The sequence below is a fragment of the Papio anubis genome, chromosome 5 (assembly GCF_008728515.1).
Source record: "Papio anubis isolate 15944 chromosome 5, Panubis1.0, whole genome shotgun sequence".
NCBI classification, from domain to species: Eukaryota; Metazoa; Chordata; class Mammalia; order Primates; family Cercopithecidae; genus Papio; species Papio anubis.
The window spans coordinates 108,035,062-108,179,240 of record NC_044980.1 but is presented as its reverse complement, the minus strand read 5'-3'; the positions used below and the strand labels follow the sequence as shown (position 1 = coordinate 108,179,240).

The following is a 144,179-nucleotide window of genomic DNA, read 5'->3' as shown; positions in this document are numbered from 1 at the left end:
TTAAAATCTAATTTTCTTTTAAGTTCCAGTATTCATGTACAGGACATGCAGGTTTGTTACATAGGTAAATGTGTGCCATGGTGGTTTGCTGCACCTATCAAGCCATTACCTAGGCATTAAGACTCACATGCATTAGCTATTTATCATGAAGGCATCACTCCTTTTTAAAGAGCATGATTTAACTAAGCTTTCTCAGTATATAATCCTACAGGAACACTACAGGAGGAAGGGCCTCTCCTGCTGCCTCTGGCTGCTCCATGGCAGGTCAGCGGTATTAAGGTGAGGACATTTGGTAGAGCTCTGCCCCAGCTATGTGCCCAGAATGCCTGGTCCCCTGGTGACCTTGCAGCCTCAGCTTGACCTGGGGATAACCTGAGCCACCAGGTTGTTCACCTGTGGCCTGGAAGGTTTCCTCTTTCTTTTTTATTTCCTTGTAGGAAAAGTTTTAATGAACAATTGACTGTTATAGATTTTAAGCCTTGGTATTTATTTTTTCCTGTGTAAAATCAGATAATTAAAACAGCCTATCTCAAGTGTGCTAGAAGACCATAGTATGAAAAAGAATAATAGTCACGTTTCCTCCTACTAGAGGGTTCTTTCAAGGCCCCACTCCTTCTGCATATCCACACATCCAGTTGCTGATCCCCTGCCCTGCCCTGAATTCCAAAGTGTTGCTCCCTGTTTTATCCAATGAAATCTGGATTCCTTCCTAGTTTGTCCTTTCTTGGATATTCTCTAAGCCCTAGGGTACTTTACAGAGTTTCTGCATGTTTTATAGTCATTCTTAACAGAGCATAAAAGTCTTTATTATGTCCATTCACTTTATTAAACTTCCACTGCTTAACCTTACACTGATTGAACTCAGACTAATACAAAGGATTATGTCAAAGTGACGAAATATCATTCCACCAGGGAGATAGAACAATCCTAAATTTGTATTCTGGTAATAACATAACTTCAAATTATACCAAGCAAAAATTTCACTAAAAAAAGAAATGAACTAATCTATAATTATAGTGGGAAATTTAACATAGCTCTCAATAATTGATAGAATGAAGAAGAAAGTTATATCAATAAGGATATAGAACATCTAAACAACATAATTAACATACTTGACCTAATTGGCATACATAAATAGTACACATAAAGACAACAGAGTGTGCATTATTTTCAGGGAAACATGGAACATTTATTTAAATTGATAATATGTTAGACCATAAAAGACACTTCAATAAATTTTTTAAATTTTAAAGGATTGAAGTCACTTACAGTATGCTTTCTGACCATAGTAGAAATAAACTAGAAATCAATCACAAAAAGATAATTAACAAATAAAGATAATGAGAAAATAATATTTTGAAAATCAGCAATGCTCTTCCAAATTAGGGTTGACCTTGTGAGGGTTGGAGCTTATTCTAAATAATGCTGCTTTTGTTTAGTGTAGTTCAAAAACATTTGCATTGAAACTATCTTTGGATGTATTGGTGGACTCACCCATACTAAAAACACAGACTGATTACTCATAACTTGTTACTTTTTTGCAATGTCAAGTATTATTCAACTAGATCTATGCCCCACCCCTGGCCCTTAATCACAATATTTAACACTGAGTGACTTGTGCATATTTCTGAAAATGAAATACAACTGAAAGTATGACCGTTTGATAACGTTAAGGATATTGTTTAAATGCTCTGCTTTCTCCATCTGGCCTCTCTATACCTCAGTGTTATCGTATACAAAATAAGAGGGTTTGAATTGGAAGTTGCTAAGAGCTTTCTAACCCTTAAAATTGTATGAGTGGATGAACTCTGACTGTGTGCAAATATTCTATTTTAATAAGTACAGTTGACCCCTGAACAACACAAGTTTGAACAGCATGGGAAATACATGCAGATTTGCTATCCCTGAGACAGCAAGACCAACTCCTCCACTTCCTCCTCCTCCTCAGCCTACTTAACATGAAGATGATGAGGATGAAGACCTTTATGATAATCCACTTTTACTTAATGAATAGGGAACATATTTTCTCTTACTTATGATTTTCTTAATAATGTTTTCTTTTACTATAGCTTATTTTATTGTAAGAATACAATATACAATACAGGTAACATATAAAATATGTGTTACTAAACTGTTTAGGTTATTGGTAAGCCTTCTAGTCCACAGTAGGTTAATAATAGCTAAGTTTTGGGGAAATCATAAGCTATATGTAGATTTTTGACTGGGGTATTGCCACCCCTAATCCCTGTGTTGTTCAAGGGGCAACTCTGTATTATAATAGGTTGCCTGTCAAAACCATCAGTTTAACTAGAGGCGAATGTAAAATCTTCATTTACATTGATCCTTGGTTGAGAAAAAAAATGAAGAGTCTATGTCATTTTTTTTTTCTGAAGCAGTGACAAATGCTTGGACTTTGAGGTGAATGAGGGATGAAAAAGTAAATTCTCCCTGTACAGGCATCTAGAAGGTACTGTGATCATGTGAAAATGCTGATGACGATGTTCAAAATATTCCTGGGATGAACTCAGAACTGGGTCATGTATGCTCTCGAGATGGTGTAAATGTGAGAGGCTTTTCCTGGAACAGATTTCTGGTCACCTAATCTGACTTCAGCAGTCATATGTACCACCAGTCATCTCAGTAAATAATTTGAACACTATATATATTCCATTATATTTTCCTTTCCCTATGTCAAGATTATTCTTCAGCTAGATGAGTATGTTTTTAGTAGGAGTAGGGAGAACTCTCAACGCATACAATAAAGAAACACCAGTCTCTTTGGATTTTTTCTTGGCATTTTTAGTCTTATTTATTATTTCTGATAAAAATGACCCAAAATTTGAATGCAGCCCTTTACAGTGTGCAAATAACTCTTCTCATATTTATTCGGTACTTGGGAACACTATGATGCACCAGAAAAAATCAAGATGTTTAAGCCAGGGAGACTTGACTTTCAATTCTACCATGGCTATGTACTTGCTCTGAGTTCTTGGACTAGTTACTTAATGCTTCAGTGAATGTTTTTGACTGTAAGTAGCTGAAATCCAGTCCCAAACCAGCTTAAATGAAAAGGGAATTTGTTGTCTATTAATTGAAAAAGCCCAGAGAGAGAGGACTGCTGTCTGGTCATCTCAATCTAAAGGCTGTCTCCATCTTTCTGTGACTGCCTTGATTCTGCCCTCTTATGTGTGTAAGCTTCTTCCTCTGATGGGGAATGAGATGGATATAGCAGTTTCAGGCATCACATCTGCACACTGAGTATAACAGTACTAGTTACTAGTGTATTAAAATACTTTGATACTCGTTGATAATTACCCATTGCCCTGAACCTGATGAGGGTTCCCAATATCCACCCACTGTAGCATCCCCGCAGGACTTCCCCACAATCTAGTATATAAAGGGGCAATATATGAAATTCAGGAATTCAGGTAATATATGGAAGCAGGAATTTCAGACCCTGCTTCAGTATTATGTTCAGCACTTATTCTGGTAAGTATGTATCAAACATTATTGCTATCACCCTGCTGACACACATCAACATTCAGATGGAACAAGAGAGCCTATCTTTCCTTATGGTCCTATGAAACAGTAAGAAAACTTTCCCCAATGTCTCTAGTACACTGTCTCCCAATTTCCTTTGCCCAAACTAGATAATGTTTCATTTCCTGAACAAGTCCTATGGCAAGAAGAATGTCATTGCCTTAGGCTCACCCCTTAATCTAGAAGATGGGACAACTTCTTTGCTAAGTGAGAGCCTATACTTCTCTATGGCTCTATGAAACAGCAAGAAAACTTTCCCCAAAGTCTCTAGTACACTGTCTTTCAATTTCCTTTGCCCAAACTGGATAATGTTTCATTTCCTGACCAAGTCCTATGGCCAGAAGAATGTCATTCCCTTAGGCTCACTCTTAAAGCTAAAGGAAGGAACAACTTCTTTGCTGGATGAGAGTAGATGAGACAGAATACAACTGAACAAAGGGAAATGGATACTAGGAAGGCAACCAACAATGTCCATTTTTTGAATCTCAGTATTATCATCTATAAGATGATCATAATGTTGTCTAATTCACAACACTGTGATAAAAATTAAATGAGATAATATATTACATTACTTAGAACAGAGTTTGGTTCATTGATTTTATAATAGTTGCTCAATAATTTTTGGTTAACAACAACAAGCACAATAATAGTAATATTGCTATTGTGAAGAACTGTAAAGGAAGTGTCTGAGATTTTATACCTTTCACTACCTTAACAAGTCAGCCTGCCATGGTTTAACAGATCCTAGAAAAAGACACAACGTACTTGGGTTAGAGATAAAGAACTTTATTACTCATACATAGCACTAGCAATAGCCAGAGTATCAGCATATTTTTCTCACCAGTTCCCTGAGCCCCATTTTCCACAGGGTGATTTACAGACTGTCAGGTGACATCTTCATATGCAGTGAGCTGTATTACAGAAGAAGAACCCTGCAATAGACTGAGTTTATGTCCCTTCAAAATTTGTTTGTTGGAATCCTACCCCATCAGGAGGTGGAACCTTTGGAGGTGATTCTTCAAAAGCTGATTAAAATGGAATTAGTACCCTTGTAAAAGTGATCCCAGAGAAATCTCTTACCTTTTCTGCCATATGAGGCTACGATGAAAAGACAATGAAGAAGTGAGGCCTCCAAACACTGAGTCTGCTGGTGTCTTGATCTTGAAATTCCCAGCCTCCAGAACTGTGAGAAATAAATTTCTATTGTTTATAAGTCACCCAGTTTATGGCATTTTGTTATAGCAGCCAGAACAGACTAAGATGGGAGGCAAGTTTAAATCTTCTTACTTGTAGCATTTGACTAATCCTCTCTTAATGTAAAATGTACAGGGTGTATGATGTGTTGGTGGAGGACCAAATGTTCCTGGACCCACATCCACATAAGCAACGTCTTAATAGATGATGTGAAACTTATTATGTATAGTCGTTTTCCAGGTCCCACTCACAGTTAATGTATTCACCAATAATTGGCACAGCTCTGTCTGGAATGTCTGAAGAACGTTAGTCTGTTTAGGCTGCTGAAGGTTAGCATCAGTTCTATCATATGCATGTAAAACCCAAGACAGCTCTCAACTGAAACAAGATAATGTGTCCTCACTTTAAATTAAATGGACACTTAAGGCTTGAAGGAGTAAGAGGAAGGGAGGATTGGGGATATCCAGGAAGAGAGAAGGAGACTGTACAACAGATAGGGCCACAGTTACTGAATCCTATTTACTTAATAATAAACAAAGAGATATAAAGTTTTCTGTAAATTTATGACAGGAATGGATCTCTACTCAAGTATCATGGCATGAGTTGAATTTTGTGCCATCAGTTCCTGTGTATGGGACTCCAATGAACGTTAGAACCAAACAGATATTTCAGCCTCTGCTGCTTACAGGCTATGAGTGTAAGCAAATTTCACAATATTTTTGTTACTTAACTTAGAAAATACGGATAATAATAGCACCTACTGCATAGGGTCATTATGAAGAGTAAATTCTGAAAAATGCATACCATACAGTCTAGCACACATCGCCAGTAAATGGTAGCTGACACACTTGTTTAAAAAACTTTAGTAATGATTGACTTAATGATATATTGGGGAAAAATATGCCCTGTCCTCCCATCTATATTTCTTACCAGACACATGTAGGACAAAGGGTCACTCCATAAACCATCTGTGAGCTTTCAACTTGATCATCAGAATGATGAAGCATCCCTGGGACCAAGTGCCACCTCTGGGTCAACTAAGGTCTCCCTGGGTAATGCATCAATCCATTTCCCAGACTTTGTACAGCCGTAGAGACGGTTCCCAGCTCCAGAAGATAGGTGTAGGGTGCGATAATCAAATTACAGAAAGTTGGATATTCATTCTGGAACCACCTCTTATGAGGCTGACTTTACATTTCATCAATACCTCAACAAAGAGGTGTTGTAATATTTAAGGAAAGCATGTCTATAAATTTCCTACTTACACAGTTTCTTGCACGTTATACATTTGATAATTATTTATTCCTTACTTTCCATCCCTATTGTATTAAGGTGGAATAGATGTTATCTCCAAGTTATTATGAAGCTGTCACTTTTGAGGGGCTAGGGAAGAGCAACAACTTCAGCAAACTTTAAACATTTTGAACTTCAGTGGGCATAGGGATCACTCAGGGAGCTTGTTAAAAATGCAAGATTGGCGCCACCCATAAACATTTTGACTAAATAAATCTGGGGTAGTGCCCAGTAATCTGTATTTTTAACAAGCTCTCTAGGGGAGTCTTCTGATGTAGGTGATGTTGTAATCACATATTGAGAAATGCTGTCTGTCTCCAGTGCTGTTTTAGGCTCAGCTATTTACCTCATATTACTTATTTCTATTTTCTTTTTACCAAATTACACAATAAAAAATTGCTTTTAAAAATAAGATATAGAAAAATGGCAGAGAGGGTCATGGCCAGGGGAGTGGAGGGTAACTCCTCTCTTTTCACTTCAGAATCCTTACTTAGTTATCAGCTGACATGTAAATAAAAGATGAATTTTCCAATGATTAGGAGACTCTGTCTTGGTTTTAGAGAAGATGAATGGAGGAATTTTCTGACTTTAAGGACACAGAAATACATGAAAGAAGAGACTTGTGAAAGAATAATTAAAAGGATTTTTACTAAATAAAAAGAACACGGTTCATTAATGTGGTCAGTGAGGACTCAAGTAATTATACAAGTAAATTCAAAAGTGTTTTTATATGCTTTCAGGAACGAAAATTGACTCCAAGGTTCTAATTATGTTAAACCACAACACCAATATTTCCTAGATTTGGGAAGAGAAAAATCATGTGCAGATAAAACTAATAATGCCTTACCCTCTTCCATGATGTAATTAATGCACATGGAAGTACCTGATAGGGGATGATTGTCAGTTCTTTTCTACAGTGTAGGTTTGGGAACAACTTTGGCATTGTTGCAAATGCCCAGCTGGCTATTTCTAAGAAATGAAGTATTTGTATGACAGAGACTCTGTGTTCTGAAAGGAAGTTCCCTATTCATTATTCAGATCCATGCACATCCCTGGAACAGGTTCAGCAACAGAAGTTTCCATGCTTTAAGATGGTGAGATATAAATAGTTTTGTAAGGTTGAACACCAAGATCATCTCATAATATTGAGAGTGTTGCAATAGAGCTGTGAACCAGGTTTCAAGTTGTTGTACCATTTATTGAAAATAAAGAGTACACTTCTTTAATTCATCCCTCAAAGGTCTAATGAATTTAATTGCTCCTATTTTGAGCCTGGCTTCAAACAGCACACCCAATTAACCTGGCTATATTTAAAGGAGGTGGGGGGATCATTAAATCACATAAGAAGAAAATAAGCAGAAACACAAAACTGAAAACAATGTTATTCTTTCTGGAGTCATCTTTCAAGAGAAGTGACCTGGAGGCCTGACATCTCCAGGCCATCTTACATTCGAAGATGAACATGAAAACAGTAAAATAGAACGAATGACTTCTGGAACCAGGAGGAGGGAAGCTGATCTGCAGCCCAGAGAGGGAACAAGAGCCTCTCCACTCTGTCTCCAAAATAGACAATATCACACTTCCCATGCCTTCCTCCACAACCTTCCCAAATGCCATCACAGAGGACAGTTTGTGCATGATGAAATTCAGAAAGTTTCCTACAATATTTTAAATGAAGAAATCTTTTTGCCAATTGTTTTCAATCTATAAAATAACGAATTTCCATGCATACCTCTTCTTTGCCTTCACATAGATATGCTGTCCAGCCATCTGTCCATGTTTTGCCTCCCACCCTCAGACTTCTTTGAACAAGAAGAGGTTACACTTTCAACCCTTTCCACTGTGGTCACTTACATATCTAACTTCCTACTCCCTCTGTTCAAAAATTATCAAAGGAGAGTGATGAAACTCAGAAAGCTGTAATACATCTTCAAGATGCACCACAATTACTCTATGCACTCATGAAAAGCACTGGATTTGAAAAGACTGGAAGAATAAGCAGCTGGTACTTCAGGAGTGCTTATCATATGCCTAGCCTTGTTCTAACTTATTTAATCCCCACATCAGACCTATGTTTATTATCCTGATTTTACAGAGAAGTAAATACAGGAGAAAGAAGGATAAGTAACTTTTCCAAGGTCGCAATTGCAAGGCTTGGAGCTAGGATTGGAACCCAGAAGTATGGTTATAGAGTTTGTGCTTCTAGGCACTATTTAAACAAGAAGATTAACCAAAGAGTTAAGACCTTAAATTGGCTATGACGAATAAAAGTGGGGAAGCATAGAGCACTGCTGTGTTACTCAGGAGACCCAGCTTCGCCACCTGAGAACCCTCCGAAGTAGCTGACAAAATGTTAGGTGAGTCTCATCAGACTTGGGCTCTGGAAAATAGGCTTCATTCCTTCCTGAAACCACGGGGCTCTAAAAAAGCAATTGTCACCATGCTGAGCAGAAACGCTTCTAAGAGGAGTGCTTCATTTCCTTCTGAGGTGTGAAGACCCCCACCATGTATGTTGGGGTGGGGGAGGGGGTCACTATCTTCTGTCCTGGCTCCATGGTCTTGAGCCTTCAGTCCCTAAAGCAGAGGTGCCAAAGCTCTACCTCCACCATCCCTCTGGTTGGGCAGAAGTCTTTCTGAACTATGAGGGCTTGATGCAGATGGAGAGATTTTTCTCCTGTGCACAAACAGGACCCTGAACACCCTAGGTGTGGCAATGAGAGGTGCTTACCAGAGAGTAAGAAGACACACTTCTGTTGGGACATGGCCCGGATGGCTCTTGGGTACTCACCAAGTGACATAATCGTCTTTCCTGCAGTCCATTCTCTGGGCACCTCCTGGACCACAGGTTCCCCTTTTTAAATATATCCTAGGATCAGATTCCAAGTGTAGAAAAGTGTGATAGGCAGCCGGGTGCAGTGGCTTACGCCTATATTCTCAGCACTTTGGGAAGCTGAGGCGGGCAGATCATGAGGTCAGGAGATCGAGACCATCCTGGCTAAAACTGTGAAACCCCATCTCTACTAAAAATATAAAAAATTAACCGGGCATGGTGGCGGGTGCCTGTAGTCCCAGCTACTCAGGAGGCTGAGGCAGAAGAATGGCGTGAACCTGGGAGGCAGAGCTTGCAGTGAGCTGAGATCACGCCACTGCACTCCAGCCTGGGTGACAGAGCAAGACTCCGTCTCAAAAAAAAAAAAAAAAAATGTGATAGGCTATAAGTTAAACTGTTTTAATCGTACATATATGATCAAAACTGTGTGTGTATATATATGTATTGTGTACATTTATATATATACACACACATATATATACTCAGAAAAAAACGTATTGTTGATGCTTTTTTTCTCCTTTTCCTTTCCCATCTCTGTCTTTCTCCCACATAATGAAGACTCAGGGTAAATTCTGCTATTTGAAATAGCAATTTATTTTGCTTGTCTCTCCTCCAGTGTTTTAATAATAGTTCTTCTGATAATTTTTAAACTTAAATACAATGCAAATTTTGCTTATGTTGGACAAATAGAAAATCATTTTTGCAGAAATAAAATCAAACAAAAAGTGCATATTTATATTTATGTATGTTCATATTAATATAACAAAGAAAGATGATAAGTATATACCCCCAGTCATGACCATTTGTTAGAAAGGAGCATGAGAGCGGAGGGGTAGCAATGGTAGTACTTTTATTATTTAGGTTTTATTTATGTATCTTTTTATTATTTCACTTGTTAAAGTAAACATGCATTGTTTTCTAAATTAAATCAAAATAGAGAACATTTTAAGAGGAAAAGGTAGACTTCCCTTTCCAGGAAGCTGAAGTAGACACATTTTTCCCTATTCCTCTCGTTAAGTATAACTAAAAACTTTGGACATTATGTATAAAAGGAAAATAAAAAGACTCTGAAATGTAGAGAGAAAAGGCAGATTATCTGGGAACAACAGAAACACAAGAAGAAATTTACTGTCGAACTCCTTGGATTTTCCTTTTGTTTCCCAGACTTGGAACTGAAGAAGCCAGTCACCCAGAAAAGTCAATGTGTATAGACAAAAAAAGGCCCAACAAAAGCCTGTTCTCTCTACCAAAGGACCAGGAAAAGGACAACATAGCAAGGCAAAAAACTGCTCCCCTCCAACCTAACTGCACAGAAAAAACTGTGGCTCCCTCACCCATACCAGCAAATATTGAGTGGGGTGCCCAGACTTCCACCTTCCCCAGGCTATAGTGAGGTTGTGTCGAAAAAGGCCAAGAAGGAAGCTGAGACTTTCATCCCTGCCAGAATATAACAAGCCTCTCCCACCGTGGTGTCAGTTGAGGCCATGTGGGAAGCCTGTAATTCTACACTCAGTGAACAGTAACAAGACTTCCTCCTCCTCCCCACTGGGCTAGTGTCAGAAGAGGCCTAGTGGAAAGTCAGCACTTTTAACACCACCCAGTGGTTTTGAGGCTAACCCTTTATACCTCCTTAAGTGGCACAGTATCAAGGGGACTTCTACCCCTCACAGCCACAGAGGCATCAATAGAGGCCTCATGGGAGTCAGAACTTCCACCCCTATGTAGCAGTAATGAGGAGTACAAATTATAAGGTGTCAACAAAGCCTAAGAGAAGAACCTGAATTACCCCACCCAGCAGTAATAAGGTAACAACCCCCTTTCACTTCTGGAGTAGTGTCTGAGAAATCCAGATAAAACAGAAGGCTTAAATAAGATCCAGAGCCTTGTAACAAAATACCTCAAATGTCCAGATTTCAATTGTACCAAAAAGTTGAAATTGAATGAAAAAAAAAAAACCAACACTAAGACGACAGAGATGTTAGAATTAGCTGAATACATTTTAAAGCAGCCACCATAAAAAATGTTTCAGCAAATAATTACAAACATGCTTGAAACAAATAGAAACTTAGAAAGTGAAGCAAAGAAGTCCTGGTGCGGTGGTTTATGCCTGTAATCCCATCACTTTGGGAGGCCGAGGTGGGCGGATCACCTGAGGTCGGGAGTTTGAGATCAGCCTGACCAACATGGAGAAAACCCGTCTCTACTAAAAATGCAAAAATTGCCAGACATGGCGGCAGGCACCTGTAATCTCAACTACTAGGGAGGCTGAGGCAGGAGAATTGCTTGAACCTGGAGGCAGAGGTTGCAGTGTGTGGGGAAAAGAAAGAGAGATCAGACTGTTACTGTGTCTATATAGAAAGAAGTAGACATAAGAGACTCCATTTTGTTCTGTATTTGAGATGCTGTTAATCTGTAACCCTACCCCCAACGCTGTCCTTGCAAGAGACATGTGCTGTGGTGACTCAAGATTTAGTGGATTTGGGGCTGCGCAGGGTGTGCTTTGTTAAACGAGGGCCTGAAGGCAGTATGCTTGTGAAAAGTCATCACCATTCTCTTAATCTCAAGTACCCAGGGACACATACGCTGCTGAAGGTCATAGGGACCTCTCTGCCTAGGAAAGCTAGGTATTGTCCAAGGTTTCTCCCCATGTGATAGTCTGAAATATAGCCTCGTGGGAAGGGAAAGACCTAATCGTCCCCCAGCCTGACACCCATGAAGGGTCTGTGCTGAGGAGGACTAGTATAAGAGGAAAGAAGGCCTCTTGGCAGTTGAGATAGAGAAAAGCATCTGTCTCCTGCCTGTCCTTGGGCAATGGAACATCTCAGTGTAAAACCCAATTGTATGTTCTATTTACTGAGAAAGGAGAAAATCGCCTTAGGGCTGAAGGTGGGACATGCTAGCGGCAATGCTGCTCTTTATGCACTAAAAAGGTTTATGGAGATGTTTGCGTATGCATATCAAGGCACAGCACTTTTCCTTAAACTTATTCATGTCACAGAGATCTTTATTCATGTCTTTCTGCTGACCTTCTCCCTACTATGATCCTATTATCCTGCCACTTCCCCTTTACCGAGATGGTAAAGATAATGATCAATAAATACTGAGGGAACTCAGAGACTGGTGCCGGCGCGGGTCCTCTGTATGCTGAGCGCCAGTCCCCTGGGCCCACTTTCTCTTTCTCTATACTTTGTCTCTGTGTCTCATTTCTTTTCTCAAGTCTCTCCTTCCACCTAATGAGAAACACCCACAGGTGTGGAGGGGCAGGCCACCCCTTCAGCGGTGAGCTGAGATTGCGCCCTTGCACTCCAGCCTGGGCAATAAGAGCAAAACTCCGTCTCGAAAAAAGAAAAAAAAAAAAAAAAACCTCAGTGAATCAGCTCAACAGCAGAATAGAGGAAAAAGAAAAAAGAATTGGTCAACTGGAAAATAGAACAATAGAAATTAGCTAATGTGAATAACAGAGAAAATAGACTTTAAACTGATATTTGAGTAGATGAATATCCCAATTATCCTAATCTGATCATTACATTTTGTGTACTTATATCAAAACACCTCATGTATCCCAGAAATCTATACAATAATTTTATATCAATTTGAAAAAGAAAAAAAATGAGCAAAGCCTTCTCTTTAGTTTTCTAAATTATGTTTGAGGATTGAGGCAAAAATTATAATATTGTCTGGTATGATTCTAAATGTGTAAAAAGGAATACTTAAAACAATTATAAATGTGGAAGGATAAAGTCATGTAAGGTTTCTACATTTCACTCAATCTAGTAAAATGACAGTTCCAATAGACTGTGATAAGTTATATAAGTAATGTTTCTACTTATAGCAACTACCAAAAAAGCTACATACAGAGGCTTAAAACACTAAAAAACATTACAAATATCAAAATGGAATTCTAAGAATTTTTCAAGTAATCCATAGGTATATAGGAAAAGGAAAATGGAAACAAACCAAACAAAAGAAGAGAACAAAGAGGAAACAAAATATAAAATGGCAGACTTAGGTCTTAAGATACCAATAATTACATTTAATGTAAATAGTCTAAATATGTCATTTAAAAGACTGGCAGAATGGATTTAAAAACATGACTCAACTATATACTGTCTACAAGAAGTTTACTTCAATTAACAATATAGCAGATTGAAAGTTAAAAAAAATGTATCACCGAAAAAGATACATCATTTGAACATTAGTCAAAAGGAAGCAGAAGTGACTATATTAACATCAAATAAAGTAGACTTCAGAGCAAATAATATTATTATCAGAAACAAAGGACATGTAGAGTAATCCACCAAGAAGACATATCAATCCTAAATGTGTATGTACCCAAAAAAGAGCTGCAACAGAATCTAATCAACATTTATAGAACATGCCAACTAGCAATAAAAAAATACCTATTCTTTTCATGTGCCAACAGAATGTATACTAAGCTGGAGCACAGTGAACAAGTCCCGTCAACATGCCTAGGCCCATCCTGAGTCAAACAACAGACCTCAACATATTTAAAAGGATTGAAATAATACAGAGTGTATTCTCTGTCCACAATGTTATCAAACTAGTGACCAATACAAGAAGATAAGGGGAAAATCTCTAAACATTTGGAAACCTAGCAACATATTTCTAGATAATCTATGGGTCAAGGAAGAAGTTTTAATGGTAATTTTAAAATTACATTGACCTGAATGAAAGTGAAAACACAACATAAAAAATTTGTAGGACACAGCTAAAGCGGTGCTGAAAGGGAAATTTGCAGCACTAAATGCCTACCTTAGAAAAGAAGAAAAATCTCAAAAACCTAGAAGGAGAGTAAACAAACCCAAAGGAAACAGAAGGAAAGAAATAATAAAGCTATACAATGACTAAGCTGGCAAAAAATAAAAAATAAAAAATTGCTTAGTTTTTGGATAAGGAGAAAAACACTATTTTTGGAAAATGAAATTAAACTACAACACTGAAATATTGGAATGAACTTAAGCTAAATTCTGAGGATTTGAGCCTGGCTTCTAAATTTGCATATACATTTCTAATCTCTATAAAAGCTCCAGCATGAAACCACATTGGTCAAGGAAATCAGCAAGTGCCAGGCAAAAAACTAAGAGTTATGCTCATTTTTTTTCACTCTTATTTATTTATCTCAACTTTTATTTTAGATTTAGGGGATACGTGTGCAGGTTTTTACATGGGTTTATTGCATGAGGGTTGGGTATGAATGATCCTGTCACCCAGGTAGTGAGCACAGCACTCAATAGGTAGTCGTTTGGCCCCTGTTCCCCTATTTCCCCACCTCCGGTAGTCCCCAGTGTCCATTATTTCTATCTTTATGTCCATGTGTACCCACTGTTTAGCTACCACTTGTAAGTAAGAACATGCAATATTGGGTTTTCTGATCCTGCATTTATTTACTAAAGATAATGGCCTCCAGCTGCATCCATGTTGCTGCAAAGAACATGATTTCATTCTTTTCATGGCTGTGTAATATTCCATGTGTATATGTACCACAATTCCTTCATCCAATCCACATTGATGAGCACCTAGGTTGATTCCATGTCTTTGCTATTGTGAATAGTGCTGCAATGAATGTACAGGTGCATGTGTGTTTTTTGTAGAATTATTTATTTTCGTTTGTGTATATATCCAGTAATGGGATCACTGGGTCAAATGGTAGTTCTGCTTTAAGTTCTTTGAGAAATCTCCAAACTGCTTTCCACAATGGCTGAAGTAATTTACATTCCCACCAACAGTGTATAAGCATTCCCTTTTCTCTGCAGTCTTGCCAGCATCTGCTATTTTTTGATTTTTAAATAATAGCCATTCTGACTGATGTTTTTGCTCTTGTTCATGAGATTCATCACATGGTTATCTACCTTACTGAGACCTTGCTGAAGTGATACCTCCTCAATTCTAGGCCAATGTGTTCTAAATGATACTTAAAGTAACTGCTATCACACATAGGGGTGTGTGTGTGTGTGTGTGTGTGTGTGTGTGTGGTTTTAAGGAGCACAGAGTTTAAAAGGCAAGAAAGAAATGGGAAGAAAGAAAGAGCTCCATTGTACAGAGACAGAGGGAGGGGGGTTCCAAAGCTGAGGGACAGAATTTCACACTTAGGTAATATCAGTGAGCTATATTCGATAGCTGGAGGAGGCTGTGTCTGATTTGCATAGGGCTCAGGGGATTGGTTTGACTAAGCATGTCATTCACATAACCAGGTGAAAAAACTGGCCCTCCTACCTGAGCCTTTTAATATGCAAATGCAGGGCACCATGATGTTCCACACACGTGGAGATACGTGGCGGTGGCCATGCTGACAGGCACATGTGGGGGCAAAGGCAAGAGGACAACGGTGGGAATTGCCACGTTGAATGGACCCAGTTCCTAATGACTTGCATTTGCATATTAAGGTTGCCAGCCCAGTCATGTTGGGTGGACCCAGTTTCTAATGGCTTTCATTTGCATATCAAATGTTGCTGGCCTGGGTCTAAGAGCCAGGGCTTTCTTGCTAGAGAAGATCTGTAAAATATTTTCCAAGGACCCCTTTTTCCTCTCTATCTGCCTAAAATAATTTCTTAACTCCTACCTCATTTCCCCCTGTGGATATATCACCCTCACGGCTGTTAGGGGGTTTTGGGTGATGACTCTGTCTGGCTGCTTCCTGCTGAAAAGGGGCATTGAATGGGGAACAGCATCTAAGACTTCTCCTGGGGTTCATCTAAAGGTCCCTGGAAGAACGACGCGTCCATGCCTCAGTTTGCAGCACCATTTGGAGTTTGATTGGTTCTAGGTGAGAAGAAACAATTCGAGTTACAGTATTGAGTATACAGGATCCAAATATTAATACAAGATATATAAGCAAGAGAGGGCTTAATAAAGGGGTCAACCAATTCCATAAAGAAGACTGGGATTCTTTAAATAACGATTGTAGCCACCTGGGGCTGAAGCCGGCATTTTCCCTGAGCCTGTCAATAATTTTGATTTCATCTTTTAAGTACCCATAGATATTCCTCTTCTAGAGGTGTTAATCTAGAATCAACATGTTTCATTCGAAAGTGCACAGGTACCTCCTACTTCAGCCATAAGGACATTGAAGGCCTGTCTATTTTGTGTTATTATTGAGGCTAAAGAGTCTAGAGATTGCTGTCATGCCTCTATGGCCCCTACAGTTGCCTTCCATCCTCGTTGCATCGTAACAGAGATATTAAGTATTGATCTTCCAAGGAGAGGTATGTCTGCAGACCAGAATAGACCTCTGGCTATAGAATTTCCCATCCATGGATTTTTCTAAGAAGGGATTGTCATGTGCATGCCCTCCCCAGTCTGCCCTTTCAGTTAAATCTCCATATGAGGGCATAGAAATGATAGATCTTTTTGTCTGGCATATTAGAGATAGTGCAGTTTCTAGAAAAGAGCCTAAGTTAGGGATGTCCCCAGATGATGCTGCCATCTCAGTAGAATTAAAAAATAAAAGTCATGAACTACTGTGTCTATAGTACAAATTCCCTTCCACATTCTTGGGAGGATTAAATGTATCCAGGAGCCACACAGAAAATATAGCCCTATTCCTTGCAGAGATGGTTCTAAGTTGTGGCTTGTGAAAGACACTGGCAGATTTTTCTCACATCTCAGAAGTTTTCTTTCTTTACATATAATAAGGACATCCTTGGAATAAGGATAACCATATTTAGGATAGTCACTTACAATGCCATTTGGAATTTGACATGCCAAATGAAAAGGGTCCACCTGACAAATGGAGTTTTGAAAAATTAGAGACATAATATGCCCTGGCCAATATCTCAGATGATCCTTGTGACAAGGGCTGTTGGTCCAGATATCTCCAGTTCTCCCACAGATTTGTAAGCCACTGCTATTAGCAAATATCACACAAGGGTTTGGAGTTCTATGATGGGGCATGTTTGGAAAGGCCCATGTGTTATTCTTTACATTACAGTCAAAGTGGTTATTTAGAGCATGCCATTGCCATTGAGACTTCCAACCAATGGGAGAAGCTAGATTCTGAAAGCCCCCTACTAGGACTTCTGATAACTGTAGATTATGCTTGTTGCATTCTCTTCCCCAAATCTTTGAATTTTTAGCATTACAAGTGTGATGTTACAATACTTGAGATCTCCCAAGTATAGTCCTTCCCTGTTACTTCGAAAGCAGAGGGAGGCATTTGCTATTATTACTTGGTCCACCTTTCCCAGCCTGAGGGTATCACACATATTTTTTAAACTATGATACATAATGAGACTAGAAATAAGCACAGGAAGGAATAATGTATTTACCTGAACTCTATTAATTAGAACTTTATTAAGTCTAGCACTTTGGTTATTTGCAATAGTTGGTTTCCTCTATGTTCTTAAAACTTTTAATATTTTTTTTTAAATCACACAATACATAAGTATATTCTATTTTTTCAAATTCAATCTATATAGAAGCATGTTAAAAAAGAATGTAATCATGGCTAACAGTTTGATATATATATATCCTTCCAGATGATTTTATATATATTTACAAAATATGTACATATATTTATAGATTTACATATAGAAAATTAACCACTGGAATTTTTTAATCTAAGCAGAATTAGGCTTTGGGGTTAATTCTACTACTTTTTAGAAGCTTTTTTAAAGCTTAGCACAATACCATAGAGATCTGTACATGCTAGTACAAGATTTTAAATGCCAGTAGTTTTTTATTTCCCACTGTTGTAAACATATCACATGATTGTATCATAATCCAGTCAATCTTATAATGAATAACTTACTCATACTCTTTGTGCATGTACACATGTATTTTTCTAGGGAAAATATACAGAAATTGAATTTTTCATACCTTGTCTCCAGTAAGTCATAAACTCCCAATAGCGTGTAAGTCTCATTTCTTCACATCTGGAGTCCAGCATCTCTGAGCTTGGACGTACCAGAACAGCTCCCACCTCTGCAGCAGTCCTCCCCAGCAGTGGTCTGGGCTGCTACGATTTCCTTTCTCAACCCAATCCTAAGTTCTTTCTGTTTTTCAGGTAATTTTCAAAATTCCTAGTACATTAATGGCAGTCATTTTTCTTTTCCAGCATTATGTGCATTTATTTATTTATAAAATATGTATTCTGTTAATTGAAAGGATTTGGAGAGGTAGGCACATGTGCTCAGTCTATCTTGTTCTAATCTCTTTTCACTCTACAAAAAGGAAAGATGAGTGGTTCAGAATAGTCAAAAGAGAGAGACTTGCTAAGAATCTTTACATAGAAACTCTCTATGAAATTTTCCTCTTTTTGGAACCTCTGACCCTGAAAGCTGCCAGTGGGCTCTGTGGAACATCATCTGTAATGTTAGTTTTTCTGTTGAACACCTCCAGCTGTGGGTCATGGGGCAGAGGACATAGATTTTTATATCGTCCCAATGGATTAATGGCTCAAAATCAAATCCTGGCAGAGTATCAAAGACTCACATCAGAAACGCAAGGGTGAAAGTTCCCTCTCTTGAACATGCATAACTTTGGGTTTGTTTTTTAAATGTTTAATATATTTATCATATTCTTTTAATCTAAGAAGCCAAAAGAAAACCACATGGTATAAAAGAAAGCAAGCCTCCAAAGAATACCAAATGATTTTGGAAGCAATAAAATCGACTTTAAAAGATTTGCCTGTTTTAAAAAGCAGCTGGATGACCTCATGTTCCATATGAAATTCTCAAATCTGGACATAGCCATTGTGTTTTCTATTTAAAGCCCAGTATAAAAGCCAAGCAAATGCTTTGTCCAGCTTGTTTGTGCCTTGAACTGCCTCTGCTCTGATATGGTTTCACCTACTTGAATCAGGCAGGAAGGTTTCTGGCCATAATATCACATTGAAGGCTGGATCTCAAAAATGTTATGAAGCTGAGGGATTTTTTTTTTTTAGCCTGGTTTCCCAGTTTGGGCAATCTTTTGCTTCTTTCTCCCAGCTATTAAAAACTTTCAAATTTTTAATTGAGATGTAGGTGCAAATGACAGACTGACTATAGCTTAAATTTTACTCCTTTAAAAACACCTGCATTTTAACATCAATGCTCTAATTGTGGAATCCCGGTGTTAGCGAGCAGATGAGGGGGACCCTTTGGGCACCTGGGCCTTCCAAGTACTCAAGTAGATGAGGTGTAACCTCCTTCACCCTGTTCACCTGGGTACCACTTCCATTTTCTCAACAGGACGCTCATTCCATTACAGCCAAAAGGATAATGGTTTTGCGCCTCCTAGGTTCAGAGAAAAAACAAGAGTCAACAGGGCTTGGTGCAGGACCTTCTTAAATATGAGCCTTTCAGGTGCCTCCATGGGAGGGAAGTGGTGAGAACAGGTGGGACTGACTCCTTCCCTACTTTATTCTTCAAAGAAATTCCTCGCTTTTCCTTTTTTTTTTCAGTGTAAAATGTTTGACAAGGGGTTTTAGTCAAAAGAAAGGTGGAAAACAATGATGGAGGAGCTAAAGCTCTCCGGAGTGGAAAGGATCTGAGTTGTAATCCGTGCTTCCTGGAACTCAGGTAAGTTCAATATGCAGTGGCTAGAGTAAGCCTCGGTGCTACATTTGGCCAGAGAAGATTGTATCCTATAGCTGCCCCCCAGCTCAGCCTACACATTTGTGAGAGAGGGAATGTGTCCATTCCATCTTCAAGACAGGAAAGATAACATAGATGAGAAAGACTATTTCAGTGAACATGGAAAATGACTGTTGTAAATAACATGCTATATTTTAACTAACTCCTCAGTCCTCAGTTTCCTCATCTGTAAAATGGTAATGCTAACAGTGACCTCAGAGAGTTATTGTGAGGATTGAGTAACACCTGCAAAACTCTCTGCCCAGTGTTTGGCCCACAATCAAGGTGCGTAAGTGTCAGCCATTGTCATTAAGTAGATGCCTTTCTATATTACTCTCCAGTCTCTTCATGCATGATCCACTGCCTCCCAGCTAGACAGGAACAGCTTGGGTGGCATTATATTTCTTATCCTAAATCTTTAAACTCCCACCTCCCCATAGCCCCTATATTGCAGTGTCTGTCATATAGTGGGTTCTCAACAAATATTTGTCAGTTGATCATGAACTCTTTTCTTCTGCAGTCCATGAAATTGTGTCACCCGTTGTCCTAGTTTCTGTTTGCTCCTTATATATAGAATCATACCTTTATTTCTAAGCACTTTCTGACTTTTTTTAAAGTTCCTGCAATTTGATCTTTTGATCTACCTACATACAATATAAAGGAAGAGAAGAGACAAAAATCAGGTTCTGTGGTTTTTAAATTTTACTTTGAGCCAACCCAACAAGAGCTTACATTTTCTCCTCTTAAACTATAGGATATTGGAAGAATCTTTTGGTTTCACTTTATTTATATTCTCTATTTATGAAAAGAGGAGAAAAACATATTCTGTATACCCTTGGAGAGCTACAGCTTTTTTATAAGATTAAAGAGGTAAATGTCAATAAAGATCACCTACATAAAGTATATTCAATAGCAGAAGAACACTACAAGGATTACATTCTATTCCTCTGTTAGGTTGGTTTTAAGTTAAAAATAAATCTCTAAGACTAATTTTGTAATTTACCAAGTGGCAAAATAAACAATTTGATTAAATTTTAAAATACACACAATAAATATTGTAGTTAATATTAAATAACAAAACCGTTTTCTTATTTAACGTATACTTTAGAAAATAAATAGAAATAAAATGGTACAGTCACTCTGGAATACAATTCGGCAGTTTCTTTAAAACTAAACATGCACATACCATATGCTGTGGTTTGAACGTATCCACCAAATTCCATGTATTGGAAACTTAATCCCCAACTTTATGTGATGATTAGAAGTGGGGCTTGGGGAGGTGATTAGGACTAGATAAGGTCATCAGGATGGGGCTCCCAAGATGGGACTGGTGGATTTATAAGAACAGGAAGAGAAACCTGGGCTACTATACACACATGCTCTTGCCCTCTTGCTATGTAATGCTTTCCACCATGTTGTGACACAGCAAGCAGGCTCTCACTAGATGCCAGTGCCATGATCTTGGACTTCGCAGCTTCCAGAACTATAGGAAACAAATTTCTTTTCTTTATAAATTACACAGTCTTAGGTATTCTGTTATAGCAACAGAAAACAAACTAACACACCATACAGTTCAGCAGTTACACTTTTGGACATTTATCTCAGAGAAATGAAAACTCATGTTCACACAAGAACCTGTACATGAATATTCATAGCAGCTTTACTCATAACATCCAAAACCTGTAAACAACACAAACATCCTTCAGTGGATGAATGGTTAAACAAACTGTGGTACATCCATACCATGGAATACTACTCAGTAATAGGACAAAATATTGATATATGCAATAAGATAGACATAGGCATGGATCTAACTGGAATTATGCTGAGTGAAAAATGCCAATCTCAAAAGGCTACATAAAGTATGATACCATTAATTGTAACATTCTTAAAATAACAAAATTATAGAAATGGAGAACAGATCAACAGTTGCCAGATTAGTGTTTAGGGAGGGGGGCTTAACTATTAAAGGATAGCATGAGGGACCCTTATGTGGATGAAACAGTTTTGTATCTCGATTATGGTCATAGTTATACTAATCTACACATGTGATAAAATTGCATAGGACTGTGTACACACACACACACACACACACGCACATGCACACATGCACACTTAAGGACATATAAAACTGGTAAAATCTGAATAAGCTCTGTGTGTTTTACCATTGTCCCTTTCTTGGTTTTGATGTTGAGCTACAGTTATGCAAGATTAATACAAATGGAGGAAGCTGGGTAAAGGGTACTCAGGACATCCCTGTCTACACATTTTTTATAATTTCTCATGAATCTATAATTCTTCACAATAGTTATAATAATTATAATTATTTCAAAGCAAAACAAAAATAATAAATACAAGTTCTGCACAAAATATATTTCCATTGCACACAATAGTGTTTTTTCAAGAGGTATATATAAAAAGGGAGCCCTATGGAAGTACAAATGATGTATAGAGAGTGAGCATTGAGGGACCTTCAGATTCAAAAAAGTAATCCAAAGGACTTCCTCTTTGACTTAGCTTCTTAGCACAGATGAAGTGGATTTTATCATAAAAAGTATGCTCTCTAAACTTCAACTCCAAATATTGTTATTAATCTTTTAAAAATCAAAGAGTTCCTGGCATGGCTGTTAAATTACACATACTTATACATATTTGTAGAGAACGAAGGTGAAGCATAAATGTTCTCACTACATGCATATAACAGAAATTCTTAATTCTCCACAATTCTCTGTATTTCTTTCTCTTTTATTTGGTTCTCAAAATAATTGCCTGAAGTATATAGAGGAAAAAACATAAGCAGAAAAACCTCAGGCTGATATTACTACCATTCTTTTAGGAACTGCTAAGGCCAACACACATACTCTGTCACAGGTATTCACTGTAGCCCAGAGACTTCAGGTATTTCATCAAATATTATACCAAAAGGACCCACAAATGCGGAGTGACTTGACAACTCTTTCAAAGCACGGTGCTGATACAAGAATTGTGCTGTCAGTTAATTTCATTCCCCAATATTTTATTCTCCAACAATCCTATGAGGTAGGCATCTTACAGATAAAGGGACGAGATAACATAACCGTGTCAATTAAGTCTATGGGTGACTAAGCATGGACTAGCCCTGGCCTAGCCACATTCACAGTGAGTCAATGCTTGGCTTCTGGAACCACACTGTGTGAGTGTGAACCTCAGCTCTACAATGTCTGAGCTACACTGTCTGGGGCCAGTTACATGACCTCTCTCAGCCACAGGTTCCTCACCTGTAAATTAAAAATAATAATAACAATCAGGGTATTCTGAGGATCAAATAAGTTCATATATGTCCGTCAAATAGGTCAGGGGTCATCAAACTACGTCCTGTGAGCCAAATCCCACAAATCCTACCATCTGTTTTGGGAAATAAAGTTTTATTGGAGCACAGGCACATTCATCCCTTACATAATATCTGTGGCTGCTTTCTCATTACAACAGAGTTGAGTACTTGGACAGAGATCATATGGCCCACAACACTGAATATACTTACTATCTGGTCCTTTACAGAAGTTTGCTGACGCCTGACTTAAATGACGGCTTGGCGAAACCTAAATGCTCAGTAAGTGTTTACTGTTGTTCTTACTATTATCATGAATGTTCACCCTGATGTCCTACAGAACAAACCTGTCCCATATATTAAGAGCCTATTATAGTCATATTCCAAATAGTTTATCTTTCCATCATAATTTTGAAGCCTCTCTCTTAGAAAATCCATACATGTTTTAGGCCTGTATCATGAGGGCAGTAGGTTGGTAGAATAAGGCTTCTACTTTCAGGGAAAACTACAGAGTCACTTTAATTAATCATGTATAGCTGACTATCAAAAGGTTTTGTTTTTAGCACACTTGTAGCATGGCTTTTCCAGGTCAGACAAACAAGTATGTTTGCTAGGAATGCATGAAGCAATGGACTGATTTTTTCCCCTATTCTAGGTCATTCTGGGCATGTTCTCTGAGGATACGAAAGGTTATTACCTAAAAAAGCCCTGCTATTTCTGGAAGTCAAGTGTAAAGATAAGAAAGAATAATGGGAGAGATCATAAACTAATCTGGATTCATAATAAAATAAAAATAATAATTCTTTTACTGACCCAGGTAGAACTACTGGTTTAATTGGTGTCAGTGCAAAGTACAACACTAAAATGGATCTGTTCTCCATATAGTATGCAGAGTAATCTTTGAAAACACTAATCAGATTGAAAACACAAATCAGATTAGGTACCTCCCTTGACTAAAATCTTCCAGCAGCTTCTTATTTTAGCATAAAGTCCAAATTCTGTGATCCAGCTCTGTCTCCTTCTCTGACCTTAATCTGCCACCCTTCTCCCCTCACTCCCTTGGGCCAAGCTCATAAGCCTTCTTTCATTCCTAGCACATGCCAAGCACGCTCTGCCTTCAGATGTTTGCACCCGCTTTCATCTCTTCTCTCTGCCTGGAAGAGTGTGTCCCTATATCTTCACAGGCCTGACTCCTGCTCACATGCTGGGTCTTGGCTCAAATGGCACTTCCCCAAAGAACCTTCTCTCAAAACCACCTACTTGCATTCTCCATCACATCTTCCCATTCTGTTTCACTCATAGCCCTCATCACTAACTGAAATTATCTTGTTTCTTCATTTGGTTCCTTAATCTTTGTCCATCTCCCTCCATTAGTACATAAGTTCTATGAGAAACTGAAATATCTTCTTTTACATAATAGGTAGTTAATAAATAGTTATTCAATGAATGAATGAATGAACCAGCAGGATTTTTACCCTACAACTATAAAAAATGTCTGAAGTAGAAAATGAGAAACTTTTAGGGAAAATTAATTTAGATCAAAGAGCAGTATGCAGTCAGAATGCAAAAAATAAGTGTCAAGTAGTAGTAGAAATATTCAGAATGTGCTTTTGAAATGCGTTCTTCTACATGGGTCCTATCTCCTGCCATTTAGGCAACATACTTGGAAAGTCTATGGGAGGTATATTTTAACTAGTAATTACATTGTTTCTTATCAATCTTCATCTACCTGCCTTTAAGGCCAACAACAACAACAACAACAAAATGAAATTCCCAAGTGCTGAGCTCACTTAAATACCTGGAGGTAATTTTTCCCTTTAGTGTCTCTGGGATCATGGTTAAAAAGTCAAGTCCCTCTTTCAGAAGATAACAAAAAGCACTTATAAACACTCTTTGAACATTTTGTTTATAGTTCTCTTTGTAGTTTAAAAAAAAACACATGAGAAGCTATTAACATACAAAGCCTAGTAGGGAAAATAGCCTTGCACCTAAAACTAATTCTCCAATATTTTCACAAAAAATAAAAATAGACTTGTCACATGGAAGAAATGATGTCATTTGTCCTTGGAAAGACGTCTAACAGACATTCATCTGTACTGTTACTAAACTTAGACAAACACTCAACAACAGAATGACAGATCTAAACAGCCCCTTAAGTTACCTACACACAGATGAACTAAGGCTGCTGTTCAGCAGGCATCATATTCTTCAGGATCCGCACCTACGACAAAACATATCTCATGCATTAGGCAATAGCACATGGATATTATCATTAAGAATGCACTCATATGTACATATAATGTAAATGTACACAGTTCATACATGTAAAAGGTTCTACATTTAACTTTAGAGATGAAAAAGGGGGAAAGTTAAAATAATTTATTGAATTTAGAGAAAAAATTTTATTATATTCAAATGAAAGACACTTAGCCTGAATGCCAACCTTATTTTCTAGCTCAGAAATTATTTTTATAGTTGAGTAGTGAAAATATTTTCATTCATTTATTAAACAATGTCTCATTAAGTACCTATTATGTATTAAGTGAAATTCCAAGATTGCACAGAGCTTATGTACTAGCGGAGGCAAACAGACAATTACAAAGTAAGCAAATAAATTTAATCCAGATTTAAATCTGGTGGTTCTAAATGTCAACCAAGATCTCTGAAATAAGAGTCCTGATCAATCTTTAATATTCTTCATGTAGATTATTTTCTACCTATCTGGACAGATCTAGGAAACATTAACTCTAGCAAGAATTCAGAATCTCATTAAGATACAGATTCCAGTGAGATATGGGGGGCAGATGAGAAGTATGTCTTCCAGTAGGATTATATTTTTATTGAACTGAAAGAGGATCGCACCCAGATTTTACTGAAACAAATTAAATACTAGGCATTTGTTCTAATCATATAACAAAATGCATTTTCTAAATGGAGTTTATAAAATAAAAGAGCTTTTACCTATTTGGTGGATTAGAAAGATTACTGTTCACAGAGCAACACATTTTGTTGTTCGCATGGAGAGCATGCCCGGAGACCCGCTCTGAAGAACACACACATACATAGGAAGACTCTGGGCTCTACCTTTCGACTACACAGCCTCTGCCCAGTACCGGGAAGCATCACTTCATTTAAACCTTGCCAACAACCTGACCAGGCAGGTAAGAAAACAGACAGAAACTCAGAGAGTTAAATAATGTGCTGAAGATTCACATAGCTAGTAGGTTAGTGGGAGAGCCTAGATTTTAATTTAAGTGTCACTTTAGAGTCCATAAACATTCAACCACTTCACTGGGGTCTCTCAGTTGAGAAATGTCATTTAAATATAAATCTGAATCTAGATGGTATTATGGTCCACTTGGCTGTTTTCCTAAAGTGAAGTGCCTAGATCTACTGGACAAACTCCAGAGCATTTGAAGAACTCATTTTGACAATGCCCCGCAAAGATATTTGATTTTAGTGCTTTGGTTTTTCACTATGAGCCTTAATGCAAAAGAAGTATTGCCATTGAAGCATGATTTCTGTATCACAGGAGGGCTCCTGGAGAGTTAGGAGGCATTTACACTAAAGAGGCTTCTAATTTAAATTTTTAATTAGGAAATATTTCAAACAAACAGAAAAGTAAAGAAAAATAATGTAACAGATGCCTATGTAACCACCTCCAAGATTAAGGAGATGCTAACTGTTGCGGTGGGGATGGGGTGCATTTTAATGCACTCTAAGGTTTGGGAGCAGGAACTACTCATATCTCTTGCTGTTTTCTTCCTTTTGAGAGCATGCTTGCCCACAGGGTACATATATTCTTAATTGCTTTCTGCTATGTGACAAGCTACATTTCAAAGGCCCCTGTGTGGGAGGGCTAGCCCTGTTGGTGACTCGATGAGCACTCTTGTCTATTTCTATGGGTCCAATATTTTGAACTCCAGATCTGAACCACATTTGCATCATCTATTTAGCTGGCAATAAATGTGGCATTTTGTTGTCCCCCTGTCTGACTTTGACTGCCTTCTATTTGGCCCAGAACTTAGGTGTGAAGAAGGGTGCTATTTTGAGGGACTCCTCAAATTGCAGTCTTAAAATTTGACCATACCCAGAGCCCTCCTTTTAAAAATGAATAAAAGTTAACATTATAGCTAAAGTTTTCCTCCATCCCACACCTCATTTTCTCCTCCTCCTTCTCCTCCTCCTCCTCCTCCTTCTCCTCTTCCTCCTCCTCCTTCTTCTTCTTTTCTTCTTCTTGGACTCCTCAAATTCCAGTCTTACAATTTGACCATACCCAGAGCCCTCCTTTTAAAAATGAATAAAAGTTAACATTATAGCTAAAGCTTTCCTCCATCCCATACTTCATTTTCTTCCTCCTCCTCTTCTTCTTCTTCTTCTCCTTCTTCTTCCTCCTCCTCCTCCTCCTCCCTCCTCCCTCCTCCTCCTCTTCCTCCTCCTCCTCCCCCTCCTCCTCCTCCTCCTCTTCTTCTTCTTCTTCTTCTTCTTCTTCTTCTTCTTCTTCTTCTTCTTCTTCTTCTTCTTCTTCTTCTTCTTCTTCTTCTTCTTCTTCTTCTTCTCCTTCTCCTTCTTCTTCTCCTCCTCCTCCTCCTTCTCCTTCTCCTTCTCCTTCTCCTTCTCCTTCCTCCCCTAGGGCTACCCACTAACCAGAATGTATCCTTCCTATACATGTTTTGGTAATTTTGCTGTATAGTTATATGTCCGTAAACAATCTTATATTGTTTTACGTGTTTTAAAATTTTGTAAAATGGCATCATCCTGCACACATCGTTTTGAAACCCACTTTTTCACTCCATGTTATTGTTCAGATTTTTCCATGTTGATATATATGTAGATCTAGTCATTTTGAATATTATATAGTATTTAATTGTATAAATAACCCACAGTTGTTCTTTCCCATTTTATCCTCATAGTGAACAATACTACAATTAATTTTATTGTATGTTTCCTTGTATCAGAATTTTTCAGTGGTAGATATCTAGATGAGTTAACAAAGGCTAGCTGATGTGGTAAATAAACTTTGAAATGTCAGTGGCTTAACATAATGAAAACTTATTTCTCACTTATGTAAAGCCCAAGTCGATGTGGGGAACAGGGAGAGACAACTGTTTCACAGAGCCATCCACAGATCCAGCCTGAAGGATGATGTTCTGCCCCTTTTCAAGATCAGCCTGTTTGTCAACATCCAGCCAGAAGGTGGAGAAAGAAAAAGTGAAAATACACCAGCTTTTTAATCTCTCTGACTCAGAAATTTCACACATTACTTCCACTTACCTTCTATTGATGAGAAACAGTACTACACTTAAATGCTATCCAGCTAAGCAGTAATGACCCTGATTGAGCAGCCTCATTCCCAAGACTACCCTACCTGTGGAATGGGGAACATACATTTTTACAGGATAGCTGACCATGTCTGCCACAACACCTAAAAGTGGTATTGCTGATTATTTCAAAGAAGAGTTCTTCACTATAAAGTTTTTATTCTCTGGCCTTTTCCTTGTACTAAAGGGTGTTGCTAAAGGCTTGTGAGTTTCTTTGGCAGCAGAAATAGGTGGAATCACTACTAGCTTCTCTTTGTTCTCATCAAATCTGCTGGTACGAGGAAAGAGAGCCATTGTTGGTTGTTAATTGTTGGTGGTGGGGTAAGGGACAGGTAACACAGCAGACTCCTCTCCCTGTCACTTTCCCAGACTTTGAATGAGACTTTGACAGAGCCTTCAATTACTGCAATGCTCGTGATCTCATTAGAAAAATCTTATTAAATCTAAAGGAATAGACCAGAAGAATATCAGATTGGTTTTGCCAAAACATTACGCCAACAAAAGTTCCAAGAGCAGATTTTCTGAGGCCAAGAAAGCTAAAGAACTTCTTGGGCTAGGTCAGAGATGTAGCTTGGATTCTGCCCCTATCCTTCCAAAACTCTGATCTGCCTTTAGACCCTTGTGTACTCTCTGGTCATCTAACTGAGTGAAAACAGGAAACACAATCCTATTAAAAAGACCTAGGGATAACATAAAACTAATCCTACACATATTTAGATGAAGTAAGAATTGGTGCCAAGAGGAGGGAAGGTATTTGGGAAAAATGGAGTTTTAAGTCTTTCTTTTGAAAAGAGGCTTTAAAAATATGGGGAAAACTAACAAATATCTCACTTTTAGCAAAGTACCTTCCAATCACCTATAGAAAGTCATTTTCTATAGAAAATCCCTCTTCCCACCTAAGTTCTGGACCAAATAAAAGGAAGTCAGAGTCAGATAGATGGACAACAAAATGCTTTTCTACAAGTGATTACTATTTGACTAATTGCAAATGCTGCCACGATCTCTAATTATGGGTTGACATAATTAGAGTTGACAATTACACGAGACTAAGGAAAAAGTAATCATAATTACAGTTAAACTAAGAGATTGTCAGGCTCTCTCTTACAAATATTTTGCAGTCATCAAAAAAGAATAATCATGTGTGCTGATACAGAATTATCTCTAAGATATTTGTTAAATTTAAAAAGCATGTGTAAATATTTGTGTAAAAAGAAGATAAATGTATATATAAATGCATACACATGTATTTGCTTATGTAGGAAACAATATCTCTAAAATTATATAAAGAAAAGAAACCTGTAACAATAGTTACTTCTAGAGAGGGGAATGGATGTCAAGGCAGGGAGGTCAACTAACTCATCACCATACACTCTTTTATGTTTGAATGTGCTATATAAATGTGTGCATGTGTGTGTGAATGTGTTTGTGTATTTGTGTTGAAGCATGGAGAGGTACAATAGTCAATTCCATACCCTACTGAGAATAGAGTTTCAAATTAAGGATTCAAATCTAGTGAAAGTAGACATAGTTATCATTTGAAATTAAAGGGGAAGGAAAGCCAAATGTTATAAGACCTATCCTCAAAATTTTTTAAGTTAATGCTCCCCAATCTAGTTTTGGCCCCAAACACATTGAAGGATCCACATTGTTCAAGAACAGCCACTCTTCTTAAAGGTGAGTCTCAGTTTAGTACCACATACTTCATAGGTCTGGGACATGTAGCCTTAAACTTGTTCCAGGGGCCATTGGCAGAGAGGGATGGGAGGAGTAGAGCATTCCCAAAAATGTAATCACAGAATGGTTTGCTTTAAAGGAACATATCCTTATAAAACTATTAAACATGCTTTTGAACCATTATTATTCTGTGTTCCCCTATTATAACTAAGATAATTTTTACATATTTTTCCCACCCCCATATATATACATGTTCTGCTTAGTGCCCTCTTGCCATTTTAACGCATTTTGCATTAAAATGCTTCCGATCAGCCTCACCTAAACCCAGCACAGGATCCTGTTTCTTTCCCATCCTAATCTAAAGGGTAGCATACGAAAACCTTGGGGAAGGAGAGGGGTGATACTATCCTTTGGTTATTCTGATACCAAGTCCAATTTAACATATATACTTACTCATTCAGGCAGCCATTCTTGGTGAATAAATTGTTCAGAATCAAATATCAAACTGGTGGCACATTGAGTCATTATAGCCACCTACTTGAGGGGGAAATTAAACTGAATCAAAGGAAAGTTTCACCAGATTCTTCTCAATGTGCTAAAAGGAACAAAAACTACCATAACAATTCTAAGAATTTGTGATCCTAGTATAATACAACATGAGTGAACACTTTATAGAGTGACACTTTCCAAAGATTCCTGTGAGCTTTTACTTAAATTTTTGTTTTTTTCTATAAATTTACTAATCACCATTATCAAAAGGAAATTCATGACATAGCTCAATGCTAAGAGTCCAGGGAACAAAGTAAGGGCTGGAAATAGTGACCTGGTTTCACTAGAAATTGCAGGAAAGTACTGGTTTATAGGTCACTGTTTTTTTGTGTGCCAGAAATGTCTGACTAAATTAGGTTACATCCTGCAGGCCCTTCACCTGTCTCTCACGTAAATAACATTTCCCAAGGCTGTCCTTTCAGCCCTACTCATGACTGGCACAAAGACGTTTCAGCCCACATAAATTACCTGTTTTCTGGTTTTGTGAGACACTTGGTTCCCTCAAATGGTTGTGATACGAAAATTCGCTCAAAGCCAAAAGTGAATGATAAAATAAAATGGGTTCTAAAAGGATACTTCTACATCTAAAATTCAAGAATTCTACGATTCTAGGATATAGTATAAAAATTAATGGAATCTGTTTCACATAAGCAAGCAGATTTAGGATTAGAAGCATGTCATAACTTGAAGGCAACCCCAAATTTATTTTTAGGCTACATGAATCTTTCAGAGTTCTTGATTTCAAACAATGAAACTCCCTCTAGCTAGTTTAGGCAGAAAAAGGAATTGTATTAAAGATTTTAAGCAGTTCTCAGAATCTCAGTGAGGGCTAGAGAATAAACCATGGCTGCTCTGAGGCTGGGAGCCATATGAAAGTTACACAGCAAGGTGGTTCCAGGGGGCACTCTATTGCTGCTGTGCCTGGGCACAGACAAGCCAGCTTTTGCCCTGAGTGGTGAATACTGGAAGCTCCGGCTAGAACCTCTGGCAACATCTCTGGAAGGTGGAGCCTCTCCCTCTATCTGCCATGATGGATTCTGTGAGGTGCCTCACTCACTTCAGCATGGAGGTCTCAGTCAGATGGGTCTAATTGGCAGAACCTGGATCCTAGATCCTCAAATCGAAGATGTCAAGAGAGTTTCTGACTTCCATCTTTGAAGGACAAACTCTCAGAAATCAGGAAACTCTCCAAATATAAAATGGGCTCAAAGGTAATGGGTGGCATTGCCCACTTCAAGTAGTATAACTTTAGCTTCCCCTGGATACCTGGAAAGCCCAGGTCACATCTTCCCGGGGAGTTAATGCCCATGGGCAGACTCTTGATCAGAGGCATATGTAGAATGAAATGGACTGGCAGATAAATTGTTTTCCCTTCCTCTCCCCTGATGGGCTGCCTTGAGATGTAGAGTTCATTTGACCTTACTGAACACATCCCATGAAATGGAACACGAGCTATACTTGTTGCCAACAAGAGGCTGACTCAAATTTCCCTCATGTTTGCCCCTTTTTCCCTCACTTCTGTTTCCCTGGGAATGTACCTCCTAAAAAAGATGGCAGCACATAAGCCTTTCCTTTAGGCTCTGGTTTCTAAGGGTGCAAAAGCATCTTACTGCAGATGCAAAGTATTCTTATTAGAGCCTTTGCCTGGTCTCTATGATAAGCTTCAATTATATTTCCTAGAAAACTAGTAATAGAAGCTCATGCCAATTTGTAAGCCTGCATTTGCCGTAACTGTCATTTATACTAAAAGCCTCTTTTCTACTATCCCTAGTTTTGTCTTATGTGCAAAAAAAGAATTATTCATTGGGGGTTCAGGTTGTGAGAGTGAGGGGTAGATGAATGAACTGGTAAGCTCTCTCAAATTCACTGAGAGTCTCCTAGCTGCTACATCAAATGGCATCATGCTTTGTTATAGTCATGTTGAATTTCTTCTAGTTCCCTAAACAAACTATTGTGCATCTTTTCTCCATGCTCTCCCTCAGATTTTCTCTCCTAAAAAGTTGTCTTCCTTTCCACCATTACTGCAGCTAACTGCGTCTGGTCCTTGAAAACTAAGCTTGGGTGTCAACTTCTTTAAGGAAGCTCTCCTGAAGCCCCCTCCCACAACTCTTAATTTATAATAAACTGCATATTCCTATAATACCCTGTACATTGTATTTATGTGGGCCAAACTGGACTTCAGCTATTGGTCTATTGACCTGTCTTCCCTAACAAGATAGCTGCTTGAGAGCAAGGACCATGCCCCATTTGGCTCTGTAGCCCTAGCAGCTAGCACTGTAACTGGCACATAATGATCATCTAATTAAAAGCTGTTTGGATGAATAAACAATGTTTATGGAATAACTGAACTACACCAGTCAGGGTCCCTGTGCCATGTTGTGGCAGTGGCTAAAAAAAAAAATCTATCTGGCTGGGCGCAGTGGCTTATGCCTGTAATCCCAGCACTTTGGGAGGCCGAGGGGTGGATCATGAGGTCAGGAGATCAAGACCATCCTGACTAAGATGGTGAAACCTGTCTGTACTAAAAAAAATACAAAAAATTAGCCAGGTGTGGTGGTGGGCGCCTATGGTCCCAGCTACTGGGGAGGCTGAGGCAGGAGAATGGCGGAGCTTGCAGTGAGCCGAGATCATGCCGCTGCACTCCAGCCTGGGCAACAGAGCAAGACTCCATCTCAAAATAAATAAAATAAAATAAAATAATAAAATGAAAATAAAATAAAAAATCCATCCAAGCCCTTCCCTGGATTGAAGAGCTGTTTCATCCTTCCACCCACCTATGAGATACAGTCAGTAACTACATTGAGCCATCCCAGTTGAAAAATCCTGTAATTTCCCTAGGAAAGAAGAACACCCCATGAAAGGGCTCAATGTCATGTTTTTGGTTGATTCCTGAGTGAGGATGATTTTTTAAAAATTACTATTGAAAAAAAAATAAGTGAAATGTATATACCTAGGACTTGCCTTATAGACGAACAGTGTTTTTGTCATCTCCATCTCACTTCACCAATGGAACAAAAACAGTTATTAAGAAATGACATTTAACTGTTCCCATATTTAGAAGTTCTCTGTCACATATATCTGAAGCTGATCCTTATTTCAAATACTTGTCCAAATATGTCCTAATTTTTAGTTTATAAAATATATACTCATTTATTTATTCACGGATCCATCTAACAAATTCAAATTGGTGCCTAAGATGGGCTGTCTCAGGCATAGATATACAATAGTAAATGGAACAAACATCATCTCTTGTGGAGTTTGCATTCGAATGGGGGAGGACTGTAAACATTATAATCTGTATTCAGGAAGTCTTTCCTTCAACAAATATTTATTAAGTGCTCCTATGGACTCCGTGCTGAATAGCAGAGATACGGGGTGCCCCATGGAGGTTGTTCTCTAGGAGGGAAAGGATATTAATCAAATCATCGCACAAATAGATAAATGAATTATGACAACTGTTATACAGGAAAAAAATCAGATTAAATGGGATCCAAATCTAGATGTGGGTGGAGGTGGCCAAAAAACGCTTCCCTAGGAACTGACATTCGAATTGTGTCAGGAAGGATTGTGACTAATAAGATAAAGGGAGGGTTAGAGGCTCCCTCCAGACATAACCACTAATACAGGCTAAGGGATGCTGGCACGTTATAAGAGCTAAAAAAGCCCAGGGTAGCTACAGAACCAGGAAAGATGGAGATAGAAGCAGGAAAAGTGGTCAGGGACCATATCATGCAGGCTTTTACAGGTCATTTAAGAAGTCTGTTCAAACATATTGGGGAATAACTAATTGCGGAAGGCTGAATGAGATTGCAGGTAAAAATTAGTTCATGAATTTCAAAGTTGCTAGTATCTACTGTTTTGATTTATATTCTGGTATAAGTAATTGAGGTGTTTTTAAAAAAAACTATTTGTATCACATAGAAATTGGTAGTATTAAAAACCATTCTAACCATTTTTGCTAAAAAATAATTATTAGATTTAGTATAAAATTTTGGGAACAATCCATTTAAGAAACTAAATGTCAGTTGACTATATTTGTGAGTCTTAACATGAAAGTAAATGTTTTTATTTATCTGCCAGGATTTCAAGTGGTTTGCTCTTACTTCTATTACTGATATATTACAGCAAGAACATTCTAATTTTCATGCATAAAAGACGAAAATATTTTTTTCTTTTGGAAAGAATCAAATATGAACTGTATGTTTTCTACTGTTGCTCAGATGACATCTGGTGGATAAAAACTGAAATGCAATTTTATACAGTTTAAGAAAGGTGAGATTCTTAAATTCCATTGGTAGGAAGTCATTAAAGAAGTCAAGCCTTATTGATTGATGATTAATTTTGCTTATATTTTTGACATCCTATTATTCTCAGCAAGTAGAAATTGTGATATGAGGTTTGATGGAAAGAACACTTCAGTGCTCTAGTAGATTTGGTAGACTTTGGGTCCTGATCAAACCTCTGGCAATAAGTAGCTAAATGGCCTGATTTAATTTTGTTTAGGACATTTTAAAGTGAGTAAACAGATTAGCTACAGATGGGACAAGAATCAGATTAATATCTGACTTCTCAGTGACAATAGTAAATGGAAAAAAAACAAGAGAACAATATCTTAAATATTCCGAAGGGAATTTTTACTCTGTCTAAAGTTCTCAGCTGAGCCAAACTCTCCAACAGATGTAAAAATAAAGGCATTTTCAGACATGCGTGGGTATGCAAGTTAACCTTGCATGAATTCTCTTTGAAAGGATTACTATTTAAAATGCTATCTTTATCATTTACTCAATTGTCAAATGTTTCTACTTAGGGAAAGTATGTGTGTTCCATTAAGTATTTATCAGAACATGTCCCTCACTGTTACTGATTTTTCCTGAAACTTTCTGGGTTTTTTGTTTGTGTGTTTGTTTCTGTTTTTTACTTTTTATTACAAGTTATAGACCAGCTTGTCTACCTAAAATATTTGGTTTTTTTGTATTCTTTCACATACTCAAAAACCATAACAATGAGCAGGCAGGCAAAGTCCTTTCCAGAATGGAGCTTACATTTCAGGTTTTGGTTTTTTTTTTTTTTTAACTATGTCAAATTGGGTCTTTATTTCTATTATGTTTTCTAACTGCTTTTTTGTACAGATGAAGATGATTCATTTTTGCACACTAATTTTGTACCCATCAGTTCCACAAGTTCTCATATTGTTCACAACACATGTATAACTGAGTATCTTGGGATTTCCAGGTATACAATGATCTGTAAATAGTGATATTGTACCACTCTTCCAATGTTTATAACTCTTATGTCTTTGTCTTGTCTAATTGCATTGGTTAAGCCTCCAGAACTACACCAAATAATAGTGATGACTGTAGATAAAATTGTCTTGCTGTTTATTTTAATGGCAATGCTTTTAGTGTTTCCTCATTGAGCAGACTGCTGGCTTTTGGGAAATATCCATCTTTCCTCTTTTATTGGGATTTTTTAAAAAATCAAGAATGGATGTTGAGATCTATTGGATGCCTTTTCAGCATATTTGGAGAAAATCATGCATAATTTTTTTCTTTTTTAATCACTTTTATCAGGGAAAATTCAGTTGCAAACAACAGAAAGGGGTTTAATACAGGGAATTGGCTGCATGTAAATCAGTAGAAAGCTGGAAGAGCAGGCTGTCTAGTAGTAGCTCCCGGAACCGTACTGCAAAACTGGCCCCACCCAGGGATCTGCCCCCTCTGTCATAGTCAGGAAGTCATGCTCCCATCCCACAGTTCGTGAGCATGTCATCTTAAGGTGATCTGGGAATGAGAGTCTGCCACCACAATTCTTAGCTCCAGGAACACACCTTCTTATCTTTCACCTCTGGATCAGAAAACCGATAAAAGGACTACCAGTCCAGAGTCTCACTGTGTCTGCTACAAGCTACCCCAGCAAAATGGCTGCCTCAGGTGCCACCAATTGTATTCTGAAAACAAGTTTCACACAAATGCATCTATCTGATTCTCAAACGTAATTCACATGGAAGACCCTGGCTGCAAGGGAGCCTGGGAAATGAAGATTCTGAACTTTCCAGCCTTTATGGTATAGGATGGCATACAAAAGAGAGATTGGGGTAGATACTGAATGAACCAGGTTACTGTACCCAACCACTTATTAAAATAGTGAATAATGTTAAATCATTCTTGAGACCATAGGGAAAAAATTCTTTTTCCCTTAATTATTTTAAGGTACTGCTGGATTCTGTTTGCTAAAACTTTGGTGAACATTTTAAAATCAGTATTCATAAGTGATTTTTGTGCTGTCAGTTTCTGGTAACAAGCATATGCTACTTTTGTTAATAGAATTTGGAAGCTTTCCTCTTATGCCTCTGCTCTGGAACAATTTAAAAAGCATTAGATGCCAGTCACAGTGGCTCACGCCTATAATCCCAGCACTTTTGGAGGCTGAGGCAGGTGGATTGCTTGAGGCCAGGAGTTTGAGACCATCCTGGACAATGTAAGGAGACCCCATCTTTACAAAAAAAAAAATTAAGAAATAGCTAGACATAGTGGGGCAGTGCTTATAGTCCTAGCTACTCAGGAGGCTGAGGTGGGAGGATCGCTTAAGCCTAGGAGTTCAAGGCTCCAGTGAGCTGTGATCATGCCCTTGCGCTCTAGCCTGGGTGACACAGCAAGAACCTGTCTCAGAAACAAACAGACAAAAAATAGCATTAGAGCCTATTTATTTCTTCCATAAAGATTTTGTAAGATTAGCCTGTGAAGCCCTCTGAGGCAGATGCTCTTTGGAAGCCTACCTCCTTGACAACTGTTTTCTTTTTTTCTTGTACATTTAATATTTAATGTTTAGATTTTTAATTCACTAATTTCAATAAATTGTGTTTTCTTAGAAAAAATGATTAATTTTACCTAAACGTTCAAATTTATTTGCAGGCAGTTGAGGGAAATAGGCTCCTATGATTATTTTATTTTCTTTTGTATCTTTTTATTATGTATTTTTGTGCTTTCTTAATTTTATTCTTGACCAGGTTAGCTAGTAATTTATCCATCTTAATTTGTTAAATTTATTCATTGGGATTACCATTTTTCTTAGTTTGATTTTATTATTTTCTTTTCTAATTCATTTTTCCTTATCTCCTTTTTGGTAGCTGTTTTTTTCCTCTATATTTTTTTAGCTGGGTAGTTAATTCATTTACTCTTATTCTTTTGTATTTTATTTATTTATTTATTTATTTATTTATTTATTTATTTATGACAGAGTCTCGCTCTTCTTTGCCCAGGCTGGAATGCAGTGGCGCGATCTTGGCTCACTGCAAGCACTGCCTCCTGGGTTCACGCCATTCTCCTGCCTCAGCCTCCTGAGTAGCTGGGACTACAGGCACCCCCCACCATACCAGGCTAATTTTTTTCTTTGTATTTTTTAGTAGAGATGGGGTTTCACCATGTTAACCAGGATAGTCTTGATCTCCTGACCTCATGATCCACCCGCCTCGGCCTCCCAAAGTGCTGGGATTACAGGCGTGAGCCACCGTGCCCGGCCTCTTTTTTATTTACTAATGCAATTATTGAAAACCACTGTTTCTTCTGAGGGTTGCTTTAATTGTATTCCATGGACACTAGTATGTAGTGTTATGTTTTCTAATTTAGCTGCAATTTTAGTTTTGATACCATCTTTGACTCTAGAGTTTTAAGAGAGTTTTAAAATTCCAGGTAATAGGGTCTTTTTGTCTTCTCAGTTGATTTGCTTTGTGATCAATGAAATATATCTGCATTATTTCTGCTTTTTGGCATTTACTGAGGATTTGGGGCCTACATTTTTGTGAAAGTATTAAAAAAGAAGGTATAATCCTTGTTTTCAGTGCACAGAGTCAATATGTGTCAATTAGACTTACCTTATAAAACATATCATTTAGTCTACTCTATATTGAAACCCCATTCTTTATACCCTTCTTCAGGTAGTCTCCCCACAGCCGCCTTAAAGAAGAAGATCAGCGATTCTGTGACAGGTGTCTAACAGCTAGAGCTCCAACCTCTGCCAAGGGAGTGAATACTCCTGCCTGCAATATTAAGAACCAAACCTTGCAGATATATTGATAGGAAGAGAAAAAAATCAACAAGTCATTACCTTTCATTCATTTACACTGACTGGCAGCCAGGTCAAGCACCTGCTTGGATTTGCATATTTATACAAAAACAAACCTCCCCAACTACATGCACTTTTTTGCTTTCTCTTTTGATTCCAGCAAGGTTTCCACTAGGCATTTTCCTCAGACTGACCTGTAATACCCTAAGAAGTCTCTCAACATGGCCTGCATCCATGCCCAAATCAGGGTGGGACATCCACTTCTTTGTTGTAGGCAAACTGGTTTGGTATCTGCAGTCTTAATGCTTAGTAACAGCCTAATGTTAGTTGATTTTCCTTCCAACATGAACAAGCTATAAGATGTTTCTGTGCTCCAGGTCACACCCATCACTAGACATTTCCTTTTCATTATATTTTATAGGTACCAGGTAATGTTAAACTAACAGTATCAGTTGGGATTATTATATCTCAGACTATGTATAACAAAAATCCAAAAGCAGTGGTTGAAAAAATAGTTAATTGCTTTTCTCACATAAAAAGCAGATTAGAGGTAGTCAGTACAGCTGTTAAAATTAGTACATGATAATTGTGAAAAATTCCCAACATTACCTAAGTCCCAACCATCCACTGATGTTTTATCATTTCTTAAACTACATTTCTTACCTTCTATATTCTTGAAGTACATTTCTTACCTTCTATATTTATTTACACCAAAAGGAGATAATAAGTGTTAATAAGAATGTTTGACACATAACAGGCAATCAAAAGTAGAAATTATTATTTTTTAAATAAATATTTAGACTTTTTCCTTTTATTATACCTGCCCTCAAACTATCTTATCTTAACAGCTACACTTGAAGATTCACTGTAGTTGCTGCAGCTGTTACAGTTGCTAAAGAATCCATTTTTTAGGCCCATCCTCGGGGAACTATAGTGTATTAGAGAGCGTCTGCTTAGGGAACTCTAACATTACCAAGGAATTGTAAAATAGAAGCCAAATGACTGGGAATTCTTTAAATAACTTTCTCTTTTTCATATCCAGAAATATAGTTTAAACAATAGAATATTCTATATGGAAATAGTGAAAAGTTGATAGAAGATGTTCAACTGTTTTTACCTGAGAGAGAATTGTGGAGGGAGCTATCACCCTATATGTAACATTGCTTAGCTTGCATTGTGATTTCACTAGTCAGTGAAAAACAATTTATTCCTGCCCTGCCCATTTATACTGGTGAATTCTAGAGGGCACTGTAAAATCATCCATTTGTTGGTGTATTTGAAAGATTAATACAAATATTTTGTTATAATTAAGCCTTATTTAAAAATCCAGTCCCCAGGCATACGAAGACATTTGATTTTGTGTAACTCTCTGGAACAATTCCACCCATTTTCAGCATATTATTCTGCGAACTTAGAATGAATCAAAACTGTCTCACCATCTGTTCAATTTGCAATAGTGATCCTTATGTAAAACATTTGAAAATCACTAGTTGCAACACTGGGCAACAAGTTCATTAATTGGGTTGAACTCGTTTGGTTATAATTGGAAAGTAGCCTCTTTTATCCTCTTACTGATCGCCTTTTAAACTTAATCTGATAGATATCTCTTCCCTCTCTCAGACAGTATCTTAGGTGGAGCCCATATATTTTCTGATGACTTTGACTACTACTCATTTTCAGGTATTGAAACGTCAGCGTTGCCTAAATCACAACCATCATATCATATCCAACGTAAAGCTTTTCCTTATTCCTGACCCAGAATCAGTAACAAGCAGAGGAGAAGAGAGGTAGAGTCTCTCCTTTCACTATCCTTGACCTACCCGCTTTCTGCATTCAACACACTGCTACTGAATACTTCAGGGTCAAGGGAGGTTGCTAATGAAAAGTCAGGAATTGGTGACAGTAAATATAGAGTATTTTTTTTTTCCAAAAAGCTGACAATGAAATGGAATAGAAAAAATAGAAGGCTGTGACTTGACTCACATATTGGTCATGAAACAATATTGAGTTATATGGTGCAGATGAGAGCCAGGCCTAAATAAAGTGATTCTAAAATGTTGAAACTACAAGACTGGGCAAAGGCATACCAGAATAAATGTAAACAAAAAGGAATCACCAGACAGTGATTTTAAATATAAGATTGAATTCATGGCAAAAATAATTAAACAGGAAGTATACTTTACAATAACAACAGGTGTAATCCACAATGAAAATCTAAGTTATATATTCTATACCCTAAATAACACAGCATCAATATTCATTAGAAGGACTACAGGAGATACAAGAAGAAAAAAATAGAAACATAAGTATCAGGAGACTAAGACAGGTTAAGAATTCAAAAAATTAAGTGAAGATTGGGAGGGAATACAATGATGTGCAGTAAAACTGACTATAAAATATTTTCAAATAGTATTTTAATAATAAGTAGACTTAGAGGAAAAATAGGCTTGCACCCAAGCCTATATTCATGAACCTTATGAACCAAGAAACAAGAAAAAGACAGGTTGGTATGGCAGGCAATGCTAGCAACTAACCCACTCATCCTCATAATAACCCCAATAAAGTATATTTTCAGGATGCTTCATAGCTAGGGTTGGCTGTGTGATTCAGTTATAGTTAATGATACCTAAGTGGAAGGCACTGGGTAGGAAGGACTTGTAGGAAAGCTTTTTTAAATGTGACAGGTCCACTGTCATCCTCCTTTTGCTCTTTGCCTTTATAGCAACAAACTGTAGATGTCCTGCCTCTGAGTTCACCCATCCACACTGACAGCCTCCACCTGTGTCCACGCTGCTCCACTTCTTGACCTAACAGCTTTCTCTAGAAGCTTGTTTAGTCATTGTATGGCAGCCTATAATGCTGGTGTTTAATGTTCTCACAGCAACGCTCAACCAGTGAGGTTTGGGATTTGGTAGATAGATAACTCAGCTTTCCCACCCCTTAGTAGGGAAACTCTAAGGAATGTCCTATAAGATTCCTCAGAGGTCCCCAGCTGGAGTGAGGCCCAGTTGCCCACAGTAGTAACCACTAAAACACTCTCTGTTGGCTTTTATCCCTTTCCTATTTCACTTTGTTGACACTGTCACTTGGCTTCTTGAGATCACTTCCCAAACAACCTACCTCCTGTACCCAAGTCCTTGTCTCATGATCTAATTTCATGGGAAACCAAACTGTGACAGCCCTTTTCCTTCTCCCTGTCTAGAATGTAAGTCTGAGGATTGGATAGAAAGAGATAGCATGATATCTATTTTCAGAGAGTATATACTATAAATGGAAACTCTTAAGATAATGATTCTAAAAATAATACCAAAATTAAGAAAAGTGATCAAAGTAGCAATAAAGAAAAGTGAGTGTCTTTATATATTCAAAGAAAAATAAGCTAGAAGATATAAAGGAAGGGCAAATCCAGCTTACAGTTGCAATAAATATTGTTAGACTCAAGAAAAAAGAGAAAATCTTTAATTTTCAAAGATGCAAAAGTGGACTTGAACAAATGTAAAAAAATGTAAATATGCTTTGTTCATGGATAGGACAACTGCACCTCATACACATGTTAATTCTTTCCAAGTTAATAAATGTAATGTGATTCCAATGAAAATGCCAAGCTTTTTTCCCCAAAGTAGACTATTGATTCAAAGTTCCTACGGAAAATGAGCAAGCAGGGAAAGCTAAGAAAACTCTGGAAAAGAAGAACAATGAGAGAAACAAGTCCAATAAGCTATTAAAACATTTCATTAAGTCCTTATAAATTAAAAAGTATCTATTCATTAATACATAAGTAGACAGATACAATGGTAGAAGAGAATAGAAAATTCAGAAGAAATAGGACAATTATATATGAAAAGTTAAGTGACATCAAAAATTACCATTGAACATATACTTTTAAAGAATAATGTTGAAATAACTAGATAATCATTTGGGTAAAACTAAAAATTGGGTCCATATCTCACATTGAATATCAGAATGAAATCCAAATAATCCAGATATCTAAATGTGAAAGGTGAAAACACAGAAGAAAACAGGAATTCACTTCATTATAAACTTGGAGTGAGAAATGCCTTTCTAGGATGATTACAAATCCAAAAGCATTGGAAAAAATAATAAAAGACTGACAAATTTAACTACACAAAAATAAAAAGAATTTGTTCAAAGCAAAAAAAGGAAAAGTAATAAAACAAATTTAAAACTTGAGAGAAATATTTGCAATTTATAACACAGAGTATATCATAAGCTTCTAATTAATAAACAGCTCTTAAAAACTGAGAAGAAAGGTACTAAATACCAGTTGGGAAAAGATGTAAAGAGATAGTTTAAAAAAAAAAAAAAAGCAAGCAATTGTCAATTGTCCTTAAACTTATGAAAAAGGCTGACCTTCCTTATAATAACATAAAGGCGTACAGACATCCCTCAGAAATATTGCAGGAAATATTACACACAAATTTGAGGTTTCCAAGTGCATATAAAAGTTATGTTTACACTATATTGTAGTCTATTAAGTGTGTAATAACATTACATCTAAAAAAGCAATGTACATATCTTAATTTTAAAGTACTTCATTGCTAAAAATGCTAACAATCATCTGAGACTTCAGTGAATTATAGTATTTTTTTGCTAATGGTCTTACCTCTATGTTGATGGTGGCTGCTGAAGATTGTGGAGGCTGTGGCAATTTCATAAAATAAGTCAATGGAAGTTTGCCACCTCAATTGATTCTTCCTTTCACAAAAGATTTCTCTGTAGCATTCTATGCTTTTTGATAGCATTTTACTCAGAGTGAAACTTCTTCCAAAATTAAAGATGGAAGAATGGTCAATTGGTGGAGTAGTCAGAATACACACATTTATTAAGTTCAGCATGCTTCATGTTGCCCCAAAACAATTAAAATAGTAACGTCAAACATCATTGGTCACAGATCACCATAATAGGAAACAAGTTTGAAATACTGTGAGAATATTTTGAGAAATACCATCACGTTACCAAAACACGACACAAAGATGTAGTGAAAACATGCTGTTGGAAAAACGGCGCCAATAGATTTGCTTGACACAGGATTGCCACAAACCTTCAATCTGTAAAAAATGCGGTGCCTGCAAAGCACAATAAAGTGGAGCACAATAAAAACAGGTATGCCCATATTAAAATTACTGAGAGATACCATTTTTCATCTCTTCAGATTTTCAAAAATCCAACAACTTAAATACTAAGATCGCAAGTAATAAAGAAGCAAGCACCCTCACACATTGTAAGTGGGAGTGCAAGATGATACAACTCCTATGGAGAGGAATTTAGCAATATCTAACTAGGTTGCATTAGCATTTAACCTTTGACCTAGCTATTCTAGTGAAGATAATCACTTTCCCAAATATGAAGTACTTATGAATCATCACTTGCAACAACAAAAGATTAGAAATCACCTAAATATCTATTAGCAGATGACTGGCTGAATAAAATAATGGAGGATTATGCATTTAATTTTTAAAATTTGGGAAAATTTCTGGGAACTGACACGAAGCAAGTTCCAGTATATATTGTTAAGCAAAAATTTCAAGGTGCAGAGTATAATATATGTGTTATCAGTTGAATTGTGTCCTCGAAAGAGATATGCTGAAGTCCTAATCCCTGGTACCTACGAATGTGACCTGATTTGAAAACTGGGTCTTTCCAAATGTAATCAAGTTAAAATGGGGTCATACTGCATTAGAATGGGCCTTAAACCAGTGACTGGTATTCTTATAAGAGGAAAGTTTGGACACAGAGACACAGATATGTGTTGTGCAATGGTGGAGGTAGAAATTGGAGTAATGCTTCTACAAGCCAAGGAGTCTCAAGATTGCTGGCAATCATTGGAAGCTAGAAGAGGGGCATGGAACAGATTTTCCTACTAGGCCCCCATGAAGAAACCAGACCTGCCAATACCTTGGTTTTGAACTTCTGGCCTCCTATACTATGAGAGAATAAATTTCTGTTGTTATAAACCACCCAGTTTATGGCACTTCATTATGCAGCCCTAGAACACTAATACAATATGCTAGATGTTTTTGTAAGAAAAAAATAAAAATAAAAACTTGTCTATTTACCTTTTTTGTTTTGTAAATGAAACATAAAAGAACCAGAAATTAATACAATTATTTACCATAGAGGATTAGTTGGAAGGGCATGGAGAGGATATGTTGGGGAGTAAGACTTCTTTAAACATACCTTGTCATAAAGTTTTGACTTTATGCATGCTATACATAATTTACAAATTTTGTTTTGAAAGAAAATAAAACAAAAAAGGAAACACTGAAATTGAACACAAATGTAATCAAAAGAACTGAAATATATATCAAATTGATTCCACAGCACATAGAGAAAAGGGTGATTTCAGAAAACTTTTGAACACAGTACTCTAGATATCCTATGCAGGATATACTCTAAAAACAATAGGAAGTGCAAAATGAGCTTAGACTTCACTTTATTTTTAGTGGTAGTATTAAAATTGTAAAAGACCACTCAACTCAAATCGTTGGTTGACTTATTTTTTTCCGAGGCTGCAAGATAATTCTGTACTAACAATTACAGGAATTCAGACAGCGCTATAGTAACAGGGCTCATTTGGATAAAAGGTAATACAAAAATTAAAGAAATTTTACCTTCTCAATACAACCAAGCAACTTACTTCCTCCTACTTCACACAGGGGTGGGGAGGTGAGGTCAGCCATCTCCTCCCTCCAAACTTCCCAACTACCTTGTGCTGCAACCCGTGTGTGCAGGACTCTCCAGCCTCCCCATAGTCCCCACCCACTACCTCCCTGTGTCAGAAGAGTCTGTGCTTCTATCAAAGACCAAATCTCCCACTTATGCTCTGGACTCCATCAGTCTGACTTTCAAGAGGGTCTGACTGCCTTTCTCCTGCAGCATCAAACTTCTGTCTCCACTAGATAATTCCCAGCAGCATGAAAAACTCCTAGTAGTCCAAACCTTGAAACAACACAACGAAGACCCTCTTTGATCACACATCCTCCCCCAGCTACCACTTCATTTCCCTGAACACCTGCACCACAAAATCGATCAAAATCATGGTGAAAAGACACTGTTTCTATCTCGTCATCTCCATTATCTCCTCAATGCAGTCAGTCAGGCTTTGGTGTCCCCACCCCATAAGCCCATGGCCTCCCTCTTGCCAAATGCAACCATCATTTCTTTGTTACCCCTTCATTCAGCCTCTAGGCAGTGAACCACACAGCTTTCTCCTCCTCCTCCTCTTCCTTCTTCTTTCCTCTTCTTCTTTCTTCTTCTTATTTCTTCTCCTCCTCCTTCTCCTCTTTCTCCTCGTCCTTCTCCTCCTCCCCCTCCTCCTTCTCCTCCTCCCCCTCCTCCTTCTCCTCCTCCCTCCTCCTCCTTCTCCCTTCTTCTTCTCCCTTCTTCTTCTCCCTTCTTCTTCTTCTTCCTCCTCCTCCTCTTCTTCTTCTTCCTTTTTCCTTCTTCCTTCTTTTTTTTTTTTGAGACGAAGTCTCACTCTGTTACCAGGCTGGAGTGAGGTGACAGGATCTCAGCTCACTGCAACCTCTGACTCCCAGGTTCAAGCGATTCTCCTGCCTCAGCCTCCCGAGTAGCTGGGACTACAGGCTCGCGCCACCATACCCAGCTAATTTTTGTATTTTTAGTAGAGATGGGGTTTCAACATGTTGGCCAGGATGGTCTCGATCTCCTGACCTCGTGATCCGCCCACCTTGGACTCCCAAAGTGCTGGGATTACAGGCGTGAGCCACCGCGTCCGGCCTCTTCTTCAAAAGCTTCCCTCCGCAGACTTCAGGTTTTCCTCCCTTCTCACAGATCTCTCCATCTCGGTCCCCTTCTCCTCTTGTCCGTGGTCACCTTCTTGGAGTGCCCTAGGCTTAATTCTCAGACTTCAATTTATACTCACCCTGGGTGAGCTCATTCAGTCTTATTTCAAATATTTTCTATAGGAAGGCCAAATTCATATATTTAGCTCTCTCTCTCCTGGGCCCCAGAGGCATTTATCCAGCTACCTGTTTAATATTTCTACCAGGATGGTCTCTGGAGTCAGGCTGTCTAGATAGGTATCCTACCCTCTACCTGTGCGGCCATGTGATCCTTAACTTTATCACCGAAATGGAGATGATAATAGTACCTACTTCATGAAGTTATTTGTGAGGATTAAATGCAAAAGTGCATATAAAGCACTTATAACAGTGCTGGCACAAAGGAATTGCTCAATAAATACCTATTTGTTTACTTGTTTAAACTCTGTACTAGAAGTGAGAGGAGGAAACTTACCTATGTGTCTAATTCAACAAAATTCCCAAGGCCTAGAACAGTGCCTGACATATGATAGCAGATCCATATTGACTGACTGAATGAATCGATTTCTGTAAAGGGGGAAAAGGTAGTACCTACAGAAATCAGCTCAGTTGCCACAGGTTGTCTTGACTGGAAGCGTCATCTGTGGCTTTTTTCCAACTTTCCAGCACTGCATTTTTGGAATCTGTCTTCTCATTGACCAAGTCCTAGGAATGCAACTGTGGCATTCCTGCCTCTGATGTCTGGTTCTGTGGCGCATGCTGGGTATTTTTCTTTAAAAATGTAAAATATGATTTATTGTTAGAATCATTGATAATGTTTTTTCATTTAGACTCAGTCCCAGCAGCGCTAAGTAGAAACCTAGAAAGCGGATGTATACTAGGCAAAAATATATATATATTGACTACAACACGGATAAAATGTAAGGACGATGTAAGACAATGAATTTTCTTGACAGGTATGGGACTGGGCTGGCAGAGTCGGTTAAGTGCCCAAAGGGTGTACAAATACGCGACAGGGCAGAGCGCAGCCCCTGCCCCGCCCCCACACCCGCCCGCCCCCAGCACCCCAGACCCGCCCCAGCACCCCAGACCCGCCCCTCCCCTACATCCCTGCTCCGCCCGGCACCCTGCCCCTCCCTCGCCCCGCCCCTCCCCGCCTGAATCCCGGGCCGAGTCTCGCATCTCGGCCCCGCCCTGCACCCCAGTCCCGCCCCTCCCGCACCCCCACTCCCCTGCACCCCCGCGTCTCAGCCCCGCCCTGCATCCCGACCCCGCCCTACGTCTCGTCCCCGCCCTGCATCCCGGCCAAGCCCGCAGCGCAGGGAGCGGTCTGCAGAGGCCGAGGTGCGCCGGCCACGAATCCCCAGGCGCCGGTGGCTGCCGCGGCCCGAGCAGCTCGGCGGGTAAACATGGCCGCACTGACGACGGTTGTGGTAGCGGCTGCGGCCACCGCGGTAGCCGGGGCTGTGGCAGGGGCGGGCGCGGCCACCGGGACCGGCGTGGGAGCAACGCCAGCGCCTCAACAGGTAAATCCGGGAGAACAGAGAGCTGCTGTGGCGGCAGGCGTGGGGTCGGGGGCTGCAGGCCCTGTCTGAACAGGTGCCTTCTGCAGCGCCAGCGGGAGGCGGGAGGCGCGGCGTTCGCCTCCCCTGCTCGGGGCCTGGCACGCGCCGGGCGTTGCTCTTTGTTGGCTTGTGCGTTTAACAGCTTTTGCAGAGCCGCCTCCATGTGGTTTCGGAGTCGAGGAAGACCTGGGTGGGAACCCGGCTCTGCCGCTTCCTAGCCGCGTGATAAGAACATATGCTCTCGGAGACTCACTTTCTTCTCTAAAAATTGGGAATAGTAACATGCACCTCCCGAGCTTTGGATTAACGTTATGTCTGGGGAGCCCCTGGCACAGTGCTTGGTTGGAGGGGGACTCTGTGCTCAGTAATTGGTGGCAGCTGTGTTACTGTACCGGCCCTGGGAACACAAGGAGAAAGACAATATGGGATGGTCGGAGGCAGAGGTGTTTCCAGTGATCGGTTTAGGACCCTTTCTAGGTGGTGAGGACCAGGTATCTTTGTTCAGATGTTATCAGCTCAACGAGACTTTCCATGATCTCTCTCAACTGAATCCCCTTAAGCGGCACACCCAGTCCCTGTTTCTGGTTTTATTTTTCCCCATAGCACTTAGTACCATATATTACATTACGTATTTTATTTCTATTGTTTATGTTTCTCCTCACACCCTCACCCTTCCTCGCACCCCCATGAGAATGTAAGCTCCATGAGGGCAGAAAGTATTGGAAATTTTATTCTTTATTGTATTCCCAGCACCAAGAACTATGCCTGTTGTGTAGTGCTTGGACTATAGTATGCACTTACTAAATAATTTGTGGATCAATATAAACCTGAAGGAAGGCTGTCAGGAGCTGAGGACAGGTTCCATCTTTTTCCTCCTTTAAGGAAATACAGTGTCTTTACTCGTAGACATTCAGGAAATTCCACCTACGGAAAATTTTCTCACACATCCTCTATCATTCTCTTTATTATTCTAACTCTGGCCCAAGTATCTCAGGAAAAAATATAAAATATATAAAAATACATAAAGTATTTTTAAGTACTATGCTTAAAAAAATGTGTGACCCCATGTTGCTGGGTTTCTCCATCATTTGTTCTCTAAATTCTTGTAGCAATGTTTTATCTTGTGATCTGCATTTCTTGCAAGTTGCCTAATGTTGTTATTGGTGCACACTTTTGTGGTGTTTGCCTCCTCAGGGGTTGGATCAGATCACCTGTGGAGCTCTTTCAGCCATTTTATCAATCACCTAGAGGATATCTAGCAATGTTTGGAGACATATTTGGCTGTCAGAGTGGGGAGCAGGGGGGTGTTGAGGGGCTGCTAGCATCTAATGGATAGATGCCGGAGAACAGCCACCTACAACAAAAAATCATCTGGTCCAAAAGTCAGTAGTGCTGAGATTGAGAACCGTGGTGTATACTTTCTTACCACTTTAGTAGGGAAAGCAGAGCCTCATTGTTGAGAATCTACCTCAGCATAATTAGGTAGAATTCTTCACATGTGTTTGGGCTTTTTCTTTAAAAAAAAAAACAAAACAGAATTACTGCATGCTATATTGTGATAATGTTTAGGAGTTTACATGTTATCCATCTTTGTACTTCCCCCAGCATACCACACACACATACCTATACACAAAAATTCTACAGCCTGACACTGAACTTGAATATTTGTCATAAGATTAAATGAACAGATATTCCTACTGACTTTAACACTGAAACCAACTAGTATTTTCTTGAGAAGAGATAATTTTCCTGATGGCAATCTCATGATACTAGAGATGTCTACCAAAATATCTAAAGTTCCTGTCAGCTAGAGCTTCTATAACAAAATACTACAGACTTGGTGGCTAAAACAACAAAAGTTTATTTTCTCACAGTTTTAGAAGCTAGAAGTTCAAGATCAAGTTGCCCTTAGGGTTGGTTTCTGGTGAGGCCTCTCTTCCTGGCCTGTAGGCAGCCACCTTCTCACTGTGTCCTCACATAGTCTTTTCTCTCTTACAAGAGGAGAGAAAGAGATCTCTGGCATCTCTTCTTATAGGGTCACCAGTTCTATCAAATTAGGTCCCCACCTTAATGACCTCATTTAACCTAAAGGCCCTATCTCCAGATAGAGTTATTTGGGGATCAGACCTTCTACATAGGAATTTTGAGGGAACACAATTCAGTCCATCACAGTTTCTTTAAATTACTTTGGAGTAATTATCTCTGAAGTTTTGAAACTATTATATATTTTATTTTACAATACCCTCAGGGCGTGGAATCTCATAAATTCCTCACTTACTATGAAAAGTGTGTTACTTTTCTATCTATGCTTTTTAGTATTTGTATATTATTTATTCATAACCCTCTTAGCTATTCCCTTTCAAATCTGAAGACCACAAATCTCTATCCACCTCTCCAATGTCATTTCCCTCTTGTTCCCAGTTGTTCTCTTGATTATTGTAGTTGCTGAATTATGACTTTTTTGAAGTATCTCTAACAGCATCACATTAGTGTGATGCTGGTTTTATACCAGCTTAAGGCCCTATCTTCTGTTTTGTTTCTAAGGACCTTCCCTCTGATGACCTGAATTTTATGTTCCTTGGCTGCATGAAATAACCCTTCAATAATAACTGTTTTCACCTGTGACTGTGTAATCTTACATAGTAAAAGGGACTTTGCAGATGTGATTAAGATAAATTAAATATCTTAATTATCTGAGTGGATCTGGTGTAATCAGAAAGGTCCTTATAAGAGAGACATGGGAAGATCAGAGTCAGAAGTAGGAGATGTGATGATGGAAGGAAGAGGATGGAGTAATGTGAGGAAGGGGCCATTAGCCAAGGAATGAAGGTGGCTCTAGATGCTGGAAATAAAAGGTAAGAGGGTGGATTCTTCCCTGAAGCTTCCAGAAGGAATGTAGCCCTATTAACACCTTTGTTTTAATTAACATTATTTTTAATTGACAAATCATAATTATATACTTTATGGGGTTCAATATGATGTTTTGATATATGTATACAATGTGGAATGATTAAACCAGGCTAATAATTAACATATCTATCACCTCACTTATTTTTTCTGGTGAAACATTTGAAATTTACTCTGTTATTTTGAGACACGCAATAACATCATTATTGACTATGGTTAACCTACTGTGCAGTAGATCCCAACATATTCCTCCTGTCTATCTGAAACTTTGCACCATTTGACCAACTCCCTATATCTTTCCTTGCCCTCCCACCAGCCTCTGGCAACTGTTGTTCTACTCTGTATTAGATTCCATGTGCAGTCTAAGTAAGATTATACAGGATTTGCATCTCTGTGTCTGGCTTGTTTCACTTACCATAATGTCCTCCAGGTTCACACTTTGATTTTAGACTAGACCTCCAGAACTATAAGGGAATAAATTTCTGTTGTTTAAGCCACTGCATTTGTGGTAAACTAACTTGTGGTGAGTTCGTTACAGCAGCAATAGGAGACACCAGGAAAGACCTAAGAAAGCTCTCAGTCCTCATCCTTGTTTGGCTTTGAAGCACTATGCTGGCAGAAAGTAAAGACTAAGGTAGGGTTGTAAACTGCCTGCCTGCATGTAGGAGGTATGCTTCAGCATGCATACAGACCCCCTTTCCCAAAGGTAGCAAACACTAGGACACACAGTGGTTCAATGCATCTAAGGAAATCTCTGACCAATTATTGGCTGACAACTGAACTAACCAACCAGAGATTTCACTGCCACACCTGACAAAGACTACAGACTTTACAGAATTCGTTTAGGAAAGTGACCAAACAGCAACAAAACAAACCCTGGTAAGGGGAGAAAATCTCATTTTTAGAGTTGTCACATTATATTATTTTATATGTCCAGTCTTTAACAAAATTATGAAACATGGCAAGAAGGTATGGTTCACACATGGGGAAAACAGTAAAAAGGAACTCTTTCTGAGTAATACTGGCTATTGGACATACTAGACAAAGACTTCAAAACAGTTATTTAAATATGGTCAAAGAACTAAAGGAAACCATGTCTAAAGAACTAAGAGAAAATGTGGGAATGAGGTCTCATCAAATAGAAATCTTTAAAGAAATCAAATATTTAAAAAAGAATCAAGTAGAAATTCTGGAGTTAAAAAATGCAGGAACTTCAAATGAAAATGTCACTAGAGAGACTCAACACCAGAATTGAGCTGGCAGAAGAAGGTATCAGCAAACTTGAAGATAGGTCCATTCAGATTATCCAGACTGAAGAACAGAGAGAAGAAAAGAATGAAGAAAAATGAACAGAGTCTGAGATCTGTGAGATACCATTAAGCATACTACCATGTGCATAATGAGAGTCCCAGAAAGAAAGGAAAGAGAGAAAAAAGGAGGAAATAGATATTTGAGGAAATAAAACAGAAGACTTCACAAATTTGATGAAAAACATTAACCTACATATGGATGGAGCTCAATGAACTCTAAATAGAATAAACTCATAGAAATTCATATCTAGACATCATAATAAACATGCCAATAAATATAGACAAAAAGTCTTGAAAGCACCAAGAAAGAAGCAATTCATTACATATAAGGAATTCCTCAATAAGATTAACAGCTGATTTCACATCAGAAACCATGGACGCCAAAAGGCAGAGGGATGACATAAAATAGAAAAAGACTGCCAACCAGCTGTTCTTTGTACAGCAAAATTATTCTATAAGAATGAAGGAGAATTTAAGACATACTGAGGCAAACAAGAGCCAAAATAATTTATCATTAGCATAATTGCCCTACATTAAAAGGAGTCCTTCAAGCTAAAATAAAAGGACACTAGACAGTAACTTAAATCCACATGAAGAATAATGTGAATAGAGTACTGCAAATATATAGGTAAATATGAAAGTCAGCATAAATGTATTTTTGTTTGTAACAAATGTTTTTCAGAAAATAGAGGAGGAAGGAACATTTTAATGAACATTTCTCATTCTGTAAGGCCATTATTACCCTGATACCAAAATCAAACAAAAACATCACACACACACACAAAATACAGAGTAGTATCTGTTATAAATACAGATGTAAAAATAACAAAATACGAGCAAACATATCTAAAAACATGAAAAGGATTATACACCATGATCAATTGCAATTTATTCCAGACATGCAATGTTGGTTTAATATATGAAAATCAACTAATATAATACAACATATGAATAGAATAAAGGGCAAAACCACATCATCCCAATAGAAGCAGAAAAGCAATTGACAAAATCCAACACCCTTTCATGAAGATAGATCAACTCAGATTTTCCAGTCAACAAACTGTCAGTAGAAGAGCACTTTCTCAACCTGATAGCAGCATCATTAAGTAACATAATGTGTAATGATAAAATATGGAAGGCTGTCTCCATATGATCAGGAACAAGACAAAATTATCCACTCTTACCGCTTTATTCACTGTAAGTTCTAACTAGGGCAATTAGGCAAGAAGAGGAAATAAAAAGCATTCATATTGGAAAGGAAGACGTAACATGATACTTACTCACAGATGACCTAATATATATTAAAAATTCTAAGGAATCCACACACACACACAAAAACTTACTAGAAAACTAATAAAAAAAGTACAGCAAGGTTGCAGAATACAAGATCAATATACAAAAGTCAGTTGTATTTCTATACACTAGCAATGGACAATTCAAAAATGAAATTAAGAAAAAAATACCATTTATAATAGTATCACAAAGATTAAAATACATAGGGATGAATTTAACAAAAGAAGCATGAAACTTATGCTCTAAAACCTATAAAAATTATTCAAAAAAATTAAAGGAGACATATATAAATGAATACTTACTGTTTATGATTTTGAAGACTTCATTTTATTAAGATGGCAGTACTCCCCAAATTGATTTACAGATTCAGTGCAATCTCTATATAAAGATCTTAGCTGCCTTTTAAAAATTATTTTGAAGAAATGTACATGCTGATCTTAAAATTATTATGGAAAATGCAAGGCACGGAAAATAGCCAAAACAGTCTTGAAAAAGAAGAACAAAGTGGAAGGACTTACACTTGTTAATTTCAGAATTTACCTTCAAAGCCATAGTAATCAAACTGTGGTACTGGCATAGGGATAGACAACAGACATATAGATCAGTGAGAGACAAGACATAAACCCACAGATTTATGGGCAGTTGATTTTCAAAAAGGTGCCAAGACATTTCAGTAAGAAAAGAACAGTTGGCCGGGTGCGGTGGCCCAGACCTGTAATCCCAGCACTTTGGGAGGCCAAGATGGGCAGATCACGAGGTCAGGAGATCGAGACCATCCTGCCTAATGCAGTGAAACCCCGTCTCTACTAAAAAATACAAAAAAACTATCTGGGCGAGGTGGTGGGCGCCTGTAGTAGGAGAGGCAGGAGGCTGAGGCAGGAGAATGGCGTAAACCCGGGAGGCAGAGCTTGCAGTGAGCTGAGATCCGGCCACTGCACTCCAGCCTGGGCGACAGAGCGAGACTCCGTCTCCAAAAAAAAAAAAAAAAAAAAAAAGAACAGTCTTTTCAACAAATGTTTGGACAATTGAATAACCACTTACAGAAGCTGAACTACCTCACACCATATTTTAACATATCTAATCTGATCAAAGACCAAATGTAGGTCTAAAAAACTCTTAGAATAAAACACAGGCATGAGTCTTCATGACCTTTGGTCAGTCAGTAGTTTCCCCTGTATGACACCTAAAGCACAAGCAGCCAAAGACCAAATAGATACGTTGGATTCCATCAAAATTAAAAACCTTTTGTGCTTCAGGCCACGTGCAGTGGTTCATGCCTGTAATCCCAGCACTTTGGGAGGCCCAGGCGGGCAGATGACTTGAGGCTAGTTCGAGACCAGCCCGGCCAATGTTGCAAAACCCTACCCCTACTAAAAATACAAAAATTAGCCATGCGTGATGGTATGTGCTTGTGGTCCTAGCTACTCAGGAGGCTGAGGCAGGAGGATCACTTGAACCGGGGAGGTGGAGGTAGAGGTTGCAGTGAACCGGGATTACGCCGCTGCAAAAGAACATTATTAAGAAAGTTAAGAGATAAGTCATAGAATGTGAGAAAATGCTTGCAAATTATATGTTGATAAGGTTCTTACATCTAAAATATATGTTGAACAAAGTTACAACAAATTTAGTTCAATTTAGATCGAATAGGCTTTTATTTGCAATTCATGAATTGGGGCAGCATCCCATTCTACAAAATAGGTAAGAATTTCCACAGGGCATGACAGAACAGTGGGTTCTGTAAAGTAGGAACAAAAAACCCAGAAACAATAGAAAAAAGTGGGGCTCTCAGCTGCTGAGGTGGCAGGAGGAGTGGCAACAGCCAGGTAGCCCGGCTCCATAGAGGCTGGCACACCAGGGCTTGTAAGCACTGAGCACCGAACAGGCGCCTTTCCTGCTGACAAGAAGCCCAACTAGAAGGTGAGTCCAGCAGAAGGGGAAGTGAAGGAAGAGCCCAAGAGGAGATTCGTGCAATTGTCATCTAAACCTGCTCCTACAAAAGCGGAAATGAAGCCAAAAAAGGCGGTCATGAAAGGATAAATCTTCAGACACAAAAGGGAAACCAAAGGCAAAAGGGGAGCAAAAGGAAAACTGGCCAAAGTGGCTAACCAAGAAACTGAAGAAGACTTACCTGCAGAAAACGAAGAAACTAAAACCCAGGAGAGTCCTGCCTTCAATGAAGGCTGAGGGAAAGAAGCCAAGTCTGTCTGGTGATAAAATGAGTTTGGGTAAAAAAAAAAAATAGCCAAGTCCGATTAATATCATCTACTGTGTTTTAGTAGTCCCCGTCTCCCTCCTTGTACAATCCAGAGGAATATTTTTATCAACTATCTTGTAAATGCAAGTTTTTTAGTCACTCAGGGAACATTTTTAAGAAGGAGGGAATCCCACCTCATCCTATTTTTTAAGTGTAAATGCTTTAAGAGGTGAAATCATTCGCTGGTTGTTTATTTTTTGGTACAACCAGAAAATAGTGTGGAATATTGAATTATGGGAGGCTTTGACTGTCTTGAGTGTCAGCTTAACATTCCGTAGATAGGGGGTTAGTTCTTATATCCTCTAATACTAAGCATACTAAATGACAATATGGAGTCACGGTCCTGCATTTAATGTCTTGAAGATTTTAAATTACTTCCATTCCCGTGTTCTTTTTTAGTAGAATTGTTTCCTTATAAAAACCACTCTTTGATCATGGCTTTCCCCGTCAGAATTGTGTGCACTCTGTGACACCTTTGGTTATGGTAGTCCTATATTTTCCTAATAACATTGTTAGTGTGTTGTGAAAGATTGAAAATTAGAGTATATAGTGTATATGGTATTAAATTGTGAGTTGCTGGGATGTATTTAACAGCTTATCAACATGTGAAGATACTGGTACTTGATCGCCTCTTAAGGAAAATTTCCCTCCAAATTTAAGCTGGAAAGTCCCTGGAATAACCTCTTAAAGTACATGGTGGCTGGGTGCGGTGGCTAATGCCTGTAATCCCAGTACTTTGGGAGGCCGAGGCAGGCAGATCACCTGAGTTCAGGAGTTTGAGACCAGCCTGGCCAACATGGCAAAACCCTGTCTCTACTAAAAATACAAAAATTAGCTGGACATGGTTGTGGGCGCCTATAATCGCAGCTACTCAGGAGGCTGAGGCAGGAGAATCACTTGAACTCAGGAGGCAGAGGTTGCAGTGAGCCAAGATGGCACCAATGCACTCCAGCCTGGATGACAAGAGCAAAACTCCATCTGCGGGGAGTGGGGTGGGAAAAACATGACATTTTAGATTTTTGGTACTTATATTAAAAATGTTTGCAAATTGAAATGTGTGTGTACTGATTTTCAACACAACAATAAAATCTCAATTATGAAAGAATATTTCGAAGAAAAAAGAAAAAAGCAGATTGGAGTTGAGCACAGTAGCATGTGCCTATAGTCTCAACTACTCTGAGACTAAGCAGGATCAAGACAAGAGGATCATTTGAGCCCAGGAGTCCAACATGGGCAACATAAGAAGATCCTAACCACTTTAATTAAAAAAAAAGAAAGAAAAGAAAAGAAAGAAAGAAAAAAGAAAGAGGATTGGTTAACATCAGTTTACTTCAGGTAATTTATGAAGGTAAAAGCAGAGAGGCTTTTCTTATTACTCAGACTCAGGTTGACTGGACCCTTTCTGATTGGTTGCTGTGCATCTCTTGTTTTCAGGAAAAATTGCTCAATTGGGAAAATCTACCTATTTCCTCAAAGTTTCATTTTGATCATGTGGCACTTAGCATGAGTGACTATTTTTATTTTGTCTGGTCTGTTGGGGCCTACTGCAGGAGCTCTGTTCAAAACAGTAGCCTCCCGTAAAAGTTGAGTAACATATGTAAATAACTGTTACAATTCAACAATAAACAGACAACCAAATTTTTTAAAAGGGAAAGGATTTAAGTGGACATTCCTTAAAATAAGAGGCCAATAAGCACATGAAAAAAATGCTCAACATCGTTAGTCATTATGGACTAGTCAGAACCACTGTGAGAAATCACTTCGTACCCATTAAGATGACTGTAATAAAAAAGGCAGATAATAACAGTTAATGGTGAGTTTGTGGAGAAATTGAAACCCCCATACATTGCTGGTGGGAATGTAAAATGGTGCAGCCACTGTGGAAAACAGTCCGGCAATTCTTTAAAAAGTTTAAAACTTTTGGGCTTCAAAGGCATTATCAAGAAAGTGAAAAGACAACTCAGAAAATGGGGGGAAATATTTACAAATCATGTCTAATAAGGGACTTTTACATCCAGTTTATAAAGAATGCTTCCAACTCAACAATAAAAGGGCAATCCTTTTGTTGTTGTTATTGTTGAGACAGCGTGTTGCCCTGTCCCCCGAGGCTGGAGTGCAGTTTTGTGGTCATGGCTTACTGCAGCCTTGATCTCCTGGGCTCAAGTGATCCTCCCACCTCAGCCTCCTGAGGTGGCCTCCTGGTGGCCTCATACCACCATGCCTGGCTTAATTTTTTTTTCTTTTTTTAATTTTTATACAGACAAGATCTTGCTATGTTGCCCAGTCTGGTCTCAAACTCCTCAGCTCAAGCTGTTCTCCCACCTTGGCCTCCCAAAGTGCTGAAATTAGAGGCATGAGCCACCAGGCCCCGCTATGCCACCCAATTTTTTAAAATGGGAAAGTAAAAAAAAAAATAATAATTACTTTATGATCCAGAAATTCTGCTGCTAGGTATATAATGAAGAGAATTGAAGACATATATTCACATTAAAACATGTACACAAATGTTCAGATTAATTTGGCCAAATAATGGAAACAGCCCAATTGTCCATCAGCTAGCGACTGATGAGTAGATAAACAAAATGTGGTAGACCCATATAATGGAGTATTATTCAGCCATAAGAAGGAATGGAGTATTGATTCATGGTACAACATGGATGAATCTTGAAAACATCACGTAAAGTGAAAGAAGTCAGACAAGGCTACACATTGTACGAGCCCATTTATATAAATTCTCCAGAATATGCAAATCCATAGAGTCAGAAAGTAGATTAATGGTTGCCAGGAGCTGGAAGGAAGGGGAATGGGGAGTGACCTCTAATAGGTATGAGGTTTCTTTTTGGTATGATGAAAATATTCTGAAACTGGATAGTCATGATGGTTGCACAACTTTGTGAATGCACTAAAAACTACTGAATTGTACACTTCAAACAGACATATTTTATGGTATGTGGATTACATTTTGACTTAAAATATATTTCCTAGATTTAGATTTACTACTTTATTCTTTTTTGCTCCTGGAAATTTAAAGCCTTGTTTCCTTTTCCCCTCATCCCCCACAACCCATTTTTGTTGCTCAGCAATCCCTCTCGGTGATACCTCCAAAATATATTGAGTCTTCTTTTATTTTCTATCAGCTCAGTAGTCCTGGACACTGTCATTCTTTGTCTCTATAGCTGTACTAGGTACCTCACTGATCCTCCTGCTTCCAGTCTTGGCTCACTCCACCCCCACACCTCCCATTAATTTATTCTCCAAAAAAATAGCCAGAAAATTGTTCTTAAAGAATTAAATGTATCATGGCTTTTCCCTGCTCAAAACACTTCAATAAAATCCAGACCCCCTAAGTGACCTAAAATGTCTGTATGATCTGGCACGTACCTGCCTCTCTACTTTCATCTCCTACCAAGATCACACTGTTACTAATCTCATGTCACAATTGGCCTTTCTCTGCTTGAACTCAGCAAAGTCTTTCATGCTCTAGGGCTTTTGCTCATGTAGATCCCTTTGCTTAGAACACACTTTCCTACTGCTCCTGTCATAGCTGCCTTCAATCTTCCTTAAAGTCATCCCCTCAAATAGACCTGTGACCATTGTAACTGAAAAAGCAAACCCTTGCTCTGCTTTCTCCATCTGAGCCCTAATATTTATTTTCTTAATAGCATTTATTGCAGCTGGTGGGGTTTTCATTTTATTGCTTGTTTACTCTTCTCTCTTTAAATCTGTTTTTCCTCACTAGACTTTCAGACAGGGGCCATATTATTATAGATCATGATTGTTTCCCTAGTGTCTAATGCAGCCCATGTCACTTCGTAGTGTTCAATACATACTTATTAAATGACCAACTGAATGAATTAGAGTATTTTGCAAATAATCCTGGGATATTTAACCTTTCTTACTCAGTGTAGCATTTTAAGATAGATATTCCTTCATTTGATAGATATTCCTTTTTCCACAAATGTACTTCTAAGAGTTAAATAAGATTGGCCCCAAAATTATCCTTCAAGAAACTCAACTATTGACATTTTATCTCTCTGAAAAAATTCCACATTTATGTTTTACTATTTTCATTACTGTTAAGTTTTTCTTGTTCTCAATGCAGAGTGATGGCTGTTTTAGTACTTCAGGTGGAATTCGTCCTTTTCATCTTCAAAACTGGAAGCAGAAAGTTAATCAGACTAAGAAAGCAGAATTCGTACGCACAGCAGAAAAATTTAAGAATCAGTAAGTATAAGAATATTATCTTCAAATAACATTACTAGCCATTTTATAATGGACAATAAAAAATTAATTCTACCCTACCTAGTCTCACATTAAGTTATAAAATTGTAATCACTAGCCTGTCAAATATAACAAGAGAAAGATGGGAGGTATGAAATGGACAAATAATAGGCTATTTAATATAAAGTTAATTGTAAGTAGAGTAATTTCAGTTTTATTTTTACAATTTTGAATCTGTGTATTTCAAGGGAAATAAAATAGCTGTTTCTTTAGATTTTGTATAACAAATAACAGACAATCTATTTTCACTTTATAACTAAACGCCTGGTAAATGTTTTTGAGGAAGTGAATAGTTTTTGTGTTTTTTTATTATATATGTATGAAAGTGTTTTATAAATGACAAACATCATATATTTAAATTGTTCTTCTTCCATTTTACAAATGAGGATGTTGAGGATCATAGAGGATGAACATCTTTCCATAGGTTACATGCTTAATAAATGGTGTCTGAGGGACTCCTAGGTTGGCTCCAGCCACTCTGAAAGCCATCATTCTTACTAACCAGTGTTGTTCACCAGCAAGCCTATTTGAATATGTGGGTGTGATCTCACTAAGGAAGACAGTGAATCATTTTAATGAAAAGTCAGTACTCTTACTTTTTTTTTTTTTTTTTCAGTGCATTTTTAATTGATCTCACTTCCTTGGTTTCTGCCCCTTTCAGATCTGCCCATTGTGACCAAGCTATTTGAGAAGCTTCCATTTATTTAAAATTTTCAATATATATGAACTTCTTCTTTAAACAACCAGTGATATTTATTGAATGTTCAATGTTGTCAGCAGTACCAGCATATGATAAATATGAGGAATGTTAAAGAAAAATTGGAACTCAAGGCACCCCACTCTACCCTACAGTTGAGAGCTTTATCAAAACATTGCTTTGAACCTACATAGTATCAATTTGCCAAAGAACATGAGAAAAGGAGCCTATTATAAGGAATGGTCTCTGGATCAGAATTGGTGGCAGTTCTCTATTTAGAAATTCTACCAATGAAAAAGTGTACTGTTAGAATTTTGAAAAGCTATACCATATTTTAGCTTTTGGAGATTGAATTCTCCTTGCATTTATATAATACTTTTGTCTTTTCCCCCAACTTTATTGAGGTATAACTGACAAATAAAAATTATATATATTTAATGTCTACAGTGTGGTGTCTGGATGTACATATACATTGCAGAATGATTACCACAATCAAGCTAATTAACATATTCATCACTTCACACAGTTACCTTGTGTGTGTGTGAAGGGTTGAGAATATTTAATATCAACGTTCTTAGAAAAGTGAGCTGAGATTTTCATTATGTTAAGCGAAATAAGCCATACACAGAAAGACAGACAATGCATGATCTCATTTATATGTGGAATCTTAAAAAAGTCAAACTCAGAAATAGAGAATAGAGTGGTGATTACCAGAAATCTGGGGGTGATGAGGTGGGAGTGGGGATAATGGGGAGATGTTGGTCAAAGGGTACAAGTTATAAAATAGAAAAGACCTGGAGACCTAATGTACAGCATGGTGACTATAGTTAATAATAATGTATTGTATACTTGAAGTTGTTAATACCTATATCTTTAGTATTCAGAATTTGAAAAAAATACAATTATTTAAAATTTCCAAAATGCATTACTCTAGATTGAAGTAGATTCTAGGTTAGAGGTTCCGTTTTATGTTTCTTTCTAGATAGGGTAATGTCCACCAAATGGTTAATATCCATAGATACAGCAACCAGTGTGTTTTACAGTTCTGAGTAGGCTTCTTCATCTGTTTTAAGGCATTGGAAAAACTCACTAAAGGAATATTAGAAAAACTCATTGTAAGAGTGTTTCTGTCTAATAATTCACATAAACACAAAGGAAAAACCACTATCTATAATATCATTTGGTTTTATTTTTAGAATAGGTAATATATTTACATGGTTCAAAAATCAAAATATATCAAAGGGTACCCAGTGGAAAGTCTCAGTTTTACTCTTGATCCAAGCCACCCAGTTCCTTTCCACTCAGTTAACCCACTAGTTTTGGTTTCTTATGTATCCTTCCACAGATATTTTATGTGTTTATAAAGAAATATAAATATATATTCAGATTTTTCCTTTTTTGTGTAAATGGTAGCATACTGTCCACATTGCTCTGCATCTTGTTTTTTTTTTTTTTTTTCCCTTAAGTGTATATCTTAGATAACAAGGAATTGTAGAATTTGCTAGGCACAATAATGGCATTATAGTTAGGTAAGCCAAATATCTGTACTCTCTCGAGGCACACACAAAAGTTTGTTGGGGTGAAATTGCGTAATGTAATGGATTTACTTGAAAATACTTAAGCTAAGCTAAGCAAAGCAAAGGTAGATGTAATGGATTTACTTGAAAATACTTAAACTAAGCAAAGCAAAGATAGATGGATAGATGAAATGAGAGGTAAAACTGCTGAATCAGGGTGAGATGAAAGGCATATCAGATGATGGGGGTCAATTTACCATTCTGTCCTTTTGAATATGTCTAACATTTTCCTACAAAAACTTTGTTATAAAAAGAGGTTATCTTGGAGATCTTTTTCTGTCAGTACATAGAACAGAATACCACTGTATCATATTCCAGTGTATAAATGTAATATGATTTATTAACCTGCCCATATTTATGGATGTTTAGGTTATATTCAATCTTTTTTTAATAACAAACAGTGCTGCAATTAATTACCATCCCCACGTAGGTCAACATTATTTGTTTTTGAGTATATCTTCAGGATAAATTCCTGAAAGGAAATACTGGGTCAGAGATAAATGAATTTGCAATGTGATAAATATTGCTAAATTGCCGTCCGTAGACAACAGTTCCATCAACAATGTGTGAGAAGACATGTTTTCTCACAGTTTTGTCAACAAAATATATTAAATTTGTGATTTTTTTGCCGATATGATAGGTGTACATTGTCACTGTGATAGTTTTAATTTGCGTTTCTTCTATTGAGGAGGTTGAGCATGTTTTCATTTTTGTCAACTTGTCTCCATTAATTAGCACATTTTCAATATCCTTATAGGTTAATATTTCTAATCCCGGAAAATGGAAAGTAAGTTGAGTTTGTCATGAACTAAAAACTGTTGAGTGATATAAAGTTGTAGCATATCCCATGTCCATGGCAGACGTTTCTTTTTATCATAGTAATTTTCCCCATCTGCAACCAGAGCCTAGGTGAACTTCCCAGTCCTCAACACAGGACTCCATATCTGTCCTCAGTCCATTAGAGTTGCCAGGTGGGACTGAAATCTATTTGATATCTTTATCTACCCATTACTTCTCCTCACAAACAATAGAAGTTACCTAAACACACATGCTAAGACATGATCCCCTCAGCCTTTGGAGCAGTGCGGTGGGCTCTGGGGCAGTCTCATCTGTCTACCCCCATGTGTCTTATGAATATTAAATTTTTCTCTATGGGCAGTCAGACGCTGTGGCTCATGCCTGTAATCCCAGCACTTTGGGAGGCCAAGGTGGGAAAATTACTTGAGGTCAGGAGTTTGAGACTAGCCTGGCCAACATGGTGAAACTCTGTCTCCACGAAAAATACAAAAATTAGCCAGGCATGGTGGTGGGTGCCTTTAGTCCCAGCTACTCAGGAGGCTGAGGCAGTGGAATTGCTTGAACCAGGGAGGCGGAGGTTACAGTGAGCTGAGATCGCACCACTGCACTCCAGCCTGGGTAACAGAGCGAGACTCCATCTCAAAAAAAAAAATTATCTATGTGTGGCAAAGTGGAAAAGATTGGGAAACTGGTATAGTTGCCTCTCAGGTTGTGTGAATTAAGTCAATGGCCAGAGATGCTCCACCACTTATTAAATCCAAGATTAGTGGAGAAATATTCACATTAATTTCCACCTTCTGGGAGAAAGAAACACGTTAAGAAAATTAATTTTTTCTGGGCATGATGGCTCACGCACTTTGGGAGGCTGAGGTGGGCAGATCACTTGAGCTCAGGAGTTCAAGACCAGTTGGGGCAACATGGCAAAACCCTGTTATCTACCAAAAAAAAAAAAAAAAAATTAGCAGGGCATGGTGATGCGCCCCTGTAGTCCCTGCTACTCGGGAGACTGAGGTTGGAGGATTGCTTGAGCCAGGGAGGTCAAGGCTGCAGTGAGCTAAGATGGTACCGTGGCACTCCAGCCTGGGTAACAGAGCCAGACCTTGTCTCAAAAAAAAAAAAAAAAAAATGTAATTTGAAAATTAATTTCTTTGCCCAATCAAAAAAGTTTCTCAGTAGTGCTTTATTTTGTTTTTGTTTTCTCTTAGGGTGCAAACTAACAACGAGAACTTACTGGTAGATAGACTAAATCCAAGGGGCAGAGACGTGCTGAAAGAAGCTCTGAAGTAAATGTAGACAGTAGTCATTAAATACACGAACTTTCCTGTCTTTGTAGATGGTTAGTCTCTTGAAGTTTTAGTTGTATTAATAATATTAATAACTTGCATTTCCATAGTATACTTGTACTGTACAGAGATCTCCCACATATATTATCTCATTTGATGTGAATAATAGACCTATTAGATAGTGGAGAGCTGTTATTATTCACATTTTAGTGATGAGGAGGTTCATACTGGGAGAGGTTAACCATCTCGGCTGAGGTTACAAAATTAATAGCATCTACTATTGAAAGCAGTCATCAGCAGTAATGGCCATTTTCAGGCTCCAGTGAGATTGAGTTTGAATCAATAATCAAAAGCTTATGCATTTTCAAAGCAAATGTATATCCACATTTTCTTAAATTATCATTTTATGATTGAAATAGCAGTTCAAATTATAGCTGTTTTTGATTGAAATTAACTCTTCCAGCAATTATTCTGACTAATGTTTTGACTCCTTAGCCGTATTAACCAAAGTAATTATTTTTATTCTATACATGAATTAATCCAAATGTAAAATACTGATTATCAAGTGTCTTCATATTTTAAGCTATTAAAAATATATTTAAATCATATTTATACTATTTGTTTCTTTTCCTAAAGAGTAATTAACATGGAAAAAGATAAACACAGTCATTTCTACAACCAAAAAAGTGACTTCAGAATTGAGCATAGTATGCTAGAAGAATTGGAAAATAAATTAATTAACAGCAGGAAAACAGAAAGTAAGTTGAGTTTCTGATGAACTAAAAACTGTTGAGCGATATAAAGTTGTAGTTTTACCCTGTGCTTTGTCTTTGTGCATTGACTGTGTTGTGTTCTCTATAGAGTCAGTTCTGTATTAACTGTGTTATATTCTCTATATTTTATTTGGTAAAATTTGTCTTTTAGGGACATGTGTTTATTCTTTCACGTCACTATTTAGTCATACTAACTGGATTGTTTTCTGTTGTATATTTCTTCAAATTTAACAAGAAAAAGAGGATTTGGGGGATATTTTTGGTTGACAAACCAGCAAATGCCATTATAATTTTTTAAAAGCAGAGTGATTTCTGGGCTGTCTGATGTTAGCTCATTACCCTGGCATTGTTGACTGAGCCCTGGATTCAGTAAGCATCAACAGATTCAAAGCTATAATTAGTAGTTGTATGAAGTGATCAAGTCAAATAATTGCATAAACCTGAGTTTCCTTGTCTACATTCTAAAACTTGTACCTCAGGAGAGCCGTACTGTGCATCTGATGAGATAATATATAAAAACGCACCTTATAGATAGATTGTACATGACTATGTTCTTTTGTTTGTTATGAATATTAATCATTGTCAATAGTGTACTAAATGTTACCTTTAAAGAATTCTGAGAGTACTTGTTTCATTGTAGTGTTAGATTCTGCATGTTGTAAAATCTTTATAATAAAGGAAAAATAATGGTTATCAAATAACTAAGCTTTATAAAATATTAAGACACTGTGAAGAGATGAGACTGCTCATGATACTCCCTTATCATCAATTAAAATAAATTCCTAGTGATTTTTTTCTTTCAGAATATAAGGTTACACCATTTTTTAAAAGAAAATATTACACTACTTTAAAAAGTTATCCTTTGTCAAGCAGTGGCAGGAGTAATTTTCCTTCTTTTATTGGAATGACAGCAGGACCTAATATAAACACCAGATTTCCAGTTATCTCTTCTCTTTGATACATTGAAAAACCTAGACACCCCTGATTCAATATTTCTTTATTTCCCTCAGTTATTTTGTAGACAACTGGGAGGCTGATTTTTCTATGTCTCAGTAATGCCAATAAGTAAAATTTTGTGCAAATTTTAGTTCACTTGATTTTCCCTTTATTATGGCAACTTGATTTGTACCAATCTATTTCCCTTTGTTCTACAGTTTTGCTCTTATTTAGTAACACTTTATGTTTTTCCTGTCTAGGAGGGTAAAGAATGCTTGTCTTAGTATGAAGGTAGAGAAGTTTTCCCTTCATATATTACAGCTAAGCAGTAGAAATACCTATTCCTTACCTCAAATATCATGCCACAATTTTAGCCTGCATTTATGTCATACTGTACTTAAATGATTTGTCTATATATCCAAATGAATAAATAAAATAAAAAGATTATCAGCCCTGTAGTGATATTTTGGTAGCTGATCAAACTAAAGCTAAAATAAAACAATAAAAAACACTTTCCTAAGTACTAGAGAAGTTTCTTGACCTAAAGTTCAACAGTAAGACCCTACAAAGCAAATTACAAAAAGTTTCTGCCTTTATGGAATTCTTGAATTTTAATGAAAAACACGGAACAAGCCAAACTTGTCATATACATATTAAGAGGTTTATTTTAGATATTCACACTGACTGCAAACCTATACGTAAACTTTTTCTTAAAAAATAATTACTTTTAAGGACTTTTGTACAGAGCCTTTGATGCTTCTTGCTCATTTGTGGAAAAGTTGCAAAAACAAAAAAGGGGAGGGTGCATAAAGTACCCTAAGATGATAAAATAATAATATTACTATTATAGGAATGTGAATGTTTTGACATTAGCCTAGTAATTTAGTAAATATTAAAGTAAGATTAATGCTTCAGAAAAGAAAATATGAAAGAAGAATCCTTCATGCTGATAAAGATGATTTGGAAACATCATTGAGACTCTCACTTACTTTTTAGGCTTTATTGTGGGCCTAATATTTTACTACAGGCTGGTCCTTTGGTTGAGCTTGGCAACCTGTGGCACAGTATACCACTGAATGATACCCGAGGCACCTCCTCAGGGCTGTGACAGTGATATCAATGAATATCACCTGCCCCTTTCCTAGAGGATTTGGTTGGATGAAATTAATTCTCAATGGGAAATTTCTCAGTATTCACAGAATTAGATAGTTTTAATATTCCCACAATACAGTTAACATGAAATTCTATTTCCATAAATTATAACAAATTAAAAAGAAACGAAACACTATTAAAGAACAAAACAATGCTGAAACTGCTAATATTTACATCTAAAACAATGTCCAATAACTCAGTCTACACAGAGGAAGAGAAAAAGACATTTCCTTAGCACAGGTTATAGTAAGACTTAACCCATTATGCTTTTCAATATTGGAAGATATTGAAAAATGCTTTATTTACAGCAAAGGTACTTAAAGTATTAATGTTTTGACATAAATAACTATCTTTTGTTCTTTATTTAATTGCTCTAGGCTTTTACTAACAGTGATCAGTCTTACATGTAGAATCCTGAATTATAACCACATTTGTCACAGAATTATTTTCAAGGGCATACTTCTTCCTTATAGGAGCAAAAATCCAGCAACAATTGGCCAAAATACATAACAATGTAAAGAAACTGCAGCATCAGTTAAAAGATGTGAAGCCTACACCTGATTGTAAGTGAATTGAAATATAATCTTTCTTACGTGTTAGTATTTTCTATTTGGCATTAATGGAGCTCTACTTTATTGGTTAGGACTTAATAAATTTATTAATGGAGCTAAACTCTATCAGTTAGGCTTTAATAAGTTTGCAGTGGGGAACTATAATTGGGCATTTCTGTGTGTATCTGTTAAAGTATTATCAAATCCTTACAAATTATAAGGTAGGCAGAACACATACTAGTGTCATTTACAGGACTGGGAAATCTGTGTTATAGAAAGGTTTAAAAACAGCTAATTAAGGGGAAAAAAGATTGATTTCCTTAATCCTATCCAGTATTTTCCCTTCATTTGCTTTTTGAAATAATTATCTTTGAGAGGCATTTCTAATGCATAAGGAAAGGTTAAACAGATTTACAACAAATGCTAGTGTTTAGAAAAAAATCCCACAAATTATATTCCTACCTCCTTGCTTAATGTAACATTCATTCCTGAGAATCAAAGCAATAAATTAAAGGGCTCAGGGTGTATGGACTTAGGAATCAGACAGGTGTTGTGTCAAACCCTTGATCTTTCATTTGTTAGCTATGTAATTTTAGGCAAGTTACTTGATATCTCTGAGATTTCATTTCCTCAGCTCTAAAATGGAGATAATTATGATATGAGTGTATAGGGAAAAAATCTGTAATCAGAAAAAATTGCAATCATAAAAATTCACTTTTGAGCACAGCTTTCTTATGCCTTAGGCTAAGAAATGTTTTAGGGGAACACTCCACTTTTTCTTCCTAATATTTAACTTTTAGCCATATGGGAAAATGACACAAAATAATTCTCCGTGTTTCTTTTACAGTTGTTGAGAAGCTCAGAGAAATGATGGAAGAAATTGAAAATGCAATTAATACTTTTAAAGAAGAGCAGAGGTTGATGTATGTTTTAAACTCATTTTAATATAAAATTATTGACTTTTTTTTTAATAACTGGCCCCACTAGGTTTTTGTATATAATGCATTCTGTTATTATGTATTTGAGTCTTACACAAAAGCAATATAATATCTTTCTTGTTTTTGGGTTTAGGTGGCTTTTCATGTTTAAAGTGAAATTTTATTCATATTTAGTTACTATAAAATTCCCGAATAAGAATTTGAAAGATTGTTTTTAATCTCTGAGGAGACCCTTTTAAGGCTTAGATTTATAAATGTTAATAATGTTAAGTGGAGAAGATGATATAAAGAGTCAGGTATCTTAAATTTGATGGAAAATGAAGGGTTAATATGGATTGTCTTCTTATTCAAACTTTATTTTTAAAATTTTAGATATGAAGAGCTAATTAAAGAAGAGAAGACAACTAACAATGAGTTGAGTGCCATATCAAGAAAAATTGACACATGGGCTTTGGGTAATTCAGAAACAGAGAAAGCTTTCAGAGCAATCTCAAGCAAAGTTCCTGTAGACAAAGTAACACCAAGTACTCTTCCAGAAGAGGTACTAGATTTTGAAAAATTCCTTCAGCAAACAGGAGGGCGACAAGGTGGCTGGGATGATTATGATCACCAGAACTTTGTAAAGGTGAGAAACAAACATAAAGGGAAGCCAACATTTATGGAAGAAGTTCTAGAACACCTTCCTGGAAAAACACAAGATGAAGTTCAACAGCATGAGAAGTGGTATCAAAAGTTTCTGGCTCTAGAAGAAAGAAAAAAAGAGGTAATAATTACAATAGCTATTATTCATTCTGTGTTTCCATGTCCTAGGCACTGTACTAAACACTTAACATGTCTCATTAACTTTACAGCAATCCCATGAAGTGTGTTTATAGTTCCCCTCCCCCCACAATCTAATAGAAGATGAAACTGAGGCATTGAAGTTAAGTAATTTTGGCCAGGCACAGTGACTTACACCTGTAATCCCAGCACTTTGGGAGGTTAAGGCGGATGGATCGCTTGAGCTCAGGAGATCGAGACCAGCCTGGGCAACATGGCAAAGCCCCGTCTCTACAAAAAATATAAAAAAATTAGCTTGGCATGGTGGGACCTGTGGTCCCAGCTACTTGGGAAGTGGAGGTGGGAGGATTGCTTGAGCCTAGGAGGTTGAGGCTACAGTGAGCTGTGATTGCACCTTTGCACTCTAGCCTGAGCGAGACCTAGTCTCAAGAAAAGATAAAAATGAAAAAAGAAAGTTATTTTACCCATTTAATAGAACGACATTTGCACTTCCTCATAGCCAAACATGTGTCCCTCACAAATAACACAATGGGACAAAAAGCCTCTGATTATGGGTCCAATCCTCTGTATCCACTTCTCAGAAATGTGAGCAATCCAGATCCACTGAGACTTTTGAAAAAAGTCATCTTACCAGCAAAGGCCACATTGTTTTTATGGAAACATCAAGAGGCAGTAGAAAAAATGCTTTGACTATTAAACATTTATTTGAGATTTTTAAACTTCAACCATATTGCTTATTTTAAAGACTCAAAAGGTTAGCTACCCCAGAAAATAAAACAACACCTGATTGTGGCAGATACCTAAAAATGTCCATTTTTACAAAAATATTACTCTGGCTTTACATTAGATCAATATTTCTTAACCTTGATACTATTGACATTTGGAGCTAGATAATTCTTTGTTGTAGGGGCCTGTTCTATGCATTATAGGATGGCATCCCTGGTTTCCAGTGAGTAGATGCTTATAATACCTCCTTAACTGTGATTATCAAAAATGTCTCTAGCCAGATATCCACTGGAGGGGAAAAATAGCCCCTAGTTGAGAACCACAGTAAATCAGTCTTTTTTTTTTTTTTTTTTTTTTTGTAGAGTTCAGTGGTGATGAAGTTTGACTTACCTAGTTTAATAAAAAAGTTGTGTTTATTCCATAGATGGCATACCTAAGGAGTATTAAAGAAATAATTGAGTCCATGTTTAGTCTAAAGTTTTAGAGGGAGTAGCTGCATTTTTGTTGTTCTTGTCATTCCCTTCCCTCCCTCCAGCAATAAATTGAATGTAGGGAAATTGACTTTTCAGGTTTCAAGAAAAATGTTTGAAACATAAGTCATTTGGGCTTTTTTTCCCCAGGATACTGAAAACATGGGATTCTCAAAGTGGTCCCTAGTCCAGCAAAATCAGCATCACCTGGGACCTTATTAGAACTTAGCAGGCTCCAACTCCAGACCTGATTAGAACTGTGAGGGTAGGGCCCAGAAATCTATGCTTTACCAAGTCCTCTAGTTTATTCTGCTAATGAAAACCACCTCTTTAGGAAACAGAAACAGACACACTGCTTCTTGTGATAAAAGTAAACCCCTCGGATTCTAGCTTATTCTCCTTGTTCCCATCTGCTCTATTTCCTGGTATTTGATGACTGATATGTCATCAGTTTGATAGGATATGAGCAAGATGTAGGGGTGAGATAGAAGGGTTTTTGAAAGTGGAGGTGCCATTTACTGAAGTAGGGCATGTTGGAGGAAGAAAGGGAAGTTTGGAGGAAAATATCAGGAGTTCAGTTTTAAATCTAGGGAGTTTTAAGATGTTGAGTAGGAAATTTACCATTTTTATCTCCCACTTCCTTTAATATATCATGTGTTGTTAATAAGTGAAGATATTATACTGACATTTTCAGACATGCGCTGAACTTTCTGGCCTGAATGCCCTTGCTTATCTTGTTCTCACTTTCTGGAACCTCCATTCTTTCTTTCCCCCTCCAATCCCAGCTTATCAAAATTGGCCCAGATCAGATGTTGCCTCCTCCTTGCCCACCCAAACATAAGTAGCTTCCCTCAGGATTTCACTAACACTTACACCTTTTATATGATGTGTCATGGTATGCCCATGTTGAATTTCATCTAGAACAGTGCTGCTCAGACTTGGTCCATGGACTAAATATGGGTTTGCAAACTGTTACTGGTTTACAGTGGGATAAAATGGTTGCACCAGAATTAACTATGCAGTGAACACCGTTTAGTTCAGTTGGCTTTTTTTTTCCATAGAAAATTTTCACATTGGAAGAAGCAGTGCATTGATTTGCCTTTTGACACAAATTCCTGATATTTTTGCAGACTGGTATTTTGAGTAGCACTGTACTAGATGGCATTTGGTGTAGCTTTAATATTGTTTCATTGTTCCTATCACATTGCCTTGTATATAGTATATATACATACCATAAGGATTTATTGAGTAGAATGAATGATACACCATAAGGAAAGATGAGGAAATAGTTTCTTGACTTGGAATATGCCCTAAATGGCATGGAGAAGCCTGCTAGAATTTGAAATAATTTTTACATACCCATATGTAAAGACAGCTCTGTAGCTATTGTGCTGTTTTATTTATTTATTTATTTATTTATACATACCTAGGAAGCACCATGTGCCAGATGCTAACTCATTTAATCTTCGTAACAACACTGTGCAAGAAATACTACCTACCACTTTTTATAGATGAGCAAAATGAGGACAGAGAAGTTTAGTGGCTCATCCAACGCGACACCTAGTAAATGGCAAAGCCAGGATTTGGTCCCAAATAGTCTGGCTTCAGCACTCATGTTCTTAACCACCTTACTCTTAATTCTTCTTCTGATATTTGACCAGATAAAGATCACTTAGAAAGTATTCTAAGCCTAGAAAGAGAATTTGGAAGCAGAAATGAGATGATTAGAGGAAAGGGATGTTGCCCATGAAAATAAAAGAAGCAGGTAGGCCCGGCGTGGTGGCTCACACCTGTAATCCCAGCACTTTGGGAGGCCAAGGTGGGTGAATCATCTGAGGTCAGGAGTTCAAGACCAGCCTGGCCAACATGATGAAACACCATCTGTACTAAAAATACAACAAAATTAGCCGAACATGGTGGCTGGGGCCTATAATCCTGCCTTCTTGGGAGGCTGAGACGGGAGAATCTCTTGAACCTGGGAGGCAGAGGTTGCAGTGAGCTGAGATTGTGCGACTGCACTCCAGCCCGCGCAACAAGAGCGAAACTCCGTCTCAAAAAAAAAAAAAAAAGGTAAAGAGGAGAAGGATAGTTCATGAGTTGTTGTCCTTGTGAACCTGGTGACTAAGAGAGAAAGAGGAAGGCCAAAAGGATAACCCATTATTCACAGTTTTAAGAGACAGTAATTTTTAAAAAACAGAAGTAGAAAAAAATTGCATTGGTTAAAAACAAAACAAAGCTGAAAAACCTAAGCATCCAGCATCCCGCAATCAATATTTTTTCTAGAAAGATGGAATTGATGTATTTGAAAATACTTTTGGCTGTTAAAAAACTTTTTTCTTTTGCTTTCTTTTTTTAAAAAAATCATTTAGTCGATTCAGAGTTGGAAAACTAAAAAGCAGCAAAAAAGGGAGGAAATTTTCAAGTTAAACGAAAAGGCAAACAACACACCTATGCTTTTTCATAATAAACAAGAAGATAATCAAAAGCAAAAAGAAGAACAAAGAAAGAAACAGAAATTGGCAGTTGAAGCTTGGAAGAAACAGAAAAGTATAGAAATGTCAATGAAATATGCTTCCCACTTAAAAGAAGAGGAAGAGAAAGAGAAAAAACGTCAGAAAGAACGCCAGCGCCAGTTTAAGTTAAAATTACTACTAGAAAGTTATACCCAGCAGAAGAAAGAACAGGAAGAATTTTTGAGGCTTGAAAAGGAGATAAGGGAAAAGGCAGAAAAGGCAGAAAAAAGGAAAACTGCTGCTGATGAAATTTCCAGATTTCAAGAAAGAGTGAGTAAATCTATTTCCTGAATAATTTTTAAATGCTACACATGGAGGTATTACTTCCAAATTCAGTTCAGCAAAAATTGAGTACTTGTGTATTGAACCTGTATATAGCATTAGTATACCAAAATGAGTAAGCCGTGCTCCCTAATTTCTAGTAGGTTATAGTCTAGTGGGAAAGATATGTGGAAGTAGGAGATTCCAGCATAATGTGTTAAAGAGTGTGGTGATTGAGGTATGGACAGAGTACTTAGGAGGGAGTATAGGGAGGGACACTACCACAGCTATGAGTGGCAGAGAAAAGGTAATACTTAGGTTGACTCTTGAAGGGAAGGAAAGATGAGATCCTTCCTAGTAGAAGCAACAGCATGAATAGCAGCTTGAAGGAGTGAAACAGTATGGTTTATGATGGAGACTATTAACACTTCAATATTCTTAAGGCATTAGGCAGGAGAGGGGAACCAACAGATGATGAGACTAGAAAGGTAGCCATAGGCAAGGCTGAGTGATTTGTCTTCTTTGCCAAATTGCCCGGCTTTACCATATTGATGACTTGCTTATTTGTTCATTTACCCACCATAATGTAGGCTACATGAGGGCATTAGTGGTGTGTTTGCGTTAGTGGTGTGTTTTTTTGAACATCCCTGTACCCTAGAGTTAGGTGCATTGTAGATACTTGTCTACTTAAAGGAATCGAGATTATTGCTGGGTGGTCAAATTAAAGGTGATTTTAAACAAACATATACAAGAAAAATGGTAATAAAGACACACTGGCAGAATTCATTCCAAAAAGTATTAAGACAAGGAAGGGAACTTTAAAATGAAAAAGCATGCAAATGAGATATAACTTATGAATTGTTATGTGCATCAAAATATATAGCAGCAACATTTGTAAAGCAAAAACTAAGGGAGGTATAAAGAAAAATAACAGACAAAAATACAGACAAAGCACATTAATACTGAAAATTTTAGTTCATTTCTTTTAGCTCATATATAAAAATCTTTCTAAGTAACAAAAGTTCCCATTCCTTCTCATACACCCCCAAAATAAGCAGGACACGTAATAAAAGAAAAAATAAAACCCACAAAACAGAAAATATAAAATAATAAGAGAGATCTGAAATCAGACATACTTGTATTGATGAATGAAAATGGGCTTAACTCACTTATTAAAAGAGAGTTTTAAGTTGAACCTTAAAGTAAAACAAGAGATGCCTAAAATAAAGTAATACAGAAAGGATGCGCATGTGTTAACGTTTATATTCAGAGAAAATAAAGCTCTTAGCCTTTGTTGGAAAGAGTTAATAATGAAGGAATATTGATAGGTAAGGTAATTTAATTTTACTTGTGAACAACTAAATTTTGAACAAATTCTAGTTCAAATGATATCTTAATGCTATGGGTTTTTTTTTTTTTTTTTAAGGATTTACATAAACTTGAATTGAAAATTCTAGATAGACAGGCAAAGGAAGATGAAAAGGCACAAAAACAAAGAAGACTGGCAAAATTAAAAGAAAAGGTACTCTGCACTGAGATTATTTGTATTGTTATTACCCTATTTCCTTGATTTGTAAGGATACTGACATCAAATCTATTTCCTTTATAGCTCATCTTATTTCTATAACATCTACTTTAAATTTCATACTTATTTACATAGTAGCAAGCATAACTTGGTACAATTTAAGAAACCACTATTTGAATTCTGTCATTTTACCTTATGAGCACTGTTTTCTTTCACTCTGAATTGTTGTTCCCCCTACTTGTCGTTTAAAAAATTTTTTCTATATGAACCTCTATTTGAGATAATGGCAGCTATGAGCATTGCCTAATCTCTTGTAGTACTCAGAGCTGAAGATGTTGGTGACCCTCATCGATAAAACAGAAGACTTATTGGTAGTTACTTATCCTAAATTTGTTGTCTGGCTATATCACTAGCATACTTAGCTGCATTGCATTTCTCTCATAATAGAAATAGAAAAATAAGAATAGAATAAAATAATAGAACTAAAATAAACTTACAGTTTATGAAGAGATTGATGTAGTCTAAATTTTCCTTTAGCTATATGAGCCCAATGAGAAGTTCACTGAGGTTATTAATGGTTTTATTAGCCAATATTAACTATGTCTTTTAAAACTGCACTAAGCCTTTTACTTACTTACTAGTACAAACTGAGTTTGTATAATTAACTGGTACTATTTTACTTCTGATTACAGGTTGAAAACAATGTTAGTAGAGATCCCTCTAGGCTTTACAAACCCACGAAAGGTTGGGAAGAACGAACCAAAAAGATAGGACCAACAGGCTCTGGGCCACTTCTACATATCCCACATAGGTAAGAAAGAGAATTGGTGTTCATTTATTAATTTAATTGCTGCATGTTTATATTTTATGCACTTACTGTGTGTAAATTATATTTTTCATATATATATGAAAATATATATATAATGTATAAGTATATATAATATATAAATGTTTTTACCTAAATCTTTTTATATAAATATATAACATATATTTATATATATGTGTATATATAATATATATAAATATACATATTTTTTCATATATATGAAAAAAATATATATACATTTGCCTTTCAGGTCACTTTTATTTAAAAATAAACAGTAGATAAAAGTAAAAGTAGGTCGAGTGCAGTGGCTCATGCCTGTAATCCCAGCACTTTGAGAGGCCAAGGAGGGCGGATCACGAGGTCAGGAGTTTGAGACCAGCCTGGCCAACATAGTGAAACCCCATCTCTACTAAAAATATTTAAAAAATTATCCGGTCATGGTGGTGTGCACCTGGAGTCCCAGCTACTCAGGAGGCTGAGGCAGGAGAATCACTTGAACTTGGGAGGCAGAGGTTATGGTGAGCCGACATTGTGCTACCTGGGTAACAGAGTGAGGCTCCATCTCAAAAAAATAAATAAATCAATAAAGTACAAGTAGTACCCAATGCCCTATTAGATATTACATTCATGTTAGTAGATGCCATTTTCTGCCTTTTTCACATTAATATTTATTTTTATAAGAAAAGTAGTAGTATTGAAAAAGAATGAATGAAAGATTGATAGATTAATAAGTAGATTAACTGATTGGTTTGTCAGTCAATCAGTTTGAGAGCTAGAGCAAGAAATAAAACCTTAATGAGGGTTGTAAACCTACATGCCCATATGAACCAGACAAACAACATGCAGGGTAGGTTATATATATATTTTAAAGTTAGCATTTAATCAGATAGGGTTTTTTTCTTTTTAATTTCCTATATATTTACAATCGCTTTTCTCTTTCTCTCCGTAGGGCTATTCCAACCTGGAGACAAGGAATACAGAGAAGAGTATGAGATAATGAAATTGCTACTCAGTTGATAAGAATGTTAACATACTAAGTTACACCAGGGAGAAAGTGACTAACCATGTTCTTTAAATATAAGTAGCCTAGTCAGATTGATTATTGTGCTATATTGTGAATTGAGAGGTATTAAGTTTCATGAGGCTTTGTCATTAGTATTCCTGCTTCTACCACGAAGGTATTTAATATATGTGTTGGCCTATTATTGATGTAAAAGTTATTTAAATAAGTTAATGTTACAAACATTATTTAATTTAAATACTCAAAACATTTCAAAGAGATTTTGTTTTTGTCATAGCATAGCAAAATAAATTGGAACAATCATACAATGACATTTTTTAAACCAAAATTTTGTAACTTTTTAAACTTGGAGTTAAGTTAGCTTGAGTAACAAAAAGGTAAAGTGGTTTTTGTTTAGAGTTATGAAATGTTAGTACTTTTTCTATGTTTAACAAATTGGCAGTTTGTCAGTTATGACATTTTTGTGTAATAAATATTTTGTATTTGTTTGAAGCATGCTTTGTTTTGTATAGAGAATATTTATTTTAAAAATATGTCTCTCATATACCCTATTAATTGTATTATTGATATAATCTTTTTGGTTTCCTTCAGCAATCCCAAATTTTCCTTCAGCCCTTCTGGATTGCACATATTTATAAAATCTTCGTGTCTTTCACATCTTCCTGGCTAATGCAGTTTTCTTTTCTGCTTCTGTTTGCCTCAAAATAGGAAAATTCTTTGTTCTGAAATATCATCTGAAATAAGCCAGCTTTAGAATACTGTGATTTCTCTTGATAGCACTTAAAATGTTTTAGGTGGGGCATGGTGGCTCATGCCTGTAATCCCAGCACTTTCAGAGGTCAAGGTAGGAGAATTGAGGCCTGGAGTTTGACACTAGCCTGGGCAACACAGGGAGACCCTGTCTCTATGAAAAAAAAATTTAATTAACTGGGTATGGTGACACACACCTGTAGTCCCAGCTACTTGGGAGGATAAGGTAGGAGGATCACTTGAACTCAGGAATTCCAGGTTGCAGTGAGCTACTATGGCACCATTGCACTCCAGCCTGGGTGAGAGAGTGAGACCCTGTCTCTAAAATGAATGAAGGAATGAATGAATAAGATCTTTTAAAGCTGTTAGATTAACATATTTGGTCAAAAGAGTTAGTTCTTAAATTTCTAAACTTTTATACATGAAAACACAATGTAATTGAATACAGTTCAACTTTTTATATTATAAAATATTCCTTTCTAACTTTAATTTGTTCTCATAGGAAAGATACTATATACATAAAAACATAGGAAATTTATTCCTTACGATTTTTGTCTTAGATAATCTTTATCTTTCATGGTTAATGTGATGAATTTAGGTTAAATGACTCAGAAATGTACTGAGTAGTGATCAAAATCTTTTCTTATTTTATAGTTAATATTCAAAGTAGATGGCTTCCAAATTTTAGAAACTGAATTCTGATTTGTACAGTTATTGGGGCAGAATGAGAAAATTGACCTAAAAGATCCTTAAACAGGAGTGCTGGTTTTGTTACTTGTTTTCCAAAACTTTTTTGTAATCATTTGAAGTCATTTAGAGATAAAATATAGAGGCTGGGCGCAGTGGCTCAGGCTGGTAATCCCAGCACTTTGGAAGGCCAAGGTGGGCGTATCACGTGAGGTCAGGAATTCAAGACCAGCCTGGCCAACATGGTAAAACACCATCTCTACTGAAAATACAAAAATTAACCTGGTGTGGTAGTTCACGCCTGTACTCCCAGCTACTTGAGAGGCTGAGGCAGGAGAATCGCCTGGACCTGGAAGGCGGAGGTTGCAGTCAGCTGAGATTGCGCCACTGTACTCCAGCCTGGGCAACAGAGTGAGACTCCATCTCCAAAAATAAATACATAAATAAAATATAGAGCAAGACAAGGGAATTTAAAAGCAGAACTGAGAAGCTACAAGATACAAAAAACGTTTCTTACGTATTGCTTTTTTACGTGTTGCTTTTTGTTGCACGGAAATGCAGCTTTCAAATTCCTGTATCTAAGGTAAGCATTTTGCATGATGTGATTCTTATGGCTTTGTTTTTTGATTTTTTTTTTTAAATAAAGAAAAGTATGGAAGTTCCTCCGAAGAAATCAGTTTTTCTAGCTGAATCTGAAATAAATGATGAATTTATTATATAGATCCTTTACATAAAAGATGTAAGATAAACACAAATATCTTCAGTTACAGAGTTCATAGAAGTTATAGGTTCATAAACTAGATGTCAAATAAACATTTCTTTTACTGGTTTAAAAAGTACGTTAGCTTTTTCTCCGAGAAAACACCAAATCGCGGATGACGCCAGGGCAGCAGGGGGCCTGGGATAGGGAACTGGGGTCGCAGCTGGCCCTGGGATGGGGAACTGGGATCACGGCCATCGAGTGGGTCAGGGCCAGCCACGGAGTTCCCGGAGGCAAGGCCAAGGCCAAGGAGTAGATGCTTGTCATCAAGCTGGGCCGCCTGGTCAAGGACATGAAGATTAAGTCCCTGGAGGCGATCTGTCTCTTCTCCCTACCCATCAAGGAGTCTGTGATCATTGACTTTTTCCTGGGGCCTCTCTCAAGGATGAAGTTTTGAAGACATGCCAGTGCAAAAGCAGACCCGCACCGGCCAATGCACCAGGTTTAAGGTGTTTGTTGCCATCTGGCACAATGGCCACACTGATCTGCGTGTTAAGCTCCAAGGAGGTGGCCACTGCCATCCACGGGGCCATCATCCTGGCCAAGCTCTCCGTTGTGCCCATGTGCAGAGGCTACTGGGGGAACAAGATTGGCAAGCCCCACACCATCCCTTGCAAGGTGACAGGCTGCAATGGCTCTGTGCTGGCCTAGGTCATCCCTGCACCCAGGGGCACTGGCATCATTGGTCCCCATGGCCAAGAAGCTGCTGCTGATGGCTGGTATGGATGACTGCTACACCTCAGTCAAGGGCTGCACTGCCATCCTGCGCAACTTCGCCATGGTCATTTTTGATGCCATCTCTAAGGCCTACAGCAGGCTGACCCCGACCTCTGGAAGGAGACTGTATTCACCAAGTCTCCCTATCAGGAATTCACTGACCACCTCCTCAAGACCCACACCAGAGTCTCTGTGCAGAGGACCCAGGCTCCAGTGGTGGCTACAACATAGGGTTGTACAAGAAAAATAAAGTGAAGTAAGCCTGGAAAAAAAAAAGTACATTAATAAGAAAGATAGAAAAAACACTAAAGAAGAAATGTTATAAAGTACTCATAATTCCAGGGTAACTTTTACAAAAAACATACCTACATATTTTTAAATTGTTACAGTCATATAGTACATATTAATTACTATGCCATAATTGCATTACACATTTTCATACATTTCTATGTAATTCAGACATCATCATGTAGTGGCTAAATAATATTCAATTATATAGATGTTCTATCATTCCCATTCTGTTATGCATATGCCAAAAATCTTACATGGCTAAAATCACTCATGGAAACCTTTTACCAACCCAGGAGGCATTCTATATTATCTCTCAATGAGTCCCACATCGCAAATTTTTCCTCCAGATTTGGATCAGATTGCTAGTCCTTGAACTGAGAATCAGATGAAATATTTGGCTTCCCTAACTTAAGGGCCATGTTTATTAGAATTAATTTTCTGAGAATGTATAGAGTGTCCATAGCTGATTCCAGTAAGTTAAACGTGTATAAGACTCCACATTGAAAATCTTCAGGTATTTGGGGGTATGTGTGCTAAGTGAGAGATCTTAATTGTAATAACAGTGAAAACTCCAGACTGGGCATACCTGATGGGCAAGGACTGTGAGCTCCGTATTTGTAGGAAAGTACCGAGGACAACCTAGTATCCATCTCTGGCTGTTTGTTAATGCAGTATTTTGTAAAGACATGCAGGAATACCTGTGAATAGGTAGTTAATAGTACCAAAAATTACTCAGAGCACTTTGGATTGTTGAATAAGTGTAAGATTATCCCAGCCCACAGAGTATAAGAATTACGTTTTCTAAGAAAGCTAACAAAACTATACCCAAAATTTTATTAGTTAAGTTGATTACAGGTAACCTAGTTTAGTTCTATTATTGGGTGGATCCCCCCACCCCGCTACCCAGGAATGCCTCATGAACATTTAAAGGGCATAGTATAATGGCTAAAACAACTTAAATCCCTATTTTGGGGGGGGGGGGGGAACTAGAGGCACGTTTAATTTTTTTAGAATGCAGGTAATTGGAGAAGATGTTGGGCTTATTTTGCTGTTGCAGATTGATGCACCATTGATTCTTGATAACACGTTGACTCAAGGAAAGTAAAATCTAGGATTTGTAAAAGCATGACGCAAGCAGTCACACATAGATATGAATATGCATGTTGTATATGTTTGGGGGCATTATATACAAATTTTTAAGTGATTTCTGGTATCCAGAAAGGATTAGGATTAGGAAAGTCTCTGAACTTTCGTAGTGTCAATAAACATTTATCTCCACTGTTTTGTTTTTGCTTTTTGTTTCGTTTCCCTAACCGTTCAGCTTAAAACTGGCCCTCCAAAAATGAATCTGTTAGCAAGTTAATAGTGATCCATCCCCGTTTTCAGATATACCATCCTCAGGTTCTACAGAGCCAGCATTGTCTCAAAGCGAACTTGATGCTTTTGACCTTGGGCTTCCCAAGATAAATATTCTGACGGAGGGATTTGTGGACTGGATTTTCACAAGCCTGCGAGGTGTTTACAAGCCTCGAGGGCTTTGGGTAGAAATGGCTGGGTCATGCTCTAGCTAAGGAGATATCGGAGAGAGGAAGTGCTGCACAAGACCCAGATGAGCGGTTTCAAATACTGGGTTAGTCTGCTGCGAGCGCAGGTCCCCTAACCCGGCACCTCCGGGTCAGCCCAGGAGGGTTCTTTCATTCCGCGCGCCAACTGATTCCGGGTCGCGGCGGACGTCGCTTCCGGAGCAGCATGGCGGCCACTGAGGACGAGAGGCTAGCAGGGAGCGGTGAGGGGGAGCGGCTGGATTTCTTGCGGGATCGGCACGTGCGATTTTTCCAGCGCTGCCTCCAGGTTTTGCCGGAGCGCTATTCTTCGCTTGAGACAAGCAGGTAACTGGTGGCACAGTCAGCCAGGCTGGCACAAGGCCCGGGCCCCAGCGGAAAGGCGCGGCGGAGTTGGACCGCAAACTGGGCGCCCGAAGGGGACTGCGCCGCCGCCCACCTGGCACTGACTGGTTTCAAGCGGGCTTGAGGTTACTCTCACTCCCCCGCCGTACGGTGGGAAGGTCTGGAAGGCTGTACATCCAGGGCTGTAGAATCTCCAGTTTCCGCCGTTTTCACTTCTCATTATTTTCTGGCAACTCTGAGCTTCTTTTTTACTCCTTCCCATAGCCTGTCGCTTTGCCTCATTACTTCCGAATGTGAAAGGAAAAGGACAAAGTTTGTCGTCGTATTTTTAGATGAATACTCCTATGCATCTCTGTCCTCTGTAAAGTCATTAACTCTTAATAGAGTGTCTGTATGGTGTTTTATACGTAGGAGCGGCAGAGAACCTCTAAGGTCTTAGAAACTTCATGGGAACTATAAATCTAATGGTAGGCGAAAGAGGTGCGGTGTTGCGTGAAGCAGCCTGTTCAAAGTATTGCAATAGCTGAAGAGTGTGATGCAGCAGAGGCTAAGCGATTTCATTTACAGTAGAAGCCGGGGCTGAGAAGAAAGGAGAAGGCGATCTTTGCTCCGCAATGCTGTGTTTTGAAGTGAGGCTCAAAAGCTGCTTGAGACTGGATGGGAGGAAAGAGCAGATTGTTTTTGCTGTGTTCTCTCCCCACGTTTTCTAAATTCTGAGTTACTGGTGTATTTTGAACACTATATGACTGGATCAGTTTGGGGAGCTTTGCAGATTACTTCTGCACACTTGGTCAAGAACTATATTATGGTAGGTGCTAGAGTACAGCTGAACAAGACAAGCATTTGTATAGATTTCTGTGCTATATGTTAGTGTAGGGTTCATAAGAGTATATAGACAGGCATGTACATAATCCAGATTTCTTTAGAGAGGCCTTCCTTAAACACCCTTCCCAAAGGGACCACTTCCAAGACCACCTTAAACATTATGTATTTATTGGTTTATTTGTTTAATATCTTTCTATTACACTGGATTATAAACTTCACAAAGGTAACATTTTTGTCTATCTTGTTTACCTCTATACTTAGGACTAGGCTGCCCTGTCCAATCTGGTGGCCACTAGCCACATTTGGCTATTTCGATTTGAATTAATTAAATAAAATTAAAAATTAAGTTATTCTGTTTGCAGTAGCCACCACCCTTCAAGTGCTCAGTTGCCATATTGGCCAGTGGCAGTTGTTTCTATTTCAACATTTGCAACATCTTAGTTTACACTAGGTCCTTAAATAGTACCTGGTATATGAGAAGCACTAAGAAATATTTGTTGAATAATGTGACCTGAGCCCTGAAGGATGAACAGATTCTTACAAAAGAGTGAAACGTGTGTATTCCTTCCTTCTCCCATAGTTGTTGGTAGATTAGCAGAGCCCATACCTTCACTGAAAGATTCAGATTTCCATACCGAAAGATTATGATTGTAGTGATATGAGATGTTTTAAAATGTTGATAAATCATTTATATCTTAATGGGGATTAATTTTATGTGATTCAAAGCGTTTGTATAAAAAGTCTTCCATCCTGTTTTTGTTATTGATACATAATATGCGTATTTATCATATACATACACTGTTTGGATACATGCAGTGTATAAGTCTTGTGAGCTGATTAAATTGTGATTGTTAAACAGTTGAACTTTGCTTGCAGCTATCACTGTAAGTCTGTGATTGCATTTTCAAAGTGCGAATGTGTTTGGCCTGTTCTATAAAATTCCAGCTTGGACAAATCCATATAGAATAAATGTACTTTGGCATTAAACTGTGTAATTCCGTTCACAGCATAAGTAAAACAGCACAAATTTCTGACTTATTTAACTTCGGTATAAGCATAGGGTCGACACCAAGTGTTCCATATTAGGTAACAGATATATAACACCTTAGTGCATTGGTTAAGCAATATTATATCTTTTTTGTCTAATGTTCGTCACATGAATAGAATTTTTACGTCATTTTGGTTTTCTTATAGCCCACATAACTGCATTTAAGATAACTGCATATATCGGTTTCTGTAGTGTTTTTTAAGTTTTTCTCTTTCCTAACTCACAGACTTTATTTTCTTTAGCACTAAGTTCTTTTGTGGTGCATGTGATTCATAACTGACTTTAAAATGCTTGTGAAGAAACTCCAGCCTTTTCAGCAAAGGTGACTGGTCACAAAGTTTCTGCTGATTTTTAAGACAAAACAATACATTGGGCAAGCCACAAGTCTTACCTAGTTAATTTCCACAGTCATTCATAGAGTGCCTCCCCGTGTGTCTAGGTACAGGGATACAGTGTTAAACCAATGATTCAAGTGTTCCTCTGTTCATTTGTTTTTACCAATAGGTATGAAAAAGCTGACTTTTGAGAAGGCTAATATTAGACTGGATATTTAGACACTTATTTTCTGATTCACCATTTCGGCAAAATTACTCTTATTTTCCTGTTTCTTTTAGCCTGACCAACAGGAATAATTTTTACTTTTCTAGTGACGATAACTTTATGAAAATAAAAAGTGTATTGTCTGTTGTTTCATCAGAGATTTTTCTTTTATATTGACTTCTTAAAATCATAGTTACTAGTTTAGAACTCAAGTGAATATTATATCTTGCATTGGGAGCTTTATCAATCACCAGGTTTCTTTTATAAGTAGTTTAGGGAGTTTAGTGTGGTTTATGAGTTATTGTTGCCATATGTATTTGGGTAATAGGAATTAGAGTAGTCCTTTTTATTAAGGAACAAATTAGTGACAATTTTCTGTTATTTTTACAGTCAGCTGTTCTAGAAGAAGGGTTTAAGCAGTTACCTTTTATTTCACAAGGCATTTACAATCTAGCTAGTCTTCGTATTCTCATGTCCCTCTATTTTCCCCTATGTATCCTGTGTTGTAACCGCTCTGCTGCCTCCCATTCTGCAACTACTTTGTTCTTTCATTTCCTCGCTTTTTTTTTTTTTTTTTTTGAGACAGAGTCTCACTCTGTCGCCAGGCTGGAGTGCAGTGGTGCCGTCTCTCCTTACTGCAACCTCCGCCTCCTGGGACAAGTGATTCTCCTGCCTGATCAGCCTCCCAAGTAGCTGGGACTACAGGTGTGTGCCACCACGCTCAGCTAATTTTTTGTATTTTGAGTGGAGACGGGGTTTCACCATGTTGGCCAGGATGGTCTGGGTCTCTTGACCTTGTGATCCACCCGCCGCAGTCTCCCAAAGTGCTGGGATTACAGGCATGAGCCACTGCGCCCGTTGTCTTAAATATATCACAGTCTAGCAGTACATCTTTGAAAGTGTAGTGGTCGGAGGCTCTAAGTAATGACTTGTATGTACTTATAAAAATGCACATACCTGGGCCCCTTCCCAGACCTTCACTGGATTCTGTATGGGCCTTGGGAGTCTGCATTATAACAAGCATCTCAGGTGGTTCTAATGCAGGCTAAAGTTAGAGACTGTTTGCCTTATAGTAGAAACAAATACGCAGTTATTACAGCAGTGATTCCCAACTGTAATGGGCATGTGAATCACTTGGGGATCTTGTTAAAATGCAGATTCTGACTGCATAAGCCTGCGTCATTGTATTTTTAGATGAATACTCCTGTGCATCCCTGTCCTCTGTAAAGTTATTGACTTTTAATGGAGTGTCTGTATGGTGTTTTATGTGTAGGAGCAGCAGAGAACCTCTAAGGTCTTAGAAATTTACTTTATGGGAACTATAAATCTAATGGTAGGCAAAAGAGGTGCAGTGTTGCATGAAGCAGTCTGTTAAAGTATATTGCAGTAGCTGAGGAGTGTGATGCTGAATGTGAGCTGAAGATGCTGCATTTCTGACAAGTGCCCAGATGATTCTGATATGGCTAATCCCCTGACTACACAAAATGATTGTGATATTCTGAGGGCATTCTGAAAGTACCTAAGTAGCTCAGCCTGAAGAGAGACAGGGACTAGAGAAGGCTTCTTGGAAGAAGTAACCGCAAAGCTAAATCTTAAAGAATGTGTTCCAGTGTTTTGTTGTTGTTGCAAATGGACAATAAGAAGAATAAAGCTGGAGAAGTGAGTGTTGAGCAGAAAACTTCACTTAGTTCTCTAGTAGTGGTTCAAAATGTAAAGGGATGTGATAGGAATGTAATCTAAAGAGGTAGGCATGCATCAGATCATGGAAAACTTTGTGTGCTTATCTAGAAACATGAGTTGGATATCATGTAAGTGACAGGAATAGTCGTTTGTATAGCCATATATCACATGGTACAGGACCAGAACCAAGGAGACCGATGAGGCCACTGATGTGGTAGTCCAGGAGAGAGATGCTGAGGCAGTGAAGTAGGGCTAGAGAAGAGGGGATGAAGAAGAAGGAGGAGTCCCAGGATTCTTGAATTGAAACTACCATCTGGTCTGGAGAATAAAAGGCAAAAGGAGCCAGTTGAGAAAGGAAGAAGATGATTTCTATAATAGCACTTAACATGTAACCTCCCTAAGGTTAGAAGCTTTATTCATTTTTGTCGTGACATCTAATCTCTAGTAGGTGTTCAGTAGATGTTTCTTACTGAAAAATTATGGTAGTACAAAAACTATTTTACAAGTTAAATAATTTCACAGATATGTGACTGTACTTAAAAGTATTTACCAGATGAATCAGCCATTGAAAAACAATTGTAAATGAAGAAAAATGCTTCAAATTCCAGAATTCGTGCAGTCTTTCAGTCATTTGTTTGGAAGTATTATGGCAGCATCTATGTGCTAGTATTTTAACTTCATGATTAAGTCTAATATATCCTCTAAGGCTCTCTCTTCACTGACATGGTTATCAATTTTATTTGTGTTATTTCTTAATGTAGATGCTTGTTTATAATTTTAGAACTCTGCAATATGATGTAGCCATAGGCCCATCTGGTATCTAGGCATGAATGTAGTCCATTGTTTAAGACACTTGGAGAGACTGGGAAAGGAAGGGGTTGCACCAGAAGGACAAGCGATCCAAAGTTTGGGAATCTAGTCAACTGTCATAAACTAGTGTTTTCAATATATTCCTTAAATCAGTATGACTAAGTTCTTTTTTCCACTATCCAGACTATAGACTGTTTTTCATTCTTTTTTTTTTTTTTTTGTGACGGTGTTTCGCTGTTGTTGCCCAGGCTGGTGTGCTATGACACGATCTCAGCTCACTGCAACCTCAACTCACTGTAACCTCCACTTGCTAAGTTCAAGTGAGTCTCCCACCTCAGCCTCCCTAGTAGCTGAGATTACAGGCACCCGCCACCACGCCTCGCTGACTTTTTGTTTTTTTAATGGAGATGGAGTTTCACCATGTTGGCCAAGCTTGTCTAGAATTCCTGACCTCAGTTGATCCGCCCACCTTGACCTCCCAAAGTGCTGGGATTACAGGAGTGAGCCACCGCGCCCAGCTTTCTTGTTGTTCTTATTTTATCTTTGGGGTATATGTGTTCTTAAGCCTGGAATATTTGACATCTTTTGAAGACACTTAGGTTAACCCTCTTGTCTGTGAATTGATTCTTTGGTAAAGCAACTTGATTGGGGGTTGGGGGATGTTAGTTTTTCATCCTTGTAAGATAAACTTCTTATACATATTGTTCAGAGTGGTAGAAGAGGGGTGAACAGAAAGATATTGCTTGCTTATTTCTACTTCTTAGGCTGCAGACTCAGATTGAGTTCTAGGGAAAAGAAGAAAGAAAGAGAATAAACAGATATTTCTGAAAGAAGTAATAAAGTAAAAATAACTTCACTGGCTTGATTTTAGGTGCATGTGTTCGCACAGTTACCCCTCTGTACACCTGTGCTGAGTCAGGTTGCCCAGCAGTTTATTCCCAAGTAGAAGTCATCTAGGAACCATAAAACCCTACATTATATTATTTCTCTCAGAGGCCCATAGCCCAAAATTCCTTTGTGTTTTTTGTGGCTTGTTTTAATTCTCTTTCTTTCAGTTTTAGGACTACTTGAGAATTCTGGTGTGATCGGAAGGGGAATGGTTTCCCAGACTATTTTAAAGGGAGGTCAGATATTTGCCCCAAAGTGACTTATTGGTTCTTTCTGCCAAGCGTTTCTGATGGGACCTCTCTTTATAAACATAAGCCATTCACCATAACTCTGTTAATCTCATAAACCTTATGGTCTCAACCTAAGTCTTCATCTATGAGTTGAAAATGCTGAACTTTCAGGAGCCTGTAATAATTAAGTATGCAAGATTTTAAAATACCATCACATGGCTGATTTTTTGTATTTGGTACTTACATATAAATAGTGCGTTCATATCCAGGAGCAAGTAACATGACAAACAGATCATTCAGATAACATATACAGATAAGAGTATGACTTGAAAGCAGGTTTTCTCAACCTCAGCACTATTGACATTTTAGATGAGATAATTCTTGGTTGTATGATGGGCCTGTCCTGTGTGTTGTAGACATTTAGCAGCAGCCCTGGCTTTTACCCACTTGATGCCAGTAACTCCCTTCTCCACTGTGACAACCAAGAATGTTTGATTCTGATGTGTTAACATTAGGGGCAGTGTTCCCAGTAGAGAACCACTGTTCTAGAACAGTGCTTCTGAAACCTGCCTGCACATTAAAATTACCGGGGAAATTAAATACAAAAACAAACCCAAAGGGCCCAGACCCCACCTTACACCCATAGATTTGATTGTGAAGTAGGACCTTGATCTCTATGTTATATTTGTAGTGTTTTGGTCGTTTTTAAGCAGATTCTAATGAGCAGCCAGGTTTGAGAAGCACCCCTGTGGAGAACACCATTTTGGGACCTAGACTTCTTGAGTAGTTTTGATTGTCCAGTGTTGAAATTTCAGGTAAATTACTTGAGTTTTTTGGATTTTATTTTCTTCAGTTAGAAAATTAAAGAGATGGACTAGATCATTTCTGAATTTGTTAATTTAGAAAAAAATCCCACCTTGTTTTTATAGCCTTTTGCATAAATTCTCTAACTACATCGCTTTTACTGACAGGAAGATCTTTGTTTTATCCACTATCCGACCTCAAGTCCTTCATGTTTTCCTCCACTTTTGTCTCTGTCTTCTTTTTGTCCTTTTCCTTAATAACGCTTTAATAAACTACATTAGTAGATGCTAATTGTACCTGACTATAAAGATAATCATTCACTTTATATGTTACATCAAAACCAAAAACCCTGTTAGAGCTCTCCAGGAGGGTTAGATATAGTATTGCAGAGCCTTTATTAGTTCAGTAAATATTTGAGTGCATACAAACAAAGTGGACCTTATCTCATGAGACATAATTACCACCAAGGGCAGTGATTTTCAAACTTTGTTGCTATTATGTAGAGGTTTTTCCCATGTCTAAAGTATCATTGTGTTTGGAGAAGCACATTCCTCTGGGGAAAATGGTTACAACCGAGAGTCTATAGAAAAGGCCTATAGTGTTATAGAGTGTAATTAGATCCTAAAGTCATTGTTACTCCTGTCCCTCCAAATTATGGCAGACCAATGATAATGGCTTCCATTTATTGAGTGCTTATTGTGAGCAGGTAAGCACAATAACTGTATAAAGTATAGTAATGATTAAAATAATTATCAGAAGCTGATTAGAAAAATTTAGGTATCCTGCCCAGAGTCGTGTGGTCAGTCTAGTGAAATTGGCCAACTTGGAATTTGAACCCAGGTCATTTGACTGCAGAGTATGAGCTTTGAACTACTGTGCGACACTGCTTTCCACATAAAGGAGTTCCACTGCCCTTAATATAATCCTGATCTTACCTAGATAAATTATCTTTCTAATTCAGATAGATCTCAGTGTGCTGTTAGGATTAAACTGAGATAATATATGAGAAATGTCCCAGCTCTTTGACTAATACATAGTAATAGTCTCTCAATAATATGTTTCCCAAATATTTATTGTTCTTAAGTGTACCCAAATCTCTTTAGTTTTAGTTTTTGTCCTTAAGCTTTGGTTGGAATTAAATTACTTTCTGATATCTCCTCCTGTTATCTGATGGTTGCTAGTCTTTTTCCACCAGGGATCAGAGAGATAATTATGCCCTAAAAAAAAAAAAAAAGAAAGAAAGAAAGAAATCACTATTTTCTCATTTCTCCTAAAGTTGGTACAGATTAAACATCCCTAATCGAAAACTCTGAGAGGCTCCAAAATCAGAAATGATTTGAGCACTGACATGATGCTACAAGTGAAAAATTCCACACATAAGTACTGAACACAAACTTTGTTTCATGCACAAAATTATTAAACTATTATATAAAATAAGCTTCATGTGTGTAAGATGTATATGAAATTTAAATGAATTTCATATTTAGACTTGGGTCCTGTCCCAGTGGGATATCATCTCATTATGTATATGCAAATATTCTAAAATTTAAAAAAATCTGAAATCTGAAACAGTTCTGGTCCCAAGCAATTCAGATAAGGGATACTCAACCTGTAGTACTATTCTGTCTATCTATAGATAATACTATTCTAGATGCATAGGAGAGAAGTAAATTTGTTACATACAGTGGATACCTCAGGGCATTAAGGCTTCATTCTTTCTTAAAATCTTCATTGAAAAGGTTACAGAATACATCAGGTAGCTCTGCTGTAAAATTTTAGACCAGATAATTTGAAATATTAATTTATTACTATTAGTCATATGAATTGTTATGGAAGTGATATAACAGTACTCAAGCTATACTAGAGACTGCTTCTCAACATGAAAAGAATTATATATAACAGATTCTTTGTGTTCAGAGCAATCAGTAAGATACTGATTTTTATATGAAAGCATAGGTTTAGATTTCCAATTTATAGTGTACAGTCTTAGAGGGGGAAGGTTTTGCTCTATAGTTTTTCATTCCACCAAAGAGTGCTCCTCTCTGGGAAAATAGACTGTAAGTACATTTGTATTTTTTTTAAATGTTTCGTATTTCTCAAAACTTATTATAAATCTTTTCCCAAGGAGTCATATTATTTGTTAACAGCTTTGAATTAAGATACTGTTCTCATATTCCTCCAGAATTTAATATAAGCTATAAGTATAATTGATCCTGACAAATTAGTGAAAATTGACATTTTCATGTATTTCTAAGCCCTGTACTATTTGTACTGATTAGTTGTAGAGAATCCTTTTTTAAATCTACTTTAGCCTTCAGTTTGCTGATATTCTGGCTTTAGTGGGTCATGTTTGTGTCAGTGGGATAGGACTGGTTTCTTAACTCCCAAATGTCCCCTTTTGAAAAATTGAAACAAAGGCTTGACTGATAATATTAAGTTACAAGAATATTATATATACACACACACATATATATATATGCTTTTGTAAGGTGGAAGTATTGTTTAAATATTGGAAAATTAGAATGATTTTATTATTTTTCTAGACCAGAAAGACTTCAGACTTAAGTGGTTTGATAGTTAAGATGGAATTTTACATTTTTTTCTTTTAGGTTGACGATTGCGTTTTTTGCACTCTCCGGGCTGGATATGTTGGATTCCTTAGATGTGGTGAACAAAGATGATATAATAGAGTGGATTTACTCCCTGCAGGTCCTTCCCACAGAAGACAGTGAGTGAGTTTTTAGCATTTTATTTTTAGTGTGACCAGGTGTACCTGACATAACATGCGTTGGACTAGAAAATCTTAGTACTTACTTGTATACTGTTAACATATTTTATTTATCTGTGATTTCCTTGTAATGCAGCATTGCCATTCTGTTGAAATATAGTACTTAACAAATCTGATCATAATCTCTTAAGAAAACAATTTAGAATTATCTGGAATTTAATAGAGATTCACACTTGTGGCACTGTACTGTGCTTTTCCATATTGATGACTGATTGTTGATTATTTATAGTCAGTATTTATTTTTGATTAGTTCTGTGGCATTAACTCTGTTTTTCATTCCCAACAATTCTTGTCTTTTCAGTGAAAAACTCTTTGCCATCAAAAAGTTTTCTTTCAGTTTCCTGGTTGTTTTCCCTCCAGTGTTTCATTAGCATTTTTAATGGTTTCTTAAAGCTCTTATGTATGCTTCAGTCATTTTTATACTTCATAACACTTTAAAATTTTTTATTAATTAAATGAACTCTCAGAGTTCGTAAATTACATAATCAACTACAAATATGTACGTTTTATAAACTGTATTACTCACTCTGTTAAGCATAAAATATCTAAGGTAGATATAACTTATACATGTTATATATTCTAACCTTAAAGACATCAAACAAATAAACTCCTAGAACATCATGCTTTTTTTTTTTTTTGGAAGTGGTCGCCACTTACCTGTCTTTAAAGAGTTAGCATTTTGTGGTTCACTGGTTGGAGTAATCATATGTAAATCTCATCCAGTGAACTTTGGAGAAATAATAAGCTAAAACTTTACTTAGAAAGAAAGATTTTCTCTATTTTACAGATGATCTTGAACATAGTTTGTGGCTATTTTATTCTTGAAGTTCATAGTGTCTGTTTTTATATAATTTTTTAATCTATGCCTGTTTACAAAGTCTTATTAAAAATTGATTAAGCATTTTGAACTAGGTCTATCAGAATTAAATATATAAATACCTAATCACTTTTTTTTACCAGCTCCATGAAAAGCATATATAAGAGTTTGGTCAATAGTTACAGATCTACCATGTTGACGAGTAGGATTTATTGAACTTTCTGCTAAGAGTTCTTCTCTTCTACATCTGTAGAGAAGGGCTGTGATAAGTTGCAAGATATGGTCCTCATTTTCCAGGAGCATGTGGCTGAGGCCACGTCTTAGTCCTGGTCACTTGCAAAATAGAAGTCATTTGTTGTTTTCCCTTTTTTCCAGGATGTTTTTTAATAATTTAAGGGAAAGTCTGGGATTTTTAAACAGTTAATTATTAGACTGATGTATGGTAGAATTATTACAGATTGTGCTTGGTATTTTTTTTTTAATTATAAGTACATGCCCGGTTTTTAAAGAAATGTATCTTCCATGGTACAAATAGGAAATTATATACACACTATGGCACATAGGAAAGCTCTGTTCTTGCTGAAATATATTTTTATGTTATTTTTTAATTAAAAATTTACTGAAACTCATACTCCTGAAATAAAATAGCTATCGTCTTTATAGAAAAGGATGAACCATAACATTTAATGAGAGAACTCAAGATGTAGGTTATAGTTTCCAGACTATTGGTCACTTACTCACCATGCTTCCTACTTTCTGTCTTTTCTTCTGTTTCCCCCGACTTTTAAGGACTATTTGGTGGCTCCATGATTGAGCAATTTTTTGGTCTGTTCTTTAATAAGTGTTTACTTCCCCCCATCATTTTATTAGTGAAATGATTTTTTTATAACACTATTATCTCTCTGTTGTTCTAAAAAGCTACATACTTCTCATTATTTAATCTTGTGTTGTGAGAGATTTGCTGTTATCTGGAGTTTCATGTTATCCGTAATAATTTTGTTTGTTATGTAATCACCAGAATGGCTAAAAATGAAAAAGGTGGAAAATAACAAGTGTTCACAAAAATGTGGCAAACTGGAACATTCACTGCTAAAGGAGTTTTACACCTGCTTTGAAAACTATTTAGTTAAATTTGCTAAAGCTGAACATGTGTATGTTCTACGACTCAACAGTTCTAGTGTATACCCAGCAGAAATTAAAACATGTTCCCCAAAACATATGTTCTAGGATGTTTATAGCAGTATTTTTTATAAGAGCCTAGAACTAGTAATTATACAGACTACCCATCTTCAGTATAATGGATAAAGGATATATTAGCATATTCACACCATGGAAAATGATACAGTAATGGGAATGAACAGTCTACAACTACGTTCACTTCTTTGAGTGTCACAAGCATGTTTTTGAGAGAAAGAAGTACATTCTATATTGTTCCATTTTTACAAAATACAAAAATAGCTAAAACCAGTCTGGGCTTTTGGGGAGTACTAGAAGGAAGTGGGAAAGGCTTCTGGAGTGCTAGTCATGTATTTTTTCTTGAGCTGAGCACTGGTTATACAGGTGAGTTTATTTTGCAAAAGTTCATGGAGCTTTTTAATTATTATAGGAGTACTTTTTTTATGTTTATTACACTTCAGGGAAAGTTTAAACATTTTTTTGGAGGTAGAGTTGCAGCTCACCACCCCTTTTGAGACCCATCAGAATTATCTTTCCTAGTAAACTGTCAACTCCATGGACTTCATTGGCTTGAAACCCGTTGCCAATTTTTTTCTTCAGTCTTTACTGCTTAAAAGTTACTTAAAATATTTTTGCTTCCACCTGAATTGCAAACTTCTGGAAGGCAGATGAGTGAATGTGTCTTCTATTTCTTTTCCCTCTCAGTGCTTAAATCATTGTTGTGTATCAGTAGTTGTTAGACTGTTGAATCACCTTCCCCTTCTCCAACTTTTTTCTCTTCCTCTTTTATATATTTTCTCATTTAGCCTAGGACCTCGTCTGGCTCCTCAAATATTTTCTAATTCGTAAAGCATTTGCAAACTGATAGAATATGCTTTCTGCAACTCATAGGTCTGTATTTGTCCTACTTTGAGATACCACGTAAAATCTAGGCAATTATAATATCTAAAAATGTTAAACAAAACCTGGGGATTATAAAGGAAAAATTTGATAGATTTGACTAAATGAATATTTAAATACTTTATGTAGTAAAAGATAACAAATAAGTGATGAATTTGCAGAAAATTATGGCATGTATAATATTAACATTAACTATTAAGAATTGTTAAAGATTCAGAAGAAAAAGATACATTGTCCTTTAGATAATGACAAAATTTATTGAGTAAGTAGTTAAAAAAAGAAGTACAGATAGTCAATCAATACATAAAAAGATGATTAACCTTACTAGAAATCAAGAAAATTCAATCAAAACAATGTTACGTTATTTTTTTTAACCTAACATGTTAGTTTTGCTAAAAGTTGCCAAGAATATGGGGGAGAGAGTACTTTAATATTCTGTTGGTGGAGGTGAAAATTATTACAGCCTTTTGAAGAGCAGTTTAGCAGTATATATATATGTATTTTTGCCCTAACGTATTCTCATGTATGCTGTAATGGGTCGAATAGTGGCCCCATAAAGATATATCCACTCAGAACCTCAGAATTTGACCTTATTTGGAATAGTCTTTGCAGAAGTAATTAAGGATCTTGAGATGAGATCATACTGGATTTAGGGTAAGCCCTAAATTCAATGACTGGTGACCTCATAAGTGAAAGGAGAGGGAGATTTGAGACACAGGGGGAAGGCTGGATGAAGAAAGAGTCAGGAATTAGATTCATCAAGCTAAGGAATGCCAAGAGTCCCACAGCCATCAGAAGCTAGGAGGGAAGCACAAATCGAATCAGATCTTCCCTCAGGGTATCCAGAAAAGCAACACTCCCAACACCTTGACTTTGGACTTTGGACTCCAGAACTGTGAGAGAATAAATTTCTGTTGTTTTGAAACATCAAGTTTGTAGTAATTTGTTGCTGACCTCTGGAAACCAATACATGTGCACAAAAATATATGTAGATTTGGTTTGGGCATTGTTTGTTACAGTAACATATTAGAAGCAAAATAAATGTTCATCAGAAGTGAAAGTTACATAAACTATGGCCCAGTAAAGAATATTATGCAGTAAATAAGGTAGATCTCTGTATATATACTGACATGAAACTGTCTATCATATATATTAGATATGAGTTTTAAATTTCTCTTCAAAGAATCAATATGTCAGTATGTTCAGTTCTTTGCCTCCTACTTTTAAACTTAACTTCCTCATAAAGCAACCTTTTTCCATCACCTGCCCCACCCTGACTCATTCCAATTACCTGCTCCTCCTTGACTCATTCTGATTACCTGCTCCACCCTGACTCATTCTGATCTACCCTGACTCCCGCCAAACCACTCACCCTGTCTCTCTCTTTAAATTAGCCAATTAGAATTAGTTTAGCCTGTTTGGTCTAACTCTAGCCAATAGGGGAACCACACAGCAGCAGGGGCCACGTGCGTCAGGGATAAGAACCCCTTCCCCTCACTTGTCCAAGTGTGCACTCACCGTTGCTCCATCTGTAAGGGTGTACCCTTCTATAGAAGTAAATCGCCTTGCTGAGAAGAAAAAATTCTATATTTGAGTGGTATTTCTTTTGTGGCACCGAAAGTTTACTTATAATATATATTATTAAATGATAAATTTAAAACATATACAGAGGTGCTTTAACAATCTATGTATGTAAATGTACAGGAAAAACTCAGAAAGGATACATAGAAAATCTTTGTGGAGGGGGAGGTAGGTGGAAACAGAGGTGGAGGATGGCAAGATAAGATACTTTACTGTTTTTCTGTGTATCTGAATTGTTTGAATGTTTGCCATAAGTAAATATGTTTCTGTATTTAAAGCTTTAAACTAGAAAAATACTTAACTTCTCTTCAAAACATACAAAAATAAAAACTAAAAGTTCATAGTTATACATAAATAGTGGTATTTTTGCTAATGGAAGAAATAAGGCAGTACATTATTTACTATTTTATAATTTTCAAAGCACTGCCAAATACATAACCAGATAGATTTGTTCTTCACCTAATTGGCCTGTCCCAGAAGAGGAAACTGAGAGGCAAAGTGATTCAAAGACCTGCCTGAAACCTCACACAGATGATAAGAGAGAGAATCGGATTGACATCCGGCACTTCTGACTCCAAGTTTCAATGTTGTTTTACTGTTTAAGTATATGGGTCCCTAGTGGAAACAATCGTGTTTGGCATATAAGGACATTGTGAATATTTAATTAAAATTAACCCTGACCTCCACTTAACTCCAGGATTATAAAGACCCTAGTGATTTCCTAGTAATAAGTGTATGGTGAGACCACTGGAGGATCAGGTCCTTCTCGTTAACTTCAGGAACGAAGTATTAAGGAAACACAAGGGTTTGGGTTGGGAATTGTGTGTGCCCTTCTTTGAGGGCACAACCAGAGAATTTTAGACTTAGAGTGAGGACTGTTACAGTCCATCATTTTACAAATGAGGATATTAAGGTTCAAAGAGATTAATAATTTGTCCGCAGTAATACAGCTAGTTAATGCTAGAGACAAGATTAGAATACAGTTTTCTAGTCCTTTGGATATTTTATTTATATGTGCTGATTCAGGGCAATAGGTAGTCTGTTTACCATGCATGTTTTTCTGTGAGGTACAGATTTTTCTCATGGGAACTCGGAGACTGTCTTATAGCTTTAAAGGAAAATCTAGTATCTGTTCCATAATAAATCCCATAAAGTATTAGGATTAAGTGTTTGGAAACATAGATAAGAAAGTTTAATATTAAAGGGTAAAATGTTTAATGCTTTCATTTTTTTAGTGGATTCTTCAGATTGCTCACTTTAAAAAAATAACATGGGGGAAGTAAGTGTGGTTTCATGTGGCTAAGTCAAGCATGTTGCATATTTTAAAAATTATAAGTCATCTGTTTTGGAAATATTATAGATCAAGACATTTTGGCAAAAATAGTTTTGTAGTGGTCATTTATATATCTAGCTTTCCCAGGTCAGATGTCTGGTAGACAATTCCACAGACCTTTTCACAGTTCAGCTTCAATTCTGAATTCTGAATTTGCTATCTTGTTGAGGGAAATATTTTTAAGTCTCTAATATCTGTGAAAGAATATCTCCTGTCTGCCTTTTCTTTAATTGGTGTAGGTTCAATTCTAAAACAAATCTGTGAAATTTGGAAAACAGGTATATTTAAAATTTCTTTTTAGCTATAGAATGTTTCATTTACCTTGTCTGGTACTTTCTTGATATCCTTAAGGAGTTGTGTAAGGCATGTCTTCTTATTAGGAAATTATGTTTCTTGAGATTTATGCGAAATTATTTCTCTATCCATAAAATATAAATGTTCATTTTAAAATCAGAAAGTAGCCACATTCCTCACTTGAATTCTGTTTACTTAGGGCAAAAACTTTTAAAATGAGGATTAGAAAGTTAAGAACATGATCTAATCAGTTTTGAAATATATTTAAGAAGCATAATTATCATTAACAGTATGGTGATATTTTGGCCCAAGAGCTGTCCTTTATTATACCTAAATATAATTTTGAATGTAATTTTATATGTCACAATACAGTTTATTACTTTTTATGAAAAACAACTCCCCTGATTAAAATAAACCTCTTTATACTCTCAAACTTTTATATTCCATAAGTTTATAACCATTTTTTAAAGAATATCTAAATGTACTGTCTGTCAGTGCTTGACATAAAGTTGGTTTTATGAGCTTAATAATAAAACACTAAGTTTTAAAATGAGATATAACTCAGTCATCAGGCAAGAGTCAGCTTAATAAATTTCTTCCCTGTGCAAACGTGCAAATAAATGAATTATTCTTCCTTATAGTTGATAACTTTAAATACATTGTATTATCTAATAGCATACCTCCTGCATACTTACACATAAACACACACATAGTACATCCATGTACATATTCCCATTTTTGCTACCTCTCTCATCTACCCAGTTTTCATTTTTCTTAAGTAACCTTAATTTTTATGATATAGTGCTATCTAAAGTACTTCTGTTTAACAGCATAAACTAGTTTGACTCTATGGTTCTACAAAAGTGGAGAATATATTTACCAAATCAGTAGTTCTTGACTGTGACTATGTGTCAAACAGGGATTGTTTTTCTTTTTAAATACAGTTTTCCAGGCCCTATCCTCATGTTTTTATTCAGGCATGGGAGGGGAGATGCAAGAGGCATCTCTGTTTTTTCAAAATAGGCAGTTGATTCTGATGGCCAGCCAGACCACACAAAGAATTTTGTTTGTTTTGCAACTGTTAAATAGGAACACTAGATGGTGCTGTTTGACAACCTGGAAAGAAATTTATCCTGTACCCAGAGTATGCATTCAGTGATAAATTTCCAATGAATTGTGTGTGTATACGTTCTTCATTATCATGAAAAGGTATGCTTACTAGAATTCTAAAGGAAAGCACAAGAGCAGACAAATATTGACAGAAACCACAAAAGAGTACCTAATAAATTTTTTTAAGTGGTGATTTTTTGATTTTTTTTTTTTTTGAAATGGAGTATCATTCTGTCGCCCAGGATGGAGTGCAGTGGTGCAATCTTGGCTCACTGCAACCTCCATCTCCCGGGTTCAAGCAATTATTCTGCCTCAGCCTCCCAAGTAGCTGGGACTACAGGCGCACACCACCACACTCGGCTAATTTTAGTACTTTTAGTAGAGATGGGGTTTCTCCATGTTGGTCAGGCTGGTCTCGAACTCCTGACCTCAGGTGATCCACCCACCTCGGCCTCCCAAAGTGCTGGGATGACAGATGTGAGCCACCGCACCCGGCCTAAGTGGTGAAAAATTTTAAGTGGTGAAAATGTTACCTCCTAATGAGCATCATTTTTTAAAACATTAGGATTTAAGTGTGTGACTGATAACTCAATTTAGTGAATGAGTAATTTTCTTGATTTCTTAGTTACTTTATCTTAGCTTTCCATAAGAAACAGTAAAACCTCTTACTATAGAATAAAGTATACACTTTAAAATAAATAAAGAATAAACTTCTTTATCCAGCTTCGTAGTCCACAGATGATTAAGAAGAGGGCAAGAAATATTACATTGTCTTTTCCGTATACTGTGACTGTGGTGCTTAAGATCCAAACACTTTTTACATGACAGTATACAGTCTTTCTGGAATAAAAGAAAAAAAGAAAAACATTTTTACTTTAAAAAAACTTTCCTTGATAAGTTGCAACAAAAGCTATTAATTTCTTCCTGTTTCATTTTTGATAAAATATAATTAACTGATTTTGAATGGTTACTGTTTATTAAGCCTTGTTTCACTTTGGTAAGTACAATCTAAACATGTCCTTTAACCTTTACAAGAAGCCTGAAATATATTACTTGCAATGTGTTATTGTTACTAGTTCAAAAATGGAGGGAACTGGCTCAGAGAGGTTGTTACTTGCCTGTAGAACTCATTGATAGGAAGAATAGGATCCTGAGTTTGATTCCAAGTGTCCATGCCATAATCTCCTAACCTTATATGGTACTTTTCAGTATCAATATTTCTGCTGCTTTTCAGAAAAGTTATTTATTTAATCAGGCTAAAAACAGAAGTGAGCAAACGGAAATGTCATTTATTGATTTACCTTTAAGAAAATGAATAAATTCATTTATTTCTCTCAGAAGCAGATATTTGATTGAACCACTACTATATGTCTACGTCTGTGTAAAACGCCTGACAGAATTGTTTAAGTTGGTGGGGGACTCAAGAAAGGTGTCCAGTTGCAAGTATAAATTCAGAACTGACAGATGGTATCAGAGCTATCTTCCATCAAAAGTGGAAATGAGATCACATTTTTATGGAGGACTGTTAGCAAATTAGTAACTTGAAAGGATGCCCTTTAAAAAAGACAATCCCAACAACAAAAAGAGAAAAAAAAAGATTTAAAAAATTTTTAATCAAATAGGAAAATATGCCTTTTGATACTGCCCCTCATCCAACTAGAGAGGGATTAAAAGAAGTGATGATAAAAGGATAGGCTGGGTGCAGTGGGCTCATGCCTGTAATCCCAGCACTTTGGGAGGCCAAGACAGGCAGATCTCTTGAGGTCAGGAGTTCGAGACCAGTCTGGCCAACACGATGAAACCCCATCTCTACTAAAAATACAAAAATTAGCTGGGCATGATAGTGCATGCCTGTAGTCCCAGCTATTCGGGAGGCTGAAGCAGGAGAATTGCTTGCACCTGGGAGGCAAGGTTGCAGTGAGCCAAGATCATGTCTCTGCACTCCAGCCTGGGCAACAGAGCAAGACTCTGTCTCAGAAATAAAAAGGATAAAGGAATTCATAACTTGGTAAGAGAAAGATAACTTTTTTTTTTTGTTTTGTTTTGAAGTATAGCATTATGTACCATTTGGAATATAGGGGTTGTGTTAGGTAGAATTCTAAAGATGTTGCCCCAGGATTTCTGTTCCCTGGTAATTCAATCAAATACTAATCTGGGTACTGCTGTGAAGGGACTTTGTAGATGGGAGTTAAAGTTATACTAATCAACTGACCTTAAAATAAAGAGATTATCCCAGGTGACGTGTGTACAGGTGGGCTCAGTAAAATCACATGAGCAGCAGCAGAACGCAGAAACGTTCGTCATGGTATTGCAGAGAAAGGGAGCAGAAGAGAGAAGGGAAAGTCAGAGAGGGTCTAATGGAAAGGATTTGAATGCCATTGCTACTCTGAGATATGGGGCCCACATATGAGAAATGGCAAGAGAGGATCTAGGAGCAAAAAGGGATACCTACCAGCAAAGAAATGGAGAACTCAGTCACACAACTGCAAGGAAGTTGATTCTGCCAGCATTCTGAATGAGCTTGGAGGCAGATTGTTCCCCCAAAGCCTCCAAGTAAGGAAGGTAGCCCTACCTACACCTTAACTTTAGCCTGATGATGCCTGTGTTAGATTTCTGACCTTAACAGAACAGTAAGGCAGTAGGTGTTTTACGTTGCCAAGTTTGTGGTAACACGTTATGGCAACAGTGACTAATACAGAGAACAAAATTCAACCTTATTCATGTTATCTCACACCATTAATATTATTTTGTTTATTCCCTTCCTGTCTTTGTTGATATGTGCCATTTGCTTAATTATAAACATAATAGTGCACATTTATTTTTGGATCCTACTTTTTTGCTTAACTTGATCAAATACTTTTCTCTGTGTTGCTACATAGTTCTAATGATTATTACTTTTAATAGGAATATAGTATTTCTTTCAGTACATGAGGCATGATATGCTTAACCTGCTGGACTTTTATGGTGCTTCTAGATTTTCACTGTTATTAAACTGAAGTGTGCATTTCTTCTCATACTTGAAATTATTGGAATAGATTCTCAGATATATCATGACTGGGTCAAAAGGATATGAGTGTTTTTGTAACTTCTGTTATATATTGGCAAGTTTTAAGTAGCTTGCCAATTTATAAGTCCTTAGGATAAGAGAACCATAATCACTGAAATTATAATCACTGTTAGTATCTTTTTATTTTATTTTTATTTTTTTGAGACACAGTTTCACTCTGTCACCCAGGCTGGAGTGCAGTGGCACAATCTTGGCTCACTGCAACCTCCATCTCCCAGATTCAAGCAATTCTCTTGCCTCAGCTTCCCAAGTAGCTGGGATTACAGGCAGGTGCCACCACACCCAGCTACGTTTTGTATTATTAGTATAGATGGGGTTTTACCATTTTGACCAGGCTGGTCCGAACTCCTGACCTCAGATGAGCTACCCTCCTCAGTCTCCCAGAGTGCTGGGATTATAGGTGTGATCTACCAGCCCTGGCTGCTAGTATCTTTTTAAAATACATTTTTTTGCCAGTAGAGAAATGATAATTGGTGGAGAGTTTAAATTTAGTGGTTCCTAATTTGTTCAAAGAATTAATGTATAAACTACTGTTTTAAGTATTTTGGGGGGATAAGAAGCTGAAAAAGTATAGTACTTAATGAAGAAGTAGGAGAGTGAAAAACAGTTACAATGAAGTTAGTCATACACAAGTCATAATCTCTTATGAAGGTAGTTCTTCATATCAGAGACTAGACCAACTCAATTCTTTTTATCAGCAGTGCATTTACAGTCTGCTGATACTGCATTATTATTTTCAGCATCTATCATACTGATTTTCTAATAGCTATTAAAACCCTAATTATTGTGTAGTTGATTGTTCTTTTAAGTTCCCAACTTACATTCCATTGATATCTTGAGAAATGAAAATTTTTAGATAGCAAAAAAGTATGCATAAACATATTTTGATTGAGTCGAGAGAGACTAAGTGCTAACTTACAGTATTCTACATACTTCAAAGCCAAGTGGATTACTGGACTCAGAACGAAGGTCTAGCTAATACGGAAATACAAAGTACATATTTCCTCTACAACTTTATACCTTTAGCTTGCTCCAGTGTAAAGAAGCAGTGAGTTAAAGTAAAAAGACACTAAATGACTTAAAGTAAAAAGACACTAGACCCTATTGTGTTATTAACTGTTACCTTGAACATTCGCTTAACCTCTGAGCTTCTGTTTTCTGTTCTATAGAAAGGGGGATTGAATATGTTGATCACATAAAAATTGATGTTACAGGAGAATTATGAAAGGACTTTATAGGCCGTGAGGTGGGCTATTAATAAAAGGTACATGATAGAAATCATTATGTTATCTGTGACTCGTATGGAAATTAAATGAGGAAATTCCCATAAGCACCTAGAACGGACCTGGCACATGGTAAGCATTCAGCATTAGCTAGTATGAAAATGGAGACTAGAATAGTCTGTTTCTGAAAGATTGTGTAATTAAACTGCTTTAGAATCTGTGCAAAAAATAAAGTGTACTTTAAATAAGCACATGCTTTTATTTTCTAGGATCAAATATAAATCGCTGTGGTTTCCGAGGCTCTTCATACCTGGGTATTCCATTCAATCCATCAAAGGTTGGTTCTGTTTGGGTCAGAAGGAAGCAGAAGGGATTAGGGATATTTTAGTAAAAGAGGAAGCTAAGAAATTACACAGAAAAAAATAGGCTTCCAGGTTTCAGTGTGGCTAAATATTGTCTAATAATATATATATTATAAACTGAAACCCTTTAAAGGAAGCCTATACCTACCTTAATTCCTCAAAGAAGTGCACTTTCTTCCAGGAAGAATACATGCAGTACATAAACACATAGAAATTTCTATTAATTGTTACAAAAAATTGTCTCAGTATCATGTATCTGTGTGTAAAAGTTATTGGTGATTTCCTGAGTAAAGGAAAGTAGAGCACTGAAGTGTTTTGATACTTGCCCTCTAAGAAGCCAGTAAACTTCACTGTGTTACAGAAAGACTCTACATTTAACTCACATTTCTTAGGAATAAAAGAAAAAGTCCTTCTAAAGGTAGTGATTGAAGACCTAGGTAGTGATTATTTTAATGACTTATGAGAATATGCAGAACTTCTTCATGGTTATATCCAAAGGCTTTGATACCAGCACATGCCAGTATAAAAACAGTGAGTGTGAAGAGGGAGGAGCTTGCTTTCTTCTTCAAAGAAGCAGACCCAGAAGAAACTTTGTAGGTGTTCCATATGTACACAAAATATCAATATTTTTCTACAGTATAAAGTGGAGAAAAGCATCATTTTTTCTAAAGAGGCCTCACAACATAGAAACTTTTTCCTTGATGGGGCCAGCCTGCTTATATAATGGTTGTTATTATTTATATTATAATATAATGGTTATAATAATAACCATTGTTGGACTGAGTATATCAAGATTTATATCCACTTGCAAGGTAAATGGAGAGCTACCAGTTTTTCCATAATCAGCTTCAAATTTTTGGAATAAATAGTAGTGATTTTGCACAAGATGACATACTTTGATAGAGGTACTACTTCAGCTTTCTTCTTCTGCCTTAAGCTGTAAACCAACTTACCTGTGTTAAGGTCATATGTATTTACCAGCAGGACTCCAATTATGGGTGCCTACTGTATTTAGCAGGGAATGAGAAAACAAAGGATTCAGAAAATTTGTCCCTTTTCATGCCTATCATATTTTCCAACTTAAGCTAATCCTGAATAAAGGTAATGTCTTCATTTAGTCATAATGAACAGAATATCGTGCCATTGGTTATGATAACCATTGTGTAGTACTATACTATATATAGATGTCTACCTATATTGTTGCAGTGCTTTAATAACATTACTTTTAAAATATGATCCTTCCCCCAACCGACGCCTGCACCAAAACATTTTCAAAATAACAGGAGTAAAATTGAAGAAGAAACCATTATTGCCCTTGGTTCACAGACTCTCCTGAAACTCCTTTTTGGACCTGCATTCACCTGGACCCTAATATCTTCTAGGCAAGCTAGGTCTCACTTCATGCTGTATTACCTTCATCTGAATTCTGGGTGGTAAAAGAAACTAGATATTCCAAGTGGTATCACATAGAGCTGTCAGAGTGGTGGCTGAGAGTCTAGGAGACAGATTAGGCCAAGAGAATGTGAGGAGGCACATTGGTTTGTCCAGTACAGTATATGAGTAAAATTTTGTCACTGAGTTTTCTTTTGAAACCACCAAACTATCTATGGACCATTCATTGACTTACCTGATAAATGCTTGGGACCTTCAGTGGCTGTAGAGCACTTTTTGAGAAACTGATGGATCCTCCCACTATTCTCACGATTTCCTTTCACAAATCCCATGCTCTCTATCAAATTTTGTATTGTCCTTAATGTGCACCCCAGAATTTTCTTTCTCTAATTTGCTTTTACTTTTTCTTCTACCTATAATGCCTCCTTTTCATCTATAGCTGCCCAAGCTCCTCTTTTGCAGAAAAGAATTCCTTTTTAAACCTATGTATCATTATCCCTCCCTTATGACTGCTCATTACATTTTATTGTAATTATTTGAGTAGACTTACCTTCTGCCCTTAAGGTTAAGGTCCACATTTAATTTATGTTTGGCTTCCCTGCAGTTCTTTTAACATAGCAGGTGTTTACTTTAAGTATCAAAAAGTTAAATATGCAATAGGAATTCTAAGAAGTCAATTGTAAATGTGGAGTAGGATAGCCAGGAGAACTGGAGCTTGAGTTCTGAGGAGGAACTTAGAATGAAAGATGTAAAGGTGGAAATTTGCTTGGTACATTTGTGAGACCATATAAAGAACTGTGTATCTGGCCAGGCACAGTGGCTCACACCTGCAGTCCCAGCACTTTGGGAGGCTTAGGAGGATGGATCACTTGATCTCAGGAGTTTGAAACCAGCCTGAGCAACATGACAAAAACCTGGTCTCTACATAAAATACAAAAATTAGCTGGATGTAGTGGCACGTGCCTGTAGTCTCAGCTACTTGGGAGCCTGAGGCAGGGCAGGAGGATTGCTTGAACCTTGGAGGTGGAGGTTGCAGTGAGCTGAGATTTGTGCCACTGCACTCCAGCCTGGGTGACACAGCAATATCCTATCTTTAAAAAAAAAGTGTGTATCTAAAGGTGGGTAGGTGGGGTGGGTTCAGATTATTATAAAAAGAGTAGTGAACACCGTTCACACTCATTCTGTGAGGAGCCACAGAAGGTCAGTATGCAAGAAAATCTTAAGTCATGAGTGGTTTCAAGACCCTTGAATCTTGACTCCAAAGAACTAGTGGCCCCTTTGATATTTGCCTTGCACTTAATCATCATTAAGATAACTAACAGCTTTTTAGACAGTAACTTATTTAATCGTCACAATAACCTTGTGAGGTGTAGGTACTAATATCTTCATTTTCTAGAATTAGGAACATTAAGCAAGCCAGTGAGAAATAGAACCAGGATTTTATGCCTTTCAATGATTGTAAAAGTTTACATTTATTATAGAAGGCAGAGGAGTTTATTTTAATTGTATTGTTTTTTAGTTTCTTATGTGGTGATCACTACTGTGATATTTAACTTAGGTTTGTGCTATATAAAATAAGTTTTGTTTCAGAAGTCTTTTTTTCTGGAAGGCTATATGCTTTTCTGACTTTATAAGACTTAAATTATAAGTGATAGAGTTGATTATCTCTATCATTACTTTTAAAATATGATCCTTCCCCCAACCGACGCCTGCACCAAAACATTTTCAAAATAACAGGAGTAAAATTGAAGAAGAAACCATTATTGCCCTTGGTTCACAGACTCTCCTGAAACTCCTTTTTGGACCTGCATTCACCTGGACCCTAATATCTTCTAGGCAAGCTAGGTCTCACTTCATGCTGTATTACCTTCATCTGAATTCTGGGTGGTAAAAGAAACTAGATATTCCAGGTGGTATCACATAGAGCTGTCAGAGTGGTGGCTGAGAGTCTAGGAGACAGATTAAGGATTAAGGATGAGGTTTAAGTAATTTAGCCAGATATGGTGGTTTGTGCCTGTTGTAGTCCCAGCTACCCAGGAGGCTGAGGTGGGAGAATCACTTGAGCCCAGGAGTTGGAGGCTGCAGTGATCTATGATTGCACCACTGCATTCCAACCTGGGTGACAGATAAGACTCTGTTACTAAAAAAAAAAAAAAAAAAAAAAGTAATACTTTGGTTTACCTGAATATCATCACTACTTCCATAATGCCTGAGATATCAAAGAATTAAAAATTAGGTAGCCTGGAATGTATTCAATCATATTCATGTGGAGATATATATAAAATGGAGATTTGTTTTTCTCAATAAGATGTCTATACAAATCAGTATAAGCCACATTTAATTTTACTATTTACTAAAACCTTATGTCAGATTTCTTAATGAAATAAGTTTTCATATCACTTCATTAATTAGTACCATATTAATTTTGTATTTAGGCTCCTGGAACAGCTCATCCTTATGATAGTGGCCACATAGCAATGACTTACACTGGCCTTTCATGCTTAGTTATTCTTGGAGACGACTTAAGCCGAGTAAATAAAGAAGCTTGCTTAGCAGGCTTGAGAGCCCTCCAGCTGGAAGATGGGAGGTATGAGTGATTCTTTGTTACTTTTTTTGTAATAAAAAAAATATTTTGGAACTAAAAAATGGATACAATACTATACTAGATCTTTAGAGGATCATACTCTTATTGTTAGAACTCCCCTAAAGCTTACAAGGTACATGATAAAGTGCGTAATCAAAAAAGTGACCCAAGATTTCTTCTGTGAGTGAAAATAAAAATAATTACAATAGCCAAACACCTTTCTCTTCCTTCTTAACAACAATGGGTACATAAATAAATGGTCAAATAATTTCAGAATTGGAATCTAATTTACATTCTAGATGAAAAATTGATATTTTGAAGGATGTATATGTTTAGTCTGAACTTCAGTTCCTTGCTTTATGCTGATTAGGGAAGAAAGGGGTGAACATTGAATATTATATTCCAGAGTAGGTAGGGTAGTTTCTGTGACGTTTTTAAAGGATAAAAAAAGGAGTTCATATGTTCATTAATATTTGGTGATTCACGTGGTATGTCTACAGATGAATCTTCCTGGAGCTTTAAGGTAGAAAAAGATTTTTAAGTCTGAGAAGGGATAAAGCAGTAGTAAAAAGGCTAAGGAAAAGACTGCAAACAAATCCTGCTGTGCTGTTAACTCTTTGTGTCCATCTACTAATAGCTCTGTTTTCCTGTCAGTGTTTTCAAAACACTGCTCTTAATGAGGGAAAAATAAATGTAGACAATTAGAATAAATTGACATTAATTGGAAACACTATGAAACTAAATATTTACTTCAGCCAGTACATATATGGCTTATGTCTCAATATTTCAGAGTAGCCTTTGATTATTGCTTCCTTATTCTTGTTTATAAATACATATACAACATAGATTGCTACTTGTATACAACTAATGTGTAAAATTAAAATACAGTATGATCAATCGATTAAATGGTTATCTGTGTATACATTTAGAAGAAATTTCACGTAGAAAAACTTGGGCTTGGAAATTTCTTACTACCCAGTGGGTCTCAGGTTTTACTTTTTACATTTTCTGCCTCAAGCCAGTCTACTGCAGCTGTCCCTGGCTGGGAGCAAATAAGCGTATGCTGAGTAAGCATCTGGGAGGGAGTAACATGGTAGTGTGTAAAATGACCAAGAAATCAAAAGTTTGTACTAGAATGATGATTTAGAGAAAGTTTTCTATTATTCAAGTTAGTAGTCTTATTCTTTATTGAATAATAAAAGTGGAATAATCAACAGATTTTTCTGTAAGTAAAGACACACAAGAGGTGTTTCTAACCCCTATGCAAAAAAAATCAGAGTCCATTGTTAATAGAAAATCATACTGTTGTTTTTATTTTCAGTTTTTGTGCAGTACCTGAAGGCAGTGAAAATGACATGCGATTTGTGTACTGTGCTTCCTGTATTTGCTATATGCTCAACAACTGGTCAGGCATGGATATGAAAAAGGCCATCACCTATATTAGAAGAAGTATGGTGAGTTCTATTGATAAAATTGACTATTTAGGTTGTTTTTGCTGGTACATGAGGGCTGTATTATAGTGTATGTCTCATCTCTTCCACCAACCATTTGTAAATGAGAGCATTAAGATTGCTTTTTAGGTAAATTATGTATCAGACCACAATAAAGAAATGAAGTACAGATTGACTCCTTGACCATTAAAATTTAATATGATTTTATTTAAAGAAGCAGTATCTTTATAAGAAAGGGATTGATCGACTTAAAAGAAAAAGAAGTAAAATCTGAAAGTCAAATATTGACAGCTTATTCTAGCAGGAGTTAGTAGAGAGTCCTGACAAGCAAACTGGAAGATTATGTTATCTTTGATGAGACTTTTTATTGGCATTAGTAAGGAAAGCTTAGTCTCAGCAGAACTATCCTTTGCTGTACTGTGTCATCTCTGTATAAAAGGAGAAATAAAACTACTGCTTCATAGGTTTATTATTTTCCAAATGAAGTGTTTCATTTTATAGATTAGAATATTTTGAGGCTGTTAGAATATTTTAGGCTGTTAATTCAACTTTTCGTAGGCAGTATTTCAAAGTGAAAACGTCTATGAGTTCCTAAGAAGAATGGAGTTGCATTTAAGTGAATGTGTAACTGTGGATCAGATTTTTGTAGAATCTACAACAGCACAAATTTTAAAAAGCCTGTGGATACAGAAAGAAGAGACCATTAAAGGAGTTTTAAGAGGAAAAGAGATTTATGTTTGATAGGAGGGTGGGTGATAAGAATTTTTGGTATGAATGGTACAGAAGTAATACTGGCTTCTCAGTGCACTGTATTTGGAGGTGCAGCAAGTTGATTTGCCCTATGTCTGCTCACTTGGCTAAGATGGCATATGCCAGAGTTTTCTCTGTGAAGTTAGTACTTTTCCCTTTGTAATTACTGAATATCTTGTGGTGAGATATCTGGAGACTGTAAATATTCAGTGAGTCCCTAATCAAATTTTTATCCAATAGTGTTGTTAGTATGCATTGAATGTTTTCCAGCTCTCGCATCCTTCCTATAAATGTCAGTTAAAATTCTACTGTTTGAAAAAAACTTTCCCTTTGCCTTCATTTATTTATTTACTTGTACTTACTTATTTATATCTCTATGGACTCTAGTTTCTAATTTTATTCAGTGGGTTGTTATCTGTTACTGTCATTATTTTGATGCTCAGATTGCCCCAGATTAGGCCTGGGGGAGCCCCTTTAAGTAGGCTCTATGCCCTTTTGACATGTTACCCTCATTCTTTGAAGACCTTGCTTTCTGGCACAAGATATTCCAGGTTTATCTTCTACTTTTCCATCCTCGGCTCTGGAATCAGTCATTTCTTTGAGGAGCCTTGGTTATTCTTGTTAGAGGATAGAGTTTAGAAACTTGAATCTGGGTACTAGGTATGCTCATTGGTATTGAGATGTCATTACTTCTAGGCCTTTTCTCAGGCAGAGATAGGAAATGTATGCATACATAGGCATCCCCTTACAGACACACACAATCTGTATTTCTGTGTCTATGTATCTATATATTAAAACCATGAATATCGTGATGCCTCAAATTTCAGTCTAACACCACAGGGCTCATTTTAACTTTCGTCCTTTCATTTGTGACTCCATTCTCTGAAAGTGACAAGCAATCCCGGCTCCTATTACCCAAAATACATTGGTTCTTTTTGTTTTGAGTCTGAGGGCATATAGTCAGAATACTATATTTAAGAAGTACTCCAGTTACTTATTTTATTTCCCTCCTTTAATATGGTTATGTTATCTGCTTGAAATACAAGTAGGTTATTTGTTAGTCTTTGATTTCCATTTTAGGCTTTTCCTTCACTTTTAGCCCTCTCCTGCCCACAACTTTGACTTTATTTATTTACTTAATATGTGAAAAATTAATTTGGTTCTTAACTTCAGAACTATACAAAAAGATACATACAGAGAAGTATGACTCCTTGCCCCTCACCCTTCCTGTCTTCCACCCTCTTCTTAACTCCCGTACTTAACATCTTGTTCCCTGTCACCCTGTAGGTAACCATTCTCATTAGTTTTCAGTTTATCTTTCTTCCATTTCTTACTGATGAGAAGATACGTATATTTTTAATGCTTTTTCTTTCTTCATAAGGTAGCATACCATACTCATTTTTTGCTGTTTGCTTTTTTCACTTAACAGTATAGCTTGGGAGAAAAAAACACAAACAAAAAACCACCAGTACAATGTGAAAATTACTCCTTATCAGTTCAGAGAGATTTTTCTCTTTTTCTTATAGTTTCCTATTATATTACTCCACTGTGTGAATGCACCATGGTTTTTTTCAGCAATTCTATATTTAGAGCATATATTTTGCAATTACAAATAATGCTGTAATTAATAACTTTCTGCATATATATTTATATATTGTTATAGATACATCTTCAGAGTAAATTTCTGGTAGTGGAATTGCTTGATCAAAAGGTAAATGCATATGTAATTTTATTAGAGATTTCCCATTTTCTCTTCAAAAAGAATAGACCAGTTTGTTTTCCCACCAATATAGGAGAGTGCCTGTTTTCACATAGCCTCACCAGTAAAAAGTGTTATACTTTCTTTGTTTTTACCTTTTTTTCTGGTGGTCAAAAAATGATATTTCAGTATATTTTTAATTTTGCTCCCCTCCTCTCATGATTTTTCATTTTATTATTTCCTTTATTATGAGTGTAATTGACCATTTTCTTAACTCGAGGGCCATACAAATCCAGACTGCAGGCCAGAGTTAGCCTTTGGGCCATTGCTGACCCCTAGTTCTAGTCCATTATTTTGCATTTGCTTTTTTTTTTCTTCTTTTTTTTTTTTTAGGAATTCCATTTTAGTGTCTGTTCTTTTTTTTGCCTGACCTTCTTTTCAGCCACTTTCTCTTTGACCTTTTTGACTTATTTATCTCATTTTTATTCTCTTGGCTGTTTTCTGCTTTTTTCAGTGTCCCTTGTTGTATTTTCATTTGAGATTATTCTTCCTTAGTCATCCTGTAATTTAGAATTTATTTCTTATTTTGTCTTTTTCTTCTATTTCTTTTCTAACACTATTTCTCTTTTTATTTCTGTTGTTTGTTCATCTGTTTTTAACTTTTAATTTCCTTTTTTATTTCCAAATGCTTGTTTGAGGATATGTATTTGAGTGTGGAGTGCTACATTACAGTTTTCTTCTGATTCATGCCTACTTCTTGGGAGTAGAGGCAGATTTTTATATACTTAGGTGTTTTCATTTCATTTGCTGTGTTTTCATCTCAGAGTTACTTTGTATGTTAGTAATTTTATGGAGTTTTTTTTTTTTTTTTTTTTTTTTTTTTTCTTAGAAGAATTCCTAGTTTAAGATTGTTCTCTTCATTGTAATGAAGTATGCTTTCTTTAACGGGTGGCTTTTCTTTGTAGCTGGGATTGTTCCATGATTTTTATGGTAGGAAAACGGTTCTCTTTTGTTTCTCAGGTATCTGAATTTTGCTCTTTTGAGTTATCCTTCATTACCTGATTTTCAAAGGGCTTCTCCCTCTGTTTTTAATTTTCTTCAGCAAAATTTGAGCCCTGCCACCTTGACTTGCACATTCTTTTAAGTGCCTTCCATATAGCCAGTACTGTGTCTGCCAGGCCTCTTTCAGAATAGGCTATCCTCATTTTGCATGATAGTGCCATGCTATGATAACCACACAAGCTGAAATGATACACAGTGATTTTAATCATCAATGGGAAAAATTATGATTGTTTTGTGACCTTTAAAATTTTTGTCAAAACATTGAAAACTCTTCCTGTCAGTTATAAATGTATGTATAATGTTTTAAACAGTAAAATCAGCATATAGTATACTATAATGTTTTAAATAGTAAAATCAGTATATCGTATACTATAATTTTAAACATTGGAAATATTGAGAATATTGCCCTCTTCTCATTATATAAGTTATAAGATGGAGTCTTTTTTCTGTGTGTAGGCAAATGACCACAATCTAAGCTTCTGTCAGCTTCCAACGTATGTTTTGTGTTTTCAGTGTTGTGAAACCTCTGAGAATTCCTTTTATGTGAAGTTTTTTTTGCCCATAGCAGTTCCCTAGAACATCTTCATCTTTTTTTATCACAAGCCCTTCCCTTTCTTATAGATGTTTCACCTTCACTTAGTTCTTCTGACTGTATATCTAGAGTCTCAAACAGCAATATTATCAACTTCCCCGTAATAGCTATTTCTTCTATAACTCTAATTTTAATTTCATACCCAGTGTTAATGCTTTTTATTTCTTTACTGCACTTTCATCTTTGTTGGCCAAGCCCCTCTTTTTGTTATGCCTTTTAATAAAACATCATGTGGGTTTATCACTAAGAGACAAAGAGCACAACCACATCTGCTATCTGTGTGTGAACTGAATAACATGTGCAATGACCAATTCCTAACAGACTTTGAAAAAGGTGGTGTGATTGATCACTGATCATGATGCACATCTCTTATTTATGTAGTGATCTGCAGACTGAAGAGCCAGTAACGGAGTTTTGTACTTTCTGCAATTGCAGTTAATATGCTGCTGTGGTTACTGAAGTTTGTTGTGTACTTAGCTAAACCATGGCAACTGGAATGTGTGCATAAGAGAACTGTGCAAAGTGAGAATTGCCTGTATTTCTCATATTTAGGGTGGACTTTCTCTTTTAGGCAGTGATTTTAGATCAGTCTCGGAACTACTGTTAGCTCCCCTCCTCATGATTTTTCATAAATCACCCTTGCTCTCTGCAAAGGTGTGTCAGAGTTGCAATAGATGGCTTGCTGGGATTTGATGTTTCTTTTTCTGTAGACAGGTAATCTGAAGCTTGAGTGTGTCTTCACACTCAAACCTTTGCTAAGGTTTGAGTTTTCAAAGTTTTACTGTTCTTCTGTTTTGATTTTGGAGTGTATGTGGGGAGATTCAAATAATGGTACCCAGTAATGGCTATCATTATTCTCAGTGACCCCAGACTGCCTGAAATAGACTTGTTTCATGTTTATAATGTTCTATCAGTGTGAAATCCTTATATTTTCCTCCAACTCATGCATACTTGCAATGGTAAAGGAGTAAGGTTTGGAGCTTTTATTGAATTGAGATTGAATATGTAGATAACTTTGAACAATCTATTCTCAGAATGTGCCTAGTGTATACATTTAGTGATTTGGCTTGGTGAATAAGAAGACAAAATCAGGTATTTGAAAATGCCTAATTCTATTCTCCATGGGGAAAAACACATATTTTGGAAGATATAAAGGAGAAATAAAATTAGAAGAGACCACAAACTTAGTGCAATGGCAACTTATTTATTCATTTATTATTATCATTATTACTTCCCTATTAAACTGAACAATGTTTTTCTTTTTCAGTCCTATGACAATGGACTGGCACAGGGAGCTGGACTTGAATCTCATGGTAAGACATCTTAAATAAGTGAACATGTAGTTTCTTTTGTTCCCTTAGACAACATCTTGGTGTCTTCAGTATGGAGAACCTCAGAAGTTTTTCTCAACCCTTGGTGCAGCATAATTTTCTTCTTTGTCACTTTCCTGATTCTCTTTTGACACCATTTTGTATATTTGAAGCCTCTTTGGTCAGTTATCATTCAGGTATTATTCAGGCTGGGATGTTCATATGATATTTTCTAGTAATCTATTCAGGTGTTAGCTGCATGAAAATATCTTGGGATTGTTTCTTACTCTATTGTTAGAAAACAACAGGTTTTCTTTGGCATAACTCTAAAAGGCTAGACCAAATATAGAATATTAAATATGAATGAACAAGTTCATGAAGAAATGAAAATTTTTATTTACCTTCCTTAATAAAATTATTAGTCATAATCATAAAACATTTTGCTGCTTAGCTTATATTTAGTGCAAACATTAATACAGTCTTTTCTTTCGTGTTTTTTTCCACTTTTGGAAGAACTAGAATAATGTGATAGTCACTAAGTTTGTCAGCACATCAATAGCCTGAGTTCTCACAAGTTGAAATTTCCATTTGGAAATAAATAAGCTTCCATTCTTCTTTTCTAAAAAGGAAGAGGCCAGGTCATGGAGCCTCTCTGAGTGAATTTCAGTTTCCTCCTCATCACAACAGTTTTCTGTATGATTATTTGTTATCTCTATCCCTTTGCTAGCATAATGGAGCAGAAAGAACAGAGCAGTGTTCTGGTCTCAGCCCTGACACCAACTGAGTGACCTTGGCTCCTCACTTAATTTCTCTAAGGGTTTCCTCATCAATAGAGTAGAAAGGATTGCATCTTTCTTTAGGATTGTTATTAGGATTATAAGAGATATGGGGAAAAGTGATTTGTAAATCATAAAACCTGTATAAAAAGATATTTCTAACAAATATTCCTTAACCCCATAGCCTTGTATATACTCTGGGATTTTGTCCTATCAAGTATTTCCTCCTCTTCTCACCTCTTCACTCCCTCCTTAAATTTAGGTAGCTGTAGACTGTGTGTCTCTAAGGGGTATATAGAACACTGTCCTCTGAAGCCATACTGTAATTATGACACCGTAGTTTTTGTATGTGCCTGAGTCTATGAGATGGAGGGTGGGAGGAGCTGGCAGTAACAATTATGTTACTAGTCATCGCCACATGATCAAGAGGGATGTAGTTATAGTTGTACAAAAAGGAAATCTGGTGGCTCTAAGAATTTCTGAGAAGACAGGATCTGGTGTTTACTATTGTAGGTGGTATTAATGTACACTCTGGCTGAGGAGTCACCTCACCTGTAATACAGTTGATATTCTTTCCAAGACATTGGGATTATATTCTCTGGAATATGAAACAGAGGGGCTTCCCAAACATGACACTGTCTAATGGGTCCTGTCAGGAAAAAATCTTCCTGATTTATACAAGTCATGATTTTGAATTGGTATGACTTGAGTAGGCTGTACCCATTAGGATCATTAGTGATGGACTATAGTTCGTGCCCTAAAGCTTGTATCTTCCCTCTATCTGTAACTTTGGCTTGGTAGATTTGAGGCCTAAAAGCCCTAGAGGAAGGCCTTTTAATCAGAGTGTCACAGTGTATTTGTGTATCTTAAATAGGTTATCAAAATAGAGCCCCTTCAGCCTTTGGAACAACCAAGCAGCACCTGGGTATCTGGAGTCCCTGGTAAGGTTGTCTCTGGCCAGGAGCATCTTCCTCAGTATTACAGTATGGCCTACAAATACCAAATATTTTAATTTTCTTTGTGTGCTATGAAGTTAGATAGGCTGGGAAGTGCTACCTTAAAGGATTTTGGTTTAGTTTTCTTTCCCCCTCTCATCACTATCTATACTAGCAAGTGAAACCTCTTTCTAAAAAGTCCTACAATTTGGCCACCCCATCAAGTCACTGTGTCCTCTCTTTTTCTTTTTTATTGTTACTGTCTTTGGAAAAGTGGTCCAAATGTACTATTCACTTTTCTTCACAAATGACTTGTTCTGTCATTCTCTGTGTAAGCCTTCAGGAACTTAGGAAGTTTGTCTTTGAAAGTCATGAGTGATCTGTATTTCAAATCCAATATCTTTCTCATTCCTCATCTTATATTTATTGAAGCATTTGAGCTATTAACCTCCCCCCTTCTTTCTTAAAACATCACATTCCACTTGTCCTACTTCCTCATGAATTACTTCTGGTTCCTTCACCATCTTTGTTTCTTCCTCTCATTTCTTTACCTCAGTTCAGCTTTCTTTTCTTTTGATAATTCTTCCTAAATCTCAAGGCTTTTGTATGTGCTGTTCCTTGTATGTAGAATCTTCCTCCATCATCCTCCACCCCCAGCATACACCTGGTTTTCTTTCACATCCTTCAGATCTTGGTTCAAGCTCCTGATTTAAAATTGCAAACCACCCAGATACACCTGCAGTATTTATAATAGAATTCCGAACAAACTACACATACACATCCCATTCTCTAACCCCCTTACTAGATTTATTTTTCTCCATATCACTTATTATTTTATAAATGACCTATGTTTTATCTATTTGTTTTTTGTCTGCTGCTTCTCACTTAAACCTCATGAGAACAGAGATTTTTGCCTGTGTTACACACTGATGTATCCTCTGCACCTGTAACATGCTTGGCACATAGTTGAACAAACTAACAGATGGTTCTTTATTAATTATCTCTGTGTTGATGGCACCCAAAACTGTGTTTCCCAATCTGTACTGTTGCTTCTGTGCTGCATAGCCCCCTTTCCATTTGCTTGCCAGGCATCTTTCTCGATATGACTTCAGTATCTCAAACTGCATATTTTTAAAACCATCATTCTCCTCTTCAGCCTGTTGTTGCTATTCAGAACTAACATAGATTTATTGATTTTTAAAAATATTTTTTGGCCGGGGGAATCCAGCAATCCAGAATTTTGAGTTTAATTTTAATCTCCTTTTCTATTTTTGTTTTTAATTTGCCAGTTACACCAGTTGTCGTCCATAAATTATCAATTTATAATCCCTGATCTACAGACTAAGAGGAAAATAATGTATTGATTAACCAGCTGCTGTGTGCCCACTGCCATCTGATACTTTACATACAGTCTCATTGAATCCTCATATCAACCCTCTGAGAATAGACATTTTTGTTTTAGAACTCAGAGAAGTAAAACCACTATGAGTATTAAAGAATAAAGGCTGTAATAGAAATATTTTATACACAATTGTGGAAGAAGATAAAAGGGGTAGTTGGAGGGTCAGGGAAAATCATTGACAAGCCTCCTGAAGCAGTGGCACGGGTGGACAGGTCAGGCCATATAGGGAAATCTAGAAAGCCAGACACAGTCACCTGCCAGATTGTGGATAAGTCTGTGAAGGGCTGGTGCTCCTTCACAGTATGTGGGCCTGACGTAACCAGGGCAAGAGTAAGAAGAATTTGGATGCCAAGTTTATGGGAGAATAAGGGCAAGCTGGACTTAGCACCACTGCCTTTGTTGCTTATCTCCTCTAACCATAACCAGGGTAATGAGTGCTACTTAACCTCCACCTTACAAGTCTCACACAGATTTCTCTAACTTTTGACCATACAGGGAAGTGGATCCTGGGAAACAGAATTCTAGCTTAGCCAAGTTGACACAGTACAAAACCACAATAATTACTGTTATTTCACTCAGAGAAGTCACTTGCTTAGTAGGCTCACATATCAGGTAAGTGTCATAACCCACTTTAAAACCCTGTGCTTGCTCAGTAATCTCGTCCTGCCTGCATTTAAGTCCCTTAGTTTATTTGTCTGTAATCTGATTTCAGTCTAACTTTGTAGACCCACATCTGAGTGACCCCTTCCATGCACTCTAGGTTGTAAGAAAACATACTCTCCAAACATTTATACGTGGTTTTTCACCTCTGGACGTTGCTAATATTCCTTTTCCTTTGCTTGAAATGCTTCCTTTCCACCTGCTTCTGCTTGTTTCTCTTTTCATAACTGTCAAGAGTTTAATCTATCTTTCTATACCTGGTTCCAGGGCTTCCAGTGTCACCTTCTCTGTAAAACATTTCATCATCTTTTGTCTCCCTTAGTTCTGAGCAATATTTCCCTTTTCTGTATTCCCATAATACTTAATTCATGCCATTTTTATGGTACTTACCTCTGTTTATCTTTGCTGGATTGTAAGCTGGTCATTCATGTCTTATTCCATATGCCCTTGTACACTGTACTATTTGATGAATTAGTTATCCTGTATTCCACTTTGCATCTCTTGCTTGGAAAGTTGAATTTGGAAGGTGTATTTCTGTTACAGTTTGTTATTAATTTAGTTTCTTTATGTGCCTTTCTCATTCCCCAATTTAAATATTATTTTATATATATATATATTTTTTAATTCAACTACTGTTCTCCAACTGTTGCTTAGCTTGGAGCCCATTTTTCATGAAAACTAAACAGATATATTTTATCCTTTTAGGCCATGATCATCAAATGTAGTGATTCTCTTTATCCCCATGATTCCCTTAAGATAGTACATGTTGAGTATCCCTTATCCAAAATACTTGAGTCCAGTAGTGTTTTGGATTATGGAATATTTGCATTATGCTTACCAATTAAGCTTCCCTAATCTAGAAATCAGAAATTTGAAATGTTCCAGTGAACATTTCCTTTGAATGTCATGCAGGTGCTCAAAAAGTTTCAGATTTGGGAGCATTTCAGATTTCAGAATGTTGGATTAGGGATGCTCGTCTTGTACAGTTTTAGGGTAAAATGTTCCTTTTGTTTTGGAAGAATTGAATTTTCCTGCTTTGTTAGAGATAAAACTATTCTCGCTGCCCCGCCTACCCCCGCCAACTGAGGATTCATAATGCAGAAGTTCAGGTAAATTAATTTGGTTCCATGATTCTTTTAAAATATCTCTACTTCTTAATTATATAAAGATAAATGTTAAATCTAAATATTCAACACCCTTGAATTTATATCACTTGGCCAGGCACGGGGGCTCTGCCTGTAATCCCAGCACTTTGGGAGGCCGATGTGTGTGGATCACTTGAGATCAGGAGTTCAGGACCAGCCTGGCCAGCATGGTGAAACCCCATCTCTGCTAAAAATACAAAAAAAATTAGCCAAACGTGGTGGGACACACGTGTAATCCTAGCTACTCGGGAGGCAGAGGCACAAGAATCGCTTGAACCCAGGAGGCGGAGGTTGCAGTGAGCTGAGATCACGCCACTGCACTCCAGCCTGTCTCAAAAAAAAAAAAAATATTACTTCACCTTTTTAATATGGTGTTTAATTGTAAAATGATGTGCTTATTTATGTGCCTATTTATTTAGTTTTCTACTTTAGCTATATGATTGTTGACTACCTTAAGTTTCAGAGGACATGGATTCTTTTCTGATAACTTAATATATACAAGTACTAAGAGAATATCTAAAACTGAACTGGAAAACCTGTGGGAGCAAAATAAGTTACAACTGTTAAACACTGTTAAAATATAAGTAGATCATGACATAACAGAGCTGAAGTCAGGAACACCTCCTTTACCCTGCACTTGGTAGAACTGGGGTAGGTTAAGAGAGAGTCTCTATGGTCCCTTCCATCTGTGATGTTTTATGACTGAGGTATTCTGCATATGCTAATTCTCCATGTAACTGAAGCACATCACGTAGGTGGCAAACTTTTAACCATTTCAGATGAAAATCTTTCTTATTCTTTTATTTGTATTTGCCTCAATATTCTTACTATTATCCTTAAAGTTTTGTTCATACTATGTCTTCAACTAAGGCCTAATGAACACAGTTTCACCTTTTCTTGATGAACTCAAATCATTATAATAAAGAACAATTCTAGTATTGTACTTTTAATATATGATATAATATGCTTGAAGTATTTTGAAGTGTGTACAGATCATTGATCTAATGACATCTAGCCCCAAAAAGATACTCCATTTTAGTTCTTGTGCCTGTTTTTAAATAGTATTTTGTAATCTACTTATTATCAAGATGTCACTTCTCTTTTCTTCTTGATTCTATGTCTGCCTTTAACACTCTTCTAACATACTACTATTTTTTTTTTTTTTGAGACATGGTCTCACTCTGTCGTCCAGGCTGGGGTGCAGTCAAGCGATCCTCCTACTGCCACCTTCCAAGTTGCTAGGACCACAGGTGAACACCACCACGCCTGGCCAATTTTTTAAATATTTTTTTGTAGCGACGGGGTCTCCTTATATTGCCCAGGCTGGTCTCGAACTCCTGAGCTCAAGCAGTTCTCTCACTTTGGCCTCCCAAAGTGGTGGGATTACAGGCATGAGCCACCATGCCCAGCCTAACATACTAGTTTTTATACGGGGTTTTATATTTTAGAGATTTGTGTAAAACAAGAGACTTTAGGAGCAACAGGCTTACCTGCTGGTAAATGAATGTTAGTTTAATCTTAGACTTTGTAAATGTTTCTGGCAACCCAGTGTCCAAACTTCTGTAGTTACTATTTTCAAAATCCATTAGTTTGGACAAAGTAAAGAGTGTTTTTTCTTTGAGTTGTGCCAGCTTGCATTAAGTAGTCCTAATAGGTAGTTTGGAGAATAATTCTTAATTGCCTCTTTTTACTTTTCGGGAGTTTTAAAGGTTACTTACTGTCTATTAGAGACTTTATATTTAATGATGTAATAACACTTGAAGTCATGACTTGGTTATGAAAGAAAAATTGAAACTAATGAGTCATTTGGAAAGGAAATAAGATTAATAGTTGCTTAATAGAAATTATTTTAAAAGGTTGCAATAAATTTTTTTTAGCTTTTCTTTTGATTCACTCAAGAGTAACATAGATGTCCCAGCTAATTCTGAAGATTAAATAGTTCCTAGCTGACAGTAACACTTCTAATATGATAGCTACCTTGAGTTTTCTAGAGGGAATGCTCACCTTTCCTTTGCCAGAGAATACATTCAAGATTTGTAACACCAAAAGGATAGTTAAGGCATGAGATATATTAGGAACAAGACATTTAAATTGCTAAAATTATTAAAAATCACTAGGTGAAGTCAAGTATAAGTGTATTCAAATTGTTTGGAGTTGACAACAAATAGTGCCAGTAAAAAGTGTTGTTTCTTTTCTTATATGGAAAAATACTGACTTTTCATTTCCTGAGGAAAGTACCTTTGTGAGTGTATTAATTAGTTTTCTATCGCTGCTGTAACATTTTGGCACAAATACAGGGGCATAAAGCAACCCAAATTTATTCTCTCCACTTCTGGCCAGAGCTATACATCTGTGACTAAGCCTGAGCCGAGAATTACAGGGCTCAAATCAAGATGTCAACAGGGCTGGCTTCTTTCGCCAGCAGTGGCTCCAGGGAAGAATCTGTCCTTTGATTCTTCCCAGCTTCTAGTGGCTGCTGGCATTCCTTGCCTTTGGCTACAACACTCAAATCGCTGGCACCATAGTTGCATTGCCACCTGGCAGTGGTACCCACTGCCACCTCTCTGTTAGTCTAATCTCCTTCTCTCCTCTTGTAATGACTCTTGTGAGTACAATTAGGGCCCACCCAGATAATACCAAATAATCTCCCCATTTCAAGATCATTTAACTTAATCACATTTGCAAAGCCTCTTTCTCCATATAAAGTAACATTCACAGGTTCCAGGGATTAGGACTTAAATATTGGGGAGGCATTATTCAGCCTACGCAGTGGGTATGAATACGTTTTGAAGTAATGCTGTGCATCTGCTTTCATATTTGGTTTCTCTCTTTCCTACCACCCCCATTCCCCACCATTCTTTTCTTCCTTAAAATTCTTTTTTTTTTTTTTTTAATATAAGTTCTAGGGTTCATGTGCACAACGTGCAGGTTTGTTACATATGTATACATGTGCCATGTTGATGTGCTGCACCCATTACCTCGTCATTTACATTAGGTATTTCTCCTAATGCTATCCCTCCCCCAGCCCCTCACCCCACGACAGGACCCGGTGTGTAATGTTCCCCACCCTGTGTCCAAGTGCTCTCATTGTTCAGTTTCCACCTATGAGTGAGAACATGCGGTGTTTGGTTTTCTGTCCTTGCAATAGTTTGCTGAGAATGATGGTTTCCAGCTTCATCCATGTCCCTACAAAGGATGTGAACTCATCCTTTCTTATGGCTGCATAGTATTCCATGGTGTATATGTGTCACATTTTCTTAATCCAGTCTATCATTGATGGACATTTGGGTTGGTTCCAAGTCTTTGCCATTGTGAATAGTGCTGCAATAAACATACGTGTGCATGTGTCTTTATAGCAGCATGATTTATAATCCTTTGGGTATATGCCCAGTAATGGGATGGCTGGGTCAAATGGTATTTCTAATTCCAGATCCTTGAGAAATCACCACACTGTCTTCCATAATGGTTGAACTAGTAAATAGGAACACTTTTACACTGTTGGTGGGACTGTAAACTACTTCCTTAAAATTCTTAAGCTGACTAGTTGTAATATCTGTATATCAGCTTCTAACTTGTTTATGTTATGTGTGAAAACTTGTCTATAGCTTAGGGGTGATGGAACCTAAATTCATCAGCAATATACTGTCTTTAAGGGACTTAAAAATCAGTTTCAGGTGATTGGGTTCTGGACAGGGAGTTAGTAGTCCCAGATTTTAGTTCCAAATCTGCCATTAACTGTGTAATTTTAAACAAGTCCCTTAGTCTTGTTCCAAGTCTTACTACTTTTTTTCATAAGTAAAATGTTTCTTATAGCTTTATGTTATTCTCTGTTTTATCAAATATTGAAGACTTGTGTATAGTGGTTATTTTAAAATCTCATCTTTTAAATTTAAATTTTATTCACTATTTTCTAGAATTATATAACCACTTTTTCCCCTCGAACATTCTGTACTATTTTCATAAGCATCTAATTTGAAGTTCAAAACATTGTGTGGTTTTGATTAACAGGAGGATCTACTTTTTGTGGCATTGCCTCACTATGTCTGATGGGTAAACTAGAAGAAGTTTTTTCAGAAAAAGAGTTGAACAGAATAAAGAGGTGGTGTATAATGAGGCAACAAAATGGTTATCATGGAAGACCCAATAAGCCTGTAGACACCTGTTATTCTTTTTGGGTGGGAGCAACTCTAAAGGTAAGAGAAATAATAAAAAATGAGAAACCTATATTCTGTGTTCATATAAATTGTGCTAAAAAGTTTTGGTCTTTGTAATGTGTATTAAATATTGTTAGGTTTAGGGTACTGGATTTTCTCTTTTGCTCTGCCAAAGCTAGTCTTTCTATGGTTTTTCCATAGAATTCAATGATCTCTTGTGCTGCTTGAAAATTTTCATTCTTAGAAAACTCAGGTAACTCAGAACTTGAGTTTTATGCCTACTTAAACCTTATATAGAACATATTAAATACTTACTTTCTTGTAGATGTAAGGTAATAAAAAACTTGTAACTGGAACTGACTAGTTCATGTAAATCAGGGATCTGTCTGAAAATGATACCAGTAAAGGTTTTATGGGAAGGTGTTAATCTTAAAAGACAAACCATGGGTCATTTCTTCAAAAACCATGTAGGGACTTTTTTATTATTTATTTGTTTAAACCTTCTGAAACTCATCAATTGACATGCCAGCACATTTTTTCCCATCTCTATTACCTTTTAATATACCTAATTCTGTAAGGTTACTTAGTCACTAAATACACACAAGTTTTCTCTATTTTTAAGTTGCCTTTTTATCTTTAAGAATTGTCACCTTGTTCTGATATTCTGCAATCTAACAGGAGACTGTTAGAGGAGTCCATGTTTGTCTTCTCTGTAATATCCTAAATTTTTCTCTTAAAATTTATGTATAAGGTTGAAAAATATTGGGAAAAGAATGATTTAAAATGATGACAGTAGTCTCCCTGTCTCTCCTCACTTGGAGTACTATTTCTCAGGTTCATCATTTCAATTTTTTTTGACTGTGGGAAATTTCAAGCATATTCAAAAGCAGGGAGAATGGTGTAATGAACACCCATGTGTCCATCAACCATCTCAACAATTATCAACCCAAAGCTACCCTTTCTTTATCTATACTCTGACTAATTCCCTTCCATTCACTGAATTATTTTAAAGCAGATCCCAGATAGCATTTTTTATATTCTTTGGAAAATTTTTAATGTAATCTCTAAATGAAAATAACTTAAAAAAAAAAAAAACAGAACCCTAGTGTCATCACATCTAAACAATTAGCCATAATTGCTTATTATCATTAAATATCCAATGATTTCCTATTGTATCACATATATTTCCTATTGTATCACACCAAGAGGCATGTAATATCCAATTATCTCTCCTTTTAATTAAAGAGCTCCAGAGTTGAAAATATACATAGCACATTATACTTATCACTTTAAACATTTGTAAGTTTGCAATTCACTAGTATTAATTCAATTTACAATGTTGTGTAATCGTCACTACCATGCAAAACTTTCTCATTTTACCCAGCATAAATCCTGTACACATTAAACAATAATTCCCTATTCTTCTTTCCCCTCAGCCTGGTAACCTCTACTCTACTCTCTGTCACTATGAATTTGTGTATTCTAGGTACCTCATATAGGTGAAATCATACAATATTTGTCCTTCTGTTTTCTGGCTTATTTCACTTAGCATAATGGTTTCAGGATTTATTTATGACATGGCATATGTCAAAATTTCATTTTTTTAATGGCTGAATAATAATATTCCATTGTATATAAATACCACATTTTCCTTCTTCATTTATCTGTTGATGATCACTTGAGTTGTTTTCACCTTTTGGCCATTGCAGATAATACTGCTAAAAACATGGGTGTATAAATATATTTTCAAATCCCTTCATTTTTGAGGGGTATTATATGTATATAGAAGCGGAATTGCTGGGTCATATGGTAGTTCTTCATTTAACTTTTTCAGGAAATGCCAAACTTTTCCACAGCATCTACAACATTTTATGTTCCCTCTAGCAACGTATGAGAGTCCCAATTTCTCTACATCCTCACCAACATTTGTTTTTTCTGTTTGTTTTATATATAAAATAGCCATTTTTTATATGAAGTGTCGTTTCATTGTGGTTTTGATTTGCGTTTTTCTAATGATAATGAGTGTCTTTTTATGTACTTATTGGTCATTTGTATATCTCTTGGGAGAAATTTCTATTCAAGCCCTTTGCCTATTTTTAAATCTGGTTTCTTTTGTTGTTATAAGGTTGTGGGTGTTCTTCATATATTCTGGATATTAATCCCTTCTCAGATATATGATTTACAAATGTTTTCTCATTCCTTGAGTTGCCTTTTTACTCTGTTGATGGTGTCCTTTAATGTACAAAAGTTTTTTGATGCAGTCCAATTTTATCTAAATTTTTCTTTTATTGCTTGTGTTGTTGGTGTCATGTCCGTAAAACTATTGCTAAATCCACTGTCATAAAGATTTTCCCCAGTGTTTTCTTCTAATAGTTTTACGGTTTTAGGCCTTAATGTTGGGCCTTTCATGAATTTTGAGTTAATTATTGTATGTGATGTAAGGTAAGATCCAACCTCATTCTTTGACATGTGGATATCTAATTTTCCTAGCACCATTTGTTGAAAAGACTGCCCTTTTCCATTAAATGGTTTTGGCATGCTTGTCAAAAGTCAGTTGATTATATATGTGAGGTTTGTTTCTGGACTTCCTATTTTATTCCGTTGTTCTGTATGGCTGTCTTTGTGCCAGTACTATACTGTTTTTATTACTGTGGCTTTGTAGTAAGTTTCAAAGTCAAGAAGTTTGAAACTTCCAACTTTTCTTTTTCAAGATTGTTTTGACTATTTGGAGCCCCTTGCAATTTGATATAAATCTGGTAATTGAGTTTACCATTCCTGCAAAAAAAGTCTTTTGAAATTTTGATGGAAATTGCATTGAATCTGTAGATTACTTTGGGTAGTAGTGATATCTTGACACTGTTGAGTGTTCCTATCCATGAGCACAGGATGCTTTTCCATTTATACAGGAGGTCTTCAGTTTCTTTCAGCAATGTTTTGTAGTTTTCAACATACAAATCTTTCACTTTTTTATTAAGATTTAGTTCTCAGTATTGAATCATTTTAGATGCTGTTGTAAATTGCTTTCTTAATTTCCTTTTGGATTGTTCATTGCTAGTCTATAGAAACTATCAACTTTTTATAGAATAGTTTTGACAAGCATTAAGGATCATTGCTTAAATCAGTTGTGGCATTAAGAGGTTATAAAACAGTGGTATTCTTTCATTCCATCTCAATTTATTAACTAGCATTGTTTTTTAAAGAAGAATTATTTTACCTTCCCCTGAGATATACTTTGTACAGAGAAGGACAGATAAATACCGAATTCTTTCCCTTAATAGTGTTCAACAAAATGAGTTGGTTCCCTACCATCCCCTCAGCCTTTCCAATGAAATATTAGATTTTAGAGTTTGGGGTTTTTTGGTTTGTTTCTGGTTTTTTTTTTTTTTTTTTTTTTTTTTTTTAGAATCATTGTGAATACATAGATTTTAACATTTTTTAGTCATATATAATACATATAATATATATTAGTCATATATGACTAAAATATATATATATATATGATGCTTAAATTGTCCCATCTTTAGTCAATAGGAACCCTTTCAAGTTGTTCCAAGTCTTTTTTATTTGACGTCAGTAGTCTTTGACAGCTTTCTGAAAGCAACCACTTTTAAACTTTTTAAAAATGTTTTAATTCTTGTGGACATTTCTGTAACTTTAAATCACAGACTAACTTCTTATCACCTTTAGATATTATTGATGATTCCCAACTAAGAGAAATTAAGATTTAGCCTCTCACTTTTCCAACAAATTGTTACCCGTTATGTTTAGTTCTGAGTCTTTTCCTCATCTTCTACCTTCCAATGCTATATAAGGTTACCTTTATTTTTATAATGTCAAGTTAGGAAGCATTCATATTTTTGTTCAGTATTAATAATCACATCTTTCAGGCTTTGCCTATAGGTTGATTCTAAAATTTGAAAACCAGTAACCAACACTTATTAGGATAGTGCAAATATTGTTTATTGCTAAGCCAAGTGCAGTGTTAATATTATCCTTTTTTCATTTTTATTTAATGACCAATGTGCCACTGATGGAAAATGTTCCTAACATCAAGATTCAAAAAAGCCATTTTCCTTATAGTCTATTAATTAAATCAATGTAAATGAATAAATGTGTTTCTTGTTTGTACCATAACTTTCTTATGAGTTTAGCTTTTCTTTTTGAGAAATAATGCTTCTTCATCAGTCACTAAAAGCTGTGGCTCTCTGGTTCGTTGACATATATTAAATTGTTTTGTATCTTCAGAAATTTCTTGATCCCTCTTACCTACTGCACACCTCATCTTGAACTTCACAGTGTTATTTACTTATTTATATCTTACTTTTATGGGATCTTGAGAGAAAAACCAAGTACATGTCCTAAATCATTAAAAACTATATAGTTTTTTATGTTGCAATCATTTTTGTCTTACCTTTTTCTTTCCTAATTAAAGAGCTATACTTTACTATTTTCAAAACTGTCTCTAGCATCTGGTTAGTAATTTTTGTTTGCTCTTTTTTTAAAAAATATTTTTAGTTCCAATTACTACTAATTTATAACTAATAGCTAAAGAGCTTATCATAAGAGTTAAAATATGGATAGATAAAATTTACTTTTTAAAATGACTGATTATGTTGAGTGGATTGGAGTTGCCTTTTGAATTTAGCTTAATGTGCTTCAAAGGGTACAGTTGGCCTGATTCAGAAGAAGGAAATAGAGGGTCAAGAAAAGGAGAGTAGATTTGATAAGAAAATAAAAAAGATAATGTGATTGACTCATTTCAAGTGCTCAAGGCCCCGTAGAGTTGGTCTGAGCACCTTAGCTAAAGAAAAGCATATCTAAATGACAAACATCTGAAATTTGAGCCAAAGGTTGATGTGAGTTTTGTCATGTCATTTCAGCTTCTAAAAATTTTCCAATACACTAACTTTGAGAAAAATAGAAATTACATCTTATCAACTCAAGATCGCCTTGTAGGGGGATTTGCCAAGTGGCCAGACAGTCATCCAGGTAATTACTTTCTTTGTGAATCCAGAACAACCTTTATTTCCTGAATAGATCTTCAAGCATCTTTATCAGAAAAGGCATATGATAGAAAAAGGCACAGTTGCAAAGTTACATTAAATATTATTTTTAAAAAGGTATATTGTGTAAGCTTAGGATAGATTTAGGGTATTGGGGAGTATAAAGGAAAGAGTTTATTATCAAGATGCATGGGTATAGTGTGCATTTTTTCCCAAATATTTTACTTAGTAATGTTTTATTTCATTTTCATCAATAACATAGATGGTCTGAATGGGTCCTTTCCAAAGAAGAGAATTATTTAGCCCATCCAAAACCATTAGGATTATTAGTCATGACTTGAGCTAAGGATAGTAAATTACTCCCGATCCTGAAGGAAATCAGTTCTTACTCTTTTCAGAAGTCATTAAATAGACCGAGCACAGTGGCTCATGCCTGGAACTCCAACACTTTGGGAGGTTGAGGCAGGTAGATCACTTGAGGTGAGGAGTTCAAGACCAGCCTGTTCAACATGTTGAAACCTGACTCTACTACAAATACAAAAATTACTGGGTGTGATGATGCGTGCCTGTAGTCCCAGCTATGTGGAAGTCTGAGGCAGGAGAGTCACTTAAACCCAGGAAGCAGAGGTTCCAGTGAACCGAGATTGCACTACTGCCCGCCAGCCTATGTGACAGAGTGAGACTCTGTCTCAAAAAAAAAAAAAAAATCATTAAATAAAATATTTCAAATCCTGAATATGTGTTTCTCACTTCCCATACTCTTGTTCTCCAAATTTCAACAGATTCAGACAATATAAATGGTATGGCACTCAAGGCCCTCCCAAAATTTGGCTCCTCTCCCACCTCTACCATCATTTTGTAGCCTACACCTCACCCGACTTACGTTTTCACCTCCAGCAAAATAACTGTATATACAGCTTCCCTATAAAAATCCATTTAAGAGTGTGTTAAAATAATTTCAAACACTGACACTTTTGATAAGCAAGTAAAGAATTAGTTACAAATATGAAACTAGACACAAGGAATGATTGTTTTTGCCAGTATTGCAATAGAGTCGTGGTTTTTATTATCAGCCTAGAAAGTGCCGTATCAGCGTTCATCTTCCATCACAGAACTGCTATAGTTGGAATGTGTACTTGAATCAGAATATAAATAAGGAGCTCTTGAAATCATATTTTTGTATTTGAAATGAGCAGGAATATTTTCTTACACCCCTACTTGCCTGTATTTTCATATAAAACATGCTTCCTAGGCCAGGTGCATTGGCTTACTCCTGTAATCTCAACACTTTGGGAGGCTAAGGTGGGCCAGGTGCATTGGCTTACTCCTGTAATCCCAACACTTTGGGAGGCTAAGGTGGGCGGATCACTTGAGGTCAGGAGTTTGAGACTAGCCTGGCCACTTGGTGATGAAACACTGCCTCTACTAAAAATACAATAATTAGCCAGGCCTGGTGGTGAGTGCCTGTAATCCCAGCTACTTGGGAGGCTGGGGCAAAAGAATTGCCTGAACCTGGGAGGCAGAGGTTGCAGTGAGCCAAGATCATGCCCCTGCACTCTAGCCTGGGCAACAGAGCAAGAGTACATCTCAAGAAATAAAATGAAGTAAAATAAAATAAAAGACCAGGTGTGGTGGCTCAAGCCTGTAATCCTAGCACTTTGGGAGGCTGATGCAGGTGAATCACTTGAGGTCAGGAATTTGAGACCAGCCTGGCCAACATGGCGAGACCCCGTCTCTACTAAAAATACAAAAAATTAGCCGGGCATCGTGGTGCGCACCTGTAGTCTCACCTACTCAGGAGGCTGAGGCAGGAGAATTGCTTGAACCCAGGAGGCAGAGGTTGCAGTGAGCCAAGGTCGTGCCATAGCACTCCAGCTTGGGCGACAGAGCAAGACTATCTCAATCAATCAATCCATAGTAAAACATGCCTTCTTAGAGAAAGTGTACATTGCTTTCAAAGTTGTAAGCCAAAGTGTGTTTTCAGAAGTTAATTTCTCAAGAAAAATAATATTTTGAAATTTTTTGTATCTCTAGTGCCTCAAGAAAACTGAGAATTATTTTGGACTTTATTCCATTTTTTCAATCAGTGCGGGTACTGTTTTAACAAATAATGGAAATAGGGAAATGACAATCTCTTAGAAAACATTTCTTATGTAAACATACTTGAAATACATTCAGTGTTTGCAATAGCTTTTTAAAAAGAAAGTTCTTGAGGCTTTTTCCGGAGAGATCAGTTGCTAACTTTAACATTTGTGTAAATATTTGGATGTACTACTTACTTTTTACAGATACATTACAATGTTTTCAGAGTATGCACTAGAAAGCATAGAAAGTCTTTGCTAAATTGAATTTATGTGTAAAGATCTGGTCCCAGAACCTTTACAATCATTTTAACGAGATTCTTTAAGCTTATTCTTGGTTCTAGTAAATTTAGTAGCAAATTTGACACAAAGGGATTTTATATATATTTATGAAAGAAATTTCTAAAAAATGAGCTTTTGTTATGGAATATATATATATTTCATCATCTAAAGTGCTTTATTATGGAGTAAACATTTCCACATGTAAAGTGCTTATACATTGCCACCTACAGATAAGGAGTTTTTTAAAAAAAGCAATTTGAGGCTTGAAATAATTGAGTTCTGATCTCATTGGCTGTTACAAAAATCTTTTTGAGAAAAAAATAAGTTTTATTTGTTACTTTACCCAGAGAGATTTTAGTATTACACAGTTCTATTTTATGTTATTATGGATGTATATTTTCTGTTGTAATTTTTCCTAGAAAACGTTCCTAGTTTCTAGAAAACAGCTTAATGTTACTTTGTACCCTTTGTAGTTTTAGAATAATTATATGGAATGATGTAATATTACAGGCGAAATCAAATTTATTTTTTATAGTCTGAAAGTCAAAGGAAAGTGAGCCAGAAGAAACCTAAGTATTTTCTGAAAAGGCCTAAAAGTTGATCAACATGGGCCTCTATTAGTGAAATAACGTTTTCACAATGGCATTGAGTAAGCACAAGTATTTGTCGTTTCTGTTTTGAAAAAATAAGTGATACTCTTGTAAGTAAAGCTTTTCCTTTAACCCTTTTGACAAAATTTGATGTGGTAAGATGTTTTGAACTTTTTGTTGTTTTGAGACAGGGTCTCATTCTTTTGCCCAGGCTGGAGTGCAGTGATATAATCATGCCTCACTGCAGCCTCAGCCTCCCTAGGCTCAGGTGAGCCTCCCACCTCAGCCTCCAGAGTAGCCGGAACTACAGGCATACACCACCATACCTGAATAATTTTTGTATTTTTTGTAGAGATGGTGCTTCACCATATTGCCCAGGCTGGTATCAAACTCGTGTGGCTCAAGCAATATACCCTCCTCAGCCTCCAAAGTACTGGGATTACAGGTGTGAGCCACCACACCCAGCCTGTTTTGAACTTTAATAGCTCTTAAGGCCATAAATGTTGGCCAGTTCAAAAGTAGAAAAAAATTTTTGACTGGTACAAAACTGTCTTTGTAGTGTTCCTATAACTGCAAAGCTCTGAGCTCTTCAGAAGTCTACATAAGACTCCTAGGCAAGAATGACCATGTGATTTCATTGGCCACTTTAATAGAAGAGGATTACTGCCCCCTGAAAGATTAGTGAGCCAGTGCAGAATTGTCATGGTATGAGCACTCATGTTATTTCAACCAAATAGAATGTGAGTTTGTTTTTATTGTCAGATCAGATATTTTTACAATGACTGACATTACCCTAAATAGGAGGATTAAATATGGCACAGCATTCCAGAATGGATTATTTTTGCGTAAGCTCCTTTTATTTAACACAGTGTTAGGATAGTCCTGCCTATGGTTTAGGAACTTTCAGAGGCAAAACATGGAGCAAGGGGTATTGCAACTTAGATTCAGAGTTTTGTTTTCATTTTAAAGAAAAAAAATTTAATGATACAGCATTGAAGCTACTCATTTCCATGTTCTGTAGTAAGCAAAAAGGGAAACTCCCTCAAGTGAGAAGTCTTACATATGACTGCTGCTCCTCCTGTCTTTTCATCACAGAGGTTATGGATAGTATCAGCTCTTCAGGTGGAAACTGTTTTCCTTTGTTAATGATATTTTCATGAATAAAATATTTTATTTTGATCATCTAGGTTTTTTTTAATTGATGTTTGAGACTTTGAGAAAGCAAATATTTTAAAAACTATATTAGCATTTCTCTAAACTTTTAATGGAGTGATGGGCTGGTAAATATGTAGCTGAAATATTTTGTAGAATGTACAAGTAGGAATGCCTGTTATGATGTTTTAAATGCCTTCTTTTCAGATGCTTTGCATGCATACTTTGGGATCTGTGGCCTGTCACTAATGGAGGAAAGTGGAATTTGTAAAGTTCATCCTGCTCTGAATGTAAGCACACGGACTTCTGAACGCCTTCTAGATCTCCATCAAAGCTGGAAAACCAAGGACTCTAAACAATGCTCAGAGAATGTACATATCTCCACATGACTGACTTTAGATTGGGAGGATGGGGGGATTTGTAGCATAACTGTAGCTCAAGTTTAAAAGCCATGTATAACCAAGTGTGCTCTTTTTTTAAAAGGTAGTCTTACAATCAGATCTCCTGCTGATGTCACTTTGGGATATGGTCTTGAGCCAGTAATCTTTGTATTGGGTTTCGAGAAAATCTTTGTTGAAGTTTGAACCACAACTTTGTCGTGGTTCTTAAATGTTTATACTGTATTTCTAAGAAGTTGTTTGAGGCAAATTAACTGTATGTGTGTAGGTTATCTTTTTAAAAACTCTTCAGTGCAAATTGTATCTTATAAAATTGACACGAATTTTCAAAACAAGTTTGCACTTCATATAGCATTGATAATCTTCAGGTGAACACTTAGTGATCATTTAAAAAGCTCACTGCTGATGGTGGAAAATTTGCTTTAATGAATTAAGTATCTGGGATTATTCTTTGAAAGCAGATTACCATAATTTTTTTTAAAAAAGAGTGACTTATTTTGTCTTATTCTTAAGTAAAGTGTGCCAATTAAACCTTTGTGGCCTATATAAATGAAATTAATAACTTCACAGTAAGAATAAATAGGTTTAACTAATATGATAGTTTTCTAAAAGGAGATTATTTGAAGACAACTATTATGTAACTGAGGGAAAAGCAACTTAACTATATGTGATTGTGAATGAGAAAGTTTTGTGCTATGTGGGTCATTTATTTAGACATTGCTGTGGTGAATACCAGTTATGTTTGATTTTATTCTCAAATCATTAGTTGCCTTTTTTTTTTTTTCTTTTCTTGCTTTCTAGGAAGAAAACAATCTTTTTTATCTAGAAGGAAAGATACTTTGTGTTTTTATTTTTAGCCTTTTGAATTTTTTAACTCGTTGCCCCCAGTGTGTTAGCTGCTCTAATTTCAAACTAATGCTTTTCTAATTTTTTTCAAACTAAATAAGTGAAAAATACAAAAACAGAACCATTCAAATAGATTCAGTGGTGCAACTCTATACATGGTCATTTTTATTCTCATATTTTCAGGTAAGTGAAAGGCAAATGTAACTATTTAGAGGATAAGAAATAGGGTTTTGTTTTTGTTCATTGTTTTGTTTTCTTAAGTTTATGAACTAGCTAATTATAAAGGAGATAATATAAAAACTCTTCATTAGTAATTAATTAATCAATAACTCATATCCATTACTTGCTTAGTGACATTCAGAACTATGAGTCTAGTACTGAAATGGGGAAAGAAATCTCTTCACTAAAGGAGTTGGGTTAAGTTAGTCTTGGTGATAATAAATGTTGAAATATAAACATCAGTATAAAAACTATATTACTGGTATCACTGTTTAGGCATTGTAATATTTTAAATGTTATCTTTTTTTCTAAATTAGAGAAAAAAATGTTGTAAAATAACAGTCCTTCCCCAGGGAAACAGTATGTACTTGGAGAAATGATTCATTTATTATTGGCATGCTTAGTTTTAAACCTGAGTTTGCCAACTGTATGTTTTTTAATTAGAAATAAAAAAATCTTCTGATGGTGGGGGGAAAAACTAAGCTTACTAACAGATGTTATTCTTCTATGGGTTATTCCAATTGCTACTATTTCAATCCTGGCAGAGTAAGACATCCGTATCTCAAACTAAGTCATCTCTTAGACATTGGAAGTTGAAGTAGCATATATATAATGGCTTTAGTACTATATAAAAAGCCCAAATTGTTTTTTCTGTATCACCAAGAAAGGTTAGGAGGTAATAAAGGTAGTAACTGTATGACTGTATTCATAAATGTAAGTTACAGGAAAATTCCAATCTAAAAGTATTTCATAAGGCTAAATATTTTCTAACTCCTTAAAATTTAATACCATAAGATGATAAATTTTAGTATGCTTCTAATTGATACACCTGTGGGAGACTTTCTTGTGAAACTTTATGGACTAGTAAATGTTCACATTCCATAGCAACTTAATTGACCAGAAAATAGCAGGCCAGTGTGAATTGTGGAGAAACTATTTCTGACTTTTCTAAATAGTTATTTACAAGAAAAGTATTTATCGATTAAATAAATTATAAGCAATATTTCACATATATGCTTTATTCCTTAACAGGAGTGATATAATGAGGGGAAATATGAAGTCTGAAATCTCAAAAAGCTCTATTTTCCTACTCCCTAATTGTCTCCTTCCTGCCCCCTAATTTTGTGGTATTTTTTTTTTTAGAAGGTAGGAGGAGGAGCTTTGTTTTGAGCATCTGCATACAAATAAGATTAGTCAGATCATATGGCATAATTTAACCTGTTTATCATTTCAGTGTTTTTAGATTTGATCTATAATATATATGTGTTATTAGATCTTTAGTTATTTGTATTTAATCTAAATTCATATAGAAATCTTGCTGACGGTGGTATATAATTTGAAAACTGTTGGACCTGATCATTTTTGAGAGACAGTTAATGAGGAGGTGCTCTGGAATCAGATGACCTGGGTTTAAATCCCAGATTTGCCAGTTCAGTGGCATGATCTTGGACCCTAACTCTCCCATTGATAAAATAAGGAAAATAGGTAAAACCTAACTCACAGGGTTTAGGATTAAATGAGATAATGCAGATAAAGCACTTAGGATAGTAGCTGGAATATAGCAAATTTCAAATTATAGGTTCTTTATAATGATCATAAAATTATTTTTGTAATTAAAACCTCTCCTACAACAGAAAGAGGTCTTAACAGTTTAACCTCAGGGAAAATGATGATAACAGTGTTGTTTTCTAATCTCCCCATAAAAATACAGAGCAACTAGGACACTATAGACACTATTACAACACTAGATGACAAGGTAGCTCTATGAACTTCAAAATACAACTAAGCAAGGACAAACCACTGACCCACATAGTTTCAGTATCTGTGGGAGGAAGTAGAAGGAAGGCAGCTGGTTTCTGACAGCTCTGCAAATTGGAGAACTACAACACTGCCCACGGTTTCTCACTACAAAGTGCAGTGGGCCAATCTAAGAACAGACACTGAAACTGGGAAGTGACTACCGAATCCCATTTGCAGATGAATGTTAAAGCAATATAATAAGGTCTGATGACTGCATTAGAGCAGTCTGGGTTTTTTTGCTGTGTACGTCTTGAAGCTTATGAGACAAAGCCCAGCACTGAGGACAAACTTCTAGAATTAGAATTCAAATGGGCAGGATGGGTAAAATAGGACAAAAGAAATATCTAGATAAGTATTGGGTAGAAAGGCCAAGATACAGAGACATTATATATATGTATTTTCATATATATACACATATATATATTCTTTTAAATCACTGTGAAAATGGGAGCTCTAAGGCTGTGAAGTCATCCTAGAGCACTCCTCCCACCTAAAAGTACAGAAAAACTCGTTTCAGTTAAGGGGAAAAAAAGAGTGAGTGAGCCAGGATTACAGTCCAACTCCATTCAAAGTTAGTATGAGAAATAATAAATAGATCAACATCCTCACAGACAATGAAAGCACACCAGAAAGACATGACGCAAGACAGATAAAAACCTAATATTTGCCAAAAAATAAAATGCAAATATGACAGGAAATTTATAGTAATTAATGCAATTATCAGTAAAAGGAAAAGGTGAAAATTAACCAAGTACCAAACACTTGGAGTAAAAAGCAAAATAAAGCAGAAGGAAGGAATTAATAACAATAAAAACAAGAAATAATTACTAGTAGCAAACCAAAACAATAAAGGCAATAAATCCAAGTTGGTGATGGATAGTGAGGGGAGTTGAGTGTGATAAACTACCAGCTAATCTATTTAAGAAAAAAAGGAGGAAGCACAAATACAAAAATTTAAATGACAAGGGGGAAATAGTAAAAGAAGAAATTTGTTTAAATTGACTACTTTGTGCAGTTTTACACAATAAATTCGAAAACTTTTGAGAAAAATGCAAATTGCCAAAATTTAGGTCACAACAAACCAGTTGCCATAGAAGAAACAATAGTTAAAAGTACCCCTTACCAAAGGAAGCATCAAGCCCAGATTGTTTCAAGGGGATTTCTACCAAACCTTTTAAGATTAAATAATCCTATTCTTGCTTAAACAATTCCAGAGACTAGGAAAAGAATCTTGAACCTCAAAGTGCCAAAAAAAAAAAAAAGAAACTGCTAAATTCATTTTATAAAGTGAATGTAATAGCATTGATTCAAAAACCTGACAAAGATTGTACCAAAAAGAAAATTATAGAGCAATCTCATGAATATTAATAAAAAGTTTTAATGATACATTAGCAAACAATCCAACAGCACTTTCAAAAGGTAATCATGACTAAGTTGGGTTTATTATAAGAATGCAAGGGTAATTCAATACTAGATAATCTATTAATATTCATCATATTAAGAGTTAAGAAATATCTTCATCTTTGCAGAAAAGACATGATAGAATTGAGCACTCACGTTAAATATGCTAAGTAGAAATTGATGAATAATCAATTAACATTGTACCTCTACCTAAAAGCCAGCATCTTAAATTTCAAAGCAAAAAAGACTTTCCAACTGAAGTCAGGAACAAGACATGCCCACTAACTCCTCTACTACTTAATGTGTTGAGAGTTTTAGCCAATGAAGTTAGACAAAATAAAGATGTGAATTGCAAAGGAAGAGTTAAAACTATTTGCAGATATGAATATGTATCTAGAAAGCCCAAAGGAATTTGTTGAAAAACTAAACAATAAAAGAACTTAGTAAAGTAGCTATTAAATACAATTTACATACAAATATCAGTAGGCTTCACCAGAAGAAAAACTAAACAATAAAAGAATTTAGTAAAGTAGCTATTAAATACAATTTACATACAAATATCAGTAGGCTTCACCAGTGCATACTTTGATTCCATTTTGAATCATTTCATTCAAAACAGCATTTATGTATGATGTCAGAAATCAGCACCCCCTTTCAGTCACTACCTCTCTTCCCAAAGGTAAGCACTATCAAAATCACCATCAATTAGTTTTGTCTGTTTTTGAATTTTATATAAGTGGAACCATATAGTATACATTAGTTTTCAACTGGCTTTAACTCAGTAGGAGTGAAAGAGGGTACAAGGGGACTCTGTGGTGCTGGTAATGTTCTGTTTCATGATCTAGGTGCTGGTTACATAGGTGCATTCACCTTATGAATATTTATCAAGCTGTATATGATTTGTGCACTTTTCTGTATGTATAATTATAGCTCAATAAAAATGTTTACTAAAAAGAGTAACAAGACTATACATATATATATGTATGCAAACCTAAACTAGTTAGAAGATACTTGAAGAGAAGACCACCTTTGTGATAGCAAAAGTAAAAAGAAAACTTAATGTGTAAATTTAAGACACATTAAAATCTGTATGAGGAAAACTAAAAAAAAAAACTCTTGAGTGGCAAATATATGTAGATTCCAGCAAATGAAAAGATATATGATATTCTTAGATAGAAAGACAACATCAAAACATGTCTTTCCCCACTTAGGTTTATTTATAAATTCAATGCCATTCCAATAAAAATTATATTGTCCTTTGAGAGAACATACTAGAAAAACCGTGGAAACTGAAAAGAATTAGAGAGGACCAGCCATATCCGACACTAAAACATACTCTAAATCTGCATAGCTATCAGAATTTTTAAAAGTGTGCACACTTTTTGGCCCAGATACTCTGTATCTAGAGATTTAGCATAAAGAAACATGCAAATAGGCAATGATACATTTTCAAGGATCTCACAGCCACATTTTTGTAATTGTGAAAAGACACTGATTATGATACATTTATGTAACTCAATACTACGCAACTGGTAAAGTATGGATATTGGAAGGCATTCCTAATGTTGAATGAATGAAAAGTTTTGTATTGGCCCTTTAAAAATAGGAAGTTCAATGTAACAGAAAAGGAATTCCAGAAATAGACTCAATGGCATTTAGAATACAGTAAAGGCAGCATCTCAAGTTGGTGAGAAAATGAACTTTTATGTAAGTGCTATTGAGATTACTGGTGCTTAATTATTCAGATATTTACATTTTAAAAAAATAGCTTATTTCACTTTGAACCTTTTATTTTTAAAATCGACGTTTAGTTTTATAATTTAAAGAAAAGGTGATAGTTCTCTCCCTATCCCAGCCTATACTATACCCACAGCCTATACTTCCTGGAGGTAAACACCACTGTTGCATACATCTTTCAGACCTTTAATCTCTCGGTATACAGAGATATAAAAATAGAGAATATATATTCTTTAAATATCTGTACATTTAAGTATTACTCATCCCAATATGATATATACTTATATAAATAGATATATGTGTGTATACTATACACAGAGATCTGAGGTACTAAATATTCTGTGGTATTTTTTTTCATTCAACAGTATATCATGAATGCCTTTCAGTAGCCATACTTTAATAGTTGCGTAGTATTGCATTGCATAAACCTATTAGGTCAGTGCAAAAGTAATTGCACTTTTTACCATTTTAATGGCAAATGAGGCACTGATTAAATATAATCAGTGCCTTATTTTTCACAACTACAAAAATACTGCTGTGAGATCCTTGAAAATTGTATAATTGCCCATTTGCATGTTTCTTTAAATTTATAGGTAAGAACTACTGGGGCAAAAAGTGTGCACAATTTAAATTTGATTTTTTTTTTTTTTTTTTTTTTGCCAAACTGCTTTTTAAGAAGGTTATACTAATGCACACTTTTATCTTGGCACTAAGATTTTAAATATGATCAGAAAATGGGCTCCTGATAGTAAAACACTGTCTAATTGTAATAATTGTGGCATTGGAAAAGAGCTTTGTGGCTTAGTTCCTCAAACTCATTTACAAATTATAAATCTGAGCTCCAAATATGAATTAACTCACACAAGATCTTTAGTAATTAGTAGCAGTTCTGCAACTAGAGTGCATGTTTTCTGTCTCCAGAAATAACATTCTTTTTTATACCACATTTTTTTAACTGAGGTGATCATTCTCCACCCTCTTCTTTCCATGTTTTCCATGTTTGTTCTAACTTTTCATTAAATATCTTGAGGCTCTAACTAAATTAAGGGTGACCATTAAAAGTCTATGTGGGATTCCTTGAACCAACTGGTAATGCACTACCAGCATATAAGGTGTCCTCATTGAAGCAGTTGGTGATTGGTATGTGGAACCTCACTCAGGTATGTTTGCATCTTCTTGTGGGTATAAATATGTCAAAAAGTTTTCTTAAATTATGAGTGGGAACATGAAAAACATATAATTCACTGGGGAAATTGTGAAAAGGTAAAAGATTATGAATTTAGGCTCAAAGCCAATTTCCCTCTCATTTAATCCTACATGAGCAAGTCAAGGAGTTTGGTAGAGCTTTATGAAATCTCTAAGGAGTGAAGGAACACAGTCACTAAAGTCAATTTGATAAAGTGCAGCTAAGTAGTATGCTAACCGATTAATGGATTTTCATCTTGTCATGTAAGTTTCAGCAATTGAGTACCACACTAGAACACCCACAAATGAGATTCTATTACAGAATATCTTTCTTCTACTACAGAACATACTGTAGACAATTATTCAGTGGTTAAACTGTAGAAATAATCAGAAGATGCTTTTCACTTTTATGACTCAATACTTTTTAATATTTCTCATATTAAGAGAAACTTAGGTTATTTACAACTCATAAATGTTGCTGTGAACGTCATTTAGTCACTTAGTTATTTTTATGGGGTTCCTAGAAAGAAATTCCTGTACTAAAGGATTTATGCTTTAAAAATATTGGTAGTTACTGCCAAGAATTGCAATCCAGAAACAGTAGCCATTTATAAACTCAACAACAAGGTATGAGAGTAGCTGTTTCCTCATATCCTTTGCGACAGTAGGTTTTATCAAGCTTAAAGTTTTTTCATTCTCTGTGGGTGAAAGTGGTATTCCGTTATTGATAATGTGTGGAAAATCAAGTTCTAATAAGTTTGGGGGGAGGGTAATTCTTTATATGTGCTGTATGAATTAATGCCAACTGTATGCCTGTGAGAATGAAATCAGAATAATGTCTGTCCACTAAAGCAGGACTTAGAGCACTAGTTTTCCAAGTGTGGTCTACAGATGGAATCATTAGCATCACCTGGGAACTTGTTAGGAAGTGCAGATTCTCTGGCCGTACCTTAGACCTCCTGAATTAGAAACTTTGGGGGTAGGGTTAGACATTTGTGTTTTAAACAAGCCCTCCAAGTGGTTTTGATGCACACTCAAAGTTGAGAACCAATCACTGATATAGAAAAAGCAGCTTGGGTAGAAACAGTAGTCGAGAGCCCCATAATTATTTGCAAATTTATATTTTAAAAAGATAGGATTCTTAACAGTAAGCTCAATATAATTCAACAATGTGATCTTTACTCCTACCCCCCAAAAAGTAATATGATCTTAGTCTGTGGTAGCAGGATCGAAAACATAATAAATGCTCAGATATGCAAAGAAAATATAACATTTGTTTCCTCAAATGGATTTCATGTTTATTTGCCCATATGTTTGAGTATTAAGGGATTGGGGGGAGGCTAAGGAAAAGGGCCATTTGAATGTGTTAGCTAACAATCTGAGTCTCTTCCAATTTCAGCAGTGACTTTTTTTCCTGCTGCTTGCTGTCTGGGCATATGTGAGTCTTTCTGGGGCATGGGAGGGTCTCTGTTGCACACTGCTGCCCTGGTCTGTTCCCTGGACTGGCACCTACTAAGGTGTCTGCTACTAGTGTGGCTTTTTTTTTTTTAAGTTCTAGGGTACATGTGCACAACGTGCAGGTTAGTTACCTATGTATACATGTGCCATGTTGGTGTGCTGCACCCATTACCTCATCATTTACATTAGGTATGTCTCTTAATGCTATCCCTTTCCCCTCCCCCCACCCCACAACAGGTCCCAGTGTGTGATGTTCCCCACCCTGTGTCCAAGTGTTCTCATTGTTCAGTTCCCACCTGTGAGTGAGAACATGCAGTGTTTAGTTTTCTGTCCTTGGGATAGTTTGCTGAGAATTATGGTTTCTAGCTTCATCCATGTCCCTACAAAGGACATGAACTCATCCTTTTTTATAGTTGCAAAGTATTCCATGGTGTATATGTGTCACATTTTCTTAATCCAGTCTATCATTGATGGACATTTGGGTTGGTTCCAAGTCTTTGCTGTTGTGAATAGTGCTGCAATAAACATACATGTACATGTGTCTTTATAGCAGCATGATTTATAATCCTTTGGGTGTATGCCCAGTAATGGGATGACTGGGTCAAATGGTATTCCTAGTTCTAGATCCTTGAGGAATCGCCACACTGTCTTCCACAATGGTTAAACTAATTTACACTCCCACCAACAGTGTAAAAGCGTTCCTGTTTCTACACATCTTTTCCAGCACCTGTTGTTTCCTGACTTTCTAATGATCGCCATTCTAACTGGTGTGAGATGATATGTCATTGTGGTTTTGATTTGCATTTCTCTGGTGGCCAGTGACGATGAGCATTTTTTCATGTGTCTGTTGGCTGCATAAATGTCTTCTTTTGAGAAGTGTCTGTTCATATCCTTTGCCCACTTTTTGATAGGGTTGTTTTTTGTTGTTGTTGTTGTAAATTTGTTTAAGTTCTTTGTAGATTCTGAATATTAGCCCTTTGTCAGATGGGTAGATTTTAAAAGTTTTCTCCCATTCTGTAGGTTGCCTGTTCACTCTGATGGTAGTTTCTTTTGCTGTGCAGAAGCTCTTTAGTTTAATTACATCCCATTTGTCAATTTTGGCTTTTGTTGCCATTGCTTTTGGTGTTTTAGTCATGAAGTTCTTGCCCATGCCTATGGCCTGAATGGTATTGCCTAGCTTTTCTTCTAGAGTTTTTATGGTTTTAGGTCTAACATTTAAGTCTTTAATCCATCTTGAATTAATTATTGTATACAGTGTAAGGAAGGGATCCAGTTTCAGCTTTCTACATAGGGCTAGCCAGTTTTCCCAGCACCATTTATTAAATAGGGAATCCTTTCCCCATTTCTTGCTTTTGTCAGGTCTGTCAAAGATCAGATGGTTGTATATGTGTGGTATTATTTCTGAGGGCTCTATTCTGTTCCACTGGTCTATTATCTCTGTCTTGGTACCAGTACCATGCTGTTTGGTTACTGTAGCCTTGTAGTATAGTTTGAAGTCAGGTAGTGTGATGCCTCCAGCTTTGTACTTTTGCCTTAGGATTGTCTTGGCAATGCTGGCTCTTTTTTGGTTCCATATGAAGTTTAAAGTAGTTTTTTCCAATTCTGTTAAGAAAGTCATTGCATGATGGGGATGGCATTGAATGTATAAATTACCTTGGGCAGTATGGCCATTTTCACAATATTGATTCTTCCTATCCATAAGCATGGAATATTTTTCCATTTGTTTGTGTCCTCTTTTATTTCATTGAGCAGTGGTTTGTAGTTCTCCTTGAGGAGGTCCTTCACATCCCTTGTAAGTTGTATTCCTAGGTGTTTTATTGTCTTTGCAGCAATTGTGAATGTGAATTCACTCATGATTTGGCTCTCTGTCTGTTATTGGTGTATAGGAATACTTGTGAGTTTAGCACATTGATTTTGTATCCTGAGACTTTACTGAAGTTGCTTATCATCTTAGAGGAGATTTTGGGCTAAGATGATGGGGTTTTCTAAATATACAATCATGTCATCTGCAAACAGGGACAATTTGATTTCCTCTTTTCTTAATTGAATACCCTTTATTTCTTTCTCTTGCCTGATTGCCCTGGCCAGAACTTCCAACACTGTGTTGAAAAGGAGTGGTGAGAGAGGGCATCCCTGTCTTGTGCCAGTTTTCAAAGGGAGTGCTTCTAGTTTTTGCCCATTCAGTATGATATTGGCTGTTGGTTTGTCATAAATAGCTCGTATTATTTTGAGATACATCTCATCAATACCTAGTTTATTGAGTTTTTAGCATGAAGGGCTGTTGAATTTTGTTGAAGGCCTTTTGTGCATCTGTTGAGATAATCATGTGGTTTTTGTCTTTGGTTCTGTTTATATGATGGATTACGTTTATTGATTTCCATATGTTGAACCAGCCTTGCATCCCAGGGATGAAGCCAACTTTATCATGGTGGATAAGCTTTTTGATGTGCTGCTGGATTCGGTTTACCAGTACTTTATTGAGGATTTTTGCACTGATGTCATCAGGGATATTGGTCTAAAATTCTCTTTTTTTGTTGTATCTCTACCAGGCTTTGGTATCAGGATGATGTTGGCCTCGTAAAATGAATTAGGGAGGATTCCCTCTTTTTCTATTGATTGGAATAGTTTCAGAAGGAATGGTACCAACTCCTCCTTGTACCTGTGGTAGAATTCGGCTGTGAATCCCTCTGGTCCTGGACTTTTTTTGGTTGGTAGGCTATTATTGCCTCAATTTCCGAACCTCTTATTGGCCTATTAAGGGATTCAACTTCTTCCTGGTTTAGTCTTGGGAGGGTGTATGTGTCCAGGAATTTATCCATTTCTTTTAGATTTTCTAGTTTATTTGCATAGAGGTGTTTATAGTATTCTCAGATGGTAGTTTGTATTTCTGTGGGATTGGTGGTGATATCCTCTTTATCATTTTTTATTGTGTCTATTTGATTCTT

General features: G+C 36.6%; 2 protein-coding genes and 1 pseudogene across 5 annotated transcripts; all 3 read left to right on the top strand.

Moving 5' to 3' along the window:
* The first annotated feature begins 47,342 nt into the window (after window positions 1-47,342).
* On the top strand, window positions 47,343-77,074 carry CCDC112 (coiled-coil domain containing 112). Of its 4 annotated transcripts, none has more exons than XM_003900008.3 (10): window positions 47,343-47,671; window positions 59,577-59,698; window positions 64,747-64,868; window positions 67,445-67,534; window positions 68,370-68,445; window positions 68,833-69,223; window positions 72,806-73,219; window positions 74,637-74,732; window positions 75,428-75,546; window positions 76,511-77,074. In XM_003900008.3, the coding sequence occupies exons 1-10, from the start codon at window positions 47,555-47,557 to the stop codon at window positions 76,551-76,553; spliced, it is 1,590 nt and encodes a 529-aa protein (XP_003900057.1). In that variant the 5' UTR covers window positions 47,343-47,554; the 3' UTR covers window positions 76,554-77,074. The 4 variants fall into 4 exon arrangements, with proteins under 4 accessions (XP_003900057.1, XP_003900058.1, XP_009207174.1 ...); XM_003900009.5 differs by lacking the exon at window positions 47,343-47,671 and adding an exon at window positions 47,761-48,201; XM_009208910.4 differs by lacking the exon at window positions 47,343-47,671 and adding an exon at window positions 49,660-50,565.
* Window positions 77,075-78,402: 1,328 nt separating this feature from the next.
* Window positions 78,403-79,788, top strand: LOC110743516 (annotated as a pseudogene).
* A 1,714-nt stretch (window positions 79,789-81,502) lies between these two features.
* PGGT1B (protein geranylgeranyltransferase type I subunit beta) lies at window positions 81,503-137,810 on the top strand. Its single transcript, XM_003900006.5, has 9 exons — window positions 81,503-81,676; window positions 91,129-91,247; window positions 103,078-103,145; window positions 106,998-107,149; window positions 108,468-108,600; window positions 113,968-114,013; window positions 122,937-123,121; window positions 127,963-128,071; window positions 132,398-137,810. Exons 1-9 carry the CDS (start codon window positions 81,537-81,539, stop codon window positions 132,577-132,579), a joined length of 1,134 nt encoding a protein of 377 aa, XP_003900055.1. The 5' UTR covers window positions 81,503-81,536; the 3' UTR covers window positions 132,580-137,810.
* The last annotated feature ends 6,369 nt before the right edge of the window (window positions 137,811-144,179 follow it).

Coding starts and splice junctions, on each gene's coding strand:
- CCDC112 (XM_003900008.3), top strand. CDS start 47,555: ATGGCCGCACTGACGACGGTTGTGGTAGCGGCTGCGGCCACCGCGGTA. Junction 74,733..75,427: donor TGGCAAAATTAAAAGAAAAG/GTACTCTGCACT, acceptor TTCTGATTACAG/GTTGAAAACAATGTTAGTAG. Junction 75,547..76,510: donor CTTCTACATATCCCACATAG/GTAAGAAAGAGA, acceptor TTCTCTCCGTAG/GGCTATTCCAACCTGGAGAC.
- PGGT1B (XM_003900006.5), top strand. CDS start 81,537: ATGGCGGCCACTGAGGACGAGAGGCTAGCAGGGAGCGGTGAGGGGGAG. Junction 91,248..103,077: donor GGTCCTTCCCACAGAAGACA/GTGAGTGAGTTT, acceptor TTTATTTTCTAG/GATCAAATATAAATCGCTGT. Junction 114,014..122,936: donor AGCTGGACTTGAATCTCATG/GTAAGACATCTT, acceptor TTTGATTAACAG/GAGGATCTACTTTTTGTGGC.